The sequence below is a fragment of the Pezoporus wallicus genome, unplaced genomic scaffold, assembly GCF_028554395.1.
Source record: "Pezoporus wallicus isolate ANWC-B61680 ecotype Strahan unplaced genomic scaffold, APGP_CSIRO_Pwel_v1 scaffold_2146, whole genome shotgun sequence".
Taxonomy (NCBI): Eukaryota; Metazoa; Chordata; class Aves; order Psittaciformes; family Psittacidae; genus Pezoporus; species Pezoporus wallicus.
The window spans coordinates 3,767,292-3,911,470 of NW_026639769.1; the positions used below are offsets into that span (position 1 = coordinate 3,767,292).

A 144,179-nucleotide genomic window follows, 5' to 3' on the forward strand; every position below is an offset into this window, starting at 1 on the left:
CAGACTTCTTTCACTTTCTAATGCCCTCTGTTCATATGTGATGGACACAGCAGTTATTTGAACAATTCTAGTTTGGGAAGAATTACACTAAAGTTTTAGTCTCAAGTAAAATTTTAGGAGTTCATTCAGATTTCAGAGTTGTGGCCTAAAGAAAACATGGGTTAATACATTATCAGTAATGACCCCGACACCCACTGCTCATTTTAAACAATCAGTGATATAGCCCTGGTGGTAAACAGTCATAGATTTTGTTTATGCTAAAATTTGGAGAAAAGGCATTTGGGGGCTGCTTTGCAGCCTTTTCAAACAGGGCAAGGAACACTATTTTTCCCTGTTAGCCAAATATATAAGGCTAGCTTAAAGTGAAAAACATAGTGAGGGTGTCACAACGCCATCCCTGCTCCAAAATAACAATAATACACAAATAGTTCAGCTATTGAATAGGATTGGGTAATCCTTTGTACTTTTAGTATTTCACCATCTGCCATGTCTAAAAAGAAGTACATGTAGCCAGGAGCAATGTGAAAGATAGGCAGGCGAGGGATCATGACCCCTGCTTTTGACCTTGACGCTGAGAATTCACATCTTAAAAGAGATCTAGGACTGCAAACCTGTCACTAGTCCTGCCCTTCAGATGTAGGCGATTGGCAGGGCACAGATTCATCTCTGTAAAAATGAGAAACTTGTGTGGGGCTTAAGAGGAGGGGGGAATGAGCACCAGAGAACAACTGCATTATGAAGTACACAGCTTATTCCTCTCATCCCTCCTATCAGCATTTACCTTCTCTCATTTCCATACTGAAGGCAGATATAAAGCTATAAAAGATGTTCAAGATGTGGCATCCATTTGAAAACTTCCCAGGCAGTTGTACTAACATGCTTTTAAAGACTGCCTGTAGGTCTTTCATCTGGATTAGTTGCACATTCTTTCTTTGGCTCTTCTTTGTTTTTCTGTATTGAAGAGTTCATTCGCTTTTATCCTCTGCAGGACAAAGTTCCACTTAAATCCCCACCTTAGAATGAGTTAATTTACACAATAGAGGCTTGCTCACCACCACTTTTGCATCTGTATTTACAGGAGGGGCACCTGGATCCAAATAAAGTTGCTTTTGGGGATTGACTTCCCTTTGCAAATCAGAAGTACATTCCAGAGCTTCACTCACTTTAAGTTCACACCAAATATGCAAGTTCAGGTTGCTCATGGGAGTAAGGCAAGCAAGACCTGGCCTCCTCCCTGACTTCACATAGGACCAAGGTAGCTGTTTTTGTTGTGTTTTTTTTTTTTCCCTTTTTTTTCCTTTTCTTTTCTTTTCTTTTCTTTTCTTTTCTTTTCTTTTCTTTTCTTTTCTTTTCTTTTCTTTTCTTTTCTTTTCTTTTCTTTTCTTTTCTTTTCTTTTCTTTTCTTTTCTTTTCTTTTTCTTCCCTTTTTTAAGTGCTAGAACAGATAAGCAGAGGTTTCTGCTTTCAAAGAAAGGACTGGTGGGTACATCACGCTAATCTTGCTGTCCTGGGCTACTTCTCTTTCACTAGGTTGAGTTTTTTATTATTGAAGAGGAAAATAACATAGATAGGAAAAAGAAATTGTCAGGAAGATCTATGTCAGACACATAAAGCTGAGGTATTCATGTTTTGCAAACTGTTTCTTCTGTTGTCTGCTTGTTGATAATAGAGTTTTTGACACTGAGCCACAGAAAACAAAAAAAAATGTTGCCTGCCTTGGCCAACCTATTGAAACAAATCATCTTTTTCCAGTCTTTTTCCATTCCCCTCATTAATCCTTCTTTCCTGCCCAGCTTAACTGTCCCATCCTGTTATCTTTGCTTCATGATGTTCCACCCAAGACAAGGGTAATGCCTACCATAATAAATTCTTCCAAGAGACCTGGCAAAAGAGAACATGACAAGAATCTGCGGGTAAACAGAAACCTGAATGGCTGGCCTTAAGCTATACTGATATTTCTGTAGTTATATATAAAGGAACTGCAGTAAAAGCTAGACCTTTGGCTCAGTAGGGCCAGTTACTTGCTTTTAGATGTGGCTGCTAATTAGTCTTTCAAAGGAAGATGAGAAGTCCGTGTACTACACTGAGCCCCAGTGTAATGCTACACAGAGGAAATTTTTCCTCAGCCTTACAATATCATCAGGGTATGTCATGATTATTCTGGCATTGTCTTAATCTGAATACCTACAAATATTACCAGTCAAAATCCAGGTCAACAAATCTGTGTTTGAGACTGTAATTGTGTCATTGGTCATGTTATGTTGCCCTTTAAAAATTTTAGCTCTCCTTCATTTTGGAAAGGTTGAAATAAATGATCTGATTGTCTTTGACCCAGCAAAGGGAAATGAAATAGGAACAGCTGGGTAGGTCAAGAAAGAGATGAGTCATGTTACAGTCAACTCATCAGGAAGGGCCAGAGATCTAGACTACAGGAATTAGAACAGCTGAGTGGGAGTAAAGCAATTGCAAGACTCTTATCCAAAACCCTTAAAATGGGTTTTGGTTCTTGCAAAGTCAGCAGAAAACTGTTACTATTTTGTTGGAAATAATTGACAAAAGCGGAAATAAATTGCTTTTAAAACAATGTTCAGTGGAAAACATCAGTCCTTTATTTGAAAATATGGGCTGCTCTCTTAAAACCTGTATGGTTTTAGCAGAAGAATTGTTGCAGCAAAATCTAATCTAATTTAGGTAAAACCAACAATCTATCAGAAATGTTGTCAAAAAATTTCTTACCCTGACTTGATACAAACATTTTTTATTTTTTTATTCCTGAAGTATATTATACAGCTCTAAATCAGTACACTGAAATACTGGCAAGGATTGCAAACAATACATATGCTTTCATTTTACTATTAATGGCATTAATGCTAGAAAGAGCAAACTGCTCTTTTACATGTATCTGATTGCTTCCACTTACAAATACGGATTTGTTTTAATAGTGATTTCTAGAATAGGACACACCCTTGAATGCTTCACACTTTTCTCCCTATAAATTATGTGTAAACTTCTCCTAGCCAAAACCATCTCTCTGCAACACTGCTCCTGATCACTTTCTACTTTTGATCCACTTGATACCCACAGGTAATGTCCTAGTGATGTCTTAAACCAAAACAAAGCAGTTGTAGATAAATGAAAAGACTTCGAGTCCACAGGACCTCATATAAAGCTCCAAAGACAAATGTGCAGCATGCCAGTGGAGTAGCTGAAAACTCTCTCCAGGTCAATGAAGATCAGGTAAAATTGGAGGCAAGCAAAGGCAGGCAAACAGTCTTTGGATCAAGCACATGGGGGTTTTTTGCTCTATGATTTTGCCTCAGGTTCATTTTGAAGTTTATAATGTTTTTTAATTATAGCTCCAGTGTTTGAGGTTTTATTGGGATTTGGTTTTTTTTTGGTTTTGGATTTGTTTTTTTTTTTTGTTTTTGTTTTTGTGTGTGTGTTGTTTTTTGGATTTTTTGTTGTTGTTTTTTTTTTGTGTGTGTGTTATTGTTTTGTGTTGTTTTTTTTTCCCTGGGTACAAAGAATATCGAAATACGATAAACGCTTAGACAAACTGGCAGGAAATATTTCCTAAAACCAAGAGAAACAAAGATGAAGATGAAAGTACCAGCAGCTCTCATTGCCCTTACCAGTCACTCCAGTGGTGAGGTTGTTTTTTCCTGAGGAACAACAAGGAATGCATGTGCAACAGCAACATCTCCACAGGACCAAGGATTCTTACTGTATTGCCCAGTACATGAACTCCCGGTAGCTTACTGCCAATTAGCTGCATGGTGGGACGTATTTAAGTATCACACAACTTCAAGAGAGCAATGAGTACTTCAGAACATTAACTGTTGTCGAGTCTTCATCCTTGGAGATCGTCCAGACTCAGCTGGATATGACCCTGAGCAATCTGAGCTAACTTTCAAGTTGCATCTGACTTTGAAGTTGGCTCTGCTGTGACAGGGTGTTGGACCAGGTGACACTGAGAGGTCCCTTCCAACCTCAGTTATTCTGTGACTCTCTCTTAAGTTGCTTAGATTAGTTGCTTGTATAGCTAAAGTGACATAAAGATAGTGATAATGCTTAAGTGCAGAAGCTGTATGCAGCAACATGAGTGATGTCTCTCTTTCCAAAGATGAAGACATAATGTGAAAGTTGTTAAAGTCTTGATGAGCTAACAATATAAACAAGGCAGTTGTTTGGAAGGTAAGATAGCATGTTTTTATTAAACCAACTGATAAGGGTGGAAAAACAAAGATAAGGTTTGGGGCATGTAAGCTTTTTTCAGGTCTGCTTTTTTTCATGTCAGGTCACCTTCAGTTGATCTAGTAAATAATCATAATTACTGCACTGCTATACTATGGAGAGATGGTGACTCTATGCATATAATCACTCAAGAGAATGAAGAACATGAGATTAAGCTTCAAAATGCTTATTAAGGTGACATACAACCTAAAGCAAAATGAACATTGAGTTTTGAAAAAAAAAACCAAACCCCAAACAAAACAAAACCCAGCAAACAAACAAAAAAATCTCCCAAAACCAAACAAAAAAAAAGTGAAAAAGGCAAATTTTCTAAGCTGGATTTCAAAAGTCATTTTAATTTGCAGGTTTATGTTTTACTTTCTTAAGATACTCCAGTTTGCACAGACTGTAAAACTACTGTGCATTTCACTGGAAATGGTGGTGTCTGCTTAAGAGAAGCTCTGGGACAGCAGAGGACATTTCAGGTTAAAAGTAAGCCAGTTCTTTCTAGCAGAGATGGCTTTCAAAGCCTTCCTAGAGCTGTGCTTACCTCATGCCAGCCCTGTGAGCCACTCTTTTACACAATAAATATCTAATATATAAATATGCAGCACCCAAGCAATAAATGTATCCAGATTATATGCACTTAGAGCAGGAGGCCAGGCTTCATACCATGTGTGTTTTTTAGAGACGTCTTATTTCTTCAACTCTTCAACATCTCTCAAGTGCTGTGTGGTAACTGTGTATATCCTGCATTCAAAGACTATCTGACCCAGTCAGGGCTGGTCTGTAGCACGCACAAATCTGAACCTCCTATATTTTTGCCCTTAGATTACCCTCTAGATTATTTGTTAAAATGCCCCTGCCATTCAGCAGCAGAATGAGTTACTTGTTTAGAGTCTGAGAAGAACCCCGAACCCTCCTTTCCTCTGGTTCCTGGCTGTCTCCAACTCCAAGCAGCTCAGCACCCCTATTCTGCTTCCTCTCACTCTGTGTGGATGGAGGGTGCAATTATACTGATAGGGAGTAAGGGAGCCTCTTGGGACTTGTTTCTAAGTGCTGGTATTTTTAAAGAATTTGTGTTTATATGAGGGGTGGGTTATAAATGTCCAAAATAAGGTAGTAATTCTGAGAAAAGTCACAGTGTTGTTGGGAAAGACACAAAGGACTCACATCCGAAGGTCCCCCAATCAATGGAACAATGTACAACAGCCTAATCTGATGAAGCATGGATGGGGCAATGAGATGCTCAGAAGATGAAGCCTTTGATACATGAGCCCTGTATCAAAGATTCCCTGGATGCCATGAGGGTGAATTGAGGTTAGCAGGGAGCAGATAAACATAGGAGTGCACAGACTTCCATCCACTTGATGAGGGAGCATGGTTTGCTTTCATCTAAGTGGGGCCCTGTGTTTTCTAAACATTTCAGATGCTGCATTCTTGTTTTGGTTTGGTTTTCATTATTAAAAACGCAGCAAATGAACCCCCAGAAAAGAAGCATGAGGGAGAGCTGCTCCCACATTTTCACCTCTAGATGGATTGCTTGACCCTGCCCACAGCCCCACCTTGAGTGACTAACAAAAACATAGATCGCTGTGGGACATGGGAAGATACTGTTATTATGTACCAGCAAAGCATGCCTCAGGAAAAGGTAGGAAATCTTGCCAAGGAATCTCAGCATTTGTATTCAGCTTCAAAGTGTTCACCATCTTCTCTTTATTGCCTGGGTGAAATCTTTTATTTCTTGGATGCTGCATATTTGAGTTCCTACCTATAGCAGACAAAACAGACATTTTGTTGTTCTTGAAGCTGCATCCTGTATACTCAGAGGTGCCCCATGCTCTCTCAGATTTTCCCTTTTCTTTTTATTGGCATAATATCCCTCATTGAAGAACTATAACAACATTTTGTTTATGCAAGAAACAATATGTACCAGAGCTACAATGAACAACCTGTTATCTCTAAGCCACGCTCCCTATGCTTGTTTTTCACAAAGAATATTTCAAAATTTCCAGACCAAAATGGCTTGAAAACTCATTAATATGAAGCTGTCCAGTCTTTTTGAGGCCTGATATTTCTCTGAGTGTGATAAGGCTCTGAAATCCATCCTCAGTGAATTATATCTACAGGGCATCAACGGCCCTGTAGGAAGGAAGGAAAGTTCCTCAGCTCATGATTTAGACAGGAACACCTGTACCATGTACCCTACCTGGAGAGAAGATGCCACTCAGGCAGCATACACCACTCCGTTACCCGTATACATATATTACACGCATAATTATTTCAGTGATGCACCAGGTTCAGTGCGTTTTCTGTACAGCAACAACTGACGAAGAACACTCTTGACACCAAAACAGACTCCAGATCTTTAAAAACATGGTCTTCTCACTGTGAAATGAAAAACAGCACCTTAACTGACATGACTTGTGCCTAGCTTCTTATGATTTTCAGTCCTTGGGTGCCAAGGCAAGAAGCACGTAGGTTAGGAAGACATGTCCATGTCCAGACCCTACAGACACCCTCAGTCTGGGCAATAGAAGATTAACTGAGTTAAGGGTGTTACAGACTGAGTACCTGTTCCTCAGAGCTACCCAGGGCAGACCTGAGCAGGAGTCAGCACAAAATACAATCAACCTGAGCAACAAGCACTCATCTTCCTTATCACAAGCAAGTTTTTCCCCAGACAGTGCAGATCTGTCTATGTTGCTAGCGCCTCCTGAACAGCCTAGGTAGAGCACATCTGCACATGGGCTTGTCCACACTGTTGTCAAGCTGTCCAAGAAGTTTCTCAATGAATTTCTGCATGCCAACTGATGAGAAGCCACTGGCTGTGTGCAGCTAATGGGTGCAATTCCTCAGACTGTGACAGTCAGGGGGTGACTTGGATTACCATTTCAGCAGCATGCTATGATGGCAACACTGCGAAACACTTCAGCAGACGTGTGCTCACTGTGTGAATGTTATGAATGCCAAATGTGTTCTGGGTCCATGTAACTAGCCAGAGCTCTAAGATTTCAGCAGGGATTGAATTTTGTAGCAAGTCTCGGGGAAATGTGGGAGAGTCATCCTTGGTATAATTCCTTAGACCTTGGGGTGTACTGAGGCCTCGTAAGTATTAATCCCAGCTAGAAGAAGGTACCGAGATTTAATACTTGACCACTCGAGGGCTAAAGAGAGCTGGGGTTAAGGCCCAGTCTTCCACAGACCCTGTTTCATGGATTGCATACATTGTCTGGGGACTGCTGGGTGACAGACACCATCTCTTCTCTAGTTATACCCTGGGAGACTGGCAGGAATTACATGGCATCCCCTGTCTGTCCATCCCCTTATTCTTCTCCTCCATCCTCCTCCTCTCCAGTTCAGTTCTTTCTGCCAGCAGCCCCAGGAGCTGCTCCACAACCTGCATACTTCATGGCTGTACTCCAGGACATGCTCCTGGTTTTAGGTGGCACTGCTGCAAAACACTGCTCTGCCAAATTATTGTTGCTTCCAGCCACCCTCCCTGGCTGTGCCTTTTCCAAGGCACAAAGATAGGTTTGTTAACACTGCACTAGCTAACATGGTTTTTAAAAAATCACACCTTTTGCCTTGCGCTGGGGAATCTGTGGGCGTTGAAGTAAGATATATACATATATATATACACCCATACACATGCACATGTCTGCATGTTGTATGTATTTTGCATATCTATATACATATAAATATCTACTTACGTACATGTGTGTATGTACAGCTTAAGCCTTGTCTGTAGAAGCAGGCTAATATGTCCCTTTTGGAAAAACAAACATTTACTGCTGACTTGTCAGGCATACTCCTTTTAGTTGGGTTTTTTTTTAGCTTTGCCGGTTCTTAGAGTACAATAGTACATTGGCCATCTGTGCAGAGGAGAAGAGGGGTTTAATGAATAGACAAAGCAGGGAATGATTGACTGATTGGGACTGTTTCCCAGTCTCATTCATCGCAGCCATACAATGGAATCACTCCCCATTTACACTGCCAGAAGTGAAAGGAGAATCATGTCTGTTTTGAGTTCATTCCTCAGAAGCTCAGATCATCCTCCTGGGCAAAAGACTTTAAAGCATGTGCTGCTGAAGCCAGGCTATCTAGTTTATTCAGAACATGCCCAAGCCTTTTATATGTCCTAGTAAAAGTAGCTTCTCCTCAGCCCCTCTGGTGGTGTCACGCAACAGACGTGGCCTTTGTATAGGGCTAGGACAGTTTGTGTCCAGACAAACTTGTTTATGCAACCCAGTATGCCCCTTCCTTTTTTTGTCCTGATGTATAATGACAAAGTTCTAGGCATGTGGGCAGATCATTTTCTTTCCCCTTTTGTCAGAGTACAAATTTACAACAGCCTGTTTGCATACCGTGCACTGGATTTTAATCAAGTTCACTGTAAGGAGAGATAATAAAAATGAGAACCATGATTACTTCACAGTTGATTTCATTTGAATAAAGAGCTGCTCAATGACAGATGGTTTCTAGAGCTGCTCTATATGTGAGCTGCCATGATATTGAATAGTAAGAAGAACAAGAAAGTATGCTGCTGTGGTCTTTGGGTCCTTACTTTGTGTTATCTATATTCATGTTTTATTCAGAGAGGAAATTAGATTCCACACCATTTTTTATTCAGAAGAGAAGGTTGGAAAGGAATAATACACAGTATGCAAACCTGCCAGCTTCTCTCAGATCAGGTCCACATCCCTCTCCTCTGCCAATACAGCTTTAACGTTATTCACCAATAAATCGCCTTATTGTGAATGCAGCTTGTTTCAGGAAAACCGTGCTTTTGGCAGTGTGATTTGTTTCACCTTTGCTCTCAGCCCAGCAAATATGTTATCGCAGAAGAGCAAAGTAAGGGTTTTGTTTGTAAGACCTGTGTGAGGAAGGGAAGTCTCTATGCATTGTCCAATGTGGCCATAACAGCAACTCTTTGTAGCGCAGAGGTCTGAGCCTGCTCCCACTAGCTTTGCATTTGGTGACTTGTGTCGGTTACTTTTGCCTTATCTACTACAGTGTTAGTCAACAAAATTGTTGAGAACTTTCTTTTAAGAGTTGCATTCTGTGGCAGTAACATCCCTCTGGCATATACTAAAGGAGTACATAACCTGTCCAAAACAAAGATGCCTGCAAATTCTTCCTTGCCTCCAAAACCAGAAGTCTTCTGATCATCACTATAATTTCTTACCGCATCTTGCAATGTCTTGGTGACATGTCCTTGCTGGAATGAATGGTTTTTCATCAGCAACTTACAGTAATTTTTTTCTTATTAAACAGAGTATTGTTTGTCCTTCCCCACCTTTTCTGATCTCTCCTTGATTACGTCCTTACCTGATCCCAACAGCATTAATCCAATTGATTCTTTTCTCAGCTGCAATGGAAAATCATTGATTTGATGAATTAAAACGCTAGGCTTGCTCTGCATTTACAGCACATTTTCCAGAAAAGGTAAAAATCTGCAATTTCTGAGCATCCAGATAATAGTTAGGAAGGTCAAAATTTGTAGGGAGAAGGAATAAATTTTATTAGACCAACTGTTGTGCTTGGAAGTGTTACAAACATTTTCAAGCACACCACAGAATTTTAGCTCAGAAGGGCCAAAAAAGCAGGAACAAGCTGAAAACTACTGCTCTAAATTCAGTTAATACATCAGGAAGCAATCAATACCTCTTGAAATGAAAGGTAGTTGGTTCCTGTGGCTTGCTGCTCTCACAAGTGATTGTTACTAAAATTGGAGTCCAGAAGAGCATTAGCTTATGTGGTTCAGAGAGAAAGAGACAGGTGATTTATCACTTGAGGAACACCAAGGTATTTCCTGATAATAGTTACAGATGGATTAGAACATGCCATGAAACCACTGTCTTTATTGCATGCACAAATTTTGTATCCAATAATGATTAAAACCAAGAGGTAAATATTTCAGCTCCTCAGGCCTTATTAATGGGAGTCTTTCCAGTGGCTTTAAAATGCTTTGAATTGTACTCACATAGAGCACATTCATCTTGTAAGCTCTTGGACAAAACTTTTTTGGCTGTTGAGTCATGGTTTCAGCTAGTGACCACCTGTGACTCTTGAGATCACTGTGCTTATTAGCTTAGGCAAATGCACTTGTCTTCCACTCCTCCTTCCTGTCTCCATTTATCCTACCAGGGTATTCACCTGTTGTGTACTGTCTAAATCCTTGATTAGGAGGTCTCCAGGTCAGTGCCTGTCTTTGTGTCCTTTGTTAGATCTGTTCAATATTAATCCCTTTCACATTGGCAGCATATGAAAGGTGGATTCCTCACAAATTCTTATTAAGTACCCAATTAATAAGAGCAAGAGCGTGTTAAGAGCACAGCACAGAGACAATGCTCCATTCAGATCCTGCATGAAGTCTTGATGCTGATACTGTCATTGGAGTGAAGTCTGTCTCGGGCTAGGGATGAATCCCATGATGAACACTGGAAAAGGATTATTAACAGAACTGGATTTTTTTAGTTATTTAGTTGGAATTCAGTGTGTGTATGACAAAGTAAAAATAACAAATTATTCTCTTTTTTTTTTTTCCCACTACATGCCATTTTTATTTTAAATATTCAGATATAATTTGATCCTGGGAAAAAAAGATACATTGGCCTAAACATTAGCCCCCAAAACTGAGCATAATCGGGGGTTTCATTTTGCTTTACACCTTCCCTAGAAGCATAGCACAACATAGAGACTTTTATGGCCATTTGGAGGAACAGGCATCCACTCCTGGGATATTTCTGTGTTTATAATGGACCGTGTGCCAAAGGATTAATGAAGTTCAGACATCAGGCCCAAAATCTGAGTAAAATGCCTAAGAGAATTAGTGGGGAACCTTATGTCAGATAGGCACTAAGTAAAAAGGGGCTTGTATTAGTCTGAGAGGAGAGCTGGGAGCTTGATGATTCTTTGGGGTCAGTGACAACAGGGAACTGGCAGGGGCCAGCTAACATCAAGGGCAAGCAAGATGAGGAAAAAGGTTCTGGTATGCCTGGCTGAGACTTCAGCCTGAGATAAAACCCTAGGTTTTAACTGAAATGCCAAATTAAATGAGGTGCCAAGATACAACATTTGCTTTCAGAATAGTTAGCTCCGGATTTCCAGAAGGAGGTTCACATCTGAGCTTTCCAGTGGGCCCACATAGAGAGATGCCAAGCTGTGAAACCTGGCTTTGCTTCCAGGCTCTTTGCCCTCGCAGAGGTTCAGACTTTCTTCACCCCTTGCTCCAGGTCTCTACAAATGCAAGCATCAGAAAGCACAGACACGCATGGAGTGCCTTGAGTTTCTGACTACCATAGCAGTGCCTTGGAAAAATGTTCCCACGGTGCACCTCCGGCTGTGGATGCGAGGTAATAAAGGCAGGCCTCTGTGTGCTCCCAAAGATGCTGGGCGCTCCTTTTGCCATTCATTGCCCTATAGAGCAGCCTTTAGGCTGCCCTGAATGGTAACAGGTGCTTCTGGCCCCATTGTGCTGTCCCAGCTGTCAGGGATTTCTGGGGACCAGTGAGTGAGATTGTGTAGGAGTTGCTTTAGTGGCTCTTTGCCATTCAGGAATTCTTTTGCGCCAAGGGAATCCTCCAACAGCTGTTTGGGCTGGCTTGGTGACAGCTTTGTGCTGCCGGAGCTGGGCAAAGCTGCCCCAGCTGGGCAAAGGTTCTGGCTCCTTGCATGTAACTTGCTTATTTAGGCTTGTCGCCCTGTTTTGTAGGTAATCTCTGCTACTGTTAGTGAATGCTGCAAGCTGCTGAAGTTGGTGGCCTTTGCCAAAGAGCAAAATACCAAATGATGTAATTGGAATGTGAGATCTGCAACGCTTGAAAATTCTGCCAGAAACCAGTTAAATGGAGATGGCATCTCATTAAAGAGAAGAATGGAGTCTCTGTGTATGTTTTATGTCCTCAGTCCAGGCAATGGATCTCCAGCAAGTTTTCTCTGCAAAAGATAAGCATTTGAAAAAGAGGATGTAGAAGAGCTGTGTCTGTGGGTGAAATGCATAGGTGCAGGCCTCCTGTATTCACGGATGTGACTTCCAAGTGCAACAGATGAAGACCTGGCTGACAGCTACACATCCCCTATAAACAAAGATATGCTTTGCCATGCTATACTTTTGGTTTGTGCACGTGCCCTGAATGTCTTTCCTCATCCCTTTGTGCTATTGCCTATTCAGTAGCCACGAGGAGCATATCATAAGGCCAGTTAGCGACAGTGTCTCCGTATCTACTGAGTCACGACTGGCAATGCATGTTTCGAGGATCAGCTGTTTGATTATCCAGAGAGCATGTGGCTTTACTCAGATGCTCCAAGCAAAAAAAGCCAAGAAGGACAAGTGACTGATTGTCAAGAAGTGCGGACAATGAGGCAGGACGGACAATGAGGCAGGAGTGGGAATCCATGTGATTGGTTTCTGAGTATGGTCCTTCAGTATCCAGTCAAAATAGAATGGTCTTGAGCTATCTGATGACCTGCATATATAAAAATATTTGTCCTTATTCAAAAGGGAGTGGAGCACCATATACTGTGAATGGAACAATGCATCTAAGCATTTGGAAATCCACGATGTGCTTTGTAACTAATTCGTATTATATGACATTATTCATATGACATTATGTCCCCCAGTACATTGCTGATGGGCAATTGGGTCCCAACAAAGCTGTAAGGAAAATTAAAGTGGCACAAAACAAACTCATTGCTAATAAGCAAGTCAGTTATTTGTCTGCTGCTAAATATGTAAATACTGAAACAGGTTAAGCAATAGTATTATTATAAAAATATTTAATAAATCTTATAAAAAGCCTTATAAATTATAATATTCTTTTCATACCTCAAAAGATATTTTTCTGTTCATTCTGTTCATTTTTTCTGTATTTCATAGACTAATGGATTAAAGTGCAAAGCTGACAGGCTGCTTTAAAGAGATGTTTCTTGTGAGACATTAAAAATTCTTCATACATTACACTAGACAAAACAGACGACCACATCACTGTCTTTGCTCTGAGCACAAATGGGGCTGCTTTTTATATTCAGTGGTACTAAATGATATGCTGTATTCCAGTAACTGGACAGAAGAAGGATACACAGTAGAGATAGGCATCATCTAGAAATTACAGTATTTACCATTATTTGAAATATGTCTCCTTTGGGAGGATGGTAAGAGCATTCATGTCCAGCCCCTGTGGATGAGCCTAACTTTTCCTAGGATTTGTCATATCCCTGGAAACCTCTGGGATGTGAACCACCCACCTCTCTTCTTTCTAAAGCCCCAGTAGTGAAGCTTCACCACATTGACCACATGGGTCAATGATGGGGACCTGAGCTTGAATGATGGGCACCCTCCAGACACTTGCTCACCCCGGGGGCTTTGGCATCCCCCTTCCCACTGTGGGGGAAGCCAGTGCCTGCCTCCAGAGAACGGAGCTGGGGGGCAGTTTCCCACAGGAGGTGAGAGAGGCTGGGTGGGTCTGGAGCCAGGGGTTGCAGCTATTTGAATGCAGAGGTAAACTTCACCTGCACCCAGAGGCAGTGTGCATGTGGGGGCTGGAGGGAGGGAGGGATGGACTCTCCCTGAGGTGATATCCTCCCTGGGAGCGTAGGCTGCAGAAATCTTTTTGATTCACAGAGACTTGTTGCTCTTCTTTGAAAGAATACAAGCTTTTTTTTTTTTGTTTTTCCTCCCTGGGCTAATTTAAAATATTCATCTCCCATGAGGACTTTATCCATTTCACCAAATTCAAAATAAACCTGGAATATACTGCCAATAATAATAATAAAAAAGAGCCTATTTGGTGTGAGAAAACATCTTGTGAGCAAATTGAAACAGGAAAGCAAGGGGGACCTTTCCTGAAATGGAGCCCAGAGGGTCTCTTAGGGCAAAGTCTGAGCATTGCTGACCCAGTTTTGCCCCTCCATTTTCTGCTCCCATGCTACACAGACTCCTCCCACATCTCCTTGCTCTTTCCCATCACACACTGTGCCTTCTTCACCACATGAACCAGCAGGACAGACCCATGCCACTGCCCTCATTGTCCCACACCAGAAAATGTGACAGTTCTGTGCATGAAGCTTGGTGCAGATTTACCCTGCTCCGAAGTTATAGTGCAGATTAGGTAAAAAAGCTCCACAATACAGGAAGAGGGCCACCTTTTCATGCAGAACTTCTTGTCAACTTGAGCATGAGTAATGTCAGCTCACTCTTATTTTTCATGCTATAATAGAATGCAATCAACACTTTGGGAATAGCATGCACCTACATTTCCTCCCTCGTTCTCAGCCATCTTAAAAATCAGTAGTGCCAAATGCTAGGCAGCTACCAGGAGCAACTTACAGTCACTAGTGATGATGAACCAGACAGGAGAGAGAATACTGTTTCCTCAGCACCACTTTTATCTCATAGTTTAAAACCCCATCAAAGAATTTCACACATATTTCTCTACATATTGCAACTTGTTGTAGGGTCTGGACTTGGATTGTCTAGTTAGTTAATTGCTACTTCACTTTATATTTTATTTAAAATACACTAGTTCTAAGAAGCTCTGCTAGGAGGTCATTGTCTCAGTACTGTGTAAATGCCAACTATGTTTCCATTTGCTCCTTTATTTCCTTTTTTTGTTTGTTTGGTTTGGTTTTTTGGTTAGCACTTTTCTCCAAGCCATTCCCCTTGAAGCTCAGAGTGCTTGAGCCCCTGTTCCAGCTCCTTTACTTTCCAGCTCAGCATCCTGCTATCATTACTGATGGAATTCCAAAATATGCACATTTCTTAGATCTGATTTAAGAATCTTTAGGTTTGTAGGGGTTTTAGAGTAGTCTTTCTTCCTTCAGCCTCCCATGAAAATGTTGCCTGTCAAATTTGCACTGCTTTGATTCACAAATTCATCTTCCCTGCCCTTGTGGATCCAATCCTGTAATTGGATCCAGACACAGAAGCTACATGTACACTGGTAAATTAAACATGCCCAGCAGTGTTCCTGGGCACTGCAGCCAGTTGGCATGGAAAAGGCAGTGCCTGTGCTACTGAACTGCCTAGTTAAAAGCATTCACATGGTAACCACTTACTGGAAATGATCCCTGGGCTGGTCTAATTGCTGTGCCCAGGAAGAGTTAGAAAGGCCAAATTCATGGCAGGGATGCTGTGAGGTACTGTTAGTGTGGGCAGTCACAGCCCAGCATCTGGGGATCCTACTGCCATACCTGAATTCACTAGCACAGCTGTTGCTGCCTGAGTATCTTGTTACACAGAAAGTGCTGTGGGAGCAGGCCATAAGGACCAGCCCACTACTTTATCTGGGCAAGCTGTTAGTAGCATGGTGCTATCCACATTGCTGTGTATGACAGCATACCACTTGTGGCTCAATTTCGTGTCAAGGTACATTTGCTTTAAGTACTGTAAGATACACCATGAGGCTTAAGCTACTGCTAATGACATACATCATGTGGACACATAGGTAGACAGGTAGCTAGGTAAATAGGTAGGTAGATAGATCAGGATTTTTAATCCGTTCGCTCCACTCCAATGTCTAATTAGAAAAGATGGAGTGTAAGGGACCTCAAGGGGATCTCAATCTGCACTGCAGAGCATTGACATAAAAATTCTTCTCAAGGTCACCCACGAGGTGCCCCAGGACCCGGTTTCTGGCAATGACCTGCAGCAGGTTTGTGAAGTCCAAAGCAGGGCATGATACAGTAATCCTCCTGTGGGCATATCCTGCTCCCAGCTTTTGGCAGTCAACAACTTCCTAAGCCTTTGATTTCAACAGACCTAAAGGAATTTTTGCTCATGAATGTTTCTATTTCTTTTCTGGAATTTCTTTTCTGAAACCAGTTATATTCTTGGCCTCCATAACACCCCAGGCAAGGAGTTCCACAAATCCATTAGATGTGGTATGAAACAGTATTTCTTCTTGTCTGAGTTTGCTGCTTGATCATTTCTTTGCATATCTTCCAGTTCTTCTATTGTAAGAACAGCTGTCTTTATTTACCTTTTCTATGCCATTTGGGATTTAAAATATTTTTATCAGATGTTGCCTTTTATCATTGCTTTTTTTTTGTTTTTCCATAAGGAAGATTCCAGTCTACTTGTTCAGTCTTTGCATAGAAGTTATTCCTTCATAACTATAATGCCCTATTCTATCACAGTTACAGATCTAGTCTGGTTCTGTTCTGTGCTTCTCAGACAGAGGACCAAACTGTTTGAATGTATTTGGATCTAAGTTATGGCTCGATAATATTTTCTCTTTTTTGGGGGGGTTTGTTTTCTTTATTCTTTTTCCAACAATTACTCACCAATTACTAATTCCATTTGCCTTTTTGATCACTACTAAGCACTGTTGGTGTGATAGTTTCATAGGACTGTCCCCAGTTGCTCCAGTTTCATTTTCCTGGTTGGTAGTAGGTATATTAGATTGTTTTTCTCTGCAGTGCATTACTTTGCACTTTCCAACATTGAATTCCATTTTCTGTTTTATCATCTAGCCATTCAGTAATGCCAACCTCTTCTGCTGTCAGCAGTAGTTTTTGCACACATGTTCTACCAGATTAAATGGAAACTCCCTATGCTGACTCTTTATTCCACCTTTAATTCTTCTCTTTTAAAAAAAGTCAGTTCACAGAGTTGCCCACCTATGTCTTTGCAGACTCTCTGCAACCTAAATGCTTTTGCTGCTGTCCAAACAGAAGTCTTGTTATAGACTTGCCATTCTTCTCCAGTTGAGGTAGAACTAATGAATTAAATCTCTTGTGCATATTGTTGGAAATAAAATTGGACATCTCCTACTTTATAAAAGATATACGGTGCTCCATTGGCCCCCTGCAGCAGTTTTCATTTCTGCATATCAAAGTACTTGCAAAGATGGGGGAGTATCAATGTCTCCAGGTGACAGCCAGGGAAACTGATACCCTTTTTAGCAGTAACAGTATGCAGTGCTCTAGAGTGGCCTGAATGCTATTTGTTGAATAAATTAGTTAATGAGTAGCAGCAGCAATAGTTGCTAATTAACATACTCAATGAATATTTATGCTGGCATCTCGCCAGTTGTACATCTTATACAATGTGTCTTTCACTCTCACTTTCCCCTTATTTATTTCATACCATGAACTCCCATCGGAAACAACCTATCCTGGCTCTGCCTCCCCAGCATCTGTCACTGGGAAAACCAACTTCTTCTTCCTACCCTGCAACAGCCAATCATGATCAAATGTAAACCTCAAAAATCATCCCCAGCCTCCCTCTGTCTCTACTTCCCAATGTAGTGGTGATCAAAGGGCCCTCCACAGCACCCCTAGGATTTACAGAGTCAAACTGGAAAAGATGAGGGGTAATGGGCACAAGTGATTCCTGAGGACATTCTAATGGGACACAAGAAGAATTTTTCACAATGAGAAAAATCAGCCACAGGAATCATCTCCCCAGGGAAGTGTGGATTCCACAGTACTGGACACCTTTAAGATTTTCCTGGACAGGGTGCTGGGACATCTAGTCTAGGTCATGCTTTGCCTAGAAAGGTTGGGTCAGATGATCCTTGAGGTCCCTTTCAACCCAGTATTCTGTGATTCTATGAAACTCTATAGGGGAATGAAGATCCCAGCTTATGGGATGAGACAGAATTGACAAGTAACCTGTGTGATTCAAAGTTGCACTTGCACATTTTTTGCCACTGTCACAGACGGGCATCAGAAGAGGTGTGCCTTCATAAAGTAAGTGTTCTGTGATATTTAAAGCTTCACAAAGAAATCAACAGCTTAATTTCAACCTGGAATCCAATCTGCAGCCTGCATAGCTCCAAACCCGTCACTGTACCCCACAGCCTGGATTAGCTTCAGTGCCTGGAATAGCCCCAAGCGTGTGCATTACACTCATCTCACTAATCAGGCATTTCAACTCTGTACCCCCTGTAGGATGATGAGGTAAGAACTGGCGTTTGTAATTCAAGAAATGAGGGAGTCTGATGGTGTCAATTCTCTTTTTGAGATGTTCAACACATCTTTGGTAAAGAGAAGAGCATCATAGAGGCAGAAACCCTAAAGTCAGATGGCTTGTGTCCAGTACTAATCCTTAGAGATGAGACTAAGCATTAGCCCTGTATTAATCTTGCCCAGGTTACTTAAAAGCTGATGCTAACTGTGAACATTAAAACAGCTAATGATGGTGGTTGTGAAGAATCACAGAAAATCTCACTCTACCAGTAACTGTAATTGTGCATTAGCAAATGATAAAATAGCAAATAAAAGTTTTATGGTAACAAATGCAAACTCATGCTTACACAGAAAATAACCCAAAACATCCTACAATGTCTATACTGTAATGGACATTACATTAGCTATTACAGCTCAGGAAAGACACCCTGCAATCACTGTGGATCGCACAGTTAAATACAGAACTCAGGGCCAGCAGCACTTAGAAAGAAAAACTCAGCATCAATACTGTGTACACTGATTTTGTGTTCCCTTTTCACAACTGCAGGAAGGGCTGCTTGCTGTGACTAGGGAAAACAGTGTAGGACCAGAATGTTTCACAAGAGATCAACAGGAGTGATCAAAGATATGGAAAATCTCCAAAATAATGAAGTATCATATGGACTGCAACGGTTCAGCTGGAAAAGAGACCACTGGGACAGTAGATGAGAGAGGTATGTGAAATCAGGAATAGCCTGGAGAATGTGATAGAAGTGTGTGTCTCTCAGTGAAAGAGCTGAGGAGCTTTTACGTGATTAAGTGTCTGGTTTAAAGCAAACACACCCAACGCATAACCACATTATGACACCCGCTGTCGCAACATGTCGTGGAGGCCAAAAGTATATATGGGGTCAAAAAGCAGTTAGAAAATTCTTGAAAGAAAAGTTCATCAAAGGCTCCTAGGCTGCAGAGATGAAGATACAGCCCTGGCTCAGGAAGTCCCTAAACTCCAGATTGCCAGAAACTGGAAGGTTGAAGTGTAGGAAATATCACTGTACTTGCTCTTCTCTTGTGCTCTTTTGCTGAGCATCCGCCATGGGTTGATCAGACACAGGATATGGTCTGCATGACCCCTCAGTCTGACTCAGCACTGCTGTTCCATCAGCCTGGCTCTTTTCCAGCTGGGCTAACTCACATGGCAGCCTCTTGGAAGCTGTATTTCTTCATCTCCTGCTGTCATGGGTTATTCAGGTTATCCTGAAAAGAAGATTGTCTCTGCCAGCAGCGCAAATCCTCACTGGGATAAAGTCAAAGAGGCATAAGTTTTCAGACACAGCGACCAGAGCTGAGAAAGTTGGTACTATCAGGTCAAGGGTCCTGACATAGTTGCAAAGGAAAAGCAATGACAAGGACAAGAGCTAAAACAGACTCTGTCTGCCACGGCCAAGTCAGCACTGGCTACATCACTGGCAGGATCTCATTGGGGTGTAGAAAATAGCATTCTGATCCATTTCTTCTGAGCCAAGCCCCATCTCCAACCTGTGCCACACAGGCTGGGAATATAGACATGTAAGGATTTTGGATCCACGCCATGCCCAGCACTTAACTTTTTGCCAACTTCACCTTCTACCAGGGCATACCAGCTCTGCGTTTTTCACTGCAGTTCCTAGCTAAACAAAAGAGGGGGCGAGTGTTGCTCCAGGCTCCTGCCACACTCTTCTCCCTCTGAGACTTCCTGGCCTTCCCACGGCAGATGCACAGAGCTGCAGGAGGTTCAGATAAGGCCTCATTCCAAAAAACCCCCAAAGACAAACCACTTGAGCACCCAGGTAATGAGCAGCACCTGCGCACCTCTAGGCACATGGCACTTCCCAGAAGAGCTCATGGAGCTGGAAATTATCCCGCACTTCACCATTTTGTTATATCAGGGCATAAAACTGCAGAAAAGCCCCCTTTGCAAAGCTACAGTATTTGTGAATATCTTGCTGCCAATAAGCAGTTTAAGTGGCAGTGCATCTGGTTTTGAATGACTAAAAATTTCAGCTCTGTAAGCTCTGTCTGTGATAAGGCTAATCTTCTCCTCTTATAATTATCATGCTAGAAATCATGCTTGAGGCCTCTATGATCTGGCTTCAGTTTGTACTAACCATAATTGTGAGAACTTGCTTTCTGCATGCATGTTTGGGCATAGATTGTTTGCCAATGACTTTATACAATTATTTTACTCTCAGAAGTAAGCCAGAATTAATTTCTTTTGCTTGATTTAAAAATTATAAAAGGAATTATCCCAGGGGAAAAAGAAAAGAAGAAGCAAAGAAAGTCCCTGTTGTACAGCATGACTCCAAAGTGTACAGTAATAGCCTTAGTGGCACAGATTGCAAAGTTAGAGACACTGAATAACAAGGCTTCACCAGTCAGCTTGGTGTACATTGCTTCAGTGAACATTGCTGCGACAGGTGAAGTCGCAGCACACAAACTCTCAGCTGGGGGAAACATATAATGACATGTATTGCAGGTGTATCCTCGCCTTTGTTACTTTCTAATTCATACAGGCACGGTGTTGGGTTTGGACACCTTTTTTTTTTTAATTTCACTTTTACCAAAACCCACACTATCTGTTTACTCATTATTTTTTCTTTTACAGACTGTCAGGAGTTTTCCTTACCTCTAGGAACTGATCCTATTCGTATTAAACCAAGAAGAGACCTCACACAAGGTGTGGTACAGGGGCAGGGATTGGGATGGGAGCTGCAGGGGAAGCTCTGCACTGCAGAGGGTGTGGAGACTGAGCAAAGACAAACAGCTCTCTGGAGTCACTCAGGAGTTTAAAGAACAGAGCCAGCACCTGCAGCTGCAAAGCAGACCTGATGCTGATCCCAATCCTTTTAGATCCCAGTCTGATATGAGAAAAAAATATTTCATAGGCTTTCCATTAAACACCTTATCAGCAATGTTAAAGCATCTGGAGTGACAGAGTGCTAAGCAGGAGACACTCATCATGAGAGGTTTATAAAGAGGAACACCTAGGAACATGAAACTGAAGATACTATTATGGCTAAAGAAACAAAGGCGTTTGATTAATTACTGACATGGCAGAAGTATATTTTTGAAAGTGATTACTATAACTAGAGATGTCGAACATGATAATATGCACTAAAAAACATACAATAGGGCTCCAGAAGATTTATGAGATTCTCCTGAACCTTGGCTGCAACAGGGTAAGTTCAAGTCACAAGAGTTCACAGGAAGAGACCTGAAGAGCTGCAAGTCTTTCTTGAGACCCTGGAAAGCCACATTAACTAACGGAGACTGCCAGCAATACAGGTGATACTGTGAGTCATCTGGGAGGGAGAGAAGGTGACAAAGCTGCTGGGCTTAGTACAGGGGGTACCATGGCTTGGCCCTCACCAGAAAGTCCAGAATATCGTGTAACAATGGGAACCTGGGGCAATTGTGGTGCTCATACTTTGATATGCACTTCTTCCCAGCAGTCCCCATGGAGCAGGTTGGAGGTGGTGGGACATTCTGCCACAGAGGGACAAAACTGAGTTTTCCTGAAGGGCTTCAGCTGATAGGATGTCTAACACACATTAACCTAACTCTCTGCTGGTGCTTCTGACTGCCCTGGCTGAGGCATGATAGAGTCATATGGCTCCCTCTTCTTTTACATTACCTTCCAGCACTTGGCCCTGCACAGTTCGTTTGGGGAGCATAATTACACATGATCCTCATTAATTGCAGGGGAGGGAATGCATCCTGCCTCCATTTGCTGCCGGAACCCCAAAGTGATGGGGAAAAACTGTCCCAGGGAGGGGAAGCCCTCTGAAGAAGGGCTCTTGCAGACTCTGCTTCTGGACCAGGAGGTCTCCAAAAGCTGAAGGCTGTCACTTGCATTATAAGTGTTGGAAAATGGGTAATCTTTCATCAACATCTTAGACATTACCAGTTACCACACTTGGGTCAGATTAGTCACCTATAGATAGCAGAGCGGTCTGGGAAATACCACAATCTGATGCCCTGTTATTGTACTCTTCTACAGACACCAGTCCCTGGCTACTCTCAGAGAGCACCAACATGTAGCCAAAACTCAGATTACACATTGCTTGTTAATTTGTAAGCTAATTTTGCTCTCTTTGCTCTGTTTGTGCTCTCACTCTGAGTTCCCGTTCAGTTAGAAATAGCCGTGCATATTTAGATGGTGATGGTAAGGAGGTGAGAGCTCAGGACAAGGCAGGCAGCTGAGTCTTTATCATTTCCACTTGCATTCAAATTGAAGACAGTATCTCGAAACACTGTTCCTCTGCATTCTGCATGAAAATATGACTCTATTGATTACAGGTAAGGCTGCAAACAGAGCATTTCTGAAATGGCAAACAAATGGTGATCACAGAAAGAAAAACACATTATATCAAAAAAAAAAACAAGAAAAAAAAAACAACAAAAGAATCGGATATAAGAAGGCAAGTTGCAACAGTGAACACTGGGGATTTGTCTAAGGGCCAAAAACTAATCCAGTGCTGTTAGGTTCTCTTGGACAACTGCAACATAAAGTTTTGGAGCCAGATTCTCTGTTGGGGTAAGCAAGCAATGAAGTAAATTGCACTAATCTAATTTATAGCAACAGAGACTCTCTGCCATTAAAAGCATAGATCCTTCCAGAAAAGCAAGATGCCTCTTCTATGAGTTGCTGCATGACAGCAGTTCCTTACGCACTGCAGAAATATCTCAATTATTTCACTGGCAGACACATGCCTGTAGGGATGTTTCAAAAGGTGAAAAAAAATAACAGTATCCTTAAGCTACCTGTAACAATTGCTAATTTCCAGCTACCTTCTTTTTTAATCATCGAGACTGGCATATGTTGACATTCTTTTATCACTGCTATTAATCAGATCTGACTTTCTCTGTTTAACTACCACCCTCACATGCCCCATGGCATTTTTTGCATTTGTATGACAGCTCCATAACCTTAACTATGTTGCCCTGTGCTAATGACACCGAGTGTAATGCGATAGGTTCAGATAAAGGTGCTAATAAAATACGCTTGCAGATGCCCTTAACGTAGCCGCGTTGAAGATTCTAGGTCTGCCCTTGCCAGCAGAGGTCACTGCAGAATGAATGTGTGAACGCTCACCCAGAGACCATTTTAAGTCGAACTGGCAAAGTGAGTTTCTTCCTTGTCAGGCACACACATGTGAACTCACATGCACTACGTCTTTTCTGTTTTAAATTAGAGCTACAGATATCTGAATACAAACAGTGCCAAAGCCTCCAGGTAGCACCATGGATCTCCCCAGCGCTCAAGCAACCAGACACAACATATTTCCAATGCTCACCACTTCCAGTAGGCCAGATCTCACTGGTTTTAGGTCAGAATACCCGCTATAACCAAAACCAACACAACACTGTCTCAAAATAACAATAGATTTTGATATCATTGCTGGCAGATTGGTTACTTTTAATAGCAGACCTATTGTGTGAAAAAAGGGGGGGCTATTTTTTTTATTATTGTTCTTTATCTCAGTTTCCGAGGCCCTGATGTTGAATGCTGTAAACTCAGTGAGATTTAATTCTAATTACCCAGTATGGAAACATTTCTCTCATTCACCTCTCTAGGGTATATAAACACAATATGAATAAGAATCATATTCAGGGTGACATGAAGGTTGTCAGAGTAAGGACTAAAGGGGACTGGCATGGGAGATCAGATTTGCTGTACATTCATTTTTGTCATGGGAGCTTTCATGGTGATCGTCTCAACTGCTGTATAACCCTGATATGAAATCATCTCTCATGAGCTGCTCTCCATCTTCAGATGCTGCAGCAGAGCTCTTGGGAAGTCATCCACTCTTGGTTTAAACTCAGACTGAGACTCCAACTTTACTCTAGTAAGCGTTGGTTAATTACCTTCAATTTTTTTACTTGACTCCTGTTCTGGATGTGCCTAGCATCAACAAACAACCACTGGATTTTATTATGGGTTTATTTTCTCCTTGAAACATCTGTTGCATTTTCCCCATGCTCTTACTTGTAGACCACAAGTAAGTCACCCCTCAGCCTTTCTTCAAACAGACAAATTCCACCGAGTTCTGTCTCCTACCATAAAGTCCTCCAGATCTCAGACTGCTCATGTACCTTTCCCTGATGCTTTCCAAACTGCCAACATCCTTTTTGAAGTGAGGAGTTGAAAACAGGACAGAGCGTTCTTGAGGTAGCCCCATGCTTTTGTGCAACAGAAATAAATCCAGGTCACAGCTCCTCCTGTGCACGTTCAGGATGTTCTGCACAGTGGCGCTGCATGAGGAGCTGACATTTATCTTGTTATTTCCCATCACCCCTACATCTTTACTGCTCCTCTATAATGAAAGGAATGGGCTCCTTTTCTGAGGGATCTTTGGCACTCTCCTCCCCTCCAGCTCCATACACTGTAATGAAAGGCCAGCTCTAAGCTCAGGGAAGAAAATAGCTCCCCTGATCCTTGGACCATCTGGCTTGGGACCAATCCCAGGTTTAAGTTAGAGCCTCAAGGGAGACTCTCCAGCTGCAGCAGCACAAAAAGGATGGAGCTGGGAGCAAGGGTGGAGCCTGCATTCCTCAATCTAAAAGGAGACTTTTAGTCTCTTCCTCACCTCCCTTTCTTTGAAACGTCTCTCAGGAGATGGTTAGAGAACAAAGGTGAGGAATGAATAAAACACACATTATCAGCACTTTGCAGGGAAAGGTGGCAAGCTCTCTCCTTTTCTCCTCCCTTTCTTGTTCCTCCCTTGCCACAGCCACTTTCCCAGCTCCAGCTGGCTTGGCATCCTCCTTGCCATTCTCTCCAGATCTCCCCTTGGAGTCACAGGAGATGCTGGTGCCTTCTTTGAGGGCCTCACTTCTTGCTCCTGCTTATTAGCATCCCAGTTAAATGCCTTGATTGGATTGACACAAATGGCAGTAGCAGAGGAAAACACATCAAGAATAGGAGCAGAAAAGCCATAACTGTTGGGGCGTGGTGCCCACCATTGACTCACTAGAAAGCAAAGCAGAGCCGTATCACTCACCACCATCAGGAAAAACTGAAAGGACTAACACTACATCCTCAAACAATGACATTTTAAAATTAATATAGTCTTTCTTTTTTTGTCTCTCGAAGCATACTTTTGAAAACAACATTGTTTTCAGTGCTACACCATACTTTATTTTTTTTTTTATAGGATTTTAATGGAAATTACCTCATTTCCAATCCAGAGCTTTACACACAGTTTCTCCAAGTGTAACTCCATTAATGCCATGCAATGGAAAACCAAGACTTACATCTTGTCCTAATTGGTCAGAGCTATTTATATGGGACAGAAAATCTTTTGAATGAATTCTTTTATTAGATATTAAGGGGTTTGTCTTTTCTAAGCAAGTTCTGCAGAAGACAAGCATTTGCTAGCCTGGAATACATCAACATAGCTCCAAGAATGATGTAAAGCCAAATCTGAATAATGCCATTGGGGTCAATTTGCATGATCATTTAATCTAATCACAGAAAAGTTGGTTAGGCATGGATTGTCCATTGTTTTTTGCTGTACATGAACTGGGTTCAAAACAAACAAGAAGTGATAGTTTTGAATGCAATAGATAGTAGTAGATCTATGGAATTGATCTTGCCAAAGGATGTTGTAGATGATAAAAGTTTATAAAGGTTCAAGCAAGGACTGGACAAGTTCACATTAGAGAAATGCAGAGGTTACTAAACACACAGAAACCAGACCTCCTAGCTGAGAGAGTCCCTAACCCAAGAGTACCTGGGTGCTGAAAGAGTATCAGGGGAACATATCTTGTAGGTTTGGCCTCTCCTTACTCTTCCACAGGCATCTGATTACAGTTACAGTCTAAAACTGGATGCCAGGCTAGATGGAATTTGGCATATGTATGCCTGGTATGGCTACTCTTCTGGTTTTATGCTTATGTCCAGATAGTGATGATAACGAGGCTGAAGTGCATAGAATGGTTTGGGTTGGAAGTGATCTTAAAGATCATCTAGTTTCAATTCCCTGCCATGGACAGGAACACTTTCCACTAGATCAAGTTGCTGAAAATCCCATTTCCTGAAGTATTTAGTTCTCATGTGAAAAAAAAACCAACAAAACAAAAAAAAAAAAACCCCACCAACGTAGGTATTTGTATTTGTTTCTACAATTACAGTATGTTTTGGTTATGCACAGCTTTCAAGAAACAGTATTGGTTAATAGCAATATTACTTATATTTTCTGTGGATGGCTGGTGTCTTCTTTATTCACAATCTCACAAGAAAATCAGGACAGTAAATTAAAAAAAAAGGAAAATTAAAACCAAAGAAATTGAGTACACATGTTATTTTGACCCAAAACAAGTCCATGACAGCTCAATATACACAGGCATTTCAACAGGCGTTCTGGCTTTCAAATCCATTCTCTGGCGTCAGCATAAGTGATGAAAGGTAGCCATGTGTCCAGACAACTCCATATGAGTGACTAGGAAACCTGGTCATTTTTCCCATGGCACAGGCCCCTACCTGCCTTTGTAAAGACAGCCTTCATCTAAGATGCCTGGTGAATGCCAGCTTGTTGCGGTTTTATCAGTAATGTCATACACCTGTGAACATGTAGCCCAGCCCAGCCCTTCAAGAAGCACGTGCCAGGAAATAGGATGAAAAGCAGATCCCTAAAAGCTTGACTGCTCCAGATGGGCAGACTGTCCCCAGGGAAGAGCACTCCTTTTTTTTTCTATCAGCAAGCAGAGGGAAACAGTTAAAAGAGACAGGCCTTGTTTGCATTAATATTTAGAGTGTTTTGGCCAAAACGTAGCTAAATAACAAATCTGAAGGTACTAAACACTGTTGTGTGAAGCTGGAACTCAGATCAAAGAGAGGAATAGAGGTGGCAGGAAGGCATCTTTGGGGAAGCAGAGAAGCTATTTGGCTCTGTATGCCATCAAGGTCTCTCAAGGATTCTCTACAGACAACACTGGTGCCAAATTAATGGCCAGTGGAAAGCATTTACTGAAGCAGCTAAGGACTGCAGCTTATCTGAGAAAATCCCATGAGGGCTTGTCTATCCAGCAAGCCAGAATAAAGTTGGCTGAATTAGCCAGTGAAAGCAGTAGAGGCATTGCTTCCCTGAAGGGCCGGAGATCACCTGAACTTCCCCAATGCAAGTCAAAAGGAACAGTGAAAGAGTAACAGGCACTGAATGAGCACCACCACATGGGATGTTCAAACTACAGGTGAAGAACTGAGCTCAAAAATTGCTGCCAAGATGCTGCTGGGGGTGGGAAACAGTGAATCTCACTTAGCAGCCATAGATTACATCTAGATGCAGACACAGATATTGTTGGTTTATAAATGTGCCTGTTCTCAAAGTGGGTGGCATGTCCCCCGGGGGGGCTGGAATGCATTGGGTTGAATAGTTTACTTCTGTAAGGCAGAAAGCAAGTCTGAAGCACCGTTTCCCTCTGTGTTACTGCTTGGATCAACCAGACTTGCTCTTCCACAAGTCCAAGACCCACAGGCCACATCCAACGTCCATGTGGAGCCCCCACCTCTGCACTGCCTGTTCTCCAGACAGAGGGCAGCCATGCCCAGCTGCTCTCACCATGGTATTGGACCAGCCACAGTCCCGACCTTGCATCAAACAATCCCCAGTGATTCCTCCTGCTCCTCCAGATTAGGATATTTTCCCCAGGGACTGCTGTCTTGAGTGTCAGTTTTTCCAAGTTGAGGCTATGCCAGCTTTTCATTTCCTTTCTTTTCCCACATACGCTAACCCAAGCTCAGTCCATGGGAAGCGCCGCCTAATAAAAGCACAACTGAAGATACTAGGCCTCCAGGTAGCCATCACACCTGATGAAATCACTATGCATTTAAACCCATCTCTGCTGCTTCCAGTGGCAGCTGACAGGGGGGTTTCAGTATCAATTGCAGTGGGGTATACAACAGCAATTTGTAATGAATGAATAACATACGAAGACTGACCAAAGACTGAGGTACCATGCCTGATGCAGATAGACAGCTAGTCTTCGCTGCCTGGGCACTTGCTTGAAGAACGTGTAACCCCACCTGCCCCTGCGGCTTTAGTCATTGGTGTTCAAACACTCCTTCAGTTCCCAGTTCATATGGGAGCACTGTCAGTGCAGAAGAGGTGTGAGGGTGGGTCAGAAGAAAGTTCTTTGGTTTCCAGTATCTTTATGTTAGCTGAGGTCCTGTGAGAGCCCATGGGTTTCTTATCACAACCTAATGGGTGGGCAGAAGCTGCCACTGGTATTGTCTGATGGGAAAACGAGGCCAGAGGTGGGTTTAGTAACCAATGACAGATCAGTTCACCAGGGCCACAGTAGCAGAAGCGCATAATTTATATAATAAATAAAGATCACCCAATGCTGGGTGAAAGGGAGGAAAATATTCTGCCTTAGCCTTTCCTGAGAAACATCACGAGTTTAACTCCTGAGTGTAGTTCAAGAAGGCTCTTGCTTTTGTGATAAGAAATGCAGGGACTTGGAGACCTCAGCACTGGAGAGCTGGTGACTATCAGTAAACACCCCCTATCAGCAGAGCCTGACACGGCTTCACAAAGAGATGAATTTCATTCTAAACAGATATATTTGTTTTGGAAAGCTGTCCAAAATCCGAACATGGTGCAAGGATGCTGCTGGTGGTGAATTTTCTGGCAGTGTCTCTTGGCATACAGCAAAGGTCCAGCCCTGTTGTTCCCGCTGGGTCTGAATCACCAGTCTGTTGCTGCAGCTTTGTGCTGGTACCATTTCAGAGAAACAAGTGAGCAGCTCCAGAGAGCCCTTGAGCCATGCCATGCTCCCGCCTGCATGGCAAGGACAGTGGCAAAGCTGCCTGCCAGTGGCTGGCTCTGTGCAGTAATGTCCTGCCGGCAGTGTCAGGATCATCTCCGTGTCATTTGCCATCTGCCTGCCTGTGCCTTATTTTGTCTCCTGGTCCTTCATCAGGCTGTGTGGGCAGGGAGCAGCCCAGTGAAGGGATAAGCCCAGTGAAGGGATAAGCTCAGTGAAGGGATAAACAGCTGCTGTGCCTTCTGCAAACAGGAAGAACTGTGTCCAACTGTTCTTCAGAGTGATGATGACAGGGATGCTACAGTGGAAACCAGGGGGAGAGGCACAGAACCCAGTGAGGTTTGCGTCTGTCCCATGCTAGAGCCCTGCTTGGAGTCAGATGTGTGCCTTGTTCATACAGGCAAAGAATTACTTTGATGCTAAAACACTTAATGAAGACTTGAAATAATGCAGTTTAGTTCTCACCACTGTCACACAACTCTCATGTGTCACCAAACAACATTATTTACCCATGTTTCAGTTCCTTCCCTATGGAATGAAGAATTTCATCTTCCTTCTCCCAGCTGCTCCTGCCTATTTAAACTGCAGGTTATTTAGTCCGAGCATTACTTCTCGTAAGGTGTACATACAGTGCATATGCCTAGAAATAAAAATGGGAACTTAGGACTTCTATATAACTGTCAAGGCCCGATAAGGAACCTGCTCACCCTGCAGACTGTGTCTACCAAGTGATAGCATATGTGGTCAGTGCTTTGAGAGGTATTAATTTGATGGTTTCTCATACCCTCAGTCTCTTTGACCTCGTGTGCTGCCAGACATCCACGGCTACAGCAAGTCTCCCTAATCACTAACTGCTGGCAAATACATAATCAGTCACCAGCCACTTTTGAAGCGTGCCAGACACATAGTAGAATATATGCTCCTCTCAACCCATCTGCACAACAGGCTACAGATGCCAGCTGCTTTCTCTGCAGTGACATGGATGAGAGAGAAAGAAGGGAAAAGGAGAAAACAGCTAACTGAAAACCTTTTTCTCTGCACTTCTTTTAACTAATTTCCCTCTTGCCTGCATACTCTTGTTTTGCTTTGCCCAAATTTTTATCTTCTTTTCATTTTTCCGTTGACTAATTAGGCTATCATTGAGTTAATGAGATAGTGAATTTTTATCACATGACAATAAAATATGAGTTGTTACTGAATTGTGTCCATACTGGTCTTACAAAATATTGGACTTTTATTCAACATGTGCCCTACTTGATGGTTTAGACCACATGAATACACTGACAAGAGCAGCCAGTTCTGAGAACCCCTCAGTGTAATCGACCCTTCCTTTGCAAAGGAAACTGGCACTGAAGTTTTCCCTAGAAATATTCCTGATTTAAGAAAGGGTAAGATAAAAAAGAGCTCTGGGGATAATAAAAAGCTTAACCTTGTTCTCCTTTATACATTCTTGACACTGCTCTGACTCCACAGACCATGACAAAAGTATGCCTGGTTGATGCAGCCAGAAGCAGCTGAAATGGAAGTTGGGTAGTCTGAAAGGAAATGTAGCTGGTCTACAGCACGCATACATGAAAAGGCAAATGTGTGAGTTCTCAGGCATGCTGGTATGCCAAGCCTCAGTTGTGAACAGGGATACTAGGCAAGTAGCTTGTCATCATGCTGCAACTCATAATATATGATACCATATATGATATATATGATGCTATATATGATATATATATAATATAATGATACTATAACAGGGTAATGATATCACCATGACATGACTCTTGTGTGAGATCATGCATATTTTGACCCAATATTTTAGGAAGAAAATTTATTTATTAAAATTTTTATCCTGTTGGTGCAAATCTACAGGAAAATCCTCTTCTTTTAAATGAACACAGCTGGGTATGATTGGCTGAATCACCTGAATGAATTCCAGTTCAGTGGGATTGAACTAATAATGCAAACCAAAGTGCATTGCACCACTTGGGTGTAGGAGAAAAGAGGAAGAAGATCCTCACCGTGTGCAACTTCTCCTTTTGAAATCAAACTGAATGAAAGCAAGCAAATGTTAATCATTGCACATGCCCTCAGACGAAAGGTGGTTGATGAAGACAAGAAATCATTCTGGGAGTTCACTTTTTCTAGCACACAGATTTCTATGACATTCTATATTTGGTTAGTGCCTACCACATCAAGCTCCCTAGTTTATCTGGGAGCCACACAGACCCTTCCCCACGTGTGTAATGAATAAAGACTGTGAACAGCAGAAGCTGCATTTCTTCTGAGTGAAGTCTGTCTGCACAGACACACCATATGAATGAAACCATTTTCAATTCACAACTCTTATTAATTTGGTGACAGAGAGGGAGAACACAAGACTGGTGGGAACAATGAACTAATTGGATAAAAGGCATGTGAAAACACCATACCTATAGTGTACCTTGTTAGCATATGCAAATAAGATAGTTATACAGGCTGATAGCAGTTAGGCACAGTAATATATAGTCCGTGTGAACTGTCCACAAATACTTTTGAGATCCAAAAATGCAAGTAAATTCTTTAAACATCCTAATTGGTTGCCAAAAGGAAATTCATTCCAGTTCAAACTTAATTCAGTGTAAAGTAACGTAACTCATTTGATCTCAATGAAGATCAAAAAAACACAACCATATCCACACAGTCTTGGATTAGGATGCATTGTTTGTATATATTTACTACATAAAGTTATTATGCAAAACTTAAATGAGATGAAGTGTGTGAAATCATTCATTACTATTTCTCATGTTACTAGTGAGCTGAACACTGTTTGTGCAAGGAGACACCAGATCTTCCTAAAATTTGTGTTTGCATACAGGATTTCTACAAATCAAATGGATAGTCAGATGTTTCTCATTCCCTCAATTGCACTCAGAGATTTTGCACTTCAAATTTAGGCTAGCCTGTCACCTTTCAAACTATTAATGTACCTCAGAGACATTTTCTAGGGAACTATTCAGGTAGACAACTTTTTTCTACTTGATTTGCTGTGAAATGACAAGTACTGTTAAACCAAAGGTTAATCATTGATTAAGTTTAATGACACTAAAAGAAGCAGGTCATGCGAGAAAGCAATTGAACTTTCATTTTTGCTGTCACAGGTCATTTATAGCTTTTGATTCAAATTCCACCCCACGCAAAGGGTTGCTAACAACATCCTACTTCAAATTCTAATGTACTACAACTGCAGAGCAAGCATGTGAGCTGGCAGTAATCAGGCCATTTGTAAAGCATACACAGATTCTTTCATTCATCCTGGTCATTAAATGGTTTGAAAAGATTATTTTATTGTTCCACAGTAAGGGGCAGGGCTTTTGACAACTTGTTTTACATAGAAGCGTCCCATTTTATTTGTATGCAAGACTGTTCTGCCATTTTCATGCATTTAAGAACCTCAAACTTATCATCACTTGCACTTCTTCCCACTGCAGTAGGGACTCACAACAAAAAACAACAACAAAAAAGGAAAATAGTTTGAATAGAGAGCATTTATTTTCTCTGTGATCAATAGCCCTTGTGGCCCAAAATACATGAGGAGCTGAAAAGCCAAAGGTCAATCTATGTGATTCTTTCAAGAAGGTAGCAGGGAGCTGCTCATAGCAGTAATAGAGCTTCCTTCTGATCTCATCCTCCTTTGTAGTGTGGCATATCGCTTTGATTCAAGGACGTGACTCTTCCTTTACACCAGCATCAAGTAGATCAGAATCAAATCTTCCACCTGCTGAGGGAGAGTTAATGGGCATCATTAATCCAATATGCATCTATGCTTTGGCCTAGTAGCCCAAATAATTAGCCCTCTAACAAAGACAGAAGCCTTTGAAAACTTAGATGTGGGCAGGAAATAAGCAATAGAAGTAGATCATGAATCTTGTAACACTAAATAAAGCCTCTGTAAGTTTTCTTTTCCTCCTTTTCATCCATGTAATATGCAAAAGAAGGGCCTACTGCTCTAAGCTTTCTGGCATTCACATCAGGACTCATATATTTTATGCACAAAAGTCAAAATTTTTCAAACCTGACCTTGTTTGAAAGAAAAAGCATAAAGATAATGGTATTGGCTTGACCTAAAAAGTCAGGGTTTCTATTACAGAGAGCACTTACAAGCAAAGGAGAACTGTGCTTTCAAAACACTAATGGTGGAAAAAAAAATAGAAGAGATTGCCTCTACTTTTAGATTTTACATGAATTCAGGGATGATTCTGGCTCTTTGGAACTAGACCATTGCCAGATGAAAAGCTGTGGAGAACAGCTTGTCTTTGAAGCATAGCACCGAGTTTTCATGAAATGGGCAAATCACTCCAGGTGTGTTTTGGTGAAAATGGGTTGTTGAATAGATCACTTCTACAGTATTGCCAGAACTGACATCAAGCAATTAGCTTTAAAATGGTAGTAGAACTGATTCAAATAAAGGATGCCTTGAAGCATTTATGTATTGTTCTTTTCAAGGAACACAGTGAGAATTGTTCACATATATAAAACATGAAGAGAGTTCTATATATTTACTGCATTTTTCCCCTCTAATTCTAATTCATAACTAGCATGCATTAAAAATCCTTATTTTCAGTGCTGCAGTGTTGGAGCATTACCATGGGCTTTTTGAAGAGTCACTCCACATCTACCTTCATTTTCACCCTTTCAACCCAATTCTATATTGTTACTGCTGAGTGGTGGAGCTGCCTTTGAAAACTTATAAAGAAGTGATTTTCAATTGTGTAAAGCCGTGTTTGGCTTTAGGCATTTGAGTTCATGGGAATAGCCTTTCAAAGTACCTGGTCCAAAGCATGGTGAAGTCAATGGAAAATCTGTAGGTGACTTCACTGGGCCTTACATCCAGTCCAAACTCTGGAGCCTTGAAATCTGGAGGTCTCAACTGGGTTAGAAGTTAGTCCTAATTGTTCAAAACTAGAGTGAGGGTTTTGCAATTTGTCAACCTCCTTCACCATGTTGTGTCCTATTTTGCAGTGACTTGAGATTGTCCTCCAAGGCTGCAGGCATTCAGCACCTCACAAAACAAACTCCCATCTTAGGATAAACCTTCTTAAAATAGTCACAGCAGTAGATATGCAGTGGACCCATTACATTATCTCAGTCCTTCTCTGCCAAAATTCATCCAGCTGTGCAGTTTAATCATCTTTAGTCACAAGTTGTGGTTGCAGCTCCTCTGCTGAACTTAGAAAGCCACATAGGAATTTAATTCGAGGGGACCATTCCCTCCAAGAATAGGTAATAAATAAATAAAACCAAAATCACCAAAATTTAAAGTGTGATCTGATCTCCAAAACAATTCTTTATCCATAAAGTTACCACCCAAAAACCAGTTATACATGTGTTTCAAGGAACTATATTGTGTAGAGAAACTGTAAATGTCACACAGTTAAAAGAGAGAGATGCGGCTAGATTTAGTTAAACAATTGACTAATAACTCAGTCAACAATATTCTTATCCTAGGTAGTAGTTATCAGCTTAGACAGCTGTTACAGTCTTTCACTGTAATACTTAAAAGGCAAACCACAGAATTCAATACCATATTGTTTGTGTAGTAGAGTTTGTTTAAAGGTAAATCACTCATAAAAGTGTAATTTCCTGCTGATACATAATGGCGGATAGGGGCAGGAAGCTGTCCAAGCAGACTGAGACCCGGAGATACGCAGTGCTAAATCACCAGCAGTCCTTTACCCCAGCTCTAAAGTGATTGTGTTTTTACACCCAGTCACACCTAAATTAGCACCAGCATATTAGGGCTTCTTGCAGACGCCTCTTTTTTCTTTGTGCAACAGCTCAAGATAAGAAAAAGTGCTACACAATGAAGTCATGTTTCTCCAAATAAAGATTCCCTTCCTGTGGGGAGACCCTGCTGGGCAAAATTCCATCCCCAGACTGTTTTTCTTATTGAGTTGTTACGGAATCATATTTTGGGTTGCCTTCTGCTTGCTTTTGACTGGCACACTACCTCACAGGATTCCATCATTTTTAAAACTGCTAATTGAAGCTCCAAAATTCGCAGTGTTTCATTCAGTAGTGTCTTGGTTTCAGCAGCACAGAGAGAGAGCAATTGCTGTTGGTGTTGGAAGAGCTTCTGTAGATTCACGTCAGTATAACCAAAACCCCAAATAACTTGTAAGCATGCACTAACTCTTCACACAATGGCTCCTCAACCTATATAGGGACTAGCAGTATGAAAGCAATGGAGATGCTCCCAAAGATTAAGCTTGAGATGCTGATACTGTATCAAGCAGAGGATGAAACATGCCCTGAGAGGAATCACTTGTTTCCACCTTGGTCATTTGAGCTGAATGCTTTTTGCCCAACTTATCTCTCTAAATCTCAGGTTGCTGAGTCCAAGCTACCTCTCTACATGATACATTTTAAATTATAATCAATTAAAAGAAAGGCAGAAGGCAATTCATGCTGTGCACTCTGTGTACCTCTTTCGGGCAGAATGAATAAGCATCAATCTCTCAGATAGTCCCTAAAGCCCAAAGTGGGCGGATATGCATTTTACTTTCCTGCATTTCTCTAAAGATATATCCCAGGATGCCATCAGTGCGCTTTGATGGCCTGATGCCAGAGCTCTTCCCATATGCCATAAAAATGCACTCGATAAAATCTTACAGCCTGTAGCTCAAGCCCACGCAGAGTGGAGAGGAAAGGACTTGCACTGCATCTCTCACCCTTTCTCTGCCAAGAGCCTAATTGCTCAGCCAGCTTAAAAGAGGAAGAACAATTTGTGTCCTCTCCTCTCTCATAGCTGTCTATACCTGAAAAGCTGGACCCAACCAGACTTGGATCTAAGCCAGGGTTCAAAGGAAGTTTTGACAGAGTGAGGATGTTGAGCCTTACTTGGTAGGAAGGACAGTTGCTATGGAATTTTACTGGGACTGTCTTGTTCTTTTAGAAAGGAGAGATTTCTGGTACACATTTATGCTAGTATTCTACAGAATCCTTTCTAGCAGTCCACAGAAAGGAAACAGGAGTCCTGCAAAGATCACAGAAAAGTGAACTACTGTGCTAAATTTAAAATCATAAAACATTAATAGAAGGCTAAACTGGAAATCAGTTCTATCTTCCTCCATCTGCCAAGCTCTACTTTCTCAGCAGCAAAGCATGTAGCTCAGGGAAATGCTCCCATCTCTTTCCATTAGGGTTTGATATTATCAGCTTTTTCCTGTCACATACAAAAAATTACCTTTAATTAGCTCAGCCCACAGCTACACTACCCAGCCTTGGAAACTTGTTTTGGGATATGAGGAACCAGTTGTCTTCTCAAGTGTCTTATGAATCATCATCAGCAATAAATACATCAAAGTCCTGCAGCTCAGGAGGGCTGTCTGGCATAATTGATGCCAAAACTTACTCTTTGAGACAGAGCTACATTGAACATGCCATTCTTTTTGCACAGCCCCGCAACCTGTACAGTTCAACCATCACTGCCCCACTGTTCCACGGAGAGGAACAAGAGAAAAAGCTACCTTGCCTTCCTCTGTCAGCAAGTGTATCCCAAATTATGACCTAGATAGAAGACTTGCTTGCCCAAAAATGCCTTTCTGCCCCTGCCCCCCATAGGTGGGGTGTTTTTTTGTATTTATTTTAGGCTTTTTTTTTAAACACAGATGCATTTAGGAACATGAGTTTCCACTGCAGTGTAAGCTGCTCACATTATAGAATCTTGGAATAGTGAGGGTTGGAAAGGACCTTAAGATCATCTAGTTCCAACCTCCTTGCTATGGGCAGGGACGCCTCAACCTAGGCCACCCTAGACATTCCCTGAAGTTCAAGTTGTTAGAAATGAAGGGGGATTCATTTCCTGATAAGTTGGATAAAATCCTTTTGCAGGTTGCAGAGTTCACAACTAAATATAGCATTTGTCAATGCTTTCCTTGCCTGGAGGAAGAGAAATTGCCTATTGGTTTCCTCTTCATTAAACAGTCGCTAAAATAAAATGTCTTTGTTTAATTAAATGCCTCTGCAGACTTGGTCAGGTGCAACTCCTATTTCTTCAAACAAAAGGATAACAAAGGAAACATGCAACTGCCATATAACCCTGTCATTTGCTTTCAGGAGAGGAAGAGTTACACACCAGTCATATGGTTCCCTCTGTGCTTCAAGGACAGAAGGAACAGCTGTCAGTCCGGGGGCAGCAGGATGGAGGAGGATCACACACTATATAAAAGGAGAACAGGACTTGGAGTTAAATTGCAATCAGCAGGGGAATGGTTTGGAAAAGGCTAGGAGAGACACAGTTTTATCATGGCAATTCTTTCTGCTGGACGTTCAGGTTTCTGCTGTGGTAGGTGGTTCCTCACCCAAATAGTTCTCTTGAAGCCAAGCAGGGTTCTACAATGACCCCCAATGTGAGTGAAAATGCCATAATTTCACATCACTTCTGCAAAACAGACCTCTTTGGTATGAGGATCGAGCTACTCCTCTGAGTCAAGGACTGTATAAATACATGTCTGTCCTTTTTAAAGTAAATATTCCTTATTGGTGTTTGCATTGCAACTGTAATTGAGTACAAGACCTCTTCATACTTACAGAGGCAGACCTTGCTACTCTAGACTAGCATCTGAAATCAGTGAGAGATACCAGAAATCACACAAGAGGCTAGTGGAAGTGCCTAAATGATGATTTGGGGATGCTAATGACAGAAGATAGGAATACAGGGAAATAATTACGGAAAATTCCCAAAAATTCATTACTTAGTTGATGATAAAATTCAGGGTTACTTAATAACACATCATAATTCATAACAGAATTCAGAATAACATACTCTCAATTAGATAGAGAACCATGCTTTTGTAGCCTGTACTCTGAAACAGCACAGGAATCTTGGGCTTTTCTTAACTCATCGGGTCTAAATTTGTTCTCTCTTCAGTTACAGCAGAGGCGATTCCACGGAAAACCACTGAGTTGCACCAGAATGGAATTCAGTAGAGAGCAGAAAAAACAGCAAGTCATATGCCTTGAAATCACAGTGAGACTCTGCATTTCTGCTGTAAGATTATGTTTGATAGCCTGTAAACTACTTCTACATGAACCTGAATCTGTCCCCTCTGCCCTTTCTCCCTATCCTAAATGGCAAAGCACAGGCAAACCCCCAAAGAGATCTCTGGCTGTGGTAGCGCATGCATTCGTAGTTCCCTAGGCCTGAATACTTCTCCAGCAGCAGAAGGATAAACCCAGACAGTCATTGCAATTTACAGATTCGTAATCATACAGGTTTTAAGACCAGAGAGGTTGTCATGATCTCGTGATCAGACAGTCTGACCTCTAGTGTAACCCAGTGCAGAAATTCATGCAGAAGCTCCTGTACAATCCTCTGGTCTCAATTTGTGGTTGGAGCTGATGTAGAATCTACGGCTCGCTCCAGTCTCCTAATGATGGAGAATCACCACATCCCTGGTCAGGTACTGCAGTGGTTTGCTACACTCAGTGAGTCACCTAAACACAAATCTCCTTAAGCCTGACAGGACTCCTATCTGCTTGCAAACCTGGAAATCAAGACATTTTGCAGATTTGGTTTCAGTACAATACAAACAAAAATCTCATGTTGGGTCTATCGCTCGGCCTAGAGCATCCACCAGAAATCACAGCTGGTGATCAGAATATATGGATGTTCTTTATAAAGTGTCACTGAAGAGAGGAAAATCTGTATACCTACATCACAAATTTACAAGCTGGTGTCTTACCCAACCCAGACACTGCTATTTAAGCCAGTCTTGGAGGCCTCAGAAAAAAGTCTGACTTTGCAAAGAGGCTTCTAAGGACATTGAAATTGGATTTCTCTTCCTATTTGAAAACATCTCTCACTGAAACTCTCTTTGAGGGAAATCACAAATGCAGGAAACAGCAGCTACAGTGCTGCATGTTTGTCTGTATAGAAGGAATGTGATGATATCATTTTGGAATGTGCTTTCTCAGGTTTTTCTTTTGGTGGTAGGAATGTCACTTTCTTAAAAAGTAAAGCACATTCTTGGCCATTTTTTCCCTCCTCCTCCTTCCAAATTTTGCCTACAAATCAATATTCCCATCTCCTGCCATGTGTTTTTCCCAACCTGTCAGATGTCGTTCTTATGTTACTAGTACAACCATCTGATGTCAGGCATCCCAAAAGGCAATTATAAATAGTCATTTGCTATTAGCTAGAAGGCTTATTTCTATAGATATGTTTCAAGATGTTCTTTGTTACTTTAACTTGAAAGCATTATTTATTTACATTTGGCATAGAAGATTATTTGACCATTTAAAACATGCCCATTTCCATTATGCTGTGGTAAAACCCCAGGTGAAACCTTAGCCCTCTGAAATGAACTGTAAATGCCCCATGTTATCCATTTTCAAAGGAGCCCAAAGGCATGTGATGTCCCGTTCTCCACAAATCTGACTGGGCACTTCTCTTTTACAGCTCTGCCTGAGAGTACCCATTTCCCAGTGGACATATCCTTAGACCCAGATTAACATTTGCCAGTGCAGATGACTCTGGCCAAGACATGGAGATCTCTTTTGCCATGCTTTTCTGTGGAATTGTCACTTTTTTCCCAATTTAAACCTAATCTATGTGTTATGCACTTCTACCACATCCCCTATTACCTCATGCTTTTATGCTTCTACTTCCATTTATTGTTAAGTCTAAATTAAGGCTAAGCAATACCCTAAACCAGTCCATCCTACCAGGCCCCAAAGGACTAATGGCCCAAATGGACTGAAATGCTGGAGAGTGCAACTGTACTTTCAAGAAGCAAACCCTTCTCTGGGAGTACCTTGCATCTCATGGAGGAATGAAAATGCAAAATTGTCCAGGAAACAAACCTTCAGACAGAAGAATCTGAGATTTTAACACTATTTTTCTCATCTGAAGTGGCTTTCTGTTGTGGACCTCATTGTGCTTTGCAGATGATCAGGACAGGAATGTTCCTTCCAGGAAAAAACACAGCGGAAACTCCACATGGTTGGAAGGTTCCCTTGTCCACACATGGAAGACATGTGTGGCTTTCCCAAAAGACAACGCTGGTGCCTCAGGAACTTGTCCTGCAGCAGGCTGGGACCTCTTGAAACGCTAAATGGATCCCTGCTGGCTGGAAGGACAAAAGGAGTTTCTTGTCCACCCTAGCAGCCAGACACATGGTGTTTAAATTTTGGTACTGAGAAAGGCAGTGTGTATCACAACAGTGAGTTACAAAACTCCCACTGTTCCCTAAAAACAACATATTTTCTGAGAAATGAACACCTTGTAAAGAATACAGTAGAAGAACAGCAGGGCACTGCCAACATGAGAGTCAATTAAAATGCAAAAGTGTTGATTCCTGTGTAAATGAAAGCTGACTCCAGAAGCTGGGTCTTAAAGTCTTATTCTAGTATATCTTATGTCTCAGAGATGACATAGCATGCTTCCTTGGTCTTTAATTTCAGAGAATAGCAACATGAAAATCAGACAAATGGCAATTTCTGATCTGGAATGCAGTGCTAGTGAAACCCAATTCACTGTCCTTGATCTAATGCTCTGTCTGATCTCCAGGGTAATAAAAGTCTTTGCATTTTTTCAAGAATGTTTGACAAAAAGCTAAGGATCTGTAATAGGGCAGACATTCAAAATTATCTAATATAGTCAAAGACACTGAAAGATCACATATTGACTTTGGACTAGCAAAGGCGTTGCAATGAAAGAATTAAGAAGCCTGGCTCGGCAGATGTAATCCTGCAAGCATCGGCGAATACATTTCTTAAGTCTTCTCTACCAGCTACAGAATGATTATGCAAAACCAGAGGCTTCCTATTGACTTAAATCAGAACTGCGTGTGGGTGTAAGGGTGTGCCTTCACTGGAACAGTGTACATGGCTGGGGCCAGAAACCCAACTCAACAAGTCTCTGTATTCTTTAACAATTAGATAAACCAGTAATAATTTCATAATTGCAATTCCCCTAGGTAATTTCATGTGCCTGGTAGATAACAATATGCACACAATTAAAAGAAGAAAGCTTTTCATCCCTGCAACTACATTACTGAATGCTCCAGTCTTTTCTAGGCACACAAGCAGAAGGGTGGGCACACCCTGAGCAGTGTGGTAGTATCGAGAGGGGAAGAGGGAATCCTCAAGGCTGTAAATTCACTAAGTTCAGTTCGACAGAAAATATGGAAACACAGTCCTCTGATATGCTATGTCTTCTTAGCCATTTTCAGCTTTTTGTATGCAAGAGGACATGTCTTGGGATAAGGTTCATAGATCTAATATGACAAATAGGGTATGAAAAATCCCTTTTACTCTGACCATCTTTGAAATAACAAAGCAGCTCAATTTCTGAATTATTACATTTAAGCTATCTTTCAACTTTCCTTTTCCCCCCGACAGCTTTAAATCTCTCTGTGGGTGGAGGTCTAAGGTCAGCACATGCAATTCTATACTTTAATCATTTTTTAACTACAAGATCAAAGCAAGTAGGCTTTTATTACTCCCATGTCCAATACTTCGTAACTTAACTATTGAATGCCAGGCAACAGCTCTTCTCAGTGCACTGCATTAAAATAAATGTACCTAGCTACACTCCTTTTCCATCAAGAAATGTATTAAATGAGAAAAAAAACAGATGAATATTTTATTAATCATACAAAAATTACTTGTAGTAAAAATAAAATATATAAACTTGTTTCTACTTTTACTCCGAGGCTGTGCAAGCAGTACTACCTAAAATGAAACCCTGTGGCAGACATCACTAACGTTTTTATCTTATTTTAATTTCTAAAGTTTTTTTTCACTTTCCCTGCTCCCACACAGGAACACAGAGAAATTAATACCTGGCCTGTACCCAGACTGTCTGGATAAGTAGTCCCCGGGGGAATTATTCCTCTGGCAGTGGCAGTGCAGAGCCATCGCACTAGAAGAACAAAGGCATCTTTTTGCCCCCTGGTTTCAATGGTTTCAATCCTTCCCTCACCGTGCCTCGATCTCATCTACATCGTCTGTCTGTCTCTACTGTTCTGTCTATGGGAATTCCCCCCAAAACATTTGTTAGTGTCTCACTTTCATGGCTGGGCATCATGGGTATAAATTTTTCCAGACTGATTGCACACTTGTTCATTCTTTTGTTGACACCACTGGGTTTGAGTTTGGAACAGTAACTGCAAAACAGGGCAAATATTTTGATCCCTCCTTTATACTTCGGGAGAAAAGATGTCGTTTACAATTATACATGACTTGTTAACGTGTTTCCTATTGCTCACTGGGAATGACATACTCTTGTTTAGTACTCCAGAGGAATCTTGATAGCGTCTTACTGTGACTGGACCATAAGCTCTGAGCTAACTTTTCTGTGCGTGAATCACTTTGGGCACCAGGGCAGTCCCACTGACCCTTGCTATACAGCTGTGCCACATGCACATGGATGTTCCAGGTAGCATTTCCAACCAAGCAAAGCAACAGCACTTGCACTTTGTTGTCAGGTTGAAATCCTCCCAAACATTTCTCTGTCACAAGCTGTTCCAATTAAGAAGGCATGCAGTAATAGCCTTAATTACATTTTACTTTGATGAGAGATCTAGGCATTTAAAAAAAAATGCATGTTGTATAGGGTTAGTATAATCTTCATTTCAATTCTTTGCATATTTTGGCATGAGCCAAGTCTTCACCCTTCGGCGGGCTCCAGACCCTGCAGGGGCACGTGCATCTCTTTTGCTATTGCAACCCTCGCTCTGGATGCCAGGCACCAGCAGAAAGACACGGGGTTAATTTTTGCTGACTCACACCAGTGCTAAATCTGTGAGCTCTGACAGCTCTGATGCAAAAGGAAAAGAGACCCTGAGCATTCCAGGAGCTCAGATGGAAGGGTCCTGCTGCAAAATGCTCCCTCAGAGCTGTCAGGATCAAGCAAGCACCTAGGAGATTTATATTTTGTTGATTACAATGGTAATAAGCCACAAACACAAAATCAAAGAGTGAGAGTCAACCAAACCCATGTTCACTTTGAGTGCGATAAAATCTCTACCTTTTACACGCCTATCTATTGATGTGTTCCTGGATAAAAAGTGTAATTTTAATTAACTGAAAGTAAATGTCTTTTATATTGAACTTGGCGCAAAAAAAAACCAAAGAAAATCATACAACAAAAATGCCATGTTGTCTGAGTGCATCTTTCTTTTGTGCTGAGAAATATGTATGTGCACTGCTTTCCTCTCAATCGATACACATTAGTGTGTAATTGGTAACTATAAAAATATCAACATCACTTTGCTACTTCTCTTGCCAAACAGACACAAGCATTTATATGTTAAGCTTCTCTGATGCGGGTTCCACAGATAAATTTCTTTCTATTAGTGGAGATGCCATGGGGACTGCAATTAGCCCTAAAATGAGGAAGGAAAAGAAAAAAAAACCACCAACAAACCAAAACTAAAACTGAATGTGTCAATACAGAACTAAAGGTAAGCACAAGGAAATTAGACCCTTCACTGTAATTGTTTAATACTATTCCTATATGAAATATTTGTCCCCATTATTTAAACTATCATGTCAAAGCCATCTCCATTTAACACACATATATGTAAACACAGATGGAAAATACATGTATTTTTCTATATATTTATCAAGAATGACACTGTGCTTTTGTGGGTTCTCTGTCCTGACCAGTCTCAGGATTATTCGCTCAGTACAGATCCCTTGATCATACTAAGGAAGAATTTTAGGTCAAGAATTTATATTTACACTGAAACAAAAATCTGAGCAAATTGCTATTACATTAGAGCTAACTTTTAATCTCCATCCAGACCGAGGTCTCAAACACCCCTTCCTGGCTACCCTCTCATATCTCTGCCTAAGGGTTTTGCCATCTCACTCTCTCTTTCAACACCACCCTGCTGTTTGGCTAGCGAGACACGTTGTTTCTCTAACTAGACCAAGGATTTTGCCAAGTCCTGTTCCTTTCACTTCTGTAGCATATTTAGAATTCCTCCAGCCCTCTGTATCTCAAAATTCTTGGCCCTGCACAACTGTTTTATTTCGGTTGCTAGAAGCCCACACTAACCTAACCATATTTTGGCTGGCAACACAGATCTTTGCAACTATGTCTGTTTTTCCCTGGGCACATCCTTGTTTACTGAGTCTGATGGTGGTAGAACCAGTACAGTAAATCATATAAAGACATCAAGGAAAATCCTTGAGTGTTTAAGTGATCTTGAGTCTTTAAAACAAATGAAAGTGCCACAAATCAGGGCTGAGCACAAGCCTAAGACTCAGGTTTTCTTTGTTTTGTTTTGGTTTGTATTTTTTTTTGTTGCTTTCTTTTTTGAGGATACTTGTATCTGTCTACTGACTACAGCTTTTTTATTTTTTTTCCTAATGTTTCCAAAATGTAAGCATACTATGAACAATTTTAATTTTTCCTGCCCAGTTTGAGCACAGGTGAATGCCCACAAGCAGCTCTCTCTGGATAATGGCAAACACGATGCAGAGATTCTGTGGTACTCCCATTTAAGCTGACTGAACTGGGATATTACAGCTATTCATGTCTGTTAATATGTTATTGGATTGCTGGTTTAGTAGCAATGGTAGATAAATGTAGATGTTGGTATTGGTGATGGCAATGATAAAAATATAACAGTACAAGCTTACTGTCTTCTGCAAATCACTCTATTACCTCTATTACCTTCCCCACTGCTTTAAGTAAAATTCAGCTTCAATTTTAGTAGCAAACCTTTAAGCAAAGTGTAGATAACAAGTATCCCACAATGATTTTTATCAGTATTATCTTCCTTCTCTAGTAGGCTATATAGAGCACTAGCTTCAACAGTTTTCTAATATACAAGATGCACAACATTGCTTTCATTGCCTCTGATTAACTAAAAGTCAAAGTTAACTCTTTTTTTTTTAGAGCTTTTTATAAAACTCATTTTGTCTGAACTTGGAAAATGTGACTATACATGGGAAAAGGCAGGCTCTCTTCTTTCTTTCTTTTTTTTTTGTCTGAACACAATGACAGGATAAGGGAGGCACCACTCATTACAAGGAATACATTTTAATCAAGTTGCCCAGCACCAAGTATTTGTCTTCCACCACTTTAGTTGCCAATGTTTGTTTTCTGTCTGGGAGAAGAAACAGACAACACTTTTTATTGTAATAAAAATCTTTCAGAATGAAGCAAACAGAATTACCTAATTTGGAGGATCTACTTCTTTACTTGGTATGCGAGTGACCTAGGAGGTAAAGGTGACTGGAGATCTCCCATTACAGCATTTCTGGAGCAGATTTAACACTTTCCTGCTCAGATTGCTAGCTAAGAAGCACGGGACAGATTGTGATGGTATTTGATTCAACTTTCCCTGCGTCAATAACATCGCCATTACTATCACATATGGCTTGGCTTGAGTGGGAACTGCAAAATATGCTGCTCTGACTAAAACTGCATTTGGGAAGGTGGAAATCTGGTTTTATTAAACACACGTGGGTGCATGTTAAAATTAATTCTCTAGCTAAAAGCAGGGTTTCATCTTCAGTCTCACAACAGTCCCATTCTCTGGTACGATAGCATCTAGTGTTGCCAGATTAAAGGATATTATCACAAGTTTTCTGATGTATTTCTTTATCCTACAGTACTGGGTGTCTAAGTTCATGAAGACAAGAAATCACAATGAGAAGAAAGACTTATCTTTCACCTAAATAGTTCATCTCAAGACTCCAAGTTTATGCAGAAATATACAAAAGCCTTAAAGACTCCACTCATAGTGCAGGGAAACTTAAATGCTTATTTATTTTGAATCCTTGTTACATTATGGCCAATCTCCAGGACTCTGGGACTCAATGCTTCATTGTTGTTGTTGTTGTTGGCTGACAGAAAACACTAACAACACTTAAGGGCTTCAAGCATGTTCTCTTTCTGGATGTAGCATGACATGGATGCATAACATGGATGTAGCATAACACGGATGTTGCTGACAACTTATTATCTGTGACCAGGTAGAAATAAGAGACTACTGTTCTGTTCTAGGACTCATCTCCTTTAAAGCCAGATCTCTCTCCCTTTTCTTCCAGCAGCATTTAACTCCCCAATATCAAGGGAGGAAAGGGTAAGAGGAGGGGTGAAGAGGCAAAAACATGAAACCTAAGTCCTCTTTCTTCTACATCATCTTGCATACCAAGGGAGCAGCCACGTTGTCACTGAGACACAGCACAAAAGACACCAGCACTGTGGGTTGTCCTCCCAGGATTCTCCCACAGGAGGGAAACCAGGCAAGAGGAGACAGGAGGTAGTGGAGAACTGGAACGAACGTGTTTTCTGCTGTGCTCTTCTCCCCAGGTAAATCCCTCCTGGCCTCGTGTCACAAAGCCCTTTACAGCTGAAACTTAGAGGAATCTGTCAACTTGTCTACAAACTACCAAAAAATATTGTGTTAACTATCAGCCACCATGAGATGGTTTTCCTTGGAACATGTGCTCCAGTGATGAATTATCCCCACTGCTGGAAACACACATCCTTTTTTCTTATTTAAACTTGCTCTTGCAGCAGTGCCATACAACATTTTTCTGCAAGGATGAATTAGGCAAAAAAAAAGCATGCAAAGATACCTTGGGGGGGACACTGACTGATGATGTGCACGGGATTCAATCTTTGTCCCAGAGCCATCCATGAATGGATCAGTTCTCATTTTCATAAAATTCTTGTTTATTCTGCTGGCCTACTAATTACTACTATTAAAGCAAATGGTACCATGTATGGTCTTGCATGTGCATTATTAAGAACATCAACAACCTAGAGCTGCCAGGCACCTAGGTGTGTTTCAAGGAGCTGTATGCAAACATGTACATCCATCAGATGGGCATTTCTTTGATTATCCCTTTGTTTTACCTTTGCTGTCTCTTAGTGCAGTTCCCTGGTATGGACACTGTCCATACTGATATCAGCTGCCTACCCGTTTTAGCCATCAGTTGCTACGAACTCTGTACTATTCGTTTGGCAGAGCTCTCACTCCCAAGCAGTCTGCTATGGTTGTGGGCACTTTCCTGTGTTGGAGGGACCAGAAATGAAGGTGATTTCACATGCTTGTGGACCACATCACCTCTGTGGCCCATGAAACTCCCTGAAACCATCCCCTGTTCACTGCTGGCACTGGGAATACATCTGGATTCAAAAGTATGATATGTAATTTTATGTAAATTTATTTTTCCTCCCAAACACTACAAGCCACTGTAAGAGATCCTTTTACCTTTTCAGAGCTGACATCCAGGAGGATGTAGGATTGATTTTCCTCCAACAAATCAGCAACATTATGTCAACAGAGAGTTTGTCCTATAAATTGGATTGGAGGTGAACATGCAGCACTCCTCATGACATGAGCAATAGATTATTTTGGAAAATAATCTGTAGAAATATTGTTAAATCTCACCCACAGAGAGGTGTCAGAGATCCCAAGCTTGGGCAAAGGAGTAACCCACTGACTAACTCAAAGGAGTAACAGTCTGAAAGACAGATTCCTGAAGACATGACTTCACACAAAGCAGCCACTGAGCTTATCAACTCCAACACAAGTGTTTCATATAGGTCAAAACAGTTCAAATCAAACATCTCATTCACAAGCCATGTTCTTTCTTTTTTTCTTGTTGTGAGAAAATGATTTTCTTCCACCCAGAGCTTTTAAAACAGTTTTCATTTATCCCTCAGTTGTCTCTGCTTGGTAAGAGCATTACACAAGTGGAGAAATATAAATTTATTTTCTATAGATTGGAAGTATTTTTTTCCAGTCAGCTCTGTTACTAAGTCAGCTGTGTGCACTGCCAAAGGAAGTAATGGAAGCTGTCTGTACAGAACAGAATGAGCACAAATCAACAGGAGCAAAAATTGTGTTTCACTCGAGTCACTGGCAAAAAAACAAACCTATCAATGATGTAAAACAAGACAGGACTCACCGCAGACTTGCAGATTCTCTGTACTATATGGATGGTATCCAAGTTGCATGACTGCTTCACAACTCCTTTTCCTTTATTTCAAATAGTATCAGCCTTCAGACTGCTTCTAAGCATATCTATCTGTCTGCTTTCAGACACTACTGCACTGATTTCCATCTGGTGCATGGTCTAAGTTTTCCTTGCAACCTTAAGGATTAACTGCCCTTTTTTTAAACAGAACTTTAGATTCTGAAGCATGCTAAAGAAAACAATCATAGCAAAGAAGCGCCAAATCTCTTGCAAACTTTCCCCTGATCATTGGGCATTCAAGATCTACCAGCAGCTGTTAATGTAACGTTATGGATGTTTAGCAGGACTTCCTGTATCTAATGAACATAGCTCTTTCAGTGAGGAGACAAAGTGCAACGCTGTCCCAGGAAAATAAAAATGATGTAACACTCAGTCAGGAATGCACTTACTACATGGCCCGGAATGGTGAATTGATCTCAGGCTTCTGTGACAAAGATCTCATCTGCAGCCCCCATGTACTACAGGCACTGGTGCAGCTTCAGAACGAGCACAGATTCTGCTCCCAAAAGGAACTGATTAGGAGGGATGTTCCAGGAGCTATTTGATACAGGGAGCAGAATCCAGAATGCCATTTATAGAGTAAAAAAAAATAAAAAAATAAGCAAAGCAATCTTAAATATTTTTACGTCTATGAATGCCAACAGCATCATCTAACTGACAGTGAAAATAAAGGCTTTTTAAGCACTCCTATAAACATGGTGTTCCTGGTTTGAACTAAGCAGAGCGGATGGGCAGATGTATTTGTATGAGTGTGGCACATTAACAGAAAAAGATTCAGTATGCTTTCCACTGATTTCCTCTTTATTTTAACAGGAATTATACATGTAGGTCCATTTAAAATCCCTCTGCTCATTTCTCTATGACTTGCTGCACACAGAATAAATCCAGAGATATGTGAAGCAAAATGTAAAGTTTGTGAGGAGACCCAGTGGTTTTGGAAACACAGACAACATAATACAGGCAACTTGTAAGAAAGGCTTTCAGCATCTTTTGACAGATACTCAACTGGTGGTAACAGTGAAAGCAAGAGAGTGAAAATGTACTTGGAGTTTTGCTTAATCAATGCCATAAAATAAATCCAAGTTTAAATGGGTGTTGCCCAACCCAAATGCCAAACATTACTGCCGCAATAAAAAGAAAAATGTTTATTAGCTTAACTATGAAACTGGAGAAAATGCTCCTCTATTCAATTAGATAAACAAATACAGTACGGAGTATGTAATAGGGTCCTTTCAAGTAAATTATGCTTCCTCACTCATGTGTAAAAGAAAAATGACTTTATATGTTTATATCCCTGTAAAATAAGAAACCATCAAGGCTCTCCTTCAGTTCTACTCCAAATGTATATATATAAAAAAGGTTTAAATTATGTCCATTTTATGACAACATGAGCACAGCAAAGAAGTATAGCCAGGCTGATATTCCAGCTTTTATTCTCATTACAACAAGAATGAGGGAGAAAAAAAATCTCCATTATGTTCTCATTTGCAGTAGCACAAATCCCCAGGAACTGCGCTGACTTCAGTTGCTTCTTTTGGATTTACAGCAGTCTGAAAGAGCTTAGAATTTGGTCACACACAAATGATGAACAGAACATCCACATTCACTCTAAATATATTTTCCTTCCTGAAGTAAACAAAACAGCATGTTGTCCTTAGCAAGGACAGATAATGTGCTACTGGTTTACCTGATTGTGTAGGCAGATTTATGCAGGAGCTAAGTGGGATGCCTCAGTGAAGGAAGTACTTAGTTACCTACTCCAGCAAATGCATACACATCTATGTCCAGAGAGAATGGCATTCTCTACAGGATCAGGGCATTAGGCAAAAGGATAAAATGCATACACACAGCATTATGCATCCAGTGATGAGAACCACCTGTTTGTGAGTCTGTTTTATTGTTTCTGCCAAAGATTGGCTCTACATCATGACAATCCCTATTGCAGATATATTAGCATACATGGATTGTATATCTTTAAAATACAAAGTAGAAAACCGTAGTGGTTAATTGTACAGCACTAAGGTTGAAACAATATGTAGTTCCTTATTGTTATGGAGGCTATTTTCTTCATACAGTCTGCTTAATTATGAGAATCTCATATCTAGTCTCAGAAAAAAAAGCAATGCAGTGAATAGCTCCCTATCGATTTAAAAGAAATGATACCCCTTGCACAGCACAAGCAAACTTCAGATCCTAATGCCCCATGTCTTGTCCATCTTGTTCAGCTGAGGTGCAACATCCTATGCATAAGCAGGTAGCCTAACAGACAGTGTATTTTCTTTGGTCTTGACACCTATCAATCAGTATTAAATACATCCACCACTTCCATTCTGCAGGCTTTCTAATAGAGTGGCTACAGGCAAGGAAGAGGCATTAAGAGAAGGATCATTGCTAAAGTAAAGTGAAAATAGGCTGCTCCAGGAGATCAACAGAGATTAGGATTAGATATCCCTGGGCTGTTTTACTGTGAGCATACTAATGCCCAAATCTCCAATTAAAATATTCTGGAAACCTTCTATGCAGCCTTTGAGAACACAGCACAAAACAATAAATCCAGCAAGAGAATTTCACAAGTAGGAAGGAGGGGGAAAGGTTGATTTTTGTGGGTTCCTTGTTGGAGATTTTTTGCTGAACTATAACCAAAGAAGTGAAAATGTCTAAGTATGCAGAACATTTATTAAAAAAACTTGTCAAGGCTTCAGTCAAGCCCTCAAAAGTTACGAAATGTCAATGCCAACAGTTTTGAGAGTCCAATGTTAAGATGCCTAGGATTTTATTTTTCAGTTTGATTCTCTTAAAGACCCAAACTCTAACTTTCCAGCAAGCCCTCAATAACAGATGAGCTCAGCTGCTTGCAGGTTACTTGCTAAATCACCTCAACTCAACCAGTCTGATCCCTGTGCTGTTTCCTAACTTCAACTCTCCTATGCTGAAATCCTGATGCTCCGTATCTCCAGGCCATGTTCCTCACTGCTGTAGCACTCCCAGTCTTCATTCTCCAGGCTGTTCACACACGCTCTTTGATGAGAAGTTACACCTCCCTGAACTAAGTTGCGGAGAGCATACCCTACCCTTCCTTGGAGCTCTACTCCAACTCACTTCTAACCACAAGAATCTCACAAAAGCATTTAGGCTGTTTTGTTCTGTGTTTTGATACTGCTGAACACAATGAAGTTCTGAATTCCTAAGTAAGTGATGCAATACAAATAAATATGAAAGTAATACAGTATGCCTAATGAAGAATAGGCAGGAAAATGTCCAGTTGTGTCTCCTTACCTTTCTCCCTCATAAATCACATATACATGTACTTATATTTAAATATGTCAAAATAGAAGCCTACCTGTTCCCTACATCTGGGGGGGGGGGGGGAAGAAGCTTTGGGGTTTTGGGTTGGTTTTTTTTTTGGTTTTTTTTTTGGCATGTCTCAATTTACCAAACAGAAACATTTCATACAGAGAAGTATTCAATTAAATTCCTTCAGAAAACAGGCAAGTTTCCACTGGAGCAATGCCAGGACCAGCTTCTGAGCAGCAGCTGGTAGTCTCCTAAGGACCAGGGCTTCCAACTCCCAGAGCTTCAACAAATCTTGCTAGGCAAACTGCCTACATATTAAGGACCCTTGGACTTATAATACCTGCAGTCTAGGGCAGTCTACAAGGCACAGCACAGTGTCATGGTGATTGGAGAGCTCAGAGATACAAGGGGCATGGCTAGAGCCATGGCCAACATTCCAGTATCCAACAGCTCTGGCTCCAGCCCTTTTTGCAGACAATTTCAAACTATTGGAACATCAAGGTTCCCTGAGAAATCAAAATAGTTTTCTCCTTCCACTTCTATTACATACATATGGGGTAAACAAAAGCAGATTGTTCTTATTCCTTTACTCTCCTTCAGTTAGCCTTGTTTGTTCCTCTGTATGAACAGGTTTCCAGCTCTTTTAGGAAAGACACCATTTCTCTACCTGTACTTGAACAGTTTCTATCATAATGAGAACCAGATTGTAGCTGTACATGGCACTGTAACACAAACAACAAGGTGTTATCATTTTCTTTTTTCCCTCATTAGAGAGGAGCTTATTGAAAAATCAGTCTTCCCTCTAATATTTTTCACTCTGTTAGCTGCAGGCAACATTTGTTAGATAGTAATTAAAATAATTTAAAAGATCTACATTTTGCATGCATATTGTTTCTTATTTTTTTTTCAGACTATGTGTTTGCTCTTCCCCCAGCTGAAAAGCTAGAAATGAGGATTTACTTCCCATGTTATCACCTCCCTCTTCCTACATTATACCATATTGCAACTTGTCATATTATATTGAGTATCTTATGAACTGTCTAATTGACATATTACCTGTTTACATTGAAGAGGTTTTTTTTCTGGTATTTTTAGAGATTGATTTGATGACATGACATCCATACTTGCAATTAATATATTTAAATTATTTTTTCTTGCTGTATTTAGTTCAAGGATTTTAATGATGGTATGCACTGAAAAAAGAGCTTTGTATCAGCTTTTCATTTCACAAGGCAGATAGATAGATAGATAGATAGATAGATAGATAGATAGATAGATAGATAGATAAATTTTAGCTCTTCTGTGAAATTACAATATTCTACTAGGCACAAGTAAGTTTTTCACTACAGCCATGAGACTGTACTTGACTTTGCAAAGTAAAGACCAAGATGGTTGCTTCTCATTAAAAGAGACTTGGCTTGTCTGAAAACAAGGAGGAACTAAGGAAAACATCTAAGGGAAACAAACTGAAATATTCCTCTAACTCATTGTGGTGTGCATCAGCAATACCATGTACCATACCTTTCTTGCTCATGTTGTCAGTCCTTATGAACCAAATTCTGCAAACCCATACATGAATAATTACTCTAAGTTCTTTGGACTGAGGCTATTCATGTGATTAAAGCAACTCTGAACCAACTAATGGTGAATAAAACTGTTGGAACATCATAATGTTATGCACTGCAGTGTAAGACCTCTAATTTCATATTTTGTTATAGAAATGTAAATTATTTTAAAAGAAAAGTAATCTCTCATAAAAGTTACTACTAAAATAAAAACAAATTTCTCTAGGGCTCTATTTACAATGCCAGAAGAATCGCATAAGCATGATTCCTGACTTTCATGAATGTAACCAGGGTGGTTATGCCCCAGAACTGAATAATAATTAAAAGCTAGATATTGGCAGCTTCAGGCTTGCTTTTCTGAAGAAGCCTAAGGGGTAAACTTTAGAAGCCAAACTTCACAACAGCCACTTCATTACAGAAGGAACCCCAGAGAAGTGCTCAAAACTAACATCTCTGTGGCAATGCAAGGATGGCCCACATGAAGAGGATGAGATTTCAATGTGCCAACCATAAGGATTCCCAACAGAAGATTACAGGAGATACTGGATTTGGGACATTTTCACTGGTCCTTCCCAGTAAGCCTGTACAGCAAAGGTGTCCAACCTTCCTGATACCCTTAACAAAAAATGCATGTAGTCCGGGGAGATGATGATGAGGAGGATGTTCTGGGAGCAGTTTCCAGGCAGAAGACAATGGCTCTGCTGGTGTCCCAGCCATCTGCTGCTGCACGGGGCTGAACCAGGCATGCAGCTGGATCCTGGGTCAGCCAAAGCCTGCTGGCTTCAGCAGCCCCTTTAGAGCTGCTTTCCCTTAGTGCTGGGGATTCAGGTTATCTCTCACCCCAGCATCAAAGCCTGTCTACCAAATATGTGTCACTGCCTTGGCACAGGTCCTGCGTTTAACAGACCATAGGTTTACCATCGTTTACATTTCCTGTTTTTTTTCTGCAACCATAAGGGTTAGAAAGCATTTTTTAAGAATGAAAACTGAGAATTGGAAGTCAGCATGCCTCTAGTTGCTTTCATGCAATATCTTAGTAACTACAGTACTCGTAAGTATCAAAAAAATATAAGAAAGTAATGACACTTTGTAATAAAATAAGGAGCCCTCTGAAGATAAGAAAGGATGAGGACTTGGTGTTTTTTGTTCATGAGCAATGGAATGTCAAAGAGCAAAGCAAGCCTGGTAAGGATTGCTGGTTATATTTAAAAGCACATGCAGACACGCACACGCACAAAAGATCACTATGGAAAAAGTGCTGCTTAACTGTGCATGAATGAGCCCAGCAGCTCAGGCACTTTGCTAAGCTCTAGCAGGAAGAGGGAAGTACCACAAGGGACATTCCTAGGTGCCCACCCACAGTAAACAGTGGGGCTAATGCCTGAACAGATGGGCTAGGGCAGGTGGCAAAGGGCTGTCCTGGCTCCCTGCATACCCATACCCATGCACGCAGGTGGAGGTGAGTGTGCGCTTGGCTCCGGGAGCCACCACGAGCAGAAGGGCAGTAGCACCAAGCTTGCACAGGAAACATTCCCCTTGCGTCCCAAAGCAAACAGCAATAAAACAAACTGCTAATGAGGATGCAACCTGACCCTCTGCAGAATACATGCCCAAGGACTGGCTCTGTAAGGGGCAGGGAAGGAAGAACTCTGCTGGCAGAAACTTCAAGCTCAAGGGGATGTTTTTTTAAAACAGCAACTGAAAAATTGATTGGGTATTTTGCTGGTAGTAAAAGTTACTCACAAAGTAACACAGAGCAAACACTTCTTTGAAGGAAAGACAAGTCTGTTAAACAGAGAACCCTACCCTGCGGAAAGAATTCATTTTTAACACTAAGGTTAACATTTCATTTTTTATAAGAAATCCCAATGAATCTTCCCTTAAGACTCTTCAAATCCAGACAAGACACTTCTCTTTTCCATTCTGCCTGTTGACCTACTCTGCTGATCCTTCTTTCCAGGAAAGAAACAAACTTTTACTCCTGTTTTTTGCTTTTCTTTATTAGGCTGTTTATCACACTGTTACCCAAACCATCCTCAGACCTGTCAGAGCCTGTGCCAGCACAACATCTAGATTTTAGTAGCTTACAATAGGAGACCAGCAGCTCCAGAAAACTAAAGAACCCATGAGGGAACCAGACATAACAACATTCACAACCCTTCTCTCTTATTTTAAAAGGCAAGAAAACAACATATAATACAGAAGCCTCTTCTAAAGAAGGTAAAGGAACACATTTAACGTAGTGAAAGGCAAACTGTCATTCTAACATGTTCCTGGGTTTTGGGAGTCAAAGTAACAGTAACACTTAGCAAGGAAGATATGATGGCACAATGTAGTTGGTTTGGGGGAATATATCATTGAAAGCTTCTTTCAGTTAGGAGCATAAACCTGGATTGTGCTCTGCAAAGAAACTATGATAGCCATGAGTAATCCAGGATGTAAGAAGTTTGGGAATTAATTATCTAGGCACAGTATCATAGAAATGTAAATGATAATTTCTGGAGTAGTACTAATCAAAAATGAAAGATTTTGCAAGCAGTTAAACACGGGCTTTAATGTTAGTATCACAACCATCTTACTGAATAAAACAGACATGAACACAGTCCTTGAACACTTTGGAATTATGAATGTCGATTTTCAAAAGTTTTTAGAGGAACACCACCACTAGTACTTTTGCTTTAAAAAGGAGCAGGCACACAGGGATGTCAAATAACACACAACAGAGTAGTTCAGAGATCTGCAAGCTGATTGTTATCTGAAGTTATAAATCCATATGGGGCAGCGATCTGTGTGAGCAAAAAATCCTGGTCTCTCAACATCCTCTGGAATCAAGTTACTCCAGCAAAGTGGCATGTGGGCATGTGCCCTGGTGGGAATTTATGTGTGAACAGGGCTCTCCCGACCCCTAAGCTGAGCTGCTTAGTAGTGTCTGTGCATTGTATCCTCTCATACTTCTCGCTGTGAAGCCAGTGCATTTGGGCCAGGTCAGTGTCGCTGCACTGGTCAGTGCAGGGAAGACACAAAAGTAGTGCAAAGGAACAGGAAAGAAGAAGTGCATCTCATCCATGCAAATATAAATTGTTCCCCTTCATTATTGTCCTTTGGAATTGGGAATTTCCTTCTCAGGATTGTTCCTGGGCTGACAAAGGCAAAGCCACTTGCTGCATGGGGTATCTAGGCCTTAAAGAAGAATAGTAATGAAAATCAGGTCCAGCTACTCAATCCTAGTCCCACTACACAGGGCGTATCTTTCCTATTTATTTTCTTGCTCCGATTTCAACTGTAAAAAGATAACACTAAGGCAGCTCCTCAGTCTGTTAAACCCTTAGTTCAGCAAGCAGACTTACAAAGAACATTTTCCAATAGAGAAGTCTACCACTTTCATCTGCAAGTGTAATGCTAGAGCACCCTGAAATGTGTTTCCCTGTGACATTGAACTCAACTGTTCCACGTACATTAGCGAGATCAGGTCTGTGACACATCACAACCCCAAAGCTTCCCAACTAATACTAAGAATGGAATAAGCAATCCATCACATGCTATGACATGTTCCCCAAAACACACACACACTCAAAACCTTAAAGTGGTGTCAGAATGTTTATTGAAAATGGCAATCTAACTGGCTGAATCAACGTGGGTAGCGGGTAACTTTTAACAGAAGCAAACAGAGATACTGTAAACTTGCTGTGCATGGAAACTGTGTTTATACTTGAACTGGACTTGGAAGACTGAAATAATTTAATAGAAAAATACAGCTTAAGTTCCCAGGAGCTCTGAATGACCTCAAGATCATTCTGAAAGAAACCCAGAATAGAGGGACATAGCCAATGATGCAAATAGAGTTACACAAATATTTTCAAAGTCAGCTAGTAAAATACATTGTAGCCTTTTTGTTACAACAGCTTTGCAAATATACTTTAAAAACCACACTATTCAGTCCCACCAAACACCTGTCACTTGCATTATCAGAACTGATCGTAAGCATTTTGCAATGTAAATGCTGTCTTATTTACTTCTTAGTGAGTTTTTTAATTGCTGGAGCTGGATTTTTTTAGCTATACTGCTAAGATGCTTCCTACCACATAACATATGTGGTACTTTCTTTGTGATGCAAGAGAAATAGATTGAAAGAGAAAAAGAGAAACAAACACAAGAAATTTCAAATTATTCTGTGTGGTCAATATAGTGACAACATAATTTGATTTATACAGAAACTAAAATAGCTGTGCACTGAAACATCTGCGTGGCAAGTGAAAACAATTCAGACACCACAAATTATGAGCTCTGTTGCTAATGAACCTAGAAAATTGTTATCAGGAGTACTAAAAAACCAAAGGGAATTTAACCTAATGTTACATAACGATGAACAAACTCCCATGAAAATCAGGAAATCCCTAAATCTAATAGTGTTTTATTTTTTTTTTTTTAAAGGGGTGGGGGGAGGGTAATTATTTTGTAATTTTATTGCTGAAAACAGCCAGAGGAGTCTAATGAAACTGCATTTACTCTTCTGCCGTGGACTGGGTATGTAGCCATGACTGAAGCCGACCCTGAGAGGTAAAGTTTGAAAAGCACCAAATCATAGAACCATTATTATGAAGACTTCCATTACTTTCACATAGAATACCACAGTATAAAATAAGGACACACTGCTGGCTACCAACAAGTCTTTATTTGTACCTGCATTTTCCACACCATTCATAAAACTCCCATTTTGACATGAAAACACAATGCAGGCAGAAATGAGATTGCGCTTTTCATAGAATGACAGAATAGTGTGGGCTGGAAGGGACCTTAAAGATGCTAGTTCCAACCACCCTGCCACAGACAGGCACATCTTCAACGCAATCAGGTGGTCAAATCCCTGTCCAATTTGTCCTTGAACACTTCGAGGGATGGGGTATCCACAACTTTCCAAAGCAATCTGCTCCAGTGTCTCATCGAGGTCATCATCCTGCAAAACATGACACATGCCCAGGATCGCAGCAAAATTCAGCACACAGCTTACATCAAGCCTTCAGGCTCGCAAGGGGGGGACCTGTTTTCTGTTTAATGCAGAAGTAACACATACATTTTGGTGTAATGTGTGCAAATGACTGACGCCCCAGAGAACCTTTGCCAACTTTTAAGAAAACAGCAGCACAAGTAGGTGGTTTTAAGGAGTAAAAGTGACAAGACTCCTGCGAGCTGCTACCCGTGTCTCCGTTTTGGGAATGAAACCTAGCGTTCTTCTCTTAGAGGGAAGCGAGCAGCAGGGTGCCGCAGCCCCGTCCCCGGGCCGGCGCGCACGGAGGGAAGGAGCTGCCGGACTCCGTACCGCGCCGGTGCCCCGGGCCTGCTCGCCGTCCTCGGCCTTGCCGCCAGCGGCTGCGCGCGCCTCTCTCCTTCCTCCTCCTCCTCCTGGCGGCCGCTGCCCCGGCAGGGATGGAGGCCATCGAGGATCTGGCGCTCAAACCCTGCACCTCCTCCATCTACCTGCGGCCTTACCGCCTCTGTTACAGACAGGTAAGTGGCTCCAGCAGCTCGCCCCTTGGCGATCGCCCAGCCCCTTCCCTCACGGCCGAGCCAGATCCTCCCGTCCCTTTCACCAGCCCCTTCGTTCTCCCGGGCGGCGAAGCCCCTGCTGACTCGTAGCCGCGCGGCGGGCCTGGAGGCCGAGGGAGATGAGCTGGCTGGCCCGCGGTCCCCCTGCCGTCTTGTCATCTCCCCCGCGCCTCCGCCATTTTGGGAGAGGGCAGCGGTGCTTCAGGCGCGTGGCGCCCTACCGCCCCGCCCGGAACCGCTCTTCCGCCGGCTGCGCTCCCGCTACCCTCCCACAGCAGCCTTCCCCGGGCAGCGGGGCGGGCGGGGTTCTAGTCGCGCAGCGGTCGTAGCTGGGAAGGCCGTGGGGTCACTGCCGTGGGGTCTGCCACCCACTCCAGCTCCTCCACGGGCCTGCCATGACCCCCGGTGCCCGCAACCTCAGCGAGGTCCGAGACTGTCGTCCTAACCCCGTTATGGTTTTTCACCTTTGAGTGGACACCTCTTGATTTGGGCCTTTCTTTGGTGCTGGTAGTTTTCAGATCGAGCCCATTGCTGACTAGCCCTTAGCGCAGCAGGTTGCTACATTGAGAAATCATGCCTGGTCAGCATTTTTACATCAATGTGAGTCACCTTTCACAGGATCCCTGAGAACTGGCACCTCCGTCAGTGGCAGGCAAGGTGCGAAAGGGAAGTCGCTTCTTGCAATAAAGGATTCCTTGAGCATTTTGTGTGAGAGAGGTCATGCGTGAAGCTGGTTGTTTCTGTAGCTGATGATGCAGCATTGGCCCGTCCAGGCTGAACTCTTACCCAGGGAGAGGCATGGAAGTGACAATGCAGCAGGATTTGGACAGCCCCTAGAAATGTACGCTGCAGACCATATCTTCTCTTACTTTGTGTTGCTCTTAAACACATCAGTTGAAAATACAGAAAAGGGAATGCACATAGAGGAGCTGTGTTCCAAGTCCAGCAATGAGATAAGGAAAAGCAAGGGTTCAAGTAGCTTGCATCAAAACAGATAAATCCATCTTTTCACCTTTTTTAAGAATACATTTTGTATGTAATTTTCCTAAAGAAAGCCTACTTCTCATCTTGGGATAAGTAAAACATTTGTGAACAGGTGAAGGCTTTCCATTGAATTAATGATTTATTTTTAGGGATCAGAAAACCTGAAGAACATTCTTTCATGTTCTGAATTTTTCTGGGTTAGTTACTTCTTAATTTTATTTTAATTTCTGAGTCATGCTCTATTTACATGAAAAGTGAGATTTAATTAAAATGTACAAAACAGTATTACAAAATTATATTTAATTGAATAAAAGTACCTTCAATGAGATGAGTATGGTGAAGAAGAAACAAGGATGTGTTTGGTTGCGTGCTATGATTTGACAAGAGACCAGTATTGCCACCAAAAGATACAGACTTGTCTTTTCTGCACATCTTGCTACTTCTTCTCCTTGCACAAGTGTTTGGAGCTAGATGAGGAATGTGGTCCAGGTAATACCTAATTGGCCAAAAAAAAAGTTAGTTTTAACCTGAACAAAATCTTTTGATTTAATTCAAATGCTTATGCTGGCAAAGGGAAGGTGGTAATGTGGTGGTTAGGGATGAGTGTTTGGGGACTGGCTGAGGGCAGAGACTGTTTCTCTTGGCCACAGCACTGCCTTAAAATGAACATGAAATTGTAGTTTATATGACATTTGTACAGGAGCTGGCTTTCGTCCAGCCTACCGGGAGCATAAACAACAAATGCACAACTTCCTGCACCTGACCTGGGAGACAAGTCCTATGTTTATTAAAAACATATTTTGTATTTAAAAACTGACTTACTAACCAGAGGAAATACTGAGTATTTTCAGTCATTTGACTAATTGTTTCAAAGGGATTTAGGCCTGCTGAAAACCCTATTAAATAAGTAAACAGTTTAGGGTTTAAAATCTAAATGAAATAGGTGCATGATCTGCTTAAGAATTTCTGAAAATTCCACCACTCATCTAAGACTGAAAATTATTTACGAAATCTAGCCCTTGATCTTAATGGTTTTATGCTGAGTAGGCCTTCCCCCTGTCCAACTTTTTTTATTCACTAGCTAAAAAAAGAAACTTTTCTTCTTCTTAGTTCCTAATTGCTGCTGTATCTTAGAGTAATATTAGTTTCCCCCTTCCATGGATTCCCTGCACCTGCTTGCTGAGCTTAACCCAGATCTTATAAAAAAGTCTTTCTGAATAAGAGAATAATCTATATGAGGAAAACTTAAATACTGACATTTGCTGCACTATGAAAACTGAAACTAGTTTGGATGCAATATGTGGCATCATGATGTAAGCAGAAGGCTTGGGTGATCTTACAGGTACATTTTGTGAAGCTGTAACATGTCCACTATAGTTCATTATAGTCTGAAGAAGATTCACTGCTGCGTATTCTTGTGTTCATATAATATTGATGAAGGATAATTTGGGCCTTGAAGATTAAGATTTTGAAATCTATTTTCAAACAGGTACGTTTTTAAAATAGACATTGATACTTCAACATAAATTCTTTGCCCAAGAACATATATGAAATGGGAGTTATTTTATGACTTTGTGTTTTACAACTACTGCTTTTCTGTGCAAACAGGAAATTGAAAGGGTTTTTACATACATGTGATTTTAAGATTATTTCTGAGCATTCATGAACATTTATATTACAGCATTGATTCCTAGACATTTCACCTAAATGAAATGCTACTTCTGTGGATGTAATTTGGATCCCATCACTGTAGCTGAAACAGTTCAGTCTGTATAAGTGGAACATAAATTTAGATACATGTGAATAATATCAGAGTTTACCCTGCTAGTGTGACTTCATCCATTCAACCTGCACCCAACTGAGTTCTAAACACTCTAGTTCTAGCAGGTTTACAGACCACCAGAAAACTGCAAGACATCAGAAGGGGATCCATTTGGGAGCAGCAAGAGAGGGGATAAGTCTAAACAAACTGCTGTTTTAAGCCTACACAGGTTATGCACCTGAAGAAAATTGTAGTCACACCTGATCAAGGGTGGAGCCAGAGACTCAGAAGGTCATCTGCCTGTTCTCAGAGGTGCTTAAGACATTCAAAATTGCAGGCCCAAAGATTGGATTAGTGTTTTGACCAGCTCGGGTATCTGGATGTTCAGACACATACAGAAACAGAGTTGTATGTACTTCCAGTGAACTAAAGTGGTTTCTATCATGTTAGGGAAAACTCCATCAATGTCCTTCTAGGTTTGTGCTTGAGTCCTGAGTTCCCCTGTGTTGTAAGAGCTTGAGTCATCCTTTGGATTGAACCAGTTACATTGGTTACATATAGAAATATTCTTCCAAAAGACCACAAGGAAAACGTTTCTGGTTATTTTGCTGTCATAAGGGTTGTCTTAAGTTGTAGCAGTTCCCAGTGGTACAGCAATTTATGCTGATGGTGGATCTGCTCTCTCAGTAGAGGGTTATGAGATCTTTGATCATCCTCTTCGTTTGCCCACTCATACTTTACGTGAAATTGATGAGTTCTCAATGTTTCCTATAGAGCATAAAAGTAGGTGTGTACCTTCTGAAGGAATTCTAGGTTTTGAACAATGCAGACTGAGGCAACATGTAGCTTGGTGTTAGGCAGCCAAGCTGTGGCGAATAGCCAGGCTTACCAGACAAGTCACTGTACCAATCACTTTTTAAAATTATTTGTTCCCTCTTTCTGTAGTGCAAAGGTAGAAATAAAAGTGCAGTAAAGGAGTCATGCAATTCAGCAAACTGTAGGAATATTTGGTTAGGGTTAGCGTGGAGGGGTAAGGTACAGTTTTAAACGGTGTTCTTCAAAATAAGTATCTTAACAGCTCCTCAAAATGGCCCTCACTTACTACTTAGGATTTTCAGCTATTGGCCCTTTCCCCCAGGTGGGGCCCTCAGTCAAGTAAGCCATGTTGTTTTAAGTGAGGTGGCCTGAGGGTGAGAGATGGATGAAGTATCTCAGTTAGCCTGATGAATATCCTCTTCATTTTGTTGGTAGAAACCCTTTTTACATATTTTTGTTCTGCTTGGTATTGAAAGAAGATAATTAATTTTTCTCACATATAGGATAGCATGTGGCTGGGTTTAATGTGTACTTGCCCCCAAAGTGCAAATTGATTTGTTATCTAAAGTGGGTTTGGTTTTTGGTGGTTTTTTGTTTGTGTTTTTTTTTTTTTAAACATATATCATGTCCTGAAGAATTGGCTTCTTTACCAGAAACTCCATGGTAAATCTCTTTTCACTTTTTCCTATTGAAGATTTTCTGCTTTTCATAAATAATGTATTCAAGAGCCTGGAGGGATGGCTAATGAGAGATTAACTCAGTGCCCAGGGGCTAGGGCATTTCCCTGGGATGTGGTAGTCAGTCTGCAAGATCTTGCTTCAATTAATACTGCTTCCCACATCACAGCAGAGTGTGCTCACTGCTGGGAAACACATTGGTGTGTAAATCTTCAGCTCTTTTGTGTGTGTTATCCAGGCACTGGCCTATATATTAGACAGACAAAAAAAAAATCAAGTTTAATAATTCTGCTGAGTCTGTCACGAAGTAGACTCTGAGAAGTAACAGTTGAGAAGAGTTGTTAGGAGTTGGGGCAGCATTAAGTAGCCAAATGGGAACTCGTATTCAATGTAGTCTTCTTAATCAGCACCTAAGCAGGGATGTTAGTGGTTCTGTCTGTTGGATTTGGACCCTAACACAGGGCTTTAACAGAGAGAGCTCTGGTCAATCTTGTAATAATTTGAGAAGTTACTGCATGCAATGATTTGTCCCCATGGTAGCAGTTATTACCCCTGAGAATCAGCAGAAAGTAGTTTTGCTCCAGCTTTTACTCTGCTGTTCCAGTTCAGACCTCCAGCAGCCCTTTAAGCTAAATTGCTGAGCTTTGCACAGAACTAAGTGAATTGTATTTGCATATTCTTTTTGGTGACCTCTGTGCTGGGGACAGTATCCTTCAAGGGGAGGCAAAGCATCAGCTCACAGGGGGAAGCATCTAGCTGGGGGAATAATACCTTGAGCTGTTACAAAAGCTTTTGGCCAGAGCTCACATATCAAAGCCTTTGTGGATCTAGCTCAGGTTCCTGTAGCTTTGTGTTTGAAGGTTGTTCTGGCAAGAGAGTTCTTGCCACTGTTTCCTTGCATTATATAAACATATACTTGCAGTCTGCCCAGGAACTTTTAGAAGTTTGCTACTAGACTAGTATTAACCATCAGTAATTTTTCCAGTATGCATGTGAGTGAGTTTGTATTTTGAATTGCCTGTGGGATGTTGAATAGGCAACTCTTTCAGTGATGTGGGATAAACCTCAAAAACTCCATCTGTATCGACTGAACTGTACATTCAGTAGTGGCAAATTGGAACTATTTGCTGTTCGTGAGCTTCACATTCCTTCTGCACTTAAGAGTAGCAGAATGCTCAGTGCCTGAGCATTCATTGCATTTCCACTATTGATTTAATATTTAGAGTCATTCACTTTGAAGTTGAATGTGAAAAATGCACCTTTCAGTTTAATTTTAATGCATGATATTTTCATTTGGTGTTAAGGGAATTCAGTTAAAATCTCTTGGAGTTTTACAGTCATATTGAAGTAATTCTCAAGTCTGTAGATTTTAACACAACATGAACTTTAAAATGGGTAGAAAATGTACTTCAGCAGTAATGCGCAATTCATCAGTGAAGAAGGAATTTCTATTTTTAACCTTAGATTGGCTATTGGTTTCTTGTGTGACCATGAGCAACCACCCTGTTTCTGTGCCTTACAATTTAACTGTCTTGGAGATGTCATGAAGTTTAAAATATGTATACATGCAGAAAAAAGTGAGGCCTGTATCATTAGTATCTTGAAATCTTTGAAGATGAAAAAAGCAAAGCAGTGCAGTGTTACAATAACATTAACAATCTGATTTTGCATTCAAATTTTTTTTTTTTTTTTTTTGGTATGGAAATTGCAACATGAATGTGCCCAGCTGCCTGAAACATTCTCTGGAACTTCCGTCTGCTTTTTTCTAAACATAAAACATTCTTTTCTGTTTTGACAATTAAAAATGATGCTGTTGAGGGAGTAAACAGATTTTTAAGTTACCTGTTCAAACAAGTGAGTCTTCTGTTGAATCTTCAAAAGGCTCTAGTAGTAGGAAATATGCTACTGAGTAATATATTTATTTGTAGTTCATTTTTTCAAAGCGGTGCAATAAAAGGAGATGCCATTTTTGCTGCAGAATTTGTCTCATTTTCTTCAGCTTGTCAAGTCTATTATGTCAGTACATAGTATTAATCTTAAATGCAAACATAACTGCTTCTAGCTCAGGAAGTCCCTGAGCTGCAAATTGCAGGAGGCTGAGAGTATTTTAACAGTATATTCTTCCTTAGGCACTTTGGTTTCTGCCAGAGGTAGAATCCTGGATGAGACATATTTTTGATCTGACTGATCTGATGGCTGCTGTGTTAACTGGAATTATGGTTGAAGCGCAGTATAATTCTTTTATGTGGGTGAAAGAAAAGTGAAACATTAGGGAATTAAATACCGAGGGAGCATAATTTCCTTTGGGAGAAACAGTGCTCTTTGCAATTAGAGCACAGGTTTAAAAGAAGAAATTAAGGAATCTAGGTGTATCTGCTTCTGCTTTGCCATATAACTTGAATTCAATTCTGGAAATTTGTACAAGTTATTTTTGTATGGGACTTTTATGGATTGCTAAAGGGGGAAATGAGAAGAATTTGTTAATAAGAGTAGTAGTGGAAAACAACACTAATACTTGGGGTTTTTTTTCAGCAAATATTATGTTGTATTAACCTTAATTTCTCTATCAGCATGCTTTGACAAGTGAGTGTAGGGTTTTTTGAAGTAAATATGTGAAAAGTAGTTGGCTGTGACAAAACAATGCATTTTTAGGTCAGTCATATTATGCACATGTCACTTACTGGAAAGCATAAGGCTTTTTTTAACTTTTTTAACCTTTTTTAACTTCCTAGCACAGGGCTGAAAATGTGTTTACAGTTGCATAAATGAACATCAAAATCTCATTTAATGTAATCAGTAGCTAGGTTACTTGGGTTACTGTGCAATAGCTGTGTAATTAAGATTGAGTATTAGGAAGAGGTACGTAAGTTGTAGTTAGCTTAAACCAGTATTTTTCAAGTTCTGATATGTAGCTCACAGAGTGCCGTTAGACTACTTGTAGGTCATCCATGTGAGTCAGCTAAGAAAAGCAGATCAATTATCAGCAGATTTTAATGTACTGCCAAAGTCTGCAGCTTCACTGGAAGATGTCTCCAGGTCTGCAGATGAAGAGGTTGAAAACCACTGGCTTTGACAATACCATTCCAGACGCCTCATCTGCAAGGGCTTGTCTACACAGGACTTCCCTGATTAACTCCACGTCTCATTCTACAACAAAGAGTCTGGTTCTGTTTATGTTAAACCATTTTCAAAGTATGATTGCACTTTGAATTTATACCCTACCTTAATCCATGTTAACTTTCCAGTGCATGCCCTAAGGGAGCAGTAAACTCAACTGAATGACTGTGTCCACACGGGGGTTTAATGGAGTTTTAACTAGCAGAATTCAAGTTCATCAAGGCACTTACTTGGGCTTCATTTTATTAATGTCCTGGTATAGACAAGCCCTAAGAATAGAATTAGTTTAGTTTGAAGTGAATGAGCCATGTTGTAAAATCCATCACTGAGATTTTCTAGTATTTTGTATGTGTTTGTGAAATACAACTACTGCATGGTATAAAGTAGGCATTATTTTACTTGTTTGGTACCATCTCTTGTAGATCATAGAAGTAAAATCATGTTCATGTTGTTCAACAACTAAGTGCTGTATTTGTTTTCCAGTTTGGATCAAAATACGTATGTTTGCTTAAATAGCAGAAACTTAATTTTCTCAGTACAAAAATATCTGTCATCTGAATCATTTCAGCAATGACACTATGTTTATTTGGTATGTTTTAAAGCAGATGAACACTGTAACATTTTAAGTGTTTATAGCAAATCTGAATATTATGGAAATTAGACATTTTCTGTAAATGGGAGTATTCTTTAAAATGTCTGGTTTTGATTTCTATATGGGATGAAACTCATGGGGTATATATATGGGATATGCTTTATTACATTCCTGAAAATACAAGTGTGTTTTAATTACCTCAAGTGCTGCCATATTTAAAATACATTTGTATTTTCAGGTGTAACTTGTAAAAGGTCAGCTCCTGTGCTTTGAAAACTCTACACAAGTTGATGTTGCATTGATAAGCATGTTTTAAACAGCAGGCAGAGAATGTTCACTGCCCCTCTGACTTGCATTCAGATTAGTTATTCTTCATAATTTTAACCAGAACAAGTTAAAGAACTTAGCTTTTTGGTACTGGCCTTCAGACAATGATCAAAATCTTGTTAATACAGTAACGCTAAGGTTTACTGAAGTTTAAACAAAGTAAAGCTCAGTTTTTCTTACTGGTCAGCTTATGTCACACTGAAGTCCTGATCACTGATCAAAACAGCATTAATTATTTGTTTCACGTTGTGGTTGCTGTGTCAAAATCCTTTAAATACCTCTTGGAGCTGAGAGGGAATCTTATGGCCTGTGACAGAGCAGCTGGTCTGGACATGGGCTGATGCCCCAGTTGACAGGTTGTTGGATTAGAAAGAATATCAAAAGCAGTAAGTAAGATTAGGGATAAGTGAACATCTGACAGCAGTTTGCAGCAGGGGAGAACAGATGATAAACAATGGGAGCGGGGTGCGTGGGGGGAGTAAGAGGTGAGAAGGCCATGGGAAAAGTGTGGCAGCAATCGCTAAATCTCCAGGTTGCTGAGCCTCATGAATAGAACAGGAAATGGGATTTGCTGGGACAGATGTGCTGAGCGGTGATGAATACATTATAGGGAAATGAGGCTAAACTCCTAAAGGTGAGAGATGTTCTTTCTCTGAAAATAGAAAATCTGGCAAAGGAAAAATTTACCCTCCTGGAGAAGTAAGCATTAATACTTGAAAACTAATGTAGAAAGAAGTAGTGCTAATGGTAATTTTGATTAAATGATTATTCCACAGTAGCATTCATGATGAACTCCAGGTCGTGTACTTCAAGCACAACAACCTTGCAGTGCAATTGCATATACAGTATTGCAAGTATTTATTTTAATCCTAACATCAGACAAATGGTTGAAGAGTTTGAATAATGGAACAGGCTGAATGGAGGCTGTGACTGGATAATGCTTAGATGCATATTCTGTATCTGGCCTATATTATGTAACATAGCACTTATGTATATTTGTTCTGAGAGTTGTGCTGTGTGATCTTGTGAGGTCTTTTCAGCCTTATATTTTTTCAATTCTGCAAAGTGATTGTATCCTTGTAGAAAATTATACACAAGTGTTCCTGTTCTTCAGGATATTGTTTCTGTACTTCTTGAAACTTCTTTAGTTTAAATTATTAATGAATCTTCTTTATCCAATATTTGGGATATAATTATCTCAAAGCCAACAAAAACTTTTTATGTGCTTACTGACAGGATTATAAGTCAGTTCACTGACTTAGAATTTGTGTGTGCCTTTTTTAATTTTTAAAGAAAATATCATTAACTCCCCCCCCCAGACATTGCATTAACATTTTAATAGTGTATTACTTTAGCAGAAGGGAGTGCTGCAGAAAGTTAATGTTGCTCTGAGAAAGTACTGATACGTTATCAGACATTTCAAAGTTTATTCCACAGTGTATTCTCCCAGTTTGTTTTACAAATACAAGCTTGCTAAAATAAAGTAGAAACACATGCTGAGAGTCACCAGTTGGAAAACATAAAGCTTAACAGTGTAAGGACAAGGGCTGACTTGGCTGTAATGAGCATCCCCACCATCTGTCTTTTCTGACCTCAGATTTCTCATATGTGCTGCCCCTGTCCTCAAGGAGGCAATGTATCTGGTCTCCGTTAGTCCATGTTTGCTCCTAGCCATGTCTACTGAGGTTGTAACTAGAATCTGGGGTTGTTGAACCCAGGACAGGGGTGAATAGCTATGTCCTGCTTCATGGAAGTAGCTGTTCCTATTGCAGAAATTACATGTGTGGTGTTTTGACCGCAGTGGCATCATTTGAATATAGCAATTAAAGAATCTGTAGAGCTCTGGAGTTTCAGAAGTTCCCCAAAATTAGTGATCAGCAAAGATTGTCCTTCAAGTGGCTATAATAATAAAGAAATAAAATGGTGGTGAGCACAGAAAGACAGAGATTAAAAAATATGCTTTAGTGATTCTATCCTAATAGTTCTGTTTTCCATAAAACTTGATTTCTACATTTGCATGAAGCTATAACCAAAGAACTTGGCATTTGTTACAGGCAGTTCCCATTTTTAAAGAGTAGTTGAAGATGATTTGCAGTTGCCTTGCATGGTTCTTTGTATTCCAAAAATTAAACTATTACAGGGTCACTGTCATTATGAAGGTTTCAGAAATACTGCAGTAAAACATTGAACTGTATATAAATCATTAATCAGTTAATCACTAATTAATTTGATTAACTGAATGCCAGTTGTATATGACTTTTAAGTAATGGGTATATTTGTCTTTGCCAGTGCTTTCTTTAGAATAGGTAACAGTTTAGAAGATGTTCCCAAGTTACTTCTTGACTCCTACTGTGTATTATTTTTTCCCAACAGGAAGAGGATGAGGACATGACCACCATTATGGGAATTAGATTCCTGTTGAGTCTCTCAAAATTGAGAGGTAAAAGTGAAATTAAGAAAATATCAGAACCTGGAGCTAGTTGCTCCAGGAACAGTCACTTTGAACTGATCTTTTTGGGGAGGTTGTGAGGAGAGGATGAAAAGCGCTGAGGATCTTTGTGAGGAGGGTCTGTGAGAAAGTCTTAGAAGAAAAATCTAAAGATTGTTACTAAGCCTTGGCTTCTGTTAGCCCCCTGCTGCTGTTCTTCATCAAATTGTTATAATGGCTTTCAAAGCAAGTGAGTGGAAAATGGTTTCTCTGGAGCTTTAAGGAGTCTGAACTGAAAATTGTCACTGCTTTATAAGTAAAACACATCAAAGATTGATGGAAGAATTGCTTGTTAAACACACTGTAGATTTTAATTAAAAAAAGGGGGAGGTATCATAAAAGAGACATCAGATCATCCTAACTACCTAAAGGTGAAAGCTTAATAGCTTGTCATCTGCTCAGGAGCCTGTGTTAAGTATCTCTTTCATAACTTGTGTGACCCTGTCTGTGTGTGCAAGGTTTTTTTTCCTCAAGAGTTTTGTTTTTTTCCTACATACAGAGGGAAAAGTACACAAGCATAAAAATGGTGGTGGTGGTTACTGTGCTTTTTCATTTTCTTTCCCTGTAAGGATGCTGCCTTCTGGTATTTTTAATTACCCAGTGCTTCAAATTCTTATGTATTTCTGAAGTAGTTCTTTGTGTTGTGGTGTATAAAATTTATTCTGTGTGTTCAGTGTGTGCAAAATACGTTTGTGTATCTAGTAATTGTGTTTCTTCTGGAACCTGGTCCTCTTGCTTTCTGCCCCTCTCCCCATCTTCTTTTACCTCCACAGTTCTCCTGGCCAGTAAATTGTGTATTATTTTAAAGTTGAGTAGTAGATCTAACAAAAAAAGCTGAGGAAAACAAAAAGTGTGCATAGAAAACATTGCCACTGAGATTTTGAGCTTCATTTTTTTAAGTCAGATGCTTGTTCTGATGTCATGCTGCATATGATCAAGGTGCATATTTAGTAAGCAAATACAAGCATTTGTTTTAAAAGACTAGAAGGATTCCTTAGCAAGCTGCTAAAGCACACGGTGCATTATTCACTATCCATCTTAAGATTTCAGAAATGTTCAGTGTTGTAGTTTCAGTTTTAATTTGTGAGTTCTTCCTGGAATTCAACACGTACATCTATGCATGATTCTGACTGCAGATCTGACTCTTGATGTGGAAAATAGTTTTTCCCAAGAGCCTAATGTGAGGTAAATGCAATTGCTAGGTTTTCTGCACATTATATCCTTAGAAATGGTATATATCCTGAAAAGCATAACGTTATTTGAGTGATTCTGTAGGACTTTCATGATGTATGAGATCATTAAAATTAGGAGTATTTACTGTGTAATCAATGATGTAGAATTTGATAATTTGCTATTACTGTTTTAGGGAATTTTTCAATTATACTTGTAATTTAGCTGCTGTTTTAATTAGCACTTGGAATGAGTGTAGCATTTTGGTTTGCTGCATAAAATGATTCTAGGCTATAAATGGGTCTGGCCAAACACTAAGATCCTTAGCATATATATTTATAAACTCTTGAAATTCCAACCTTGCTGGATAAAATATTTTTTTGCTCTTCTCATTGGTGAGGCCACTTGCATTGTTTCTACTTCATCCTAGTTTAGGCAAAGCCTAAAGCAGTTCAACACATTTTTTATTTGTTTGTTTGTTCTACTTATAAAGTAAAAAGTGTCACATCGGTTCAGTGCTTTTTGATCAAAAACTGTGTTCTGACAAACTAGGTTGGAAGTCAGGATGTGGAAAAACAGGGTAAACAGATAAATTTGTATATTGAGTGTAACATTGTAAATAATTATTATTAATTTTTTTTTTTTAGATTTAGATATGAACCTATATATCTCTTGTATAAATTCTCATCTTCTGCTGAAATAAACCATCACTGTTGGCTTCATTTAGTTTCGTTTTGGCTTTAAGACCTACTTGTGCTATTGCTTGGCCACCTAGCTTGTTGAACGTTTGAAGCAGCAGGATTGGAAGAAAAGTTGGCTATCAAATCTTTTGGCAAATCTGTTTTAGAATTTCATATGTATGTTTGCACTTAGCATTCTCAACATTGTAATGTTTCTGATGCTTTAAAGCAGTGGACATAGGTAGGCAGTTTCTGGCTTACTTTGTCTGTGAGGCTTCTGTGGCTTTTTGGACTCTTCCATATCAATGAAGTTTGTACAGCCTAAAATTGTAACTCATCAGCATTAAAGCATAACGTGAGACTATTGGTCTCCTATTCAGTGAAACCAGCCAGTAGTACAGGAATGACATCTATAGTATTTTAAGGCATAATTCCTCTAAATTTGAAACCTGATTGTTTCTGTGAACCATCCTTTTTTTCTTGTCGAGGGGAGATGGTTGACCTGTCTGGAGAACCCTGTTTCTTTTTATCTTGTTGCTTTCTCTTTGATCTGTTTCGGAGTTCAGACCTCTTGGCAAAACTCTTGCAAGTCTCACAGGAACATACAAGCCTCCCTAGAGCGTTATGGTACACTCCATAGAGAAAGATTAATTTGTAAAAATAATAATATAAATGTCAAGATTTAAGTGTAAGAATTATGTTTGAGAGAGTTGGGGTGTGTAGAGTAGAGATTTAATCACACCCAAGGGCTGAAAAAAGCTAGTCAGAGAAACCATTCCACTAAACGGAAAAACTGTTGGAATATTTGCTTATGAAGTATTTCTCAAAAACCCCCAGGTGAATGCCAGTTGGCATTGTGTCTTCCCTCCCCTCTGTCTGTACATTCTTCTGCAGCCCTTCTGATAGAGCAGTGGCATGCGTTCCAGTGCTGCACTAACTGGGATGACAAACCACACCTAACAGTTGTGCCCTGGGGAGAGGATGAAAGAGAAAAAGAAACTTTCTGCAGTGCTATGTTTTGTATACTTTTTGGTCATAAAAACGAGTCTTGCTCTTGTGAGGGAAGGTGTGTAATTGCCTGTAGTACTTGTGGAAATTAATTCTTCATTCTTACACAAGCCCTGATGGATCTGTGGAGTCAATTTGTGACCTTCATTCTTAAGGCTCTTTTGTGTATGCTGGGTTCAGCCCATTGCATGTTCAGGATAAAGTCTTAGAGCTTAAGGTGTCTTGGCATTCTGTTGAAAGAGCCAGCAGAAATAGCAATAAATAGTTTTAATATGCTCACAGTATTCAGTACTGCTGAAGAGACATGCTCTGTATCCTGGGACCTTGTCTGTGTCTGACTTGCAGTAAGCAGTAACCTTGATTTCTATGAGTCTCAGTGTGTGGGCTGCGTCCTTCTGTGCTCTGACTTCGCCATGGAGACACCATGGTGCTGCGCCTGGCTTTGTTCCCAACTTTGTTGAAACTTTGGATCTCCCAAGTGCTGCTTGCTAACCTTAGTCAATCTTGTTAATGCTGCTGCTTTGTGGGCGTGTACCAGACAGGTGTGTGATGCAAGCTGTGCAGTTTATTGTGCTGTATTGATTCAGATTCTGCATCAGCATTATCTTGTCCTCTGTAAGTTATAAATAAATGAATAGAACTGTTAATTACTTTTAAAAATCATACTGATGTGACCCATGCTGTTGCTTTATAGGTGTATTACAAAACCAAGTATCTTTGAAGTTATGTATGACGAATTGTTTTCTGTGTTGGTTTTTGTTGTTGGGTTTTTTTCAATCCAATTTTAATGATGCAGCAGTCTATACACAGGCTTTTTCTTATCCGTGTTTTGTTTCAGGTGACATAGTTAGTGTTTTTTGTTTCAGAAATTAAAACAATGTTCATCAACTGCATAGTTTTTGAATGCAGCTTTATTATCTATCTAAAAATGAAGTGGTCCAGTACTGCAGTAGAAGAGGGGTAGTTCTGGGTTTGTTTTTTTTTTACTGTTGGTTCTTTTTCACCCAGAGAAGATTTTAATCAGACCCTGTATAAGCTGCAGTGGAATTTGTTACCATGACTAAAGAGGTAATGAGAAATATTAGACAATTGGTGGTGGTCATTAGCATTTGGCTGAAATACTAGTGGCAACTGAAACTGTGGTTTTATGGTGGTATCAGTGTTGTTTTCCTGAATGGCACAGCAAAATTAATAATGAAAGAACAGTTTCTTTCCTTCCTCTTTTGAATGAGGGTCATGACCTAGGGTAGCAAAGAAGAAAGTATGCTTGTAGGCGTATTTGGTTGCCTTGGGTTTGATTTTAAGATTCATTTTCTCCTTCTACTTACTATAGTTGTGTTTGCTTCTCTCCCTGCTGTGAGATACAAGGTGAGAACCCTAAATCCTGGCAAAGTCAATGGGGTGAATGTCTCTGAGTCAGGTATTCTCAATGGGGTTGTCATTAGCAGTACCAGATTCTTTGGGGTGCTATACTAGTAAGTGGTCGGGGGAATCACAACTTGTGGGAATGTGATTTGGACCAAAACAGTGTTTGCCCAGTATGTATCATTTGGAGAGCCCTCTTCTTAAGGGGTTGAAAGGATATTTTGACTCATGAGTGCACAGGATGAGTACAGGAAGGAGCATCTGCTCTGGGATGTTGGATTTACAGTGGGTACTCTGTATTGAATCTCGCTCTATCTTGAAACAGCTACTACAGATATAATTGATCTAGGTGTGTTATGATGGGTGCAGAATTATTTCCCCTGTCTGTCATATCACTGGTCTGAAATTTCACATTCAGATCCTTTATCTTGGTAACTGTGGTCAAAAGAAGCAGATTCCAATGGACCACAAAAGATTAAAACAGGCTTCCTGGACATGTTCTTCCTTCTTCTGGTCTCTAATAAAAAAAAAAAAAAAAAAAGGAGTTTATTTGTTTATTTATTTTTCTTATAGTTAGCTATGTCTCAGTAAAAATTAGCTGTTTGGAAAATGTCTTAAGTGACCTGGGAGTATAAGTGCGATTTTCCAAAGGAATTTGCAGGAATGGGTCTCACTGAATTTCACTAAGGCTTTACCATGTAGCACAGAAACAGTTTTGTAATCTTAGGACAAATATTGCAGTTTTAATCCCACCACAGAATATGGCATTAATCAATAAAGGTGTTTAGATGATACTTGGGGTTTCTGGCATTTACCTGAAATGACAGTTGTTCTGAGTAAAGTCTGAATTCAGCAATTCCATCTTTCCAGTGAGTGCCTTATAAGTGAAGGTTATTGAATGCAACAAAGTGTGTTCTTAAGTCTTGGAATTTTGTATGAATTATTATAAATTGGAGCAAGGATATGAGTCTGTGTCTCTTGTTCCCCAGGTTCACTTGTTTGATTTTTTCTTTCTAACTCAACGAGTATGTAACAATTTATACAAATAAGGAAAACTCCAGAAAAAGAAATGAAACACAGAACACACAGGAGTTCTTAGCAGCCCTCTGGCTGAGGTATTTCTCTGACTTTTATTTTCTGAGCTGGAGGCAGCAGATGTGCCTCCTGTATCTGTATTTCTCAGGCTCTTAGGCTCTTCAGGGAATTTTATTTTTCATTTCTCTTAATGTTCACTGTACGTGTAATGTGTACAATAAAGTGAATATCCATGCTACTTTTCCACAGGGATGTGCTTTTAATGTTAGTATCACTTTTGCTTGTCCTCATACAGAATTCAGAAGACAAAACATTACAATTCATGATCACATTTTACCCAGGAGATATGTATCAATTGCTTCTAGCTTCTGATCTTCTTCAAAGATACATGTATTGATTCAACTGAATGTCATCAAGTCTAGTATGTCCTTATTTGGGAGATCGCAGTTGTAGAATGTGGGACATGAAATTAGAGGTACAGCTGTCCCCTGTTTTGTGTGGCACATACCTTTATGCAGTGGCAACATGAGTGGCAATGGAGGAGCTTTTTTGTGCTGAGTTGGCTTAGTCACTAGGTGACATCTTTAGTGTGGCTCAGTGTGTGGTGGCAGAAATTTTTTTGCTGTTTGCATGCAGGAGGCCATGTGGAAAGCAGGAAAAGAGAAGGTGATACTATTTTGATGAAAGTGCTCATCTAGGTCAGATTAAGCAGAAAATATTGCAGAAGAAATCTTGGTGGTTTAAATTCCTGAGTATTTGTCCCTTTGATAGTAATTTTGCAGGGATTTTTTTTTCTTCAACCATAACAGAAAAATACTGGGAAAAGATTGCAAGAAAAGGCCTTCACTTTGCAGGTTTTCAGCAACTATGGATTTAAGTAGCCACGTGAGATGTGTAATACATCTGTCTGAAATTACAGTACTTATTTACAAGAAAGCATTTCTGCTGTCACATCAGCTGAATGCACAGTTTGCAAATGATATTATCTCTGTTAAAACATCTTTCATTATTAGGAATATATTCCTTAACTATGTCCAGTCAAGGTTTCAGATTTCATGTTTTACTGTATGTTTTTGAAGAAATCAGTGTTAGTAATTTCGTAAATATGTAAAGAGTATGTTCCTTTTATCCCTGCAAAGTAAGAAAGTGTGTCACAGATGTCAAAGGGAAAACAGAGTTTAGCGATAATGGGAAATACATCTAGCAAAAGTCAATAATATGACAGGTATTTAAATAAAACAAAGAGCAGTTGAACACTTGCTTAAAATTTTGTCATTTATATGTAGTAACGCCAGAGTCTGAAAACTTTTAGCTATTAGCAATTAGCTCTTTTCATCAGAATTGGAGTTAACTTAGTACTAGGAAAGCCCCATCTGTAGCTCAGCATATAACCTTAAATTATATGCTGACCTGTCAGTACAATGATGTGAGAAAAGTCATAAATTTGACCTTTGTGCATATCATGTTTCTTAACTCAAGCGCCCTATCCTTATTTTTTGTAGTATAGATTTCAGTGTGCTTCTACGTATTTGCCTTGGAATAAAGTGTTTGATATGTATACGCAATTATTCTTAATAATGATGTATATTAAAAACAAAACAAGGGGAGAAAAGAGATTTGACTGAATTTAGCGTACTTATATATGCTTAATTCTCATGTTTTGTAAATTTCCTTCAGAGGTAAGTGATCTTACTGATAGCTGAATGCCAAGCTAAACTGCAACTCCATTGTTGAAAAGTACACACAAAAACCAAACTGCGATCTGAAAAGTAAACTTCCAGAGGATTATACGAGAAAGTTTACTTACACATCAAGTATCTTAGTTGTAATTGTTCTGGCAGTTGATGTACATAATGTGAATAGAGTGGCTTGGCCCAGTTTTGCAATAACAGTTGAATAAATTAATGCTTTCTCCATTGTTTATTTTACCTCCTAAAGTGTGAAAAAATTTCACCTTTGAACAGTAAACTCTATTGCCATAACTATCTGTTTGCAGTTTCATTACAAACTCCCACCAGAATAACCCTCACTTTGAAGAGAAAATTGATATGGGTGGTAAAAATTACAGTCTATGACCATAGATTTTATGTCTCTTGAGGTATCTCTGGTGTGGTCTCCACTGGTATACATTATGATTTCTTCAAGAAGTACCTTTATGTCTTCCAGTTATTGTCGGATAAAAAGTCACGTCCGTCTTAGAGTTTGGTATCACATAGAGCTGAGCACCTCTGTCTCTTGTTTCAGATCCTTATACATAAAATGTGTGTAGTGGAGCTGTTGTAACTTTGCCCAGGTCAGAACTGTCCGTGTCAGCTGGAACTGGCATGTTGCTCTTTAGTGCATAGGATAATTTGTCTCCGTAAGCTTAGTCTTACTTCTTAAATTGTTAATATTGCAAATTAGCAGCAATATTCCTGCTTCAGATCGAATGTTCAATTTTAAAGTTGTTGAAAAGTCATCAGTTTGTGTTATTTTTGAATGCAGGTTCCACAAAGGCACTAAAACCAGTAATTTCTAACTCAAACATTTGCAAATGGGAAGTTAAAAACTGCAAAATGACATTATTTGTAATCATGATGCTTTTAAAATGAACATTCTGGATAGTTTAGTGATGAAATCTTATGAGCTTTGTTTAAAAAACAAACACTCCCCCCCTTCCTCTTAAGCTTAAACAGTGGCTTGTTTAAAAAAAAAACAGTAAAATTCCGTAACACTTAAACTCTTTTGAAGTAGCTCTTCAACATCAGCAGGTAATTCTGCAAATTGCTTTTGAAGATGAAGCTTCATTTACTCCAGCGTGTGCAGTCTGATGGAGTGGATTAGTGGGTGTGGGCTGAAATTGTAATTTCGGCTTTTTTGTGTTCATTTGTCTTTCTCTGGAACACTCCTTATCACGTACATCTCTATTTTTGCGTAGTTTTGAGTAGACCAGGGCTGTCTTGTTTAATAGTCAGTGGTGAAAACTTGGTAGGTATAAAAAGGCATTACATGAATGTTGACTACAAAAAAATCTGTATTTTTTTTTAATCAGGTTTTATTGTAGGGCGTTTTTTTTCCTTATCACATCAGTTCCCAGAACCAGCTTGCTGTGTAGTTACACAAATGGCAGTCATAAGGGTAGAGCAGAGCTGTGCAGCTGGGGTAGAACAAGGGGCAGGCTGGATTTTGACTGACACTGTTGCAGGACTGCACCCTAAGATTGAGTGACTTTTAACACCAACCACTTCCCCTTGCATTTAAATTAGTAGTCAGTAATTTGATAGCCAAGCATAAGAGTTACCTAATACTGATGTATACTATACATTCAAAAGGGAAGGGGCAGGCGATCAACTAATGCAAATTTGAATTATTTTAGTGATTTTTTTTTTTAACTGAGTTGCATGGGTTTATGCCAGCTGAAAGTGCTTCCTTTCATTTTGAAAAATTTGTAAGACTTTCTGTGAAATCTGTAATTACGTGGAAAGAAAACAGCTTTCTTCCTGCTTGCCACAAATCAAACCTTTAAAGCTGACAAAAAAGGCTATGATAAGTCATTATTTCAGACAGATTTCAGATGCAGAATAGTCTCTTCAGGAAAGCATTTTTCTTTTACATGAAAAAGCTGAATATTAATTGTCCTTGAATTCTTGACTCCTCCTTTGCATTGTTTTTTTGTGGATGAAGAGATTTAGATACAGCATGGCAGCTCTCTACTTTCTGTAAACACAAAAAAACCACTCCACTAGTTTATTAATCCAATAAAAATATCGAGCATGAAGCAATGAAGCTTTTAAAGCATGTGGAACAGGTATTTAATTTTATTCTTAATATCTTAAAAAAAAAAAAAAATCCCAAACTGTGGATTTTAGGGGGTCAAAGTGCTGGTTTATTTTTTTAATTTATTTGCATCATTTTTGTATATGACATAGTGCTTAGAAATATTACAAAAAATACTCAAGATAATGCAAGGTAATTTGGTCACTAAATGTACAATAGGAAAGTGAAGAGGATAAAGTATTCAGTCCTGAGTTTTGCTTGGAAGTACAGCTTCTGTGGGCATGTCATTGAGGACACTGGAAACATTATGTATTGATTGCATATAACAATGAGTATAGCATTACTAATTCAGCTGGCAAGAAATGGTTTATATTAGGTTATAAATTCTCATCTGTTTCCACTGAAAAATGCTACAGATTGGCATTAGATTCCATTAAGCTGGAAAAAGAAATGTAACAAGGAAATCTCAACTGATAGGAGCACTTATTCTGTAGCAGGTGGAAAAAGGAAGGGAAAGGTTCATTTATAGGAGGATGAGAGCTTAACTTTTAGTGTCCAGTATCTCCTGTCTTGCTGGCAAAGTCCAGTCTGTTTAGCCCAAGAGCTGTGACTCCAGGAGAAGCAGCAGCTAATGCACATCTTCAGGGCATATTTTCACGTTGTAGGATCATGCATTTTAAAAATCAAAAAGTACTGAATTAATGAGTTGCTTTTATTGTGAATTTACCTCTTGGCAACTTTTATTTGCAATAAAAAGGAGACTATGACTGAAAAGCATTAAGCTAAGACTACTTATGCAATTGAAGGTGGAAGGAGGCTGCAGGAGCTGGCTGCGTTGGTGTAGATCTTTGTCCGTCTTCATGAGTCAGTTACTTGACTCCCCAGGCATGCTGCTCATCTGGATTAACTTGGTGAAACCTCATCTAATAAAGTGAGAAGTTTGGTGTTCTCTTGCCATGTGGTGTTGGACAGCAAGTAGACATCTCAACAACAGAATGTACAGTGAATTTTCAGATAGAGACATTGATGTGCACATTGATATTAAACTGTGTAGATAAATTTATAGAAGATGGATGGAATGTGAAAATAAGTGCAATAGAAAACCAAGCTGTACACGTTTTTGAAGAAAAACATAGCCTTGTAACTTTTTAGCACAGAAAAAAGCAAAATGTGATTATTCCTGCAGGGAGTTTTACTGTTTTCTTACGTGTAAATCATTAAACAGGGACTGCACACTTGCTTGGCTTTGCTGACTCTGGTTTAAGACCGTTATTTGCCAAATAATTCTTACCTGTTTACCTGTAACATTAGTATTTTATTGTATGAAGAATGGTCATAATCCCTTTGCATTGAGGACATTAACCACTTTTGTGTCTTAGTGTGGAAACAGAGGAAATGGAGCAATGAGGACCGGGGTATTTTTATGTTATAATTGTTTCAGCTTCTCAAGTTGGATTTTTTCATGAACATGGAACATTTACCTCTTGGATGACTGCTTTAAGCCTACTCCAACTAGCAGAGGCTAAGGGATCATGACTGTTGTTTGTCATTTTAACCTTCATAATCCATGCATGTAGCTTATCTATACCATAATATATTCTTCATTTTTTCTTAACTGCTGCTGTTTGTTTGCACCAACTTTTGTCTGGGCTGTAGCTGAATTGTTGGATCATTGAACAGGAACTGTTCCCACTACATGTGTTTAGTTCCTATCACAATGGGTCGCCAAGCGTCATGTTGTCTCTCCTGTAATGTAAACATTAAGAAGTTAATCATTGTCACAGACAGATTTTTTTTTTTTTCTCTTTTAGTGACATATGTGGTTAGTTTGCTTATTTTGGACATAAGTCCTCCGCATTTAAAGTGATCTTTCTGTGTGGACTGTTAACCAGTCTCCTCAAAAATCTAATACAAGGTATCATCCCTTTTTACTGAGGCAGTTTTGGCCATTTCAGCTTTGCCTGTTCAAGCAGAAGTTTTCTGTAAATAAACATGGGAGATGACAGGGAAGTGCCTTTAATTCAGTTGGGTTTAAATTTTTTAAGTACTTAAATAAGGCAAATAAGATAGGAGAAGCTTTAAATAGATTTTGGGTAAAGATCATTTCTGCTTGACTCATGTGTTGTCTGTCCAGAGTTCATTGCAAGAAATCACTTAAATCAGTGCAGATCCAACAAAACATTTGATTTGTTGAATTGTTACTGGAGACCAGTAACGAGTGGCATCCCTCAGGGATCGGTGTTGGGACCGGTCTTGTTCAACATCTTTGTCGCTGACATGGACAGTGGGATTGAGTGCGCCCTCAGCAAGTTTGCCGATGACACCAAGCTGTGTGGTTTGGTTGATACCCTGGAGGGAAGGAATGCCATCCAGAGGGACCTTGACACGCTTGTGAGGTGGGCTGATGCCAGCCTCATGAGGTTTAACCATGACAAGTGCAAGGTCCTACACCTGGGTGGGAGCAATCCCAGGCACAGCTACAGGTTGGGCAGAGAAGAGATTCAGAGCAGCCCCCCGGAGAAGGACTTGGGGGTGTTGGTGGATGAGAAAATGAACATGAGCCGGCTTCAGTGTGCGCTTGCAGCCCAGAAAGCCAACTGTATCCTGGGCTGCATCAAAAGGAGGGTGACCAGCAGGTCGAAGGAGGTGATCCTGCCCCTGTACTCTGCTCTCGTGAGACCTCACCTGGAGTATTGTGTGCAGTTCTGGTGTCCTCAACATAAAAAGGACATGGAACTGTTGGAACAAGTCCAGAGGAGGGCCACGAGGATGATCAGGGGACTGGAGCAGCTCCCATAAGAAGACAGGCTGAGGAAGTTGGGGCTGTTCAGCCTGGAGAAGAGAAGGCTGCGTGGAGACCTCATAGCAGCCTTCCAGTGTCTGAAGGGGGCCTATAGGGATGCTGGGGAGGGACTCTTCATTAGAGACTGTAGTAACAGGACAAGGGGTAATGGATTAAAACTTAAACAGGGGAAGTTTAGGGAAATTCTTTCCTGTTAGGGTGGTGAGGCACTGGAATAGGTTGCCCAGGGAAGTTGTGAATGCTCCATCCCTGGCAGTGTTCAAGGCCAGGTTGGACGAGGCCTTGGGTGATATGATTTAGCGTAGGGTGTCCCTGCCCACGGCAGGGGGTTTGGAAAGAGATGATCTTAAGGTCCTTTCCAACCCTAACGATTAAAAAAAAGATTAAAAATTTAAAAATTCGATTGAGTTGGTCTGAACTCTTAGCAGAGCAACTACAAGAAACCTGTGACTGTACCTGCATGTTGAGGATATAGTTCAAACACTCTTGTGTCATGTTGTGAAACAATTATTATATAAAGGAAGCGTGTAAAGAAGTTTTGTGAGTGTTCTTGAACCTGTTACAGTAATATGTTTTCAGTTTACTCTTCAGAATAATATTTGTGATTAAACTTAAGAACTATAAACCTTTGATTGCATGTGTTTAGAACATACATGTATACAATTTGCAGGTAGGTGTTGCAGAAGCTATCAGGTATTTGTTTTATACATAAAACAAGCAATGAAAACTTCTCTGTGCAGCTGCTGAACTTTAGCACTGGCTCCTTGAAAGGAAACAAATTTGTGCCCAGATAAGCCTTAGCCTTTCTCCGTCGGAAGCCAGCTGTGACATACTGCTTCCATATGGTGAGAAATAGTGAATAATTATTTCTCATTCACCATCTTCATGTGATTTGTGATTTTACAGGCTTCTGCTACATCAGCCCTTAGTGTGGCACTGTACCTAGGTTACCTTTAGCTAAATGGCTTGGCCTGCTGCACCACTATCCCTTTCTCTTCCTTATCTCAAAGCTCAATAGCATTGTAAAATTGAGGTCTTATTTGTAACTGGGGCACAACAGTTCTAGTTCACTTCCATTATTTATAAACAGCTCCCATTCTTTGGGAGGGTCCTTGGAGATGGCCGTTTTGGAAGGGCCTACATCTGTCTCTGAAATTGTGCTTAAGTACTTCTTCCCTCCATTTAAAAACACTGCATCTACAGAGAAATTGAGAGTCCCAGCAGGGCTGTACACTACAGTCAAACTGAGACGGGATTGGTTTGTTTAAGTTGGTTTTTTTTTGAAGGCCTAGGATAGAATCTGTGTAACACTGAGCTGAGTGTTACTACATGTTACCACACACATTTACCTGATGTATGATCTGGCTCAAGAGCTTCTCTGCTGGCAGACTGTTTACAGGTGCTGTCCCTCAGGGAAAAGAGGAAGGCATTCAGGCCTCCCCAAATGAAGAGTAGAAGGCAACACCCAGGTAACTTGTGTCAGAGTGCTTGCAGGGTCTGTTGCATGTAGAGCACACCCAGTATCACCAGTGCCACTGAATGTTTCTTCTTACATTGTTAGCATAGCATGTCCTTTCTATCATCTTTATTGGCTAGCCTGGGTTAAGTCTTAGCTGAGTTTTTCTTTGTAAGCAAAAGTTATCCTTTGTGTAGGTGTCCTGACAGCAATTTGAGCATGTCTTTTCAGATGTTGTATTGTCTAAGGTAGTGAAGGAAAGCAGAGGATAGCAATATATCTGGTGCAGTTATTCTTAAGGCATTTTAGTCAGAGTGTAGGTGGGAAAAAGAATGCTATTTTGATTATAGGCTGCAGGCAAGTCCAACTTATCTGTAACAGACGGTGTGAACAGGCTCCTGCCTGTAATTATGGCAGTGAGCAGGTGCAGGAAGAGTCTTAGGAAAATGATTTCAAAGATGGAAGCAGGACAGATCAAGTATGGGTGGCATCATAAACAGCTCTGCTGGTACGTCACATCTGCTGAGCTTGCATCCACTGTCAACTTCTCCAGCAGAGAGGGAGAGGTTTTTGCAGTGTGTGGCTGTCCTGGAATCACTTGAACCAGAAGGGATTGAGTTCTCCTTGTACAGACTGTCAAGCTGATGGCATAATGTTGTGATCCTAAGTTGTCAATGCCATGATCAAGCAATCTTGTAGACAAGATGAGCATACATTGTGACATACCATTGCACATTCAAGTAGAATAGAAGTGGCTATTTGTCCTTGCTTGTCAGAGGAGGACTGTACTAACTTGGATCCTTTTTGAAGGGATAGTCTTTTGACACCCTTCAGCTGCCTTTTGTCAAAGGCTCAGTAGAATATTGCTGAATACTTCCTCAGTTCTTGTATTTTCCTTTTGCCATTAGAGACAGGATTCTAGGAAAGATGGACATCTCATCTGACCTGATACGACTTTCTTATGCAGTTTGTGCTTATGTAAGTAATCTGTCTTCTGTGTAATATGAAATGAAGCCTTCTCATATGCTGCTTCTCCTGGAATACAGCTTTATTAATTTATATGTACTATATGCACTAGTTCAGCATTGCAACATCATAAAACTTGACCACTGAACACAGAACTGGAGTGTTATTACTTTGTGATTAAAGATTTACCAAATCAAATATGTATTATACAAGGTTGTTGCAATATCAGAATTGCTATTCTGAACAAATAAAACCTAATATAAAATACTTTTGACATATTAGTAAACGTCACAAGACCCATTTCCAATTTGAAAAATATTTTTTAAAGTGTTTCTCAAATTCAGGAATACACTCCTTTCTCCCTCCTGTCATCAGTGCTTAGATCTTATAGTGATCAGTCATGCTTATTTCTCTCACTTCACTGAGATGCAGATCAAAGAACACATTGAGGTGCATCAAACACTTTGATTGTTCCTTATTAGACATTAGAGAATAGATTTATATAATAATATATATGCTTATTAAAATGAAGAGTGTTAAGGAGTTGAGAGAGCTTTTGTATTTCACAAAGATAGTTATCTTTTTGGGGGGCAATGTTGACCATTGATACCTTTTATTCTTTCCAACTATCTGTAACTGTGGTGATATGATGTCATTGTCAAAGGCCAGAATGTATGGAGTGGAACACTTTAACAAGTAATCACAGCTGCTTCGCTTTTAAAAGCATGAATTTTGAGCAGTTTCAGAAGTTTATATTTTTGTCTCAAAGATAAGATAGGATATTACATACAGCTTGATATAGTTGGTTAGAAACTGGTTAGAATTAATGTTCTGTAAAGTATGCAAATCAGCATAAGAACCATTGGTAACTGTTTACATGCTATTAATAATTAGCAACCTTGATACTAGTCTGTTAGGAACGAACCACACACTGGGTACAATAGAAACTCAGCTCCATACGGTTGCGTTCAAATTGCATTTGACTTGGACAATGGAGCATGAATGGAACTCATTTGAGTTTTTGCCACTGTAAACAATGAGATCTTGGAATGTTTCATTTGTTTATTGATTTATTTATTTGGACAGGTGCAGGTTGAGCATATGAAATTATTTTTTATTCAAATATAGGCAGAAAATAGCTTAATTGACATTGTCCAGTCAGTGTATGATGATAACCAACATCTTGTTTGGATAAACTCAAATTAATTTAGTCTGTAGCTGGTTTTGAATTTGGCTTTTAAACTAATCAAACATGTTCTAGAGAAAGCGCTTCATGTGTTGTCCAGCCTCGTAGAAAATACAGGGTGGGTTTTTTTTTTATTATGTTCTTTTTAGATACTAAATTCCTTCTTTCACTTTCTGTTAAAAGTTATGTGCATGTCTGTGAAGTATATTCTGTTAATGCTAATGGAGCTCATCCTTGAGAAGAGGTCATTCAAATCTGATGGATCCCATCTGGATGAGGATGATTCTCTTGGGTGTAATTTTCCTCAGCTATTTGAAACCCTTTCATAAGTGCTCCAAAGCAATAAGGCTCTATAATTTGCAAAATGATAGCAGGAGGAAAGAGGCAGGAAGATTGTTGGTGGGATCATACGTTAGGAAGTAGTATCACAGGACTAATAGCATGAATTAATGCAAGGAGAGCCTTGATTCAGGCTGTTTTATGTTTTCCATCAGCTGGACAACTGCATTTCTCCCAAATGAACACTAAAGGGAGAATGGATGATGGTAGCACATCTTACCATTTGGGGTAGGGTGCAGTTGAAATTAGAGAAATAATACGAAGGTACACGCAGAAGACATTATCCTTGGTCCACATTTTCCTAGGCTCATGTCAAATGGAAAATTGCATAGCAATCTACAAACAAGAGAAAATCTCACAAATACATGTCTTGCAGAAATAAATACGTGTCTTTTAGAATACATATCTTTTAGAAATAAAGCTACAGAAGGACCTTACACATTTAATACCTTAAATTATCTTGCCATACAACATAGCCTATGCTATTAAGTTCAAGTGTTGCAACTATGTGTTGTATCATAGTCTTTTCAAAGTTGTTCCAATATGTCTCACCAGGTGGAACAGATTCATACGCTCAGCTTGATAAACAGTCACATTAGTATTTTGGTTCATACTGAGAATTTGCTGTTGATATTTCTCTTTCTACATTATATTGCATTTAAACGGTAACAGGGCTTCTCTTGTAATGTGTACGTTTGATTCCTGTCAATGCTAACAGAAGGTATGCACAGACACCAGTGGAAGAGTAGACTAGAATTTCTCTTGAGGTGGACAACTGTTTATAATTAGAGTTGTGGGAATGAAGAGCAACGCAGCTAGCAAGCAGTCACTCTTCCAAAAAGCTTGGTAAACTCGTAAAGCTCAGGAGCTTAATCTCTGAACCAGAGTCCTTGTTATCTAATCCCCACCAGCTGTTGTGTACTTGGTAGCCATGACATCTGTAATAGAGCTGAAGGGCCTGTCTGTATTGCTTGGCACCTTCACCCACCAACTGAACTTAATTCTTCTTTCATTGCTCACATTTACCTGCTTTAAATCATTAACCAGTTGCTTAGGGTTTGATCATCTACTTAACTGTACTTCATAATAGAAAGCTTGTGCTGCTTTTCACATTAAATGTGGTTCAGGTATGTAAGTTTTCAGCAGGTTAGTTTTTGCCATGCGAATAAGAGAAAGGTATCAACCAAAAGAATTTCCTCTGGTTACATACTGATCCTTATATTGACATACAACTGACCTAGGAGTGAAATCTCAGTTGTATTTCATGTGAAAAATACTGCCACACTTCTAATAAGCATGGCAAAGAATTATATATGTATCTCTTCACTGGTCTATATGAATGAGTATAGATGATCATGGAAGATAGAATATAAATGTAAGCAATGTACATGTTCATAACTGTGGAAGAATGCTTGTTTGTAGGGATCAGTTTAATCTGTGCTATGGTGGATGTCATTCTTTTTAGGATAGCAGAGGGCAGAAATTGGCCCAACTTGAGAAAATAATTCATTTTATGCCTCCCAGTTCTTGGGTGAACGCTGTGGCTTCAAGCCTACTGTTATACAGAATCCTCACCACCACAAGCAGTGCTGAGTAACAGCTGTTGTACAGAAGAAGGAGTGTGATCTCTTCATGTTAGGCATATCATGGACAAAACCACTATTTTAGGGCCTTGTAAGGGGTTAGAGGGAAGGATGTCTTGTTCCTGGATCCCAGATTAGTTTAGTTAGGAGGTAAGTGCTGAGCTGACCTCCTAAGACCATTTCTGGACATGGAAGAATATAGACATACGGGTTATTTTACTGGTTAAAACTTAGCTGCTTAGAGCTTCCTAGTACCCGAGTGATTGAATTTGTAATCTGAAGTTGACACTGTAGGCAAATTTGGGCCCAAAGACTGCCCTGGTCTTAAGTTAGCTATCAGCATTATACTGTGGATATAAAATTTTGAACTGGCCTAAGGCAGTTCTCACCATCTATACTACTTCCTGTCGAAATCCAGAATAATGGTCTCATAAAATAAAAACAGCTATACCAAGTTTTCAAAGAAATGCCTGTTAAATTTTGTTTTTGTTACAGTAATTTTTCACTTGGAATTTATTTTCCTGATTTTTTTTTTTTTTTTTTAATTCCCCAGAATGGCACGAAGAAGGTCTGGGATTTTATGAAGATACATGACAGGTAACAGATGGAACCACATTATTTCTTTCTGTCTTTCTGTTATATTTCATAACTGTATTGTCTTTCAGTGGTCAAATCTTGTCGATGTGGAGTCTTTTTCCCCCCAATTTCCTCTTCAATTTGCAGTTATTGCATAATGCTTGAGATAGTTCTTTATTTCAGTAGGCGTAATTAGCAGACATTTTAAAATCTCCTCATGGTTTACTGTGTTTTCAGTCAGTTGTGACTGTGCTTGACTTCAAATATTAGAGTTTTAATACATGAGGTAGTGTACCTTTTAATTATTACATAGAAGGTGGAACTGAAAGTTTGGATTGTATGACATTTTTTGTTTTGAGTGTGAAAGACTATGCCCCTCACATATATAACCGTGTTGTTACTGGTGCCATTAAGTGGACTAGTCCCAATATGTGACCAGACTCTCTCACCTGTGAATATACAATCCCGGGTATTGCCCTAATAGAAAGACTATTAAAAAGCAATCTAAAGTTATGGTCATACTGTTTGATTTTATTTTTATTTTTTTTCCCTCCACTGGCAATTACTTGGAATAAGGTAGAGATTCTGTTTTGAGTAAATCCTAGCATTATGCTTTTATTTTAATCTGCTCTATCACTGCTATGTAAGGATTTTCTTAGTCAAAGCCTAATTAAAAAAAAACTTCCCAAATGCCTGAAACCTTTCAGGCTCTCCATTCTCTGCACCAAACATGCCTTCTGAACACATGGGAAGAAATGGATGTCTTTCCAATTGTATTTCTCCTATCAGGGAAGAAAAGCAGTTAACTCCTGTCTCAGAAATCAATTAATGCAAAATTATAACAACTAGGGTATATATGAAACAGACTCAGAGTTATTGAATATTAAACTATTCATATGTCTTTTTAAAAACTATAAATATTTAGTCACTGAAAATTCAGATACCAGAAGATAAAAATATAAAACAAACTTAACAACTTTTCCATAGAAAAAGCTTTTCTAAATCTATTAATTGTAAAAAACGTAGGAAAACACTAATGGCAAAAGAAACTGTGATAACCAAAACATGTTTAGAGGTGTATTCTTCTTGTATGTGAAGTAAGTAGGTAAAATCAGTTACATATTTGGAAATCCTTCTTCGTTGGAACCCTGAAAATCCTTACAGTGAACCTTTTTGTGTGTTAAGTATCTAGGATGGACATAAATTGATAGCAATACTTTTATCAGTAAAAAAATTATGAAGGTAAAAGTTCCAGGAAGACTGGGAAAATATTAGATAGATTAAAAATGCTTTTACTGCTTGTGAATAAGGACAGAAAAGGGAGTGATATTTCAATACTGAACTTCACACTTGCTTTTGGAATTTGCCTGGAAGACAGTTCTGTCTTTGCACTTTGTCTGTCCATATGGGCATGTGCCTGAATTTATGATCGCAGATACAAAGGCTGAAATGATAATTGATTTATGGAAATTGAATATATGCCCATTCAAGCAAGTGAATCCAGCTTTAAATCACAGTGCTAAGAACGTGACTTCCAGATGAAAAATTTGGATTAACTATTTTTGTTTAAAATTTAGTTTAAACAGTTTAGCTCTGTGATAATGTGTGAATATATGCAACTAACTGAGTGGGGTAAATATTAAAGGATCAGTTTTCCCACTTCTTGGGAACAGTATTTCTGAAGGACTTTTGTGGACATTTTTAAAATAGTTGAGAACATAACTGTATAAAAAGGCTATGGCCACATGTCATGCCAGTCATCTCTGGTCACATAACATTTGTTAGCTTCAGATGTACAACAGCTGTCATCCTAACTTATTAGTGACTACCGTTGAACTGTAGAACATCTAACGCTCTTTTGCAAGTAAATTCAGTGCAACTTCTGACACCAGAGGTAATAATGTGAACTTTGGGTTTACATAATTTTTATTAGTGAATATGAAGCCAATTGTTACCAGATAAATTAGGTTCAAAATCTCTTGTAATGCATTAAAGCCTACGTTTTACTGTATTTCATTAGGACAGCTGTGATGCTAGTTGTATGGAAAAGTCACGTTGTCTATTTGCTGAAAATTATAGAGGACTTCATACTTGGAGGGCTTTTAGAGGTTCATTACTCTTAATGAAGGATAAAATTTTGAAGAAGAGGAGGGGTTTCCAGGGTATATGTCCTTTTGTCAGGATTTCCTAGTGCATATGTCTTCTACAGGAAGATGTAGGAGTTTTCCATAATTAAGATTCTTTTTCCATAATACTTTTCAAAAGTTTCCAAAACTTCTACTTCCAAAAATGCTGTAACACTGTTAAATGCTCACAAGTTTTTTTACTAAAACTGTTTTCCCAAATAGAGCATACGCATCGGAATGCAAGATCCGTAAAGTGCACATATGCATATATTATATATTTATATGTAATTGATATGTATAATTAATTTAATGATGCTGAATTAAAAACAAACAACAAACTAAGTGTGCTAATCGTACAAACAGACACTGAGCCTAACTCGTGTCTTTATCTCATACTCTTTCAGCAGCACAAGTAAATGAGTGCTTAAGACTTGATTTCCTTGCTGCGTGACAGGGAGAGACTGTGTGCTGGGTTCCTTTGGGACCTCAGAGTTTTCATTTCAAATTAGGTCAACACAAGCCAATATTCAATAGATTTGTACCAGAATATAGGAAAAAAAAAAAAAAAAAATCAGCAAGACAGATGAAGTTATCTTTGTATAGATTTGTCCTTTCCAGCTGTTCAGATGAACAGCTGATTAAATTATACAATGACAAAAACATAAGGACTGCAGTAGTCATGTCATTTGCCTTAAGTGTGAGTCACCTTTTAAAATCTACTATACATTGCAGTAGGACAAGTTCATTTAACCATATGCAAGTTGGCATTGCACTAACATGGTGAAATAGCAAAATCTTTATTAGATACTACTGTTTGGTTTTGTTGTTTTGTTGGTTTTTTTTCTTAGTTATTGCAGATCTGGACTTCAGTGTGTGGCTCCTGAGCTTTCTTAAGATCAAGACCATTCAGAATTAGAGTATCAACCCTGGAGTCACCTCTGCTTTACATATCTTGTAATAATGCTGAACAAATAATTACATTCTCTCAATCCCTCCATGCCACTTAAGACAAAACCAAAGTTTTTTGCAAAATTATTCCTGATCACACAATAAACTATTACCAAAGCAAACCTTCAAAACCTGTGCTAAGTCACAAGAAGCAGTTATTTGTTACCATATTTACGTTTAAATTGTAACAGAAGCATAAAGGACACAAAGACGTACCCAAGTTGAGTAGTTAAGCCCTGGAACACCTTGCCCAGAGAGGCTGAGGAACCTCCATCCTTGAAGAAATTCAAACCTTGAGAAGGCTCTGAAAAATCAGACCTAACGTAGAAGTTAGCCTGATTTTGAGTAGGAGGTTTGATCCAATGATCTCCAAAAGTCTTTTACAACCTAAAGGTTTCTGTGTTTTTAAGCAGATTAAATACTTACTGAATGTTGCAGTTCCCATCTGACAACTGTCTAAAATTTGTAAACTAAAATCTGTCAACTTACAAGCCATTTTTCTATTGGAAAATAATGCATTTACTATAATTCTTGTGCTCTGGAGTTACATTTAAGCTAATCTTTCTTTTAACATGCACATGAACGTTACCAGAGCTCATTGCAAGGTTTTATTGTATCATTAGAAACAACGGTGGAAATTACTAAAAGTTAATGAATTAAAATAGAAATCGTTGATTCCTGCTTTTCAATTGAAATTATTGAACAAGTTTATTGTAGTGGTGCTCGTAAGTATTACATGTTTCTGGGCTGTTGTGTTAGGTAGTGACATGCAGCAAAAGATGCTTTCTGCAGTGATTTTACCCACTGCTTGCTTTCCTAATTAAGTTTACATTCCCTCTGAATGCTCAGCTGATGTGTTTGCTTGATATTAAAAATATCCTGATGAAAATCAAGCAGAGTGCAAGCAATGAAATTTTAAATGCAAAGGGTATTTCAAGATTCTTCTTAGATTTGGATCTATCGGAATTAGTTAGCAATTTGTCGTGATTTGTGGGGCAAAGAGTTGTTAATTTTTTAAGATCACTGCTTTTAAAAATCTTGGTCAGAAAGACATTTTCTTTCTAGTGATTGTGGTGATTTTCTGTCAGAAATAGAAACATATCAAATAATACAAAGTAATCATCAATGCCTGTAACAAAAAATTATTCTCTAAAACCAGACACACTTCCCAGCTGTATTCTCCCTCATTCTAATTTTGCTATTTAGTACAGGAAGAGCCTGAAATGTAATACTTAAATTTTACATATATCTACTTTATAAAGCAATAGACCAAGTTTGTTTCGGGTTTCAGCAACTCTCCTTAAACAGATTCAAGGCTTTTGAAACACATAATTTAGGAACAGGTGAAGGTCAGTGTACAGTCATGTGCTTGCTTTTGTGCTTTGAGTAATAATGGAGAACAGGAACATAACCATAACTTTTGCTAGTTGACAAGTAAAGGACAGCTTTCCAATTGCACTGTAAATTAATATTAAGCCAAATTAAAGCTATTTCTCTATTTAAAAACATGAAAAATTCACTGTAAAGTACATTACATTTAAGAAAGAACAAATTTGAGAAGACTGAATTGCATCCAAGATTATTGCATGAGTTTCACCTCTGAAAATATCATGTAACAAGGAAAAGGCATTTAGACTAAAAAAACTTAGTGCTCTGGATGTGCACTTTACCCTTTTATGTTCTGTTTTTACCTACAAAAACATGTCACAGTGGCTCAGTAATAGCTCCTAACTTGGATAAGTCTTTTCTTAAGGAGAAAATAATATTCTTACCTCAAAAGATTCACTTCCTTTAAGTAAAAAGATTAATTAATTTCACATTTGAAACAAATGAATTCCTAATTTAATTGTTTTCTCAGTAAAAAGAGGTTTTATACTTTATCTTTTACAAAGATAGATAGTATAGTTTTCTGTCAGGAAGGAGTTTGCACGGTGAAGGAAACCAAGGAAATCTGCACCTCAGCTTGCTGTCACCTGAAGGTACAAGTGCTGAGAGTAAACAGAATGGAGTTCTCAAGTCAAGTTAAAAATGAACATGACTGAGAACAGAAGATGAATATACTCAACCACTCTGTGGTCTGAAGTTATCTGTCCGCGTGCTGGCTCCTGCACACTGGTGAAGTCAGGGAGTGTGGCCGCACCAGGGGTAACGAGGAATGCTGCTGCTGGGCAACTGCCAAGAGCCAGCCACATCCCCAGCCCTGGCCACTGAAGCTGGCCACATCCCTGGCCCTCTCCACCAGAGCTGGCCAGGTGATGGGTCACTAGAGCCATGCGAGTGGCCTTGGGGAACTGGGGTTGCTTATTCTGGCTCTGTGGCTGTAGCAGGTAGCTATGGAGATAGGGTGAAAGTCATGTGCCCTCACCGCATTATAGGGGTGGATTAAGTTTCTTCTCCTATTTCATATGCCAGATCATTTGGGCTTTATGGAAACTTAATCCCGTATGTATTTTTCTGGTATGTTGTAGTGTATTGTAAGACACCATGAAAATTTAACTCAGGTGCTTCCTTTGACCAAAAATTAATCACAGTAGCTTTAAAATGGGTAGAATACAGCTTTTTAGCATCTGCATAGGTAAAAAAACCCAAACTATTTCTTGGGTGGCATGTGTATTGTATGTGGAACAATGTGCTGTTGTGCTGTAAACCCTGTCTGTCTTTGTAATGTCTCCTCCAGGGTGTCAATGGTGTGGAATTTTCTCTGTTATCTTCAAAGATAGTGCAGGAGATAATTCACTGTTTAAAATAAACTGGATGTAGTTCAACAAACAACAAAAATGATGAAAAGTTTAGGGAAATAATAGCTGAGAGAAGGTAATGATGGCTGGGCATGTTCATACAAAGTATAACACAACTGAAGAGAAAAATCACTACTTATTACAAAAATGTAAAGGTATGTTATAAAGCAGGCCAGAATCATTTAATTTCATCAGTAATCAATGACAGAACAAGAAATGGTGTCTCATTTGGAAAGTATTTTTAAAATTAAACACCAAGAAGCCATTTTTATCAATAGGCAATAAGACAGTCTAGGAGGACATGTTTTATAATTGCCATTGAAAACACTCAGGTCTAGACTTGATATCTCTCTATCAAGGATGCTATCAGGATGATGGTATTTTCCCTGCTATTAGAAGGAAAAAGCATATAATCCTGTTAGTTTCCTTCAACGTAAGTAAATACACTATTTGTTTGCATATGATATTTGCAAATAGACCTAATCCTCTTTGTGTGTGTGTGTGGTTTTCATTTTGTTTTTTTTTCTTTTTAAGCAAAGACTTGACAACCTCTGCTTACGTGCTGGGAATTCTGCAGGTGCATTTACTGTCTTTTAAGATGTCTTATTAATTTGTTACCTTAGGATCCAATCTAAATCATAGCAATGAAGCAAAAATAAATTTATTTGATGCTGTAAAGTTATCAGAGAAAAACAGTAAATGAGAAGTCAAATTTTCAGATTCTCATCTCACCTTTTTAAGTATGTGATATGAAAGCACCATATAGCATATGAACTCTTCTCTCCTAGATGACTGAATAGGGTAAAATGGCAATAAAATCTTTATTAAAGGCATTACTTCATTGGGAAGTTTCATGTTTCCTAATTTTAAGAATAGAATCCATAAAAATTCTTAAAACTAAGCAGCTACATAAGAGTTTTGACTGTTTAGTCATAAATTTCTACATACAGGCTTCTGGTATCTGGGTTAGAGGAACTCTATTTTTTGCAACTTTAAGGATTTCATTTTTTTTGTATTTGCAATAATACACAAATTAAGTGGATGTTTATCTCTTATAGTCACTGAAAGAAGAGTCTTCCTTCAGCTTCTAGGTGGTTTTGAAATAGACCTCATCTGTCTGAAGAGTGCCAAAAGTTTTTACATGGTCTACAGACAGTAGAATGGTCATGGTCAGCATTTGGGATTGGTAAAAATGATCATAGAATCATAGAATAGTTAGGGTTGGAAAGGACCTTAAGATCATCTACCGTCAACCCCACTGCCGTGGGCAGGGACACCTCACACTAAACAAAGGTTTTGTCCAACCTTGCCTTGAACACCGCCAGGGATGGAGCATTCACAACCTCCGTGGGCAACTCATTCCAGTGCCTCACCACCCTGACAGGAAAGAATTTCCTCCTTATATCCAATCTAAACTTCCCCTGTTTAAGTTTTAACCCGTTACCCCTTGTCCTATTACTACAGTCCCTAATGAAGAGTCCCTCCCCAGCATCCTTGTAGGCCTCATTCAGATACTGGAAGGCTGCTATGAGGTCTCCACGCAGCCTTCTCTTCTCCGGGCTGAACAGCCCCAACTTCCTCAGCCTGTCTTCATACAGGAGGTGCTCCAGTCCCCTGATCATCCTCTTGGCCCTCCTCTGGACTTGTTCCAACAGTTCCATGTCCTTTTTATGTTGAGGACACCAGAACTGCACACAATACTCCAAGTGAGGTCTAACAAGAGCAGAGTAGAGGGGCAGGATCACGTCCTTTGACCTGCTGGTCACGTTCCTTTTGATGCAGCCCAGGTTACGCTTGGCTTTCTGGGCTGCAAGCGCACACTGCTGGCTCATGTTAAGTTTCTCATCAACCTAGGAAAGCTAGGAAATGTTCTGTGTTCAGAGTGCCTGTATTTTTAGAAAATATATCTTGGAAAAGAAGAAACTATTGAAACAGTTGTTGAAACAGAAATGTGAAAATTAGGTAAAATGTGAAAAACAGCCAGTGTTATTGACTTAGGATTTGGGTTTTGGTGGATAAGAAAGTTGCTGGTTTGTCCCTTACAAACGAAGCTTTTTATTTTGTGAGCTGTCCTTGAAACCTGATACTGTTTTAAAATTTTGATTTTTGGCATTTCAGAATGGAGTCATACTTACGCCTTTTAGATGGATCATTTATTGGTCTTACTATGTGATAGCACGTATAAGCAGCAGTTTCATGAATAATTAGGAATTGGAACAAAAGCCCATCAGGCTCTGACATCTGTTGCACATAATGCCCACAGAGCTTTATTTAATCAAATAAGTTAGCATAAAACCTGAATTTATTTATTAAAATATTTTGTTGAAAGAATCCCATTGAGATGCAGTGTGTCATTTCCAAGAGTATCCTGGGATACAAGCCAAGATATGACACTTAAAGAATGTTATTGAGAGCAATGTACTTTGATGTCTCATTTATTTTGCTGTTGAATTTACTTTCTATTTTTTTCTTTGTTATATGAAAACAGGGTGCTGGGAGGATTGTTTATTCCAAAGAAGTCTTACATCATGTTCTCTGGTTGGGTACAAATTACTGCTTTACAATTAGAGACTGTATTTTGAAAGTGCCTGTGTATGGATTTGTTAGCACTGCTTAATTCACTCTTCCACTGGTCTGATGATTAATCAAACAAATGCTTCCTGCTTTATGGTGTCATGACAACTTCCTGCTGCAGTTCAGTCTGTTGAAACCAATCTTCCTTTTGATTTTTTCCAAAGTAGTATTTATTTTCTTAAGCATATGCGTTTCACCTTTATTCTGGTTTTACTTAGTATTTAATATTTATTTTGTATTGGAGAAAGTGTTCAAATTTCATCAGAATACAGAAGTCTTCTAGAAGTCTCTAATTATCTTTTGCCAAATCCACTTTTATATGTGATTAGTATGAAAGGCTGAAATGTGTTTGTCAGAAGCTTATAGCTTTGCTTTTGTAATAGGCTGCATTTTAAATAGCCAATTGGATTGGTGTTGGCCTTTGAAAAATGTAAAATGCTTTGAAGGAAGACTTAAATGAACCAGTAAAGATTATGCAAGCACACACATTTAATCTCAGGACTATCTGCATTATACTTAAAGCTCTGGGAAGCTAAAGGAATTGCCCTGGAGAATAATCAAAGGGTACAGCTTTATTGCATGTCTGTTCTGAAAACTAAGGGACTGTTTTCTCTGAGTTAAGATACTAGGTGCTGCTTGATAAAAGGAAGACGACAGCCCTTTGGATACCACATTAGAAGTTTTCAGGGACGTGTTCAACTCAAAAAGATGGTTAATTTGAATACAGAAGTGACACAGGGACCGCATGCAATTCTTTCTCATGGTCAAAAAAAATATCTTTGAAATAACTTCAGATGAAGTAGACTGCCCCAAAAGGAGGACTTCTCACAAGGAATTACTTTTCATTGTTAGCTTTCAGACAACTTTGGGGTTTTTTTTTTGATTATCACTTTAAAATTGAAAGACAGTCATTTCTGATTTGAACAAGAAAAGGACACTTGTTCACTAACATGCTTTAGTCCTGATCTGGGGTGTTTCATATTTTAAAAAGACTGGAATTGTATTCTTAACATGGAAAACAATACGAAAGATTAATTTGTCAGCACTCTGTGGGCGACAAATGCCCAATTCCTATAACTTCAAGAAGAAAAACAATTTTATCCTTTAAAGCTAAAATATTTATAGGACTCCTAAATGATTTTTCTTAATTAATAACTATGCATCCTTAGTATGAGTCATAAGTCTTGACATTTTCTACCTTGTGAGCCATATAGGCTAAAATACTGTATGTATATTTTATATTCACACGCTTTCCTGCCAAGATGAATAAATCTCTAAATACCTATGTGGTTGCACACTACATTTGATTATTTTCTTCTCAATGTATCAAAGGGATTTCTAATACCCTTTGTTGAGAATCCAGGGAACCAATTGAATCAATTTTTTGGTTTTATTCCTGCATGCCATTTTTTTTTTGTTTTTTTTTTGGAATCTACCATTCTTTTTTCATTGTCATCTTTGAAAATGGTAACTGAATTACTGCAGGCTCTGACAGTGTTAGGGGGATTTTGATGTTTTGATTTAGTTTGTCTATTGTGTTTTTCTTAATCAAATAACATTACTTTCTAGAGCCTCCACTGTGGAGCTGAGATTATAATTTGTAAAAGCACAAACAATATTACAGACTTTCAACTAATTTTGAGATAAATTTAAGCCTTTTAAAGTAGGTGAAAATGGCTGAGGTTAATAGCTGGGGGGCCTTGGCTTTCAATGTTAATGTCAGTCTTTTTTTAGGAGCTTTATCTTCTACTGTTAAATTCTGATCACAGTTTGTGTGTGACATGTGCATGCCCATGCTAGATACAAGGAGATCCTGAATAGCTCTTATGGTGGTTAAAGAAAGGTTAATTTCTTTGCCCATATTACCTCATCAGTTATTTAGCGTACTATAGTATTAGTACAAGATTATAATTAGAAATCCTCATCTCCAGCCTTGAGACTCTATTTCATTCACAGAAACACATGAGAATCTGGTCCTTTTCTTCGCTGTTACTATATAGTATTTTTTTTAATAGAATTATTTTTTAATTTTGCAAATTCACGCTTGTAAAGTATGCATTAAGGCCACATCTAAGAATAAAGGAATAAAGAATAAAGTCAATCTTTATTTAATAAAGGATTTTAACAGTTTGTTTCATGAAAAGCCATTAGTAAGTGTTAGCAGTTGCTTGTGGATTGACTGTAGCCCAGGTCAACCACTGACAAATCATCAGGGTAATTGCCAAATTGCTTACTACAACTTTAAATTACATTTCTACCTTAAAAAAAAAACCAACAACAAAAAGAAAACAAAAACAAACCCAAAAAACCCTAATCCCCACCCCCTAAAAACCTTCTTGCAAATGTTGCAACTCTAGAAGTACATGTTTCTATAGCTTTGGCAAACAAAAAAAAATAACTTTTGCATCCATCCATATGTGTGTGAATATTTTTAACAGGATGTCAATTTTCATCTGTCCCCTACCTCATAGCTGGTGTGGTCAGATACTGCGGTTTTTACATTGCTCTTAGAAACATGACCTTCCTTTCTGAGGTTTGAGTGTGTGAAGTTGTAGTGGTATTTCTGTGTAAATGTCTGCTGTGGTGGAATGTAGTAAAGCATCAGTTACTGAGTTCAGTAAATACAGAGCTGTACTATGTTGGGGGAAGGAAAAGAAGTCAAAATAGTTTTCTAGGCCAATAGAACACAACAGAGTAATTTTCTAAACTCTTATAAGAGGTGTTTACAACTGCAAAGGTTGTATTCAGGTGGATATCTTTTCTTTCAATGAGAATCTTAAAGGTAGGGGAGGAGTTAAGATTCTGGACTCCTGTGTTGCAAGAGTCCATGGGTCAGTTGTATGTAATTTCTGCACACTGACTTAGACATTTTAGAGAAGCCAAATACCCATTAGAGAATCCTAATACCTATTTCAGTCAGGGTTTTCTTTGAAGTTTAAATGGTTAAGTGGTACGTGAGATCCTTGACTGAAGAGTTGGAATCCCTTTAAGAAAACACTGTGATAGATACCAAGACCAAACACACTTTTAACTGCAAACTTTAGTACAATAAAAGCTCAAGTACAGATTAGCTCATCTTTGTAGATACATCTTGCTGACATTTTAGGTACATGCCTGTCTTAAAATATTTTAAGGCTACTGTAATTGTCCCTGTATTTACAGAAGGAACAGTATTCTACATTATTGCACAGTAACCTGTTTACATGACTGCTCACTTTGGGAAAATGTCTCCTGTAATTAGAGTGGTAATTTATTTTATGTATAAAGTGAGTGAGAGTTACTGTAGGGGGAAGCCAAGGAGGGGTTTGCTGAAGGCTAAGCAGACCTGTGATTTTCACCAACTTTGGAAGACGCTGGACAAACCTCTGTCATCTCATATGTTACTTTGCTGTTTGGTTGTGGTCCCTGAAGCAGCCACTAGCATATACAGTGTGGAGGAGTTAAGTCTCCTTCATTGGTCTGAGTTGATCTGTGTCTCACAGAAACAAATTATAGCTCTGAAACAACACATAGAGCACAGTTTGAAGAGTTTTCTTCTCAGCCACCTCTTACCTGCCGAGGCAGCAAGCCCACTGGCAGTGGCAGGTAGCGAATGTGATACCTGCATGCAGCAGTTGTGCCATGTGCTTGTTGAGTCGCAGCTGCACGTCTATGGCTCGATTACTTTGCATTTGTATTGATGACCTCTGCTTTTACACCAGCAGTTTTCCTGTGTCAGCTGCCAGAGGAATAGCCAGCAAAGAGGTACAACTGTGCAATGTGGTAAAAAGTAATTATCTGCCACCCAAAAATAAAAGGTCAGGTCTAAGCTGTGAGATTGTTTAATTTGTGCAGATGTGTTTAAGTTTGTTTTTAAGGCATGGAGGCAAGTTTTGGATCCATCATGAGCCTTTTATTTCTGAGTATTCTTTTCCTTTCTGAGAAAATAGCAAAAAAGTGGTCTTGTGCTCCTCTTTGGGATGTGGGCATATGAAGCCTGTTGCTACATCAGCACTTTGATGTCCATTTCAGACTAAATTCTTGTCTAGGATTCCTGCCTTTTTTAGGAAGTTTGGTTGGGCTTTTTTTTCTGTTCTGCTGGTTCTGTGATTTTTTCCAGCATACAGCTTAGGCTTTGTTTATCTTCTATATCTTTTATTTGTGGAGATGTTCCCAAAAGTCATTGTGAATCTTTTGGGGTTTTATTTTATATGTTTAATCTTTAGTTACTACTTTAAAGCTTATAGATGCATATATAATAATCTAAAATAGATTTGGTTGTAATGTTTTAAAGGGAATTGCCTTGAAACTTCAAGTACCCTTGTAATATCCTGTGCTGTGGTCACCAAAAGATGTATTTGGAACTCTGCTTTTGTAGTAGTCCTTTTTAATATCATATGCAAAATATAATAATAAATAATCTTAAAATAATAATAATCTTAAAATAATGTTTAGTGAATTCTTTGTATGATGATTTAATACTCCAGAAGATAGTTTTCTTATCTTACAGGCCAGACCAAACAGCTGAACCTGTTTGCATTGTTGCAGCAATAAGGAAACCCATTCAAAGCAGTAGCTTAGGGTTTCATCCACTCTAGATCAATTAAACAGTCTTGCCCTAACTTTCTGTTATACCCAAACAACTGTCCTGAATGCAGCTTCAGATGGGTTTTCAGAAGTTACAGACCTAGGGACCTGTGGAAATATTTCATGTTCTATTGTTTCTTGTGGAATAGGAAATATCAAGTGGCATACATAATGTCACAGTCCTTTTAAGAAGGTGTAACTCTGAACGTTCTCCTCCATGACTTTCCAGCTCTGACAGGAAATATTAGAACTTGTGTGTTGTGGTTTGTTAAAAAATGTAAATTTATGTTCAAAATCGTTTGTCAGTCTCTCAGAAAATTAAAAGTAATTAAATAGAAAGTTCTACAGATTTGTGCCTTATCTGTACCCTCTCATCTCAAGATGGTGTGAGAAGCAGACAATTGTAATAACTTGCTGCTACTCCTTTCCAGCTTAATTTGATCTTGTTCCTTAGTTCTGACAGATTGTTTTTAGTTTTCCCATCTGTTCCGTAAAAATCTCAAATGATTGACTCTTAGGAAAAAAATAATGTCTAATAGCTGAGCCACTTTTAATGAGTTGATAGGAGTTATTTAATGAGACGTGCTGAAGAGGGCAAGCCAAGTGAAAGATTGGGGCTGGATTTAAAGAAAGGTAAAGGGCAACTGTATGCTTCATGAAGTTCCCACTGTTCTCTTTAATCTCAGTTTTAGACTACTGCTGGTTCCAGTTTCAGGCAGTGCAGATTCTTAGGCCTATAGGCAAAAAACAAAGGTTCAGTAGCAGTTAATTCCTTTTCCCCTTCTATTTAGTGAAATGTCTACACTCAGACAGTACTGCTTTAGGGAGAAGAACAGTCATGCAAAGTGGGGGGGGAAAGAACATTGTAGGCTGTGGTATAATTTAATTTCTTTCTAACTCCCAGATAGTCTACCGTTAGGTCAGAAAGAACCCCCATGCCAGTAAACAGAGTGAATGTTCTCTGCCAGCCTCTCTGAAGGCTAAAATCTCTGCTTTAAAATTGCCTGCAAATGACATCTCCTGGGCAGGAAGCCATCAGTATGCAGTACAGGTCTCTTAGAGTAGCAACCATGAATATAAATGTTAACATCTGGAATTTTCCCTTCTGTTTTGGTTTTTATATATTGTTACAATAAACATTAACATTATTTTTAATTATCATCAAATAGCAGTTTCTCTGGCAGCTTGAGATTTCATTATTAAGTCAAATAGTGAAAATAAATATACAGCTCCTTTAAAAGGGAAGTTGAAAGTTTGACTCAACTCTGCAAATACGCCATTGTTGGTCTCATCTATTGTAGAATTCATAGAATAACGAATTAACTTTCCAGTTGCATACAGTGAGGCAGGCATGACAAATGAGAGAATACTAAAATGGTAAGGAGCACAATGTACACTTATTTTTGCAGGTTTTAATGGGCTGCCAACTAAGGAGAGAGACTTTTGTCTGCATTTTTTTAGCTAGTAAATTCTGAGTGTACTTTTAAAGTGAGCAGAGAACATCAGTATTCCATACTTTCAGAGCACAGAATCATAGAATCATAGAATCGTTAGGGTTGGAAAGGACCTTAAGATCATCTAGTTCCAACCCCCCTGCCGTGGGCAGGGACACCTTATGCTAAATCATATCACCCAAGGCCTCGTCCAACCTGGCCTTGAACACTGCCAGGGATGGAGCATTCACAACCTCCCTGGGCAACCTATTCCCATGCCTCACCACCCTAACAGGAAAGAATTTCCTCCTTATATCCAACCTAAACTTCCCCTGTTTAAGTTTTAACCCATTACCCCTTGTCCTGTCACTACAGTCCCTAATGAAGAGTCCCTCTCCAGCATCCCTATAGGCCCCCTTCAGATACTGGAAGGCTGCTATGAGGTCTCCATGCAGCCTTCTCTTCTCCAGGCTGAACAGCTCCAACTTCCTCAGCCTGTCTTCATACGGGAGGTGCTCCAGTCCCCTGATCATCCTCGTGGCCCTCCTCTGGACTTGTTCCAACAGTTCCATGTCCTTTTTATGTTGAGGACACCAGAACTGCACACAATACTCCAAGTGAGGTCTCACAAGGGCAGAGTAGAGGTTCAGGATCACCTCCTTTGACCTGCTGGTCACGCTCCTTTTGATGCAGCCCAGGATACAGTTGGCTTTCTGGGCTGCAAGCGCACACTGAAGCCAGCTCATGTTCATTTTCTCATCCACCAACACCCCCAAGTCCTTCTCCGGGGGGCTGCTCTGAATCTCTTCTCTGCCCAACCTGTAGCTGTGCCTGGGATTGCTCCCACCCAGGTGTAGGACCTTGCACTTGTCATGGTTAAACCTCATGAGGTTGGCATCAGCCCACCTCACAAGCGTGTCAAGGTCCCTCTGGATGGCATTCCTTCCCTCCAGCGTATCAACCGAACCACACAGCTTGGTGTCATCAGCAAACTTGCTGAGGGCGCACTCAATCCCACTGTCCATGTCAGCGACGAAGATGTTAAATAAGACTGGTCCCAACACCAATCCCTGAAGGACACCACTCGTTACTGGTCTCCAGCTGGACATTGAGCCATTGACCACAACTCCTTGCATGCAGCCATCCAGCCAGTTCTTTATCCACCGAGTGGTCCATCCATCAAATTGATATCGCTCCAATTTAGAGACAAGGATGTCGTGTGGGACAGTGTCGAATGCTTTGCACAAGTCCAGGTAGATGACATCACCAGTTACTCAAAAACTGTCAGGTTTCCCTAGGACATGTATCTCAAACAATCAAAGAGGACAGGGCAAAGACTGAAATGTTATTTTTAAGCCATTGAGTGTGGTAGCAGTTGCAACTGTTTCTGGTTTAATTTTGTACAAAATTGGACTTGGATGGTGTCTGTTTTAAGGTCCATGCTCAGCAAATATCCAAATACAGGAGGCACTCTGCTTATACAGAAGTTTTTGGCTCCAAAATTTAATCTGGGACTGATATAAGGAAAGAAAATGCTATTTGTAATATTTTTTTTCCTTATTATTACTACCTAGGAGCAACATTCCTGGAGTTTATCTATTTTTTCTTTTTTTTTTTGTTATTCTGTTGGGGAGAAGGAATTGATTGGTGGCAGGGTTACTTTGCATGGCAGGAGACCATTTTGGTCCTAAGTGACTTAATTTTGGGTAAATTCTCAGGGGCTTTGGGAACACGACCCATTATATATCACTCTTGATGGCTTTTTAACAAGGGTTTTGTAGCATTGTGGCTTTAGTAATGAATCTTCTATATATTTATGTAGTTAAATTCACAAGGTAAGTTAAATAGTTCTGCATTAATCCTTCATAAAGCATTGATCTTTTTTTTTTTTTACCTTCTTTCTCAGTGTGTCAATCCTGATCTTTAATACTTCTCGGCAGTGCTTTGTTCTGGTGAAGCAGTTCCGCCCAGGTAATCCTCTTTTTTTAGATTTACTTTTGCTCTCTAGCGAAGCAAGCTTTTAAGGGTTTAGCAGTTAAAAGTTGGTGCATCTGTGGTGATAAGATCTTTGTTCTATATTGCATTTCTTTGTATGATAGCCCACCCCTTTCAGTTGGTCAGAATTTCTAACCAGGGAAATTTCCATTACAGATGAAATAAATGATCAGGCTGGCCTTAAATTCTTCTTTTGGGCTAGTCATTGTCATCTTCTGGGTGAAATTACAAATATCAATACATATGCTTTTATTTGAAGTTCCTTTCTGACCTATCTAGTATTTAGTAATGTGCAGAAGCACAATTATTCTTCCTTTTTTCTTTTTTTTAAGCTTGTTGTTGCGCATTGTATACTTGGGAATTTATAACGAGGGAAATTCAGGACTCTTTGCTTTTCATCATTATGTATACGTGGGCAGGTTCATTTTACCAGTTATTATTATGAATTTTGGTTAGCATGCTATTATTTTTTCCTAAGTTTTTCATCAGTTATTTTAATTCAAAGCAATATTTAATTTCTGGAAGTTAAAAGTTAAATTCATATTCTTCGCATGTTAACTAAAAATATCAGAATATATTTCACTGACTGTTGCTAAGAGACCATTTCAAGACTGTTCATGGTAGACTTTATGGGAAACTTTCTAGGGTGCTGTCATGCTGTCCTTGTCTACTGACAGTTACTGCCAGGCTTTTCAGTGTTGTGCGGCACTGTTATACTGACAGTCCATACTTCCCATGAAGCACTATATTGACTATTATAAAGCGTGCGTTTGTTTATCACAAATCCAATGTCTTTTTATTTGCCAGCTGAATAAAATGGCTCATATAGCTGTTGCTGTCTTTGAGGCTATCTTAGGCAGAAGCCTTCATATATGTGCATATGTATGTATGCATATATGCTGAACAGCAACATCTTCATTACATCATCCATATGAAAGTGTTAGATCTGCCTCAAAAGACTAGACTGTTCTTGGAGTTAAACCGTTCCAGAGGCTTGAGCTGCCCAGAAACCTGGCCAGAGGGACAGTGGTCAGTTGGACACCCCATAGCAGTTTAGTTATCATAACCATGCCCTGACACTACTCACATCACTATAATTATATTGCCATTCCATGATTATTGTCTGCCCTGGTGCACGTTCCACAAAGCAAAAATAAAGGCTGAGACTTTTCTCATTGCTGGCTGCTATCAGGGTCTCACCAGGAAAGCAATAGCTCATTACTTGTGACCATACAGCTGCCACTCGCTCTACCAGGCACGTCCTCCACACATGTGCGGGTTGACGTATGTGCTTGCCTTTCCTTAAGGTGAGGTATAACAATACTGTTTTCCCATTGAAGTCTGTGCAGCTTGTAAAAGAATTCATCCCTCCCTGTATGTACATTCCCACTCCATTCCCTTTGACAGCACCACCTCTTGTGTAGCCTCAGCAGAGCTCTTACATGGCTGCAAACAGAAATGTTGAGGATGAGGCGGCTTATCAGACTGGCCTGAAAAAGTTCATGCTGGCTTGAGGGGTGGCAGGAGCACCCAATCAGAGTGGGGCAGACAGGACCATATTCTTCAGTGCACTGTGGACTTAGATCATAGAATCATAGAGTCAGCTAGGTTGGAAAAGACCTTTAAGGTCATCACATCCAACCCTTACCCCAGGACTGCCAAGACCACTACTAAACCATATCGCTGAGGGCCTCATCTACACAGTTTTGAACACTTCCAGGGACTGTGATTCCACCACTGTCCTGGGCAGCCTGTTCCAATGCCTGAGCACCTTCTCTGTGAAGAAGTTTTTCCTAAAACCCAATCTAAACTTCCCCTGGCACAGCTTGAGGCTGTAACCTCTTGTCCTGTCTCCACCTCACTACAACCTCCTTTCAGGCAGTTGTAGAGAACAAGATCCCCCCTGAGCCTTCTCTTCTCCAGACTAAACAACCCCAGTTCCCTCAGCTGTTCCTCATCAGACTTGTGATCCAGACCCTTCATCACCAGCTCCATTGCCCTTCTCTGGACCTGCTCAAGCATCTCAGTGTCTCTCTTGTACTGAGGTGCCCAGAACTGAATACAGGATTTGAGGTGCAGCCTCACCCGTGCCAAGTACAGGGGGAGAATCACTTCCCTGACCCTGCTGGCTACACAGGAGGAAGTTCTTTACTGTAAGGGTTGTGAGGCACTGGAATGGGTTGCCCAAGGAGGTTGTGAATGCTCCATCCCTGGCAGTGTTCAAGGCCAGGCTGGACAAAGCCCTGGGTGACATGGTTTAGTTTGAGGTGGCAGTGGGGTTGGAACTGGATGATGTTAAGGTCCCTTCCAACCCTAACTATTCTACAATTCTATGAAACAAATTACATGTATACTTCAGTAGTTTCCGTATTAGCTCTTCACCCATGACTGATTACAAAGGTCTTGAGCACTGCTCATTTTGGTTGTCGATTGCCGTACATTTTCAAATAAAATAATAGGTTCCTGGGAAAGGCTGGGGTTAGTTCCTGTAAACATGTGCATAGGTTTTTTCACTGTAAGCACAATGACTTTTCAATGGATTGTGATGGTTTATTTTGCATTGATTTAAAATGTGCTGTATCAAAGACTTGAGTCATAAGCCATGTTCTCTTTCAAGAGGTATGAAATACTGTTTCCAATCAAACAGAAATCAGAAGTTTAAAGAAAGGCTAGCACATTCCCCAGTCAGCTAAACCTCATCAGCCCCTCAGTCCGTACTGTTGTTCACTTATCTTAAGGGATAGCAAACAAGTCCCTGTCTGAGTCATCTAACAAGGCTGCTTTGAATAACCATTACGATCTTATTTGATGAGTTTGGTTGAGCCATGTATCCTTTGTCTCAGCTTTGCAGAAAGGCAGGCAAGTACATCAATTCCACTGGAGTTTCCACTCTGAGACTTCTTGCAGTTGAGTGGCTCTAGGGTAATGAGTCAAGATATTTAATGTGTACTAGGAGGTTGGTTGAGTCATAACTGTGCTGTTGCTCATCCTATGTGTCTGTCTGACGATGGAGGAGACATGCCGGTGATGATGAACTGGCAGTTTCTGACCAAAGTAGCATAAGCCATCAGGAGGCAAGAAGGCAATCAGACAGGGGTGGGTGACTGTGCTGGGAGCTGAGCTCTTACTTCTAATTTCTGCTCTCCACACACTCTGTGCATTTGCAATAGGCTGACAACCTGTGATGAGGAAGAGAAGAGTTTCAGGTTTCTGTCCAAAGAGTGTGCTCTAGTCAATAAGCCACAGACTGCTTTTCCATCCAGTACTTATTTCCCTTGGTGCATCATTTGTGCAGTCTTCTCTGTTCCCTACCAGGGAGCTTGGTTTTCTAGGCTTTGCTTATCTGTGAGAGGTAAACTGTTTGAACCTTTGCGACCGTCATCATATTGAATTCATACTTCAACTCCTTGGTGAATGCTCTGGTATTTAGACTCTTATGGAAGTGGCTGGTGCTTCTTCTTTTCTTCCTTATCTACAGAGAAAAGCTGTTGCTGGGCTTTAAATGTTGGCATATTATAGGAGTTTGCTCTGAAGAGGACTTCTGGATTAGGTCCTACTGAGAATGCAGGTTTTGCTCTATGTGGAGCCCAGTTACGCTGAGGGAAAAGAAGAACAGCAGGTGTCTGCTGGAATGACAGGATTGGTTTTAGGGATTCAACAGACTTGTAACAGAGAGTTAACTTCAATCACAGTTTCGTATTTCTGTATGCCACACTCTTACCTGCATCATGTTTTGTTGTCCAAGTCCTTTAGCATGATGCATGTCTTGTTCTTGTTTGTATTTACTGATATGGATATGTCAGTAATAAAAAAGCAATAAAACCTTAAGAGTATTTGGCTCATAGAAGTATCTTGGAGGCAGTTGTCATTTTGGTAGTTGTCATAGCTTTTAGAAGTTTTTGGAATAATGACAGTTGACACCTATCAAGGACCTGTCCCTCAGAGTCTGCATGGAATTATTAAATTTTTTTTTCCCTGCCTTCATGCTGCATTTAAAAAAAAAAACTAAGCTCTAGTCATGTCTTTCAAGTAAGAAACCAGTAGCGAGACCAGTAGGTTGAGGGAGGCGATCTCCCCTCATCTCTGCTCTCGTGAGACCCCCCCTGCAGTACTGCATCCAGCTGTGGGGCCCCCAGCATAAGAATGATGTGAACTTGTTGGTGCTAGTCTGAAAGAGTGCAACAAAAATGATCAGGGAGCTGAAGCACCTCTCCTATGGAGACAGGCTGAGTTGTCCAGCTTGAAGAAGAGAAAGCTCCGGTGCAACCTCATAGGAGCCTTCCTTAAAAGATATGCTCATTGAAAAACCGTGTTATGTGTATATGAAATAGGCATGTAAACTACATTAATGGAAGAAAAATAATTTAAAATTTTAAGTAGTTTTACTAAGGTTGTTTTATAACATCCTTGTGGTAGCTTTTCATGGAAAGCAAGGGATAGACATGAGGAAATTTCAAAGAAACAAGTGGGATTATATCAGCAAGTTAAAGTTACAGTGATCTGAAATTGCCAGTAGTGATTCAGTCCTACAGTTCCCAGGCAAAATTTCTGTTGACATCAGTGAGAGGTTTTGCTTAAATAAGGACTAAAATCTGGCATTTGCACTTTCTTTAGGAGTGCATTACAGTGGCAGCTGTTTGTAGATTAATTCAAGAAGTCTTTCTTAGCCTCCATGCAGGAATCTCTGCAAGGAGCTGTATGTTCAAAAGGGATTTTTTTTTTTTTCAAACAAACATACATGCTTTTCATACCCTTTCTAAATAACAGCTGAGTTGACAGGCTGAAAGGCTCATCATTGTGCACATGGTACAACCAACTTCCCTGCAAGATAACTGCATAGTTTAAATTAAATCCTTATACCCGCGTTGCCCAACAAATGGAAGCTGTATGGCACTTCTGGGATGTAGATTTCTTGGATGAACTAGCTTCCTTTTTTTTATTTCTATTTATTTTAAAGTGTTCATGAATTCATTCCAAATGACCTAAGCACAAATAGAGTTTAAAGAATAATTTTACAGACATTGCAAGCGAACCTTTGTTCTCTAAAATTGCAATTTCCCTATGTCATAACTTTAACAGATAACACAACTGAATTCCTTATTACTCTCAAGTACGCTGATGGTTATAAATTTCCAGGCAAAATGCATGTACCGTCTTTTTTTCTGTTTAATATGAATAACCTAACACTCCCCCCCTTTCTTTTTCTTCTGTGTGGTGGGTTTTTTTGTTGTTTGTTTGTTTGTTTGGGGTTTTTTTGGGTAATTTTTTTATTTTTTTTTTTTCAGCTGTTTACATGTGTGAAGTAGAAAAGCATCATCCTCAACTTTTTCAGAATCAGGACAATGAGAGCTTCTCTCGTCTAGAGGATCCCTTACCTGCTGCAGTAGGAGTGACCTATGAACTCTGCTCTGGCATTGTTGACAAACCAGACCTTTCTTTAGAAGAAATTGCATGTGAGGAAGTCTTAGAAGAATGTGGCTATCATGTTGCTGTTACAGACCTAAGGAAAATCACTTCTTACAGGTAAATAGCAGTAAGTTAAACATGTTGCATTTTGTTGTTTCACAGATTGCTGAAGTGTCCTGAAGGTAAATTAATGTTCCCTGTTCCCTTATTTAAGCTATGTGTTGGAGGAACATGGACATCTGAAAGTATGTGAAAGGTATAATTTTCAGCAAGTGAGAGGAGTGTTTACAGAGATTTAAGGAATTATAACCTCATAATTATGGGATTGAATTCACAGGAAGAATGATACTATTGTGATTTATTCCAAAGACTATTAGAACTGGTAAAGTTGCATTGGGCTCTTCAGAGCAGTTTGTTACAGCACTAAAAAACAGGCTGTCTTTACTGTGCCAGGTGTTTTCCATCTCTGATTCTTATTTTTCTGATTTAATAATAGAAACTGCCTAAGATGGACTCTTGATTTACCATTAATGCAGTTTTGCAGAAGCATGAGAACTTGTGCCATTAGATCTCTTCATAATATTTGAGCTGTAATTAAGCCTTCTTCAGATTGGACTATAACGTTATATATGAGGACTTTGCTGATTTGACTATGAAAAATTTTACACCATTTTTTTTGCAGGGTTTCAAATAGTTCTTGAAATGGATTCTAACATGTTTCAAAACATAGACTAGGAGTAAGAGGAAAATTTAATATGTAAAAATACAAAATATGAGTTACTGTAGGGGTAAAAAAAAACCACAAAAACCAAGAAAACCTCAAGGGAAAATTTGCAAAGAGCCTTAATCCCATTATATCTCCTTTCCAGATTTTAGTATTGTTACCCAAAATGTATGTATGTTTGTATTTTACAGAGAAAGCAGCAGGTTCTTTACTTTCTTTATTTTGCTTGACATCTCCATTGAACTAGGCCCTGTCATTGGTTTTTAATTTGAGAATTGAATACAAATCCACAGCTGTCAATCCTGGCAAATGTTATTTCCTGCTGGATTAGCAAGCATTGCTTCTGTTGAGGGGAGGGGGTGAATCACAGGAGCTATCTTTTATGACTCCTTGAAACTAGATTAAGGGTTTGTTCTACTGACAGAAAAAGTGCTTTCTAGATTTATGAGCAGAAGCTGCCTATAGAATTTCACAGTTTGGGTGACACTGACAGGATATAGCATGCAGATATAGACATATATACATATATATACATGTATATGTATAGAAACACAAAACAGGAAAAGTAGAATATGATTTCTGTGTCTGTAGAAGTCTTGCTTCAGTGTAGAAGTTTGTCTCAACATTAATATTTTACATCTGGCTAAGACTGTATGTTGTTTGGTTGATAAATGTCTTTGTATCTTACAGGTGGTTGTTCTTTTCAGTTGCCCTTTTTTTAATTGTGCAGACTTGCAAAGAGAGTACACAATGGGAGTTTTCTCTGTTGAGATCCATGGAAAGGGCACTTAGTATGTTAATCGCCCAATCCTGCTTTGTCTATCAGGGCATAGCTTTCTGCCCATAGAGATCTATGCTGAAGTCAGAAGGGCCTCTATTGTATTTACTTTTCTAGGTTAATATGAAAGTTTGAAGCCTCAAAGATGGTATTTTACAGTTTCTTACAAAAGAAGCCAGATTTCCTGTGAAAGGAATACAGGAAGTATTAAGAATAATCTGTATTAGATTAGATTTTTATTCTAAATGTTTACTAAAATGTTTCTATTAGGAGTGTCCTGTTCATCTTCCTTTAGCCAAAGACTGGCAAGCTTTTCCTCATGTTCTTCCCTAAATTTCCCTTTTTTGCTCCCTCTTTGCCTCCCCTGTCTCAAAACTAATTTCTACAGCAGTACTGCATTGTCATTCACCTGCTGCCTGTATTTGTGCTGTTCATTACTGTTGCCTGAACACAGAGCCTTGAACTTGCCTTTGCTGAATTGCATCCTAGTTTTTGTCCTAAAGCAAAATGCTCATTTAAATTGAATGGAGGGTGGTCCCTAGTGGAATCCCTATTTAGTTTGTATTTCCAATTGGAAACTGAACACTGATATCCATTCCATGAGTACCATTTTCATACTAGTTTTGATTTTTAAGTACATCTCGATATCCTAGTTTCTTAATGAAACTGTCACATGGGTTAGTATTCAAAGCCTTGATAAACTGAGGTTGTATTGTTTGTGGTGCTACCCTTATCCACACTATTATTGCTGTTATTAGTTTGACTGCACTTGATATATTCCCAAAAAATCTGATAGCTGTTGTTCCTTTCTTGATGCAAATAAAACCACATTAAAGCATTTAGATAATTAGAATTAATAATTACTAAGTTAGGTCTATTAGGCTTTTTTAGATAAAACCTCAGAGTTGTGTGCACAGTGAAATGGCTTTCATACAAACCAGGGTTTTGGTGTTGTCACACGCTTTGCTCTGAAAGCAGAGTGTTGTCTTGTATTTCTAATGACACCCCTTTCTGGAATCATTGTCACAAGAAGGAAATAAAAGCAGGACTTGAGCTAGAACTGACAGAAGGACATGGAATGCAGAAGACACATCCAGTGTAAAGAGAGAAATGGTTTTGGCTAGAGAGGTCAGTACAGTTCTGTGGCTAATGGGTTAAGAAGGGGAGGGCATGGACAATGTGTAGGGAGAACTTGAACTGGGGGGAGAGGGAATAGGCTAGAAAATTGTCAAGTAGAAAAAGAGGAAGAAGAGATGAAGGCACAATGAAGAGAAAAAAAACATGAGCTGAGAAAACTAAATGGACTTGAGGGGAGTACATGCATTGTGGTGGAGAAGAATTCTCTTTATTGAAATGAGGAAAGAGACTGTATTCAGACAGAACTTTGTTCTCAAGCAGTGGGAACAGTAACGATCAGAGGTAATCTGAAAATGATAGCATTTAGTTATTCTTATTTATTATCAGGGCCTGCAGCAGTGATTTTGGGGGAATTTTTTTTTAATTATCTCAGTTAACCAGAAAAGGTTAACCTCAATACTGCTACAGGTATTTCAACAGCACGTACAAATAAGGCATTGGACCTCATTCTTAAGCTCTGTAAAAGCTCCTGTGACATGACACTCATCAGTTAGAAGTGAGGTACTGAATTAAGCAGATCTCGGAGTGATCTTCAAGAGATCTTCAGGAAAGCAATTCAGGAGATCTTCAGGGAGCAGATCTTCAGGAAAGAAGCTAGGGGTTGGGGATTTTACACTAGTTGAGTAAGGGTGTTTGGAGCAAGTTGTTCCAGCAGCAGGAGGACAGTGTGGCATGGGTGAGTGAAGGAGAATGAACTGGGGGCAAACAATGAGAAAGAGAAACATATTATGAGGAATTTGAATGCAGGAGGCCAGAGGAACCACATTTTGAAGAATAAGAAATATCTGCTCCTATTAAAGAAAAATGCCAGTCAGAAGGTGAATTTAAATGCAAGTGGTTCATTTTGCTGTGTAGAGAAGCAGGATCAGTCTGAAAAACAAATAATCTATATTGTTTTCAACCTGTGTGGTGAGTTTCCTCCTGTCATCATGCCTATACAAATCGCTATTTTTGTGCTTGGCATGCAATAAATAAACTCATTTTGGTATTATGAAAAGTTTGGTTTCTCTTCTGGCAGCAGCTAATCTGCTTTTGGAGGCTTACTGAAAGTTTTGATGCCTACCGATGTGTTGTTGCGTTCTCATCAGCTGCATGTATGGCTTCAGTCAAAAATAGCAAAGATGGTAGATGGGTGACAGGTGTAAAGAAACTATTCAGCTCAATAATGAAATGAAGCTAATATTATAGTAGTATAATTGTAAACCGATGTTTCATGAAAACTGTTGCCAGTTAAATTGTTAACTTTTAAAAGCTCTAGAAGAATTCTCTGAGCTTGCTTCCGTGTTTTGTTTTGTTTTTCCCTAACTGCAAAATTTTATTAATGAAAAATTTTGGATTTACTCGTATATCAGATAAGGCAAACTTTCTGTCTCTCATGATATCCCAGCAGGTTTCAATTTGAATTCCATGTGAGGTTCAACTGTTGGTTTCTGAGGTTGAAGTACTTCTGGCTATCTTTCTTGAGAATTGATTCCTTACAGACAGGGGCAGGGAAGTCTGTTGTTGTTGCTGTTAAAGGTGTTCTTATTGCCATTGCAACTTACAGGATTTTTTTTGGTCATCTTTAGGAGTATTTGCAAATTTATTTGAATTTGAATAACACCTGAGAGCATCAGGCTAACACTGAACCAGAGCTTCCGGTTCAACTTCCTTTTCCCTTCATTGCGTCTTTATTTATTCCCAGAGATTCTAATAAACTCTTGGCTATGAATCGAATACAACAGGAGCTGGAGGTTCTCAACCCCACTGCAAAAATAAGTCAGATGGATTAGTTTAAGAGCCTAACATAGGTACTTACCTACATTTAATTTTTTTTCTCCCAAAAAGTATACAACAAAGAAGAGCATTCAGAGAATTAATACTGGATGTTCCAATTACTGTGCTGTGGCTATTAGCCTTAGTGCAATGAGGTAAAAATGGTTTGTATTCACAGGTTTTTATGCAGAAGGAATAATAGCCTTGAAAATGTTGGAGTGCATTATAATTAGAAAGATCACCTGCTAGTACACCTGTTGGGTGATGGCATAATGTAATATAATTTTATGTTAATTACTTCTCTGCTTTTTTCCTGCACCTGCTGCTTATAACGTCAGAACTGTACAAAGGTCCTGAGAAGTGACAATAGTAGCTGCATGTCACTGTTCATCAGTTTACATGTTTCATGCCTAAATAGACCTTGATTTCAGTATAAATAGCAGAGATTTGTGACGCATTTACTTATAAACATGAATTATGTATTTGCTGTATACCCAAATTCTGCACCCAGATGGCTTAAATCTGATAAAAGGATATTGCATTTATGATTTTTCACATTAACTGTGTCAGATTAAAACCAAAAAATTTATTTATGTGTTGACAGGAACAGGAAAGTGTTGATTGTTTCTAGATTTTATATTTCTTAAATATTAAGAAATTAAGAGAAATTTAGCTTTTAATTACTGTCTGTCAAAAATCTGAGTTAAACTGGTAAAGCTTCACAATGATAAGTCAATTTACTTCCTCCCCATGTTTTAGCAGAGAAATAGAGTATAAGATAGTGTTTATTTTCTAATGCATGTTTGTTCCTTCAAATTAGAAAGGTAATAATTATGTAGTAATTGGTTGTCACAGATGAGCACCCAGAGATGAGGAGAAAGCAAAGCTAATCTTGAGCACATGCTTTGAATTTCAGCCCTGTTTACAAATGTGCACATGTGCATGCACACACACGTGCTCATGCTCTCAGTTTGAGGAAGAAGCTCACTGTTACTGAGCATCAGCAAGCGTTTAAGGTGGAATCAATCTCGCTTGTGGCTTTTAGGCTCTACTAAATCTTTTTTTTAGAGCAGTAAGATACTTTTACCCCTTGTGATAAAAAATACACATGTAATGTATCTTTATGTTTATGAACTAAGGTATGCAAGTGAAAAGTCCCATTTTGTGAGCTCTATTTCATGTGCTGTGTATTTCCTCATGCATTTAATAAAAGGGAAGAAGTAAACAAAGGCTTTGTGATAGCTGCTATTGCTGTGCTTCAAAAACAGATTGGAGTGACAATCTGTCTCTTGTGTTCCCTCTGATCTCAGAAGGAAGTAGATAGAAAACACTGTAGCTACAGCCTCGTTGTGCTAGCCAGTCCCACCCCAGGCAGGTGAGGAGAAGCACTTTGCAGTCATTTCACAGAAAGGGCTTCTCCACTTGCCTACAAGTGTGTTGCCCACAGCTTTGAAAGCCATAGCATGATTTAATCACAATGTTTGGGTGTTTTATTTAAAATGAAATACAGGAATGCATCACACAATCTTGTTTTGGTGTGTTAAACTTACATTTAAGTTACTATTGTGATGAAAACCATACAACTTTGTTATCCTTACTTTGACATGCTTGCATTCTTAAACTTGCTGTTGTCAAAGGTAACAGAGGTTTCTGTCTCCGAAGCAAAACTAAAAGTTTAGTGCTAACAGAGTTTTATTTTTAAAAATATCTACTGAAGTTACAGGGTTTGTGAACTTAAGCCCTAATGATTTGACAAAGAGTATTTGTCAGCCACGTAGCTGTGAATTTGAAGAACTATAAACTTCTAGAGGAAACTGATCATCATGACAAAGAGATGAGAAAAAGAGCTGTGTTTTGTGTAGATTATTTGCATTTGCCGCACAGTGGTGAATGAGAGTCAAGCACCCTCCAGACTCATCAAAATACATCTGGAACAATCAGCTAGGTCAAGCCAGGCTTAGTAGGTCTGGGTCAGTATGAACCATGACGTGCCTGCTCTGGGCAACACGGTGCTAAACCTGTGAAGTGAGACTGAAGCCTGAAGTCCCCCTGTGGATTGGTGCTGCGAGTTCAAACCCTGCTTGCCCTGCCCCAAACCAAGCCCCGCTGTACTGAGAAGGCACCTTTATCAGGAGGGTAGTTTTCCCAGGGTGAAACTCATCACTTGCAGTTCAGGTGTGCTGACCCCTGTGATTTCCACAGATGCAAAGCTAATGAATATAGCTGTAATCTGTTAATAGGTGACTCATTTCAGACCATGGCAAAAGCATTTATTTGTAATGTGAAATACTAGGGCAAGATAAAACATATGTCACAGACTTAGGATAGAGGAAGAAGGCAGAAGAAAAAGGAACATAGACATGATTAAAGGTATGTCTAAATTCCTAAGACATCATAATTGGAAAGTAAAAGTAAGTATGCAAAAGCATAGGAAGTGGCTAGTGATAGATAAACCTGAAAAGGTACTGAAAACATACTAGCTGCCCGTTGCTTATTTACCAGTCAGACCCACCTTCTCCCTCTCTGCTCTCTTCCTTCTCCAGCCCCAGTACCCAAAATCACTGAAATGAGTACACATTTTCCAAGGGTAAATGTTAAAACACTTAATAACTTCAACAAGATGGAGGTTCAGAACAGCATCAAAGCAACAAACCTGATAAGTTTTGATTTCTGTAAAAATCAAAGGTACTAAGACAAATTAAATGTCAATAACATTGATTTTGGACAATTTTCTAAGGACAGGCAGGATACATTAATAGGTAAGAGTCTGGAAATGTGAAAGACAGCAGTAAACAAGGAGATTATTTAATTTAGAAAGGGCATTTCATGTGGATCCCTGCAAAAAATATCAACTAGCAGAGTGAGCCAGAGAGTTTAGAGAAAGAAATACCAAGCAAGAAAAGGTAAAAAATATGCCTTTTTTGTGATTTAAATTATATTCCTGTATCTTTCAGCCTCTTTCTCAAACCAATGAAATGGGCATTTACGTAGACAATGAGTAAAAGCAGTGAATACATTATAAATAATACAATGCAATAGTCTACAAAGCCACCTGTCAAAATAGTGAGGGGATTCCAAGTCATCTTTTCTTTTTTGGGAGGGAAAGAGAAGAATAGAATAACATGAGTATTAATACCAGTGCTCGTTGATTTTATTTATAGCTTATCTGAAAGTTTTTATTAGTTTTTAATGAACAACTCGTGACAAAGTTACACCAGAGAAATATAAGTTAGGTAATCAAATAAGAAAGAATGAGCATGTGGGTATGTGGTCCTTTGAATATGTGTTGTTGCAAACTTTTTGTTGTTTTCTGTGGCAAATTATATGGCAATATATGTGAAGAAATGCCATAACTTTGAGCATCATAACAAAGAACAGACCAGTGAGTTGTCCAGTGCTTTTATTTTTTAAAGTATATTCAATGTGGTAGCTATGCTTAATGTATTTAGTTAATAAGAAGAAAAACACAAATTTAATAGAAGTATCATAAGAGTACATACAATGAAGTAACAGCATGTTGAAATCACACTCTGAGCTACCACAGCTAGAAGCTAATTCTTATGGTGTGGCATCTTAGGGAGCAGTTTCCCCTTTCTTTAAAGAAAAGGTATGTGGAAAGTGAACTGTGATTCCCACAGCTGCAGCTACTTCATCAGTAAATGGTCACAGGTGGCATAGAAGGAGATTATGCTCAAATAATCAAGCCAGAAGTTTCTTATGGAAGGGCTTCTTAAATAAAGTCTCTTATGGTTTTGTATATAATCTTTACATAATATCAAGTGGATGTGGCTATAATCAATTTAGGATCATGTTCATTCTCCAGGTGTGGTAACCCAAATGAAGCTGAGACTTGACACCCATGAGAAATAACAACATGAAATATATTATGCATAGTCTTGTGTTTTTTTCATAGTACCTGTAGAGACTAGAAGCCACATTCTTTGTCTTGCAAATTTCACAGTATAAATGAACACGTGGGTTTTGTTCTTACCAATTACCACAAAACAATCTCTGAACCCCAGACTTCCAGTCTTTATTTAATTACTAAAAATGCAATTCTTGCGGAAAAAGTGAAGAATGAGTAATCACTGCATACAGAGAAAAACAGATCTGGATCTCTCGTTGGTTAAACAAAAATCCTTTCTGCCTCCTAACACAAGAAAAGAAGAAAGAAAAGAGGGAACAAAAAGTGAGCAGTCTATTATTCCATCACAAGTACCTTCTCTCAGTGAGAAGACTTCCAGTGGACGTGGCTACAATAGTGAGGGCTGGGTAGCACACAGGCCGACGATCAGTCAGTGGCAGATATCAGGGTTACTAAGCTGGGGGAAGAGTGTCCACTGAGACTAAAGCTGTGTCTCTTAATTAGTATTTCAGTTCCAGTGTTGCTTTTTAACATTATATATTATTGCTTGATAATACCAAGAAAAATACAATATATTTTAACACAAAGGGAATCTAGTAAAGTGTGCTGTTGTCCTCGTGGCAGAAAGGGCTGATGGAATATGAGCATAAAAAATGACATTCCAACTTTTGCGAGCTGGTTGCTGATGGCAACTTGATGAAAAATAGGTCTATGATACTTTTATAACGAGATCAGAATGATTAAGCCAGCATGGTGTGCCCAGTTTACAACTCCTGCTGCTGGCAAAGATTGTGTTTGTGTCTTACTGTCAGCTGGCTAGATCTTCAGCTGAAATGAGATGAGTGGCAGCACGGCTGGTGAACGGCATTACTTTTCCAGGCAGCTTCCCATCAGAGAAGGGGAAAGGGAGCGTGGCACAGGGAGTCCTGAGAAGACATTTGATCTGGTGCCAGTGCCACGTACAGTCAGCCCTGATTGTCAGCTCTGGATGTCTCTTTTATTGGCAAACCATCTCTGATGGTCATCAGAACAGTGTATACCAGGGACAGAGGCTGCAGAAAAGAGGGAACGTAAGTACTGAATCAGTTTGACTGAAGGAGGTTGTGGACTTCGGTAAAGCGGAAGTGAGAGGGAAAACTGTGCTAGTAGGTCACATTTTGTTGGTTAAAACATGTATCCAAAAAACCCCACCACTGACATTGAAATAAAGTGGTGAGCCCCAGATGAAAGAAATCCCATAGCAGCCTTCAAAGTTCCTGGAAGTGCTGAAGATGATTAAGTTTGTCTTCTTAGATATATAGGAATGATCCTGGAGGGGTGAAACGCATTCTGTAACTTTGGACAAGATATCAGAAGTAATGCTGGGAAAAGAATTCACTAGTTTGCTCCTTATTCTATGTTTAAAAAAAGGAGTGTAAGAAACCAACTTCAATAATCACTATTAATTCTCCGAACAAAACTGTCAATGTTCTTAGAAAATTGAAAGACAAATTATTAATTCCTGCTATGGCATGAGATGTATGCTAGGTTAACTGAAAGATTCAGTTGACTAATGGTTGGACAAGTATGGATATTCACTCTAAGATCATAACACTGCTACAAATCTTAGAATCCTCTGTATGTATAATGATATAGAAGCTAATTTTTCAGCTTGCCCTAATACCTCATTCATAGTTTCAGTGAACTTTTGATCCAGATTTAATGTGAAAAGTCACTTGTAATAATGTGAAAAGAAGAAGTTGCGATTAGGATGCGAATATTTTCTTGGAAGGACTAAATGAGTGGATTATGTACTTATCCCCTATTTAATAATACCTAAATGAAATAGTCCTAAGGAAATAGAGGATTAAGGAATAACAAGTATAATACACAGCAAGTGGTCTAGCTGGAGAAAGTTTACAGCATGTAAAATATCCTCCACTAAATCTACTGTAGCAAATTTAACAGGGAGACTGAATTACTTTAGATACACATGTGCTTACAGTGGTCCATTTTGGCCAAGGCTAAAGTTCAGGAAGGACAGAGAAAGTCTCTCAGGCTACCTTTCTATTCTTGTATCTATCCAGTCCATGAGCAGAGGACTCCAGCTGCGAATGGTCTTAATCTTCTTAAGTAAAAAACCCCTAAATATTAGTGTAAAAACAAGCAAACAAATGTAGCATAATTGCGTACAGATGCACTGTTTGTAAATCTGTGAGTCATCCAGCAGCCCAGCTCTCCTTAAGGTCAGTTGAAAAACCTTCTGTTGACTTTAGTATATGTAGAACAACAATTCACCAATTCAAAAACTGTTTTATGTTTTCCCAAACTAACATTTTCCAAAGTTGCACAGTATATTTGAAGATGGATCTGTATCATGTGCAACTGCATTCAAAAGTGTCGGTATTTCTGCATGAAATTTCTGAACAACTTCTGTATTATCAGAGTTGCATTTATAGGTGCTAAATGACATTAGCAGAGAGTAAGGATGAGCACTTTGATGTTGCTTAGTGACTCAAGTTAAGGGCCCATGTTTCCATTCCTAGTTCCTAGCTACCTTCTTTTTATCTAAAACAAAGTTTACCTTCTGCTTTTTTTCCAGGTCTGGAGTTGGTGTGACAGGTTCTAGCCAGACATTATTTTATGCAGAAGTCACAGACCAGATGAGAATTGGGGAAGGAGGTGGCCAAGCTGAAGAAGGCGAGCTGATTGAAGTTGTAGAAATACCTTTAGAAGAGTCCATGAAGTTTGCTTATGATGAGACTCTCCAGAAGACAATGGGCGTCATCTTCAGCTTCACATGGTTCCAAGACAACATAGCACCCAAGCTACGGAAAAAATAAGATCAAAGCACCTCGATTGCAAGAAAAGCTTTCCAGCTGGTTCTGTGGATACAGAAAACTGCAAATCTGATCATCATGTCTTCTCATGGGGCAAATCTTTCTGGAAATAAATTTGGAAATAAAATCTCAATTAAAGTCCTGACCCAGTTTCCATCATTAGCAAAACACTTGCTGGCTTCACTGGGGCCAGGATTTGCCTCTGAGGCAAATGTGAGTTTTTGCACAAAAGTCAAATTAATGTGTTCCATTCTCTTTCATGGCACTGTGCTGCCACTATTTTAAAGACTCACTCAGGACCTTAGTGCAGCTGCTGTGTGAGCCTGTCACTGGGGTCTGTACATACTGGCAACTGTGTGTTCACTGTAGTTTCTGACATTTTTTGGGGTGGAAGCAGCAAAGCTTAATAATCACAGATACAATTACTACCTTCCTGAGTAATGCACAGCTTTTGGGGTGTAGCTTTCTCTGTGGTGTGTAGCTCCTGTACAGAGATGTTTGCATTTCTCAACATGCAGACCTTCATCTTACAAGCAAATGTGTCTGTGTAAATCCTTCTGCTAATGTGTCATTTTGACAATAGACCAGCTGTAAGATTATGTGCTTCTGTGTGTTCCCACTATAATGCTGAGCAGCAGTGATGGTGATGGATGAATGATGGGGGCTTCTACTAGAACACATGCTGCTTTGTTTGTTTTATGGGTTATAGTTGCTTATGAGACCAAACTTTGCCCTCAAAAGTGGGACTAGAGAGGGCAAATTCTTTTAATTTGTCTCTGCGGTGACTAATACAGGTGATTTCAGTGGTCTCGGTTTCTGTCACCCAAATGGGAAGAATGAAACTTACCCCTTAGATAATGTGCCTTGAAACCTAATGATCAGAAGTGCTTTACTTCTGATCATTTGTGCAGATTACACTGAAGCCCATGCAACCTGCACAGACATACTAAGCAACACAATTTAACAAAGTGGTCTAATTAGAACGTATGTTACTTCTAGCAGCGTAGCTTAGATGTGGAACATTTGTCATGTGAAACTTAAGAGCATGAATGAAAGAGAATCAAATCTGGCAGTTTAATGATGCACTGGTTTATATTATTCACTGACTTAATGCTAATTAACATGCCTACATTATATGTCCTCCTAGGATTGCTGAGGTACCAATTATGTTTAGAAGATGAGCACTGTGAATACATGAACTTTCATATAGCAACTAGTATTAAGTGCAGTGCAGATACCTGATGGTATCCAGTGGCTGATTTAAAATCACTGCATATCTAAATAGCCTTATAAATAAATAATTTCTTTTTTAAAAGCTTTTAGAACTGGTGCTTGCTGGTTCCTCTACTAACAGGGAGGAAAGGTCCTTGGAAAGCCACTGAAGAAAGAGCAACCTTTGCCTGTGGGAGTCACATATCTTTGTGAAAGTTCAGACACATTTGTGTCAAACTGTGCCTGGTCTGTGGTGAGTCAAGGGTTGAGTTACTGTGAAAAGCAAATAAATTCTGTCTGTCCATGTATTTACACTGGAAGTTGTTTTAGGGAGGGATCTCCACTGCTCCATGTCTTTATAGTGTCTAGTACTATGTGTTCTGATTGCTGCTGAGGCCTCTGTGAGCTACTACAATGTGTGTAATAAATAATGTCCTTCATTCCAGACTCTAGTTACCAAAGTATCTGTTTGATTCCATCAGAATTGCTACAGTAGCTTGTTGATCTGTTTAGTGTCAAGCTAATGAGTGTGTGTGTATGCATGTCAAAAGCCTGTCTTGCTGTATAATGCAGTAATTTGGCAAAGTAAACTGGCGTAGGGGAGGGGTGTCACAGTTTGAGACTTTTCAAAGCAGCATTTATGGATCTATACCATTTGTGCCAGAATTACAAATGGACGAAACTCCACTTCTAATGAGGCTCTTCATGTGATGCTGAGAGCTTTCTCCCATCAGCCATTCCCTCCCTGCCGCATCCAGGACCTGGATTCTGCGCTTCACAAGGGTGCACTCACATTGTGTTAACAACCTTGGTGAGAGCCCATGTTTTTGACCCTCAGGTGTGGGTGACAGGCATTCAAGGTGTGATTCATCAGACTAAACACACATTTCATTGATTAGTCTGTCTAGAAGAGCCTTCAAGTCTCAGCACCTGCATTTGGCTTGGACCCACCAGACCACAGCCAGTGTGCCAGCATCACATGCACATCATGAGCTATGGGGCTGCCGGGCTGTAGGGAGATCACAATGCCATCCACAAGAAGGGGGAGGATGAAGGTCCTAAAATCTCTGCACCACCCAGCTGGTGCAAGCCGGTTGTGCCATGGCTGCACATCTTTGAACCAGACAGTTTGAAACATTCATGCTTTGCCCCCTCCAAGGTGCCATGGCTGTTCCTCTAATGTACTGTCCTGCTGCAAGAGCATGTGTGGTGGGGGAGCACCAAGGGCAGCTCCAGACTTGCCAAAATCTGGCCCAGACTGCTGCTGCTGGCTCCGGTCACTCAGACAGGAGGGTGGAGAGCACATGGTAGCGCAGCATGGAAGGGTGGGCAGGGAGGGAAGGTGCAAAGGCACAGGGACAGGCAGCCCTCCACTGTGTTCTGAGTTGACTTCGCCAGTACAAGGTACAGGCTTCAGATGGCTTCTTTTACAGATAACTGTGACAGAGGGCAGCTGCATGAGCTAAGCAGTCCCTCAGCATCCCTCCACAATTCAGAAGGCCAGGCAAGAAGCTGAACAGGATTGCCGCTGTCTCCTGGTCTATGCCTCCTGGTCCATGGGGTCTATTGGGCAGACACCTAAAAAATCCTGGGGGACTGTGGTTCCTCTGAAGACTTCACACTCAAGGAATGCTGCACCTGGCCCCGTGCTCTGCCCGGCCTCCCTACAATTTGTAGTTCTCAAACAGGAACAAAAGGGACAAGAGATTGGTTTAGTTTCCTTCCACAATTTGGGAATTTTCCACAGAAAGAGCTGCAGGGCAATATAGCAAAAGTTGTACATAAAGCAGTGTTGTATCTGGTGTTTGGATTTGCGCTATTAAATATAAACATATATCTGGTTAATTTTGGTGGGTATTTTAATAAGGAATTAGGAAGGTTTGAAAATGTGGGAGAAAGGTCCTGAAATTTTTTCAAACCAGCAGATGATTCATATTTATAAAAATAAAACCAGAGCAGTTCGGATGCCATTTCTCTCGTCAGGGCTCACTTCAAAGATTATAATTAGAGCAAATCTGATATACATCAACCAAGTCCAGGCAGGAAAAATGTGCTTCTAATGGAATCTTGAAATCACATCTGCATTTTAGACCCATCCTTTGGATGTGCCACCACACATATGTCCATGGGGAGAAGACAGTTCAGCGTGAAACAAGGTCCTGTTTGTTGCTAATGAGTACTGACTCTACCCTGCAAAACTCTTATCTGATCAGTGTCTTTCTTTTGTTGAGTACAATTGAGTGGTCTGCATTCAAAAAACAAATCACTGCATCTCTCTCACATTTACAATGCAGCTTTGGGATGTAGAGATAATCTAATGAACCTGAATTTATGACTCAGGCTTCTAATAAAGCCTAAAATTATAACATCTTGAATGCAATATTGCTGTCAGGCTTGCTATTAGGTGGCAGAAGAGATGTTACCAGCACCCTGCAAGTACATGGACTTCATTTATTACTGTTTTTTGCCCGTTTGTAAAGTATCTACAAGCCCAGAGCTACTCTCAGGTTTCGTGGCACTAAGCACTGGACACTGATATGACTAAAGCTCCTTCTCTAAAAGAGCTGAATTACACCACAGGGCCAGGGAAGCAGGCGCAGGGATGGGGCATGGGGTGCCCTGTCTGCCCTTGCTCCCTGGGTGTGGGATGCTCCCAGTGCCACTGGAAACATGCTCCCCTGGCAAGTGGCCGCTTGCCTTTTCACCTGTTCGCTCATTACCATCCCTCTCTACTAACGAGAACTGCGGTGCTCCTCACTCCCTGCAGGGCCAGGGCTGGGGCCAGGCCAAGGGCAAGTGGGATAATTGCTCCTGAAATACATGTGCCGACCGAGCAGGGGGACCCACTGGCCAAATAGGGGTTTTGCTAAATAAGGACAATTGCAGAGCATGCTTCATCCCCTTGCTGGGGCTCTATACATAGATGAAAGGCACACCCAGTTGTGAAATCTGTTGAAATGGCACACCTGGTGCTGTCTGCAAGGCTATTCACAACCGTTAGCAGGTGCGACTTGGCCTTTGTGGCCATAAAAGTCTGGCTGTGCAGCTCCTGCTGTGCTCTCTGCTCCTTCACCAACCCGCATGCTTTGGCAGGGGAGGCTGTCACAGATTAATACGGTTGTTTGAAGCTCTTAGGAGCCACCGCCTGAAGCATGTATCGGCTTCAGTGGGATCAGAATAAGGCCTGTGCACACAGGATGGATTTGCAGCTTCCGCCTCGGTGGCTGCGCCGGGGTGGAGGTAACAGGCAGGGCAGGGCAAGGCTGCTGCCTGAGCAGGGACACAGTACAGTGTGGTCCACATTGCTGCATGGTCCCCATCGCTCAGTCCCAGGGATGCTGCCAAGTGGCCCTGCCAGTAGGTACCAGCAATTTGCGATCTAGCTCCTGTTTGGGCTCATCCTCTCTGGAAAGGGTTTTGCTTGCTCTCTTTTGGAATGCCGGATCTCAAACAGCGCAGCAGCAAGTTGCAGCTCAAAAAACCACATCCCCAGTTCAGACTTGACTTTCGTGTAAGGAAGGACACTGTGGACTTTGGAGAAGGTTTTCAGCAGGAGTTTTCATCCCACTGGTTCACACAGGATTTAGCTTGACATGAACAAAAAAAGGGATGCTTGTACAAATCCCACTTCTACTGCAAAGGTTACTTCTCAATTTGTCTAATCCTTCAGAGTCAGTCTCAGTCTTTAATTGGGAACACATTTTTATGAGAGCTGTAATTGCTCTCCAAATGAATCATCAGTGAGGAGAAGAAGTCATAACGCAGCTAAATGGCCCAGATTGCAGCACTTGGAGCTCTCTGGCCTGCCTTAGGACTGGCTTCAGTGCATTTCTCGTAATTGGAAATACAATCAGATAGACATTAAACTCTGCCAGCCATGGACTGTATTGCTTTGCTGCTGAGGTACTCAATATCCTGTGCTGGCTTCAGTCTCTAATAAAACATTCAAAAGCACTGGTGCTCAGAGAAACCTGTTTTGGACACATGGATATGATGACAATGGCCTGGGAATGGGCAATGCAGGAATGGCTGTCAACCACCATCGGTTCAGGGTGTGAACCTGATGCCTCAGCCTAATTGACAGGAAAATCCCTGGGCATTTCTTGTTCAGTGCTCAGGATATGGGTGTGATGAGTAGAGCATTCTGAAATAAGATTTTATCATTTTACCAGAGCAAAACATTGCTGTGATCAGTATGAATATGTTGGTGGCAGCCAGGAGCCAGCCCCAACTCGGGAACATCCAACAACCTGGGGATGCTGTGTGAGCCCTGAGCAGCGTGTGTGTGCGTGGGGACCTCCTGGGGCCAAGGCCACCCTTGTGAGAGCCTGAGCCCTCTGAGTGATGCCATCCAAGTGTGTGTCCACCACACTGTGAGCACAGCCTGAGTTTAACCCCATTCCCTTGGACTGTAGAGAGGGCCTTGGATAAAAAAAAAAAGCAGTAATGAATGCCCCTGAAATAAGACTCGGAGGATAACATCCCACATAGCACCAGGTGCAATGGAGACATGGGTGATGAGCCTTTCTCCCTGCTGCTTCAGGGTGCCTGGCACAGCACTGGTCCCATCCCCAGCCCTTTCCAAAGCACTCAGTGGGGATGGGGTGTTCAGGTAACACTTTCAGCAATCACTAAAAGAACTGGACAAGGCACAATCACACACTTGAGAGCGCTAGGAACAATTTAAGAAATGTCCTTGGACAATCGTTGGGAGCTGTGCAAACAGCTCCCCAGGGCTTGGGAAAGGGGCCCAGCAGCCCGGCCCCGCAGGAATGCACTCACACCGATAACCTGCTCCGCTCCTTTCTTAACCTCCTTCGTTTCGCTCCCCCACTTCAGGCTGCCCCTGCACCCTCTCTGGGGTTTCAGGGTGCTCCTTGTGCAGTAAAACCAGGAAAAGAACCAAAGGTATTGCAAGCCCATGCTGCACGATCTCCAGCTCTTTTTTTCTATTCAATATGAAACCAACGGACTTTGTAAGGACTTCAACACTTCACACAGGTCTTCCCAGAGACATAGCTTGGGTTTTGCCCCCCATGGCTTCACAACTTCAGCAGACATTAAGCTGAAGCCTCGTGGCCCGCTCAGGTTCGTACTGCAGCCTGAATGCTGCTGACCTGGAGCTGGAGGTGCCGCAGGAATGCAAGGGCTTGAGTTACAGCAATCCATCAGCTGGTAATCCATTCTGCCAGCCCCACTGCTCCGTGCTGCTATCAATCATGCACGGAGACCAGGGCGGGTTTGCACCACGTTTGCCCCCACTCTGGCAGGTTTGTAGGGTTCTGGTAGCAGAGGAGAGCCCCAAGCACTGGGAGGCTAAATACAGCTCCCAGAGCTGGAACAGCCCAGAGCAACAGGAGAGGGAGGGAGACATCCATAACGACTCTCCTTGGTCTTTGGGCCATGTGTCAGGATCTGTTCTGTCTCTTCCTATCAAAGTAGCAGAAGTCGAGGGACCAGCACCTCAGGAATGGGCAAAGCAGCTGAGGTTGCATTTGAGATTTGTGATTAGTCATGAAAGTGCCTAGGAAAAACCCATTTGCTGTGGTGAGCAACCTCTGCCTCCAGTACTTTTGACTGATATTTATGCCATATCTTTAAAGAGTGGGGAGGGAGGAGTGGGGGTGAGCTTACAACAGGCTCCCAGTGCAAAAAAAGAGCAGATTTAGGCTGATGCCAGGTGTGTATGAAAATTGCATGGCCCTGCATCGGCTCTCCAAAGCAAAGCAGCCACGACCCTTTGCATCGCACAGCAGCTGATTGTGTAAGGGTGGAGGCTGTCCCATCTGCAGCAGCCTCCCTTTGCAGCAGCAGTGCCATGCTCAGCAGTTTCCAGGCTGCACACAGCCGAGCAATGCAGAGGGGACAACTGAGTCAGGTACCAGCTTCGTACCCAGTGTTCTCCTCTGGTGTGTCTTCCAAGTGATGCTGCCAGCTTCATACTTTCAGATGGCTTTCTTTTACCTCTAATGTCTGTTCAGGTCTGTTTGGTCTCTGTTTGTTTTTTCTTTCTTTTTACTGCTCTTCCACACAATCTGATCCCATCTCTCAGATGAGCACAGCCAAAATAACACCAATACATCAAAATAATAACATCTGATTCCAGGGGCTCTCACAGAGCTGAAGCACTGAGAGAAGGCTAACGGGTTTATTGATCTCAGTAGAGTGACAGCTCTCTCTAGCTCAGGATTTAGCTCCTAGATGGACACTAATGTGTAATTCGTTTTTTGTCACTGGCAAAAGCAATGTGTAAATATTCTGCAGTTAATGATACATGGCTGTTCCTAGTTGGATTAATGAGGAAAGAAAAAAATTGCCTTCTTGCCTTCTAAAGCCTCATGACTGATCCTAATGCCCTGTCCTTTTTCTATCAATCAAGGCTGATTGGCAAAGCTTTTTAATTCAAGTCTCTAAGCAGGATGATCAGCATTTACTTAGCTAGTGTTGATTTCCACTTGACCAGGCTGCTCTGGAGTAAGGTATCGTCTTATAGTGCAAACCCTCTTACAAGGGATAAAGAAACTGAGACTGCCTCCATCCTCCTCGTTACCTCCTCAGAACTAATGATCATCCCAAGCAGTTCTTGGTGTGGGTCAAGGGATGGAGCTGGCCCCAGCTGTGGGGGCTGGCTTGTGGCTGCCCAGCCCTGTGCCCCCCCGATCCCTGGCCCTTGCCCCCAGACACTATGCATAGCCTGGGCACAAGTCCCAGCTTGCTGTAATATAAACCAGGCCTGGCACTGGGAGAGCACAGCCTCTGGCACATCTCCCCTGGCTATTTTTAGCTGCTTTTTCAAGAGAAACAGGGATTATGCAGCCTGCCCCCGAGTGTGAGGGGGGTGCAGCTACTGCCCACCCCCCAGCACTTCCATGCTCGATGGAGCTGCTTCAGGATGGGTTTAACAGTGCTTTTGGAGAGAGCAAGCCCACAGAGTGGAGACATGAGCATCCCATGGGCACAAACCCCAAGCTCTGCTACTTTCTGGTCACCTACCGAGGGCTGCATGGTAGTGAGAAAGAGGAGATAGAAATACACAGTGCAACCAGTTTAATGTTAACTGAAGTGACTCATTTTTACATTCAGAGTTGTTCTGTTGTAAAACTTTGTTTCTGGAGAAGATCAGAGAGGATCCTGGTGATCAGAGCTGAGTGTGGCGGTTTGGCTTTGCAGGGCTGGTGCTTGCAGGTCTGGCTTTACCTCACTGGCTTCATAAAGCACATCCAGAAGATGCGTACAGCAGTGCAGAACTAACACAGAGCATTTACTCTTGATACAAAAATGGGGAACATTATATTTCCTCAGGTTCTATATTTAGATCTGCTATGTGGAATAAGAATTTTGGGGCTTCTTTTTTCTTTTTCAAGAAGAAACACTGTGCTGAGCCCCTGGAAGCAGATGGGTCTGGAAGGAGAGTCTGGAGCCAGGCAGGACCACTCTGCACTCTTTGAGGGATGTAGGACATACTTCCAGCCAAGACTCCCATGGCACAAGGATGCCTTCCGTCCTTAGAAGAGTCCGACGAGGCTGTAGGGGCAGTAGTCTGGTCTCATGCAACATGCCCTACCAGTAGAGCCATCCTTCACCTGCTGCTCCATCCTACAAGCTGTTCAAAACAAAAGGAAGTGCTCACCTGTAGGAAAGCAATTAAATGCAGCTTGGGTCATTTCACAGCTCCTCTTGTTTGCCAGCAAAGCAGAACATGTTCTGCCTTGTCACACAGGCTGAGCTGTAGGGATGAGAGTCATAGGAGGCATCTGTGCAGGTTAGAAACTAACTATTCAACTAGTTTTGGGCCAGATGGGTCATTCTGGAGCACAGAGGTGTGCCTGCTCCTTCACACCACCTGGAGATGGTAGATCTCATGAAGCATCATCTGATATGGAGCGCCTCAATGGTATTCCAGGTCATTAAAGTGTTGCAGTGCTCAGCCCATGCACCAGCCATTTGGTTGCGGATCACAGATGCTCTAGATCAAATTAATTCTTCCAATATTTCTGTAGTTTTCAACATTTGTATACGTAACACCAACAAGCAAAAAAGGGTCAGCAAAGAACCAGGACTTCAGGAGCTGTGTTGCAGCACAAAAGTCAGGATCCCTCTTTCCCCTCTTTGATCCATCCATTTATACTCTGCCGTGGGATCTGTGTTTGAGCACCGACTTTTTGAATGTGCTCACCTCCTCCTTACCAATTAAAACATTTAGCTGTTGCTGTTTGAAGTACCAGTGTATTCACATCTTCACTACAAAGGTAATGAATCTCAGCTCATAATACTGTCTTAGCCTACAATAGCTCGGCATTCACATTTAAAGAAATGTAAATACCGAACAATAAAAATATTAGACAATTCTTCTAAGCCTGTGTGTACACTAATATTCCTATTAGGCTAGAAAACAGATTATTAAGCATGGAAAGACTATTGCACTAATGCCCTTTATAAAACCAGCCTGAGTTTGAGTACTCAGAAAGCTGCTTATCTGTTCCTTTGGACTAAGAGGACTCAAATGCCTTTCAATTATTAAAAGGGATGAATTATGTCTCGATCTAAACTTGGAAGCCAGAGGAGCCACAGACCTCTCCAAGACCTCTGAAGCAAGTAAACGCCTTTAGATCCAAGCTCAGATTTTCAGAATGAACATATGACTTCAGGATCTCTCATTTGTTTGTTTTCAATCAAACTTATTTCCAAGTGATTTGCATGAACACTCTTCCAAGTGCTTCAAGGAAAGCTCCAGCCTCAAGGACTGTGCCATCCTAGGTGATAACAGATAGATGTGCAGGGACGGACTGGGTGCCCCGTCCTGTGCGTGCAGGTCGGTCCGATGCCATCTAACAGCCTTTTATAAGCCTAATGCAGCACTGTAATCCTGAGAGGTCTCTGCATCAAAGGCAATCATCTCACTGGTAAGCTGATAAAGCTTTGTAAATGGAGTATTTTTTTGTCGAACACCAGACCTGGGTAAAAGCCAAGGTCCTGGAGGTTAAAGGACGATAGGGAAATACAGCAGACCTACACGGCTACTGGATACATTTTCTATTTGCAGATTTATGTGTCTGTCCTAACATGTGTCTCTTGTCATGCGTACAGTGTGAGCGCTGTGTTTGACACTTTAAATCGAGGAACAAAGGACTAAAACAGTAGAGAGGACTAAATTGAATTGAATTAATTTGTTTATCCTGCAAATCAACATCTGCTCAGACCTATTTCTTTCAACTCTGAAGTTGTCGTAACAGAATATTTTGCCTTCTGCTCAGTCTAATTATAGACACACAAGCCAAAAGCTTTTAATTTTGCTCATAGCCATCAGTGGGAGCTTTGCTCCTGCACTGAGAGCAGGCAGAGTTAAACCAAGCTGTGTTTTTTTCAGGACGGTATTTTTCCCAGTAAATTGCGTGCTGGTACCCATCTAAGGGGGTGTTTACTGAATTCACTGCCTAGCTGCTTTTCAGAACCAATGAAAATCATCAGAGAACACAGGATGCCAAAGGATCAGGTCCACTCAAGCAGGGATGGGAGGAAAGTGCTTGGGAGCACAGAGCTCTGTTATTGTCACCCCGCAGTGCCTGAGGTGACTTGTGCCATAGCACAAATGAAGCATCCCACACCACCCAGGGCCACAGAAAGGATCGTAACTCCATACATATCCACCATGAAAGCCTTTCCTCCACGCTCATGTGGAAGTACAGCTCCTGCAGGATGGAGGTGGAGCAACCACGGAGCTGGTGGCTCCACTGAGCCCAGCACAGACATGCTTTCAGGTTTAGTGGCATCAGGCCAGGGAGCCTGAGCCTCACTGTCCTCATACTTTCAGCTATGACATGTATATGACCTTAGCAATCAAGGTCATATACAGATGACCTTGATTGAACAGAGATAGAGATTTCTGTTCATTTCAAATTCTATCCCTCTCCTGCCATCCACACGAGAGGTGCAGGTGTCCCACACTGTAATGATAAAGGACTGTGGCTTAATCCTTTCAAATTTCATTAATTTTCTTGGAAATATGAGGTATCCCCATTTCAATAGGTCTCCAAAAGCACAGGGAGATCTTCAGCTGCTGGCTGTCCTGATGGAAATGACATGGCTTTATTTGTAGCCTCGGGGCCAAACTAGGTTGGATACAAATAAATACAGCTCCATTGTTGTCAGAGAAGTGTCTATATTGACTTACACTGCACAGGAAGATAACATGACTTTTCTTTGCCTTGATTGTTTTGGCACAGCTCATGAAGCAACGTGTCTGGCTTACAAGGAACTGTCAACACCAAACTTCAGATCTGCTATTGAAGAAAAGGAGCACTGGCAGGGTGTCCAGGACTTCTGACCACAAACCTGACCAGAAAAAGGACATGGGGATGGGAACATGCAGAGGAATTGCTCTTCCCTCCCTCCAGAGACACACCTGCCTTTGCTCAGAACCTTTTTCTGGTCAGGAAAGTGTCTGCAGCAACTGGCGGCAGCAGCATCTGGCAGCAAGTCCCTGCCCTGTGGCTTCTCGAGATGTTGTCTGCCTGCCTTATTGCTCTACTGCTGCTTCTGCTGCTTATCAGCAACCCTGGCTGGAGGCTACCCCAGTACAATGCATGGCCATTATTTCCTCTATAGAGTTGCAGAGCTGGGTGAGACAAGAAGCTATTCCCAGCGTTTGATATTCGCAGCTGTAGGTTGCAAACTTAATTAACTCCCCTATCTAAAGTCATCTTCAGCACACCAACGAGGTCTTTAAGTAAGGCTCGTTTAAAAAGGAGCATCTCAGTAGCAGTACTGGGCGTCATACATGTAGGGTTTTTCAGAGAAGTCTGGGGAGATTAAGAGTTTTTTGCCCCTAAGTCAGAGTCTTCAGATTTGAGTGCTTTTATCTCCATTAGAAATATGCCCTGGAAAACACAGCTGTTGAAAGCAGTCCCTGTGCATGGGGCCGTATTGGCCCCACAGGAGGGGTCAGGATGGGTGGTCATTTAACTTCCCTCCATGGACCTACAGCATCTTCCTTACCTGATGTCTCTGGATCCTCCATCAGAGTGGCTGCCTCAAACATCCCATGTGTCTCCCCCCATAATATGACATATTGGACCAGAACTTATGGCAAAAATTTAATACTGTCATATAAGTGTAAAGCCATTATAAAAATAAATAAATAAATAAACCCCAACAAAACCACCACCAACAACCAAAGAAACCCAACAAATCAAACAAATAAACAAACAGATCCTCTGAAAATGAGGCTACCCATTCCCACTAGATAGCTCAGTTGCAAGTTTATCCTCCAGAATCCCTGGAGAAGCAAAATTCCCTCAGTGAGGGCAAATGCATGAGTGGTTCAGACGTTCCCTGTAAAATGGGGAATAAAAAGCTGGAGGGAAGTGAGTGCTGTGGTTAGCTATTGAGATATTGAGATGCTGCCTTGCAAATAGGCACAAGAGATCCAGGTCTAAGGGACATGGTAACCATCCTTGTTCCTTCAAACACTGGAAAACATCTACATTTCTCTGAGTGGTGCCTGGCTGGTCTTTTCAGTTGGATTTTGTGTTCTAACAAACCAGGAAAAAGGGTATGAAGTAGAGCTGGAATGTGCCTGGTGAAACCCTGTCCTGCACAAGTCAGTCCACTGGTTTTGATAGGGCCAGTATTTGACTCTGCCAGCTGCCCTGTGTCTGTAATCCTGTGTAAGGAGTATGGCAGTGGCTGGATGTAACTGCTGTGTCCCAGACATCTGCAGGACCTTCTCTGCAAGTGGCACAGGCTTCTTCCAGCTGAAAGGCTTGGAAAATGAAGGTAACACTTAAGCAATATCCTTTCCTAGAGACCAAGCAGGAATTTGGAGCACTCGAATAGTCCATCCCCAAAGAATCTTTTCCAGGTCTGACCTCAGTTGTTGTGCATGCTGAGACAGGACTATGTAAATTTGTAATCAGTGCTGTGGACATGATTTAAGACACTATAATATGTATCTCACTATCACATCACAGTGCTTTGAATTGAGGAGCTCAAAGTATTGTATTTTGGTGCATATAGCTTGCATCTCAGATAACTCACTGTAAAAGAACTGTCCTTTGCAAACCAGTATTTAGCTGATCTGCATCCTCAGATAACCCAGGGGTCATCTCAGAGTAACAGTATGTACTTGAAAACATGGGTATAGGGTGGCAAGCAGCCATCCGCTCCTTCCTCTAAGCCTCCACCATCCGTTCTGCTCCCACCTCCTTCCCACAAGAAGAGAGGTTTCCTGCTGTCCCCATTGCCCTCCCCATGTGCAGCAGATGTGACAACAGGCCCAAGGGCATCTCATTCTGTTCACACCTACCCTCTGGTTCAGTTTTGTTTCTACATGCAATTGCTGGTGCTTACACCACGCATGTCCTACTCCAAGGGACAGTCAGTACAGTGGCAGCCTGCAGGTGCCAGGAGCTGATGCGAGGAGAGTGGAAATATGGGGAAAGTCACAAGTTTGGCCCTAAAACTGTGGAGAAAAACAAAATAACTAATTCTGTCTCTCTTGCATATGTTGCCCTGTCAGAGATAGCTCTATCCAGATGATCTTTCTGTCTCTTGTTTTCTTAATTCCCAACTCAGAAAGCTAACTCTAAAGCCTCGCTGATGCAAATTTCCACTCCAGCCTACAGAAGCTTGGCAGCAGAGCTGAGCCTTTACAGGGCTGCTTGCTGCAGCCAAGAGCCTAAAATTAGACTTTTAATGCCACAGCCAGCACCCAAGAGGTGACCTGATTTTCAGAAGTGGAGAAATTTCAAAGCCTGATCCATGTATGGTGTGATACTCCACAGAAGCGGCCGAGTCTGCAGCTGAATCAGCTGCTTAAACCCTGTTTTGTACCAGTTGGGCAGGTCTGCAACACGGAAGGAAACCATGCACATAAAACCCAACTGTCCTCTCATTAGGGGACTTACCTGCAGAGGTGTTTCATCTGTGGCAAATTTATTAGCCCACCTTGCCTCCTCCAAACTCTTCTCACTGGCAAAAATGTCTGATCATCCCTTTCAGGTTCTGCAGTTGGGCAGCTTTGCACATGTATTTATTCAGCTGATAACAGCATAATGTTCTTGCAAACCTCAGCTCACAGGCACAGAAATTTGCCAGGCTATGGGGTTTATTTAAAAGCATAAATATATTTCATGGTTTCTGAATGAGCCAAAGAAATACCTAGCCTCCCAGGCAGCAGCACCAGTGCTGCTGGGTGTACACAAAGCCAGTCAGCTTCAGCAAGACAGTGACACATAAAACCATTTTTATAACAAAACCTGTGAGTGTATCAACCCCTTTGCACATGCTGCACCTTGGGGCCTGTGTTTGTTTTTGACCAAGGTCATCAAATGAATTATATCCTCATTGCAGGGTCTGTTAAAAAGGTCTTTGAAAGCAGATGGGATTGTGAAACACTCTTTTACTACACCTAATGCATTGCAAATAACAGTGAAAAAACTGACAGCAGGCTGGAATGCTGCGAAAATTGCTTTGATAAACTAAAGTGTTTAAAATAAACTTTAATGTTATTGATTTTAACCCATGTCGGGAAGCTGAAGCGAGAAGCATTCTTTCTAGAGTAAATGAGTTCAGCGTCAAGTTTCTGTAAAATTGAAAAAACCAACAACACAGAGAGCAAGAATTAATCTGTGAAAAGCTAGAGATGTGCGAGCCGTCTCAGATGAAAATAAACACACCCCGTGATCACAACAAATTGTCTATTAAAGCTGTTAAACAAGGAATCAGCACTCACTGGAGCAATGCCCACAGGGAGCTGCTAAGTCACTGGGCCCCATCTCGTCCCGAGCTTGGGGACATAAAGGCTGCCTTTGCACCACTACAGACTGGGACAAACAACAGTGACAATCTCCTATGGGAAGATGTTCTCAGAGTCATCAAAATACATAGAATCATAGGGTATCTCAAGTTGGAAAGGATTCATAAGGATCATGGGGGAGGGAGCAGGACCCATAAGCATCATAAAGACCCATAAGCATCATAAATTGGACTCCCTGCTCCTCACAGGACTACATAATACTAAACCATATAACTAAAAGCATTGTCCAGGTGCTCCTTGAACTCTGATAGGCTTGGTGCTGTGACCACTGTCCTGGGGAACCAGTTCCAGTGACTGAGCACCTTCTCAGTGAAGAACATTTTCCTGATGTCTAATCTGAACTTTCCCTGACGCAGCTTCATCCTATTCCCTTGTGTTTATCATTTGCGTTTCTCCTGTCCATAGAGCCAGGGGAGTGTTTGGAGCCCAGGGAACCAGACAGTGCCCTCCCATACCTCCTCCAGGAGAGGTGTCTGCTACAGGGAAGTGGCAGCACGCAGGGCAGCTGCTCCACCAATATGCATCTGATGGATATGCCACACTGGCATGGACCAGTATGCCTGGAGGATTAGGCCCATCGCACACCAGTCCTGCCAAACAGTCTGGAGGTATAGGCAGCTCCATTCCTGGGCATTGGGATATCCTCCGTGCCAGCTGCCTGTATCCTTGGTATCCTCTCCTGCCCCAGAGGAGGCAGGAGATGGAAGCTGCCAGGGCTGTTTGTTATCAAAGCAGCTGGTCACTTGCCTTCAGCAATGAGAGCAGAACATATTGCTCTCTCCAAGCTTTTCTGCTCCTCCTCCTTCCTCTGATCCCAGCCCCCCCTTCTGGCTCTGCAGGTCCCAGTTCTGCTCAGGGATTGCGTGGGGTCTGTCCATCTCTGTTCAATGGTAGTCCAAGCAAGAAGACACAATCTTTAAACATCCAAAGTAACTCTATCAACAGCCCCAAAGAGCTGGGAAATGCTGTCTCCTGCCCAGGCCATGTCACAGAGCTGGGCTGGGACCTGGGGTCTTTGAGCTGACCCCAGATTTGAGGCTTTAATGCCCCATCCTGCTCCATGTCCAAATCTGCTTGCACTGAGCTGAGCAGAGGGTCAGATTTGTCCAGGCTGCTTGCTTGCTTTTTTTCCTGGAAATCTCCCAGCCAGCTGCTGCCGTGGCCTTGTCTTGTTAGGCTCACGAGGTCTGATAGGATCACAGCCTGAGATAGTACAAGCACAGGCCAAAACGACTGGTGTCATCTGCTCCTCACTTGTAGGAACAATAACCCAAAGACCTGATGGTGACAGGCCTGTAGGGTTCCCCTTTGGGGTCCTTCTGTCCACAGCACCTTTCTCTGCAGAGAGGATCTGGTACATCTTCTAGGTCCCCCCTTTCAAAAAAGCACAAAATAACACTGGATTTGTCTCTAGGCTGGTAGATACTATTATGTAAAACAGCTGCTTAACCCCTGAGGGCTCTCCTTTTGGCTCAGTCTCAGGATGTGGAAGCCTGATTAAAAAAAATCTCCTGATGAACTATCTCTGCTGGACTGGGGACCCATGATAGGAGTGTAGGGCCCCCAGCCCCAGCCCCAGCTTGCCACGGGCAGCACAGTGGTGTCATCCCATTTCGTGACTTGATCTGTCTCTGCCATAACCCACTCCACTTTCTGATGGCAGCTGAGGCTTTGGTGCTTTGCTTTTTGCACATACCAACACAACCCCTCTGGGTATTAAATCCTACCTCAGGTACAAGTCTTTAAAAATATGTATCAATACGCACTATTTCTGAAAGCCTACTGGAATCTGCAAAGCTGCTATTGTTGAATTAGAGATATTTGAGGGGCAAATAATAATAATGATAATACCGTGTCTCAAATGGACTGTTTAGGATAACGACTGTTCCTTGGGTGGTCACTGCAGGCAGGGCCCCATGTGGCAATGTCCCCCCAGCTTGCCCTATCCTACTGTTTGCTGGAGGCCATGGGAACATTTGGAACCAAGGAACCAATTGTGGGCCACAAACAGCAGAGCATGGCATAAAAAAAGAGGGTGTGATTTAGCCCTGCAGATGTATTTTTAGGGTTTCTATTTTGGACTACTCATCTCTAGCATAACATCTGTTGGATCATTTTATAGCTATGATATTGTTTACTGGTGACTGGCTGACACTGACACTGCAGGGATTCAGTAATAGTATTTTTTTCTGTGTAGCTGTAGATACATGTTTCTGGAAGCAGTGGGGACAGGTAAAAGACCTGTATTTAAACACGACAGCAAAGGGAATAAATTCTTAAAACAGTAATTTTCTTGCTACTTGTAGGATCATCTAGTCTGTAAAAGACAAAAGAAGCAAGCTGTAGGCTAATGCTTGCTATTCAGAGATTACCTTGAATTTGACCCTTCTGCTCAATTTACTCTGTAGAAGCTGCTGAAATGGTCATGTCCAAATGCCACAGAGTCAATTAATCCGGGCTTTGAGGTTGCAACTCTGTCCAGGGGCTCCATGGTTTCTGCACTGTCAGCTCCTGTGAGAGCCTTTTCTGCAGGGCACATGACAAAGGAGTAAGGGGGCTTTAAATGACAAAATTGTGGATTATTCCACAAAAATGGAGGGAGAGGGAGGGAGAGAGGCATAGAGGACAGGTAGTTTCCATAAGAGGGGAATCAATCCAGGTAGAATTTCCAGCAAGGCACATTTAGATGCAGTACGTAATGGAGATTACATTGATTTTCCTCCATTTACTGTAAGGTAACTGTGAGTGAAACTGTAACAGGAAACTTCGAAATGCTCTTCACAGAAGCTATATTTAGGCAGACACACTGACATGATACCACTGAATAAAATAAACATGCAGGAGACAACCAGTCCTGAGAGACTTTCAGCTCCATCCGCATTACATGCACCAAGGCGAGTGGATTCTCAAGCCATCTATGTGACCTTTACAGTAGAAACATACAGAAAACCAGCAGGCTGCTGGGACTCAATCTGTGTAAGCTGGGAGCATCTCACTTAAACATGAGGGTTTTGCCCTTCCCTGCTAAAACAAAATGCCTGCTAGATGGCCAGAGCATGGCTCCTTGGGCTGCTGCTCCTTTTTATATAACAGGATGATTTATGGCTTGTTATCAACAAGAAAAGAGCAACAATTTGTTTGCTGTGCAGGCTACAGGAGATGAGTTTTCTCAGAAGTCTGGGTGTTTTCTGGAATTAGGGGGCAGCTGCTTCTTTAAAGCCTCTGGCATCGCCTCCTGCATGAAATTAAGCTGTACACCAGGTCCAGCTTCCTGGTCTCAGTGATGCCATCACAGTACACGCAAGGGCCTGATTCTCCATGGGGCATCCAAAGCTTTACCCAGTTGCCTGTGCTGAATTCCCTATTGCTCCTTTCTCACTGGCAAAGGGCACCTTTCCCCAAAAGGACAGCTCCTAAAGTCCCAGGGAAAACAAGCAGCCCTGTGCCCTGAGGCTTTGCTGGATTTTAGGTCCTGCTAGGGTCTTTCCAGAGCAGCCATGGAGAAGTCACTTAGCTCCCCCATAAGTGGGAGCAATGATGCTTTCCCTCCTCACAGTCTGCACGTGACACACACTATGTAAATATTTAGTATTTGAGCCAACTAATGCTTGCCAGAGTGGCACAAGTGAATATCAGATCTGCAAACATTACGTCCAGGAATGCAGCAGAGAACACTGTTTATTTTTATGAGCTAAGTAAGTGCACACCTTCTCCCCTTTGCTGCAAAGGCTGCTCTGTGATGGGAGGGAAAAGTATAGATGTCTGAATGCTGTCCCAAATCTCACCTTATTCCTTCTTGCACAGCATCCACATTGAAGTTAGCCTCACAGGCATTAAGGATGAGATCTGAAATAACCTTCCCACTAGGCTGGAAGACCTCAGGGTGCCACCACCACCACCACTACCCAATAGCAGGGGAAAACAGGGAGTTTCGGCAGGTAGCAGTGTAACTCACTGCTGAAGCTCTGAAGAAATGGATGTCAAGGCCAAATACCCTCAGAGATAAGAAAGCAAAGTCAGAAGATGCTGTGGGGCAGGCAAGGTCTGCAAAAGAGGCCCAGGAAGCTACGCCAGCTGGTATTTGCCATGATCCATGCTTGAGGATACCTTCTGAGCAGCTGGGGAATAAAGATAATCCACAGAGGCAGAGGGTATATTTCAGCCCAAGAAGGTGACCCATGTAATCTACTCTTTGTTATCAAGCAAGCCCATTGTTTCCCATCTTCTGGTTTATAACAAGTGCCAAAATGATGGATTCATTTGTGGGAATAAGCCACGTGAAATCAAGTCTTTGTTTTCGCATACCTGGGTTAAGTCACTTCTCTGTGCATTAAAGCAGGTTTTATCTATCTACCCACCAGAAAATAAATTCACAACTCTTAACCCAGATTGATTGCTAGGTTGAGGGGTGGGTTGCACGAGTAATGCCTTGTTCCATTTCAGCACACACTTAATATTTGGTTACATTAATCACACAAAACTGATTGCTAGGTCATTTCTTCTGCCAGGCAGAGGCAGAACCCCCTTGATCCATGGTTACAGACTGCAGAACACACTCAGTGCTGAAGCCACAAGCTAAGATAAATATGTTGCATAGATATTTCAAACATTTGCAATGGCTCGAAATCCAACTGTTTCCAGGATGAGTTTCTGTATGAGTTTCACTTGTTACAGACAAGTGTCTGTAAGGCACCTCTAAGGCTTTTACCGTGTGCAAGCTCCATCTTTCAGATGACTCCTGTGGTAAACCAGCATGAGACATCTACTGTAAAAATCTGCTGCAAGACAATTAGATGTGTTTGCTGGTGCCACTCATCCTCACTATATTTAGCAACATGAGCACCAGGTGGGCCAGCGAGGGCTGACCTGCTGCAAGTGAGACCATGGGTGATCTCACTCCCCTGCAGCCCAATGGTGTGAGGGGGAGGAGGAGGTGTCAGCGGAGGCCAAGGCGAACAAAGGATATATGTCACTTTTCAGTTATTCTGCTGTCTTTTTCATCATTTGGTGTAGGTCACAGGGAGGCCACTGGCCAAGGCAGAAACATCTCTGACACCTTGTTGGGGAATGCTTCTCCACAGCATCACTAGCGTGATCCAAGTGGCATCCGCTCGGTAGGAGCCCGTATGCACCAGTGCAGCTGGAACCAGTGGCATCTTTAAGCAGGGGAAAGAGCACAGTCCAGCGGTTGCACCCTCAAGAGATGGTGTGATGGGGCACAATGCTGGGGGAGGGAATTGAAGCCTGGAGAAGGGTGAAACACGCGTAAGGAGTTGTGGAGACAACACAAGCCGTTGAGTGCCATCTGCTGCTATCTGGAGATCATGTTAGCTCTGCGAAGGGCATGACACTTAGGGGTCTGCCTAATATGGAAGAAAAAGCAGGAATGAGCTCAGTGGTGCTGCATCTGATCTCCTAGGCTATGGGCAAGCAAGGAAGGGGTCTGGAAATTGTATAGATCCACCAGCTGGCTCAGCACAGCCCTGATGCAGAGTGCAGCCCTGCCCCTGCGCTGGGGAGAAAAGACTTTCTGGTGATGTTTTTCTTGCCGCCAAACATTAATAACGTGGTGTGAGGTCCTTGCAGTCAAGCAACTGCTGCCCTTTGTCTTCCCACTGCAGAGCTCTCTGGGGTGATGGTTTTTGCTGTTGTGGCTCGTTTTCATGGCCCTTGCTGACACCATGCAGGGCCTACAGTAGGAGAGAAGCCAGAACAAGGCTGGCAAATGACTCACAGGAGCAACTGTGGCTCCCAAAATAGTTGGGTTGTGCCATTTCAGTCCCAGTAGGCCAAATCCAGCATCTATGTGGAACAATCAGGAAGCTTTTGGGGCAACGTTTGTGGCTTGCACAACACTTCCTTGTCTTCTCCAGATGGTTGGAGCTGCTGCACCAGGATGTGACCTGTGGGCCACCAAGGGAACTTCACTGCAAAGAGGTTTTGTGACACATGGTTGCCTGTTCTCCCCTCCCATAGCTCACAGCACCCCAAATCATGCCTTAATCGTGACAGAAACCCCCTTCCTTGCCCATGCCTGACTCAAGGAAACTCAACCCCTTCCCTTGACTTCCTCCTTGACCTCTCCCTAAATGCAAAGTGAAGTTCACCTCTGGTGTCTGCCTTGTCTCAGTGCAAGGTGAGCTGTACACAGAGCTGAGGCTCCTGAGTTACTTTACTCTCAGACAACGCAAGATCTGCAACTTTCAAACAACTGCTTCAATGACTATTTCATTACAGCATCATGTGAGTTCGGCCCCTCCTGTCATTCCTTTAGGAAAGACTGACTCGGTTAGGAGGGCAGGTTCATTTGTCAGTGGTGGAACAGCTGCAGTTAAACACAGTTCTCCTCCCTACCGTGCAGCTGACCAACTTGTTCACAGGCCTACCCTGATCGTCTGGCCACGACACCATAACCCAGTCCATGCAGCACTCAGCACTGAAAACAGTGATTTCTTTAGAAATATGGATGCATCACAGAAATAATGAGACAGTTTCTGGGTAGAAAATGCTTTCTGTTCTGTTGCCAGACTCCCCATGAACACTGCAAACCAAACCCCTTTCTTTTACGAGGGGCAAAAGAAAGAATACAAATTGCTGTTTTTTCCACCTAGGAAGGGTTTTGGCTGTTGTGAGCTATTGCACAGTGCCATTTCTGGGACCCCACCAGCAGCAGGAAAGCTTTGGGCAGAACCAGTGCTGTGGATGGGGGATGCTGGGGTGCTCGGTAGGGAGGCAGGGCTGGACAAGGTGGCACTTGCCGTGTCTGCCAGCAGCACCTGCTCGTGTGTGAGTCAACTGCGGGGCGGGAGGCTCTTGAGAGAGTATAAGAAGGAAAGCAGATATTTAAGAAATTAGTCACAAATACTATGGCTCAATCAAGAGCTCCTGGAGGCTGCTTCGGCCACCCAGGCTGAGATGAGGGGTGAGGGGTCTCGCTCAAGAGCATGGCTGGCTCTCAACAAGAGGTTCTTGTGCCTCTCCCCACCTAGTCCCTTGCCAGCACCAGGGAAACCCTCCAGCCATGTACCTGCCTGTGTGGTATCTCTGTGAGCCAGCCCAGGATGCTGATCCAGCTGGAAAATAACAGGGAAGGAGAAAAAAAATAAATCACAGAACCACAGAATCATTGGGGTTGGAAGGAACCACTGGAGATACAGTAGTCCAAGGCAGGGCCTCTAGAGCAGGGCCACCTAGAGCAGGTTACACATGAACATGTCCAGGTGGGGTTTGAATGTCTCCAGAGATTCACAGCCTGTTACAGTGCTCTGCCACTCTCAATGTAAAGAAGTTCTTCCTCGTGTTGAGGTGAAATTTCTTGTGTTTTACGGACATTGATCCTCGTCCTGTCTATGGGCACCACTGAAAAGAGTCTGGCACCATTCTCTTGGCATCTAATAAACAAGAGGATTTTCCCCACAGCCAGATCTCTGCTGCTGTCTTCACCAGACCCTGATACCCTCCTGCAAGCATGGTTAAGTGGATGGAGCAGGGCAGAAGCAAGTTACTGGAAGGGAGGAGTGGGAAGGGTTTGTTTGTTTGCAGCTCAATGTGTCTGGGCTAATGACCCAGAGACTGGCCACTGGCCTGGGCCAGTGCATCCGTACGAGGTGTCACACCACCCCGTACCACAGCAGTACCTGGGCCACCGTGCTGAGCCATGCAGGCATCACTTTCAGGCCTTCAAAGTCTCCAAAGGAGATAATGCAGCAGTGGCTTCCCCTCCCTCACACTGCCTGATGCTCCTCTAGTTGTTGTTTGTCATAACAGCATGTCATATATCTATTTATTAAGACAACCTGGGTATCGCTACAGTATAAACCAAGGGAACAGAGGGATGAGATGCTGAAAAATTTTCATCTTAATGCAGTTCACACTTGGAAACTGATTAGGTCTTCAGTGTAAAATGGACATTGAAGGTAAGCCAAGTGTATCTCCCAAACAGGAGAATAAGGATTATTGCATGAACACAGAAAATGCAGACTGTACCATCTAAACATAAGAATTCAGAGATTGAAACTGCTTTGCATTAATAGCTGTCTATTTAATTTCAAGTACTGACTGACACATATCCTACTAATAGATAGGAAGAGAGGACACACTGCTATAAGTAAATTTAGTTGAAACGTTTCTGCTGAGACATTTTTGCTAGCAGAAACAGTAATTTTTACATTAAAAAGCATTTCTCTTTCCATAACAGAAATCCAAGTTTTCCTGAAGAAAGCCAAATGCTTCAATGCAGCTAAAACTTCATTGTGTCAGAAACATCTTAGTTGGAAAAGGGAAGGAAGAGATAAGGAGAGGATTTTCCTAGTCCACTGTAGCCATTAGCAACTTTGCTGCTTTGATATCTTGATTTCATGACCTCTAATAAAAAACTTAAGCTACAGACAGGGAAAAGTCCCAGCACAATGAAATTATTTTTTTTCCATCTCTACAAAATGCTTCAATAAATGTTTAGCACAAGGCAAGAAGTTCTGATAAGAGAGATTGCCAATAAATTCCCAGCTGTATTAGGGTGTAAACATAAAAGACAAGGGAAAAAAAAAAGGTAATGATTTATGTTAAGAGCATTCAGGATGGAAAAAGTACTTGCTATAAACAAAACCAGAGGTTTGAATTAGATCTTTAGTTTGGTTAGCTTACCTACTTCAGTCTCACTCAGGAACTGAAGGCAGAGCCTGGCTTTTTCAGTGTATTTCTAGAATTTGCATATCAGGTCTATGAAAATATGTTATCAAACTTAAATTGTTACTTCTCATCTGTTGCCTGAATGTGAACCCTTTGCACAAAGAAGTACATGGCCACATTTCACTTACAGTAAAACGAACGAGAGCAAGGAGGGAATAAAAGCCACCAGCAAAACCCACTCCTTCTGTTTAAAATTATAGATGTAAGCAAAGAGCCCAGGGAGCAGCCCATATTAGGCAAAGTGCAAGCCTTTCTTGTAAAAAGTTTAAAGAATTGGAAGTCTGCTGTCCCCACTTACAGTCAGCAGTACACTCGTATACTGTAAATGAAAACAAGAGAAGATGCAAGGACACCAGAGTGAAAGGAAGGGCTTTAAACTCCTCACTGTATGGACTGAGGGGTGGATGGGGAGATGAGATGCACACAGAGGGAGATCATGGGGTCACCCGGCTTCAGCTTGATACTCACAGCCAAGCTGCAGTGAGCATTGCTGCTGCACTCTCTCCACAAACAAGAGGGGACCTTTTGGCCACGTTCCCTGGGAGAAAGGGCAGCTGCAGGGAGATCTGCATCCTGGGTTTTTTTCCACATTGC

At 40.7% G+C, this 144,179-nt stretch overlaps 1 protein-coding gene across 3 annotated transcripts; it reads left to right on the forward strand.

The window, feature by feature from the left end:
• Nucleotides 1–58,124: 58,124 nt before the first annotated feature.
• On the forward strand, nt 58,125–119,935 carry NUDT14 (nudix hydrolase 14). Of its 3 annotated transcripts, XM_057416104.1 has the most exons (6): nt 58,152–58,280; nt 68,968–69,034; nt 86,983–87,026; nt 103,297–103,361; nt 108,671–108,908; nt 119,632–119,935. In XM_057416104.1, the coding sequence occupies exons 3-6, from the start codon at nt 87,010–87,012 to the stop codon at nt 119,870–119,872; spliced, it is 561 nt and encodes a 186-aa protein (XP_057272087.1). In that variant the 5' UTR covers nt 58,152–58,280; nt 68,968–69,034; nt 86,983–87,009; the 3' UTR covers nt 119,873–119,935. The 3 variants fall into 3 exon arrangements, with proteins under 3 accessions (XP_057272085.1, XP_057272087.1, XP_057272086.1); XM_057416102.1 differs by lacking the exon at nt 68,968–69,034 and having other exon boundaries at nt 58,125–58,280; XM_057416103.1 differs by lacking the exons at nt 58,152–58,280; nt 68,968–69,034 and adding an exon at nt 72,982–73,008.
• The last annotated feature ends 24,244 nt before the right edge of the window (nt 119,936–144,179 follow it).

Coding starts and splice junctions, on each gene's coding strand:
- NUDT14 (XM_057416102.1), top strand. CDS start 58,200: ATGGAGGCCATCGAGGATCTGGCGCTCAAACCCTGCACCTCCTCCATC. Junction 58,281..86,982: donor ACCGCCTCTGTTACAGACAG/GTAAGTGGCTCC, acceptor TTAATTCCCCAG/AATGGCACGAAGAAGGTCTG. Junction 87,027..103,296: donor TTTATGAAGATACATGACAG/GTAACAGATGGA, acceptor CTTCTTTCTCAG/TGTGTCAATCCTGATCTTTA.